General features: G+C 44.2%; 2 protein-coding genes and 1 long non-coding RNA gene across 4 annotated transcripts; all 3 read left to right on the top strand.

Annotated features, from left to right (window-relative positions):
• The first annotated feature begins 13,911 nt into the window (after positions 1–13,911).
• On the top strand, positions 13,912–44,064 carry CADM3 (cell adhesion molecule 3). Of its 2 annotated transcripts, XM_051858486.2 has the most exons (10): positions 14,087–14,371; positions 32,492–32,593; positions 34,909–35,049; positions 35,492–35,644; positions 36,286–36,423; positions 36,728–36,898; positions 38,752–38,842; positions 39,231–39,400; positions 41,893–42,018; positions 42,891–44,064. In XM_051858486.2, the coding sequence occupies exons 1-10, from the start codon at positions 14,290–14,292 to the stop codon at positions 43,007–43,009; spliced, it is 1,293 nt and encodes a 430-aa protein (XP_051714446.1). In that variant the 5' UTR covers positions 14,087–14,289; the 3' UTR covers positions 43,010–44,064. The 2 variants fall into 2 exon arrangements, with proteins under 2 accessions (XP_051714447.1, XP_051714446.1); XM_051858487.2 differs by lacking the exon at positions 32,492–32,593 and having other exon boundaries at positions 13,912–14,371.
• A 1,080-nt stretch (positions 44,065–45,144) lies between these two features.
• Positions 45,145–48,277, top strand: ACKR1 (atypical chemokine receptor 1 (Duffy blood group)). Its single transcript, XM_002715308.5, has 2 exons — positions 45,145–46,758; positions 47,237–48,277. The coding sequence occupies exons 1-2, from the start codon at positions 46,738–46,740 to the stop codon at positions 48,230–48,232; spliced, it is 1,017 nt and encodes a 338-aa protein (XP_002715354.2). The 5' UTR covers positions 45,145–46,737; the 3' UTR covers positions 48,233–48,277.
• Positions 48,278–50,447: 2,170 nt separating this feature from the next.
• Positions 50,448–71,032, top strand: LOC138850390 (uncharacterized). The gene is made up of 3 exons (XR_011390102.1): positions 50,448–58,111; positions 60,326–70,320; positions 70,600–71,032. It is a non-coding gene; the product is annotated as an uncharacterized lncRNA (long non-coding RNA).
• The last annotated feature ends 35,933 nt before the right edge of the window (positions 71,033–106,965 follow it).

Below are 106,965 nucleotides of genomic sequence, written 5' to 3'. Positions count from 1 at the left end.
GTTTTTAACAACTACAGAGCCTTCTTTGATGTAACTGCCACTACTGATGAACTGTGGTCTTTCTAAAGGATATGCATCGAATTACGCACACAGACAGAATGTATTTTCACTTCATCTTAGCTAATCAAATGTTGAATACATATAGATAAATACTCTAGCTTGTCCATGACATATGCATAATTTCAGTTAATGGTCAATTATGAAATATTTGTAACTTGAAATGCTGTCTATAATTTTCAAGATACTAAATAATGAAATAATAAATTAATATTTGTATGCTAAAAAAAGAAAGGCATAAAGTATCGTATAACTCAATGATTTTATAGTAACAGATGGACTACTAATTTAAAATGAGACACAACAATCAATTAACAGAGTTGGTGATTCCCAAATTCCATGGGTCTTTTACCCATGGATTTATGCTAACTACATTCTCACTTTCTTCAGGCTTAATAAGATTTCAATCTGAGTTGCAATGCTGTATTCATCATGACACAAACAGCAAGTTGAGCTTACTATCTGATAATAAACTATCTTCCTCTTCCAAAAAAAAATTGTCTCTGGTGTCTACAATGATATCAATTAAAAAATTCATGCAATAAATCTTGTCAGCCTTTTCCTCTTTGGATTCTGGGGTTTGTGTCTTTCTTGAAAAGGCCTTTTGCACTCCAAGATTAAATGTACATTTTTACTGCTAAAAATGTTTTTAGTGTTGTTTTTGTCTATGAAATTTAGCATGAGTCCACCTGAAATATATAATTACATATGTTATAACAAAGGGCTTGGGTTGTCCTACTCCATTCCAATGGACAAATGTGTAAACAACTTCTCTAATGTGACTACACAGTTCAATCCTTAGTTACTCATTGGAAGTGTAGTATATGATGAAGGTAGTAGTCTTCATCCACCAAATTCTTGGTGGTTTGTAACTATATTCTCTCTTCTATTCCAGGGATTTATTCATATATTCTTATGTAAACATTTCAGTGTTTTTAAAAATATGCTTAGTTTTTTTTTCATCTTTTTGAAAAGAGGAGCCATGGGGTTTGAAAGAGAAAAAAAAAAAAAAGAGGGAGAGAAATCTTCCACCCACTGGTTCATTTCCCAAATGCCTGCAACAGTGCAATATCCAAGGCTGGGCCAGGCCAAAGCCGGAAGCCCTGGAACTCCATCAGGATCTAACTGCTATAATTTTAAGTGGTTTAGGATTGCTGGAAAACTCTCCTCCCCCTAATCCTATATGTTTACAGTTTAAAATCATGATGAACTATATCATCTAAGGCAATGTTAGAATTCACTGGTCAAGTTCCATAAAAATATCTTATTTGGGATTTAGCACAGTATTGCACTGAATTTACAAATTAAGGGTTAGCATCTGTATCATACTGAATCTGGAGATTAATCTGAAAATGGCAATTTGATCATATAAAAGCCTACTACAATTTTTTTTCAACTGAAAAGATTAAAGATAAAGCTCTTCAATGCCTAGTTTTCAAATTCTACTCTTCAAAAGTTGTTTAAAAACGTCTCTCCAAATTTATTTCCCTTTAATTTCATCAACAAAGTTTGCAAAAAAAAAAAAACTAGTATACTTACTGTATCCTAAATAACCCTTCATTTTTTTTAAGATTTGTTTTATTCAGTTGAAAGGTAGAGTTACAAAGGGGGGGGGGGGGAGGCAATGACAGAGATCTTTCATCCACTGGTTTATTCCCCAAATGGCCGCAAGGGCCAAGGCTGGGCCAGGCCAAAGCTAGGAGTTGAGAGCTTCATCTGCATCTTCTAAGTGGGTGCAGGGGCCCAAGGATTTGGGCCATCTTCCACTGCTTTCCCAGGCACATCAGCAGGGAGCTGGATCAGAAGTGGGGCAGCCAAGGCTCCAACTGGCACCCATATGGGATGGGATATCAGAATTTCAGGCAGTGGCTTAACCCACTATGCTGCAATGACAGCCCCATAATCCTTTATTATTGTGATAGAAATGCCATGCAGTTAGGAGACAGAGAAAACAGACACCTCCTAGGTCTATATAAGTTCTCTCTGAAGCAGTAACCTAGGTCTATCCCATATCTCCTGTTGCTCTTTGATGAAGAATGAACAGGTGTGCTGTCCTTAGCAATATCCTGTTCTTTCAGCATTTACAGGGCAGAGAACTGGGTGTTGAACAAGGCAATAGGCAGACCTTACTGGGTCCACACTTCCAGCAGACAGGATGTGTTTTGTGCAGTAGCTCTGACAAGATGTATCCTCATAGAGTATCAGATACCAAGTAGCAGGGATGAGGCTGCATTACAGCAAAGCAACCACACCGAGGGAGCAGAGGATCAGGAATGACGCGGGGTCGGGGTGGCCACATGAGGGTAGCAGAGAGCAGGCTAAGAGACCTGGATACACGTGAATAACTTACTGGAAATGAAAAATCTAGATCCAAGCTGTATTCTATATTTAAATAATGAGCACAGGGCAAGATTCTAGAAACATCCAGAGAATAATGCCTCACATTTCTGCTCCAAGGTGAAGGGAACAGAAAAAGATAATGCATGAGGCATGGATCTGTGCATGGATCTCAAAATATTTTTGCCCCCAATAAACTTATCTTTTAATTATTGAAGTACCCTTGTAATGATGAGTTCTATACTAGAAGTGTTATATGGAATCTCCCATTTAATAATCTTCAAAACAAACCTACAAATATAGAAAATGATGATATCTAATCTGTAGCAAATGAAAAAAAAGACTGACCTCAAATAAAGTTAGTGACACAGTTGGCACTTAAGCCTATGTGAGGCCAGCCTCAAAATCCATATTTCCTCACTCTCTGTACTGTGTCTCCAATGAGTCAGTAATCTCTCATAGCTCCTTGTATTCAACAAGAACTTGGTTAACTTCTTAGAGCAAGATAGTTATTCTTGGGCCTCATAAACTACACAAGAACTACCCATGGTTTCAATGCAAGAATGCACTCTGCAACAATCATCAGCCTAATAGGTAAAGGCATATGGGGGGGGGGGGTCAGTGCTGTGGCGTAGAGGGTAAAACCTTTGCCTACAGTACTAGCATCCCATATGGGCACTGGTTCAAGTCCCAGTGGCCAATCCATCTCTCTGCTATGACCAGGGAAAGCAGGAGGTTGGCCCAAGTGCTTGGGTCCCTGCACCTGTGTTGTAGACCTGGAAGAAGCTCCTGGCTCCTGGCTTTGGATCGGACAAGCTCCGGCTGTTGGGGCCATTTGGGGAGTGAACCAGCAGATAGAAGACCTCTCTCTTTGCCTCTCTGTAATTCTGCCTTTCAAATAAATAAGTCCCTATTTAAAAAAAAAAAAAAGGCACATGGGCACACCAGTTCACAAGCAAGTCCCAGGACTAGAGCTCTGATGGCAAACTTGAACAAGTGTCACCTGGTGAGGGAACGCTACTAGGATGGTGGCAAGCTCTGGAATTTTAAGGTTTAAAATTATGTGAGGGTTGGAATAGACCACAGCTAATCATGAGTTGGCCTAAGAAGACTGCTTAAAAATAAACAATAGCAAGAAACATACAAAAGGATCTAGAACAGCATCTCATGTTCAACACATAGCCATCAGCCATGGCACTACTCACCTTCCGGGACCAGTTCTGAACTTAACTATCTACGAGAACAGGAGCAGATAAAAGATACTGAAATGATAAAAGAACTGGCAGAAGGTTTAGAATTAGGACATTTCATGTAATGTGCAGAGGTTGTGGAGCAATATAGTAACAGTCTTAAGGCCTCCAGAGGGACATGTGTAGAGGCTAGTGGAAAGAAGAAAGATGTCTTCTTTCACGAACCAGAGAGAAAAGCCTGAAATGGCTAAGACAAAAGTTCTTGATTGGGGCTGGTGCTGTGGAACAGTAGGTTAAAACCCTGGCCTGCAGCTCTGGCATCCCATATGGTGGCTGGTTCAAGTCTTGACTGCTCCACGGCTGATTCAGCTCCCTGCTAATGTGCCTGGGAAAGCAGAGGAAGATGGCCCAAATGCTTGGGTCCCTGTACCCATGTAGGAGACCCAGAAGAAGCTACTGGCTCCTGGCTTCGACCTGGCCCAGCCCCTGGTCGTTGTGGCCATTTGGGGAGTGAACCAGCAGATGGAAGACCTCTACCTCTCTGTCTCTACCTCTCTCTGTAACTCTATCTTTCAAATGAACAAAATAAATATTTTGTAAAAAAGTTCTTGATCATAAAGTCAAAATGTGAAGTTAAATAATGTGATGAGCAAGAGTGTGCTCTTTCATGGATCCATTCCACTGACTTTTTTTTTTTAATTTTTTGACAGAGGCAGAGTTAGACAGTGAGAGAGACAGAGAGAGAATTATAGACAGAGAGGCAGAGAGAAAGGTCTTCCTTCTGTTGGTTCACTCCCCTATTGGCCACTACGGCTGGCGCTGCACCAATCCGAAGCCAGGAGCCGGGTGCATCCTTCCGGTCTACCATGCGAGTGCAGGGACCCGAGCACTTGGGCCATCCTCCGCTGCCCTCCTGGGCCACAGCAGAGAGCTGAACTGGAAGAGGAGCAACCGGGACTACTACCCAGAGCTCCAACCGGGACTAGAACCTTGGGTGCTGGCGCCACAGGTGGAGGATTAGCCAAGTGAGCCATGGCGCCTGCCTCCACTGACATTTAATAAGCACTCATTGTGTGCCAGGCACTGTTATGTGCAATATCCTTTAAGTTTCTGGCCACACAACTTTGATCAAAATTGACAGGGTCTCTTTTCTCATTGAGTTTACAGTTACATGGAGAAGGAATACAGACAATAAGTAAAAGAAAGACAAATTCTAAGAAAGTAGAAGAAATGATAAGTGATTGTAGATGAATGGGAAATCCTCTGCAAGGAGATGGCATCTGAACAAAAAGAAGAATGGCTCATCACCCTGCAGAGGAGGGCTGTTCCAATCCATAAGGATCAGTCAGTGCGAAGGTTTGGGGTAACCATGAGCTCCTGTATTGGACATACACAAGAAAGGAAAGTGTGGTCCTGAGGTTACAAAAAATCAGAGAAAGGCAAGGACCAGATTTTGTAGGATTTTTCCATGTTAGCATTTGTTGGAAAGGAACAGGTAAGAAAATTATTTATAAAATAACGCAGTGGTATATTTTGGTTTTAAATCTTAACACAACTGTGTTCCCAGGAGACATCTACACATTGGGTCTCCTCAGGAGACAATACGCTCTTTGTCAGGAGTTGCAAGTTGTGAAGCGTTGTTTCTCAGGATTGACAGGGCCTGGGAACTACCTGGAAGCACTTGTTGGCACTACGGTCAGGAAGCTTCACCAATAACATGTGGAAGCAGATTGTGCTGGGTACCTGTATTATCCTTAACAAATACCTCCAGGTGACTCTTTTGCCCAGCACAGATAATATGTTGGTTTCCTGGAATGACCAGATACTTTAGAGATGCACCTAAATTAGGACCTCAGCTCTAGTTATGATGTGGTGCAAAAGAAGTCATCAAATTCCCTCAGTCTCATTTTCTTCATCTAATATTACCTATAAGTAATAGCTTTGTATAAAGACTAAGTGATGTAGCACATGGAAGTGACAGGCACAGAGTAGCGGTTCGATGAAAGTTGAGTGAATTAATATATGCCTGGATATATGAAACCTCTGCATGAATAAAAAGCTAAGTATGTGCACCTACTCTTTATTATGCTTTTCACCATGAAAAAACCCAAGATCTCAGACAGTGGAGTGGGATCCTAGACCAGAAACCAACTTCCACCTTCTGTCTCTTATTCAGCCTTTCTTCTCCTCTCTCCTCCCACTCAACTGGCCTTGCTATCTGACTAACCACTACCTAAACCTAAAACTGAAAACAACTCACTTGCCTTTTCCTCTCACTCCAGTCTGCCCTAGCGATGACTGACCCCAGCTGGTTATCTAGGTAACAGGTGCCACTGAGGGGAGACGGTTGTTGCCAGGAATCACCTAAGGTCATCAACCATCCCAAGTGTCCAGGACTTTACCAGCTGCTAGTCCTGGAAAGTGCCTCAATCCCTGGCAAACTGGGATACTTAGTTGATCATCACACCTAACCCCTTTAGAGAACTTATGTTGCTAGCTGCACTCTGTCTTCCTACGTGCCGACAGCACTGTCTATACTACATCTTGGTGTCTGGGGCCTGTAACAATGTCCTGGGTGTTATCTCTCCCTTACTCATAGGATGTAAAACAAGACCACACTCAATGGGTCCTTTTCAAAGTCATGGCACCGGATCTGTGGTCTCCAGGAGGGTCAGTGTTCTACATCAATGATGTATATCCTCCAATCCATCCATCTGCCACTGTCAGAGTTATCGCTCTAAAATGCAAATTTGGCACTGATATTTCTCTGCTTAAATCCTTCAATGGCTCCTTGTTTACAGAATAAAAAGCAATCTCTAGCATAAGTTACCTTCACAATCTAGCCTAGACTGTCTATGCTGTTTTGCTGCTTTACTACTTTTGCATTTACTGTTCCCTCTTTTGTAATGTCTTTCATCCTTCACACCTGGCCAACTCCTAGTCTTAATGTATTCTATAAACTTAATTTATGTCCCCAATGTGCTGCATGTATAATTCTACTGTACCATTTATCACATTGCATAGTGAATATGTATTTGCAAGCCTGTTCTCCATACAGGACGATGAGCTCCTTGAAGTTAGGTTTCATGACTCATTCATCTTTGTATTCTCAAATGACTGGCACCAAATATTGATGTATTGTAGCAGTCTTTTTACCATACACCTCTATTTTACATTTCTAAAAAGTAAACTATGATCATTTTCAGAATGGTCTCAATTATCAATCATTTTACATCTCTGAATATTATCTTATCCCTGAACTTTGCATTATTCCTCACAGAGAAAAGGATTCAAAATTAGCATGGAATTAAGGGTGGGATAAGAGCATTCACTGAGCATCTTAGTTTTTGATTAAAAAACAAAATCTTAGAGTTTATAGATTTTTTAATAGGCTGTAACAGAACAACCAGGTTAAAATGACTGATTTCAACCAGCATTATGTGTGGTATATACAATCACAAGAAACTCTAGATTAATGATTGAATGAATGGCTAGGGAGCTCTGCTTTGGACATAACCTTGTGTGTGTGTATGTTTTTAATTTTAAAAAATTTTCATTTTATTTGAAAGGCAGAGAGACAGAGATCTTCCATCTGCTGGTTCACACCCCAAATGACTGTGACAGCCAGGACTAGGCCAGGCTGAAGCCAGGAGCCAGGAACTCCATATGGGTCTCCCATATGGGTGGCAGGGACCCAAGTTCTTGAGCCATTGTCTGCTTCTTCCCAGGTACACTATGGGAGGCTGTATCAGAAACAAAATAGCCAGAATTGAACCAGGCACTCCTGTATGAGATATGGGATGCAGGCATCCCAAGTGGAGACTTAACTGCCGAGTCAAATGACCACCTCACTTTTTGTGTTCTTGTACACAAGCATGTTTGTTCACCAGACATGACTACAAAATGACAAAATGCTTACTTGATTTTATTCATGCTAATACTAGGCCAGAATGCTCCTGCTTAAAAATTTCCTAGAATCCCTCTTTAGAAACTGCCTTAAAAACAAAATCATAGCCATTTACTATTACTTTACAGCCAAATGTAATGTTTTTTATTACCCAGCATGAATCACCAACTTATCTATAAGCTTAGATCCCAAAGACATTGACCGTTTTTGAAATTAAAAGCCTTCCTCAAAGGATGAACTTCTTCTGCAACTGAAGTCATGCAAAATGATGTAGCAGGCTTTAAGTTCAATTCCAAGGCTTACAAAATGTATACTGAGTGCATGGATGGAAATACTCGTATATGTATAGCCGAACCATTCACTTTGTTTTGGCCATATTGTGTCAGTGTGTCACATGTACACATATCAGCAAGGAGGATGCCAATGAAGTGTAGTTACATACATGTATGCATTTCTAGAAAAAGATGGTTTATAAAGCCTTTGTGCTTATAAACATAGCAATTCAGTTTAATGCAGAATTAACTTTTTGGGTTCTATACTATGCACTGACAATAATGAGATTCATGAAAGATCATTCCTGCCTTCAGAGAGTGTACAGTTAAGAGAAAAGTATTGACAACTTATCACAGCACAGTGAAAGCAGCATGAAAGTGGAGGTATATATTCAGTAGAGCGGATGCACCTAGCAAGACGAGATTACCTCTGGGTAGAAGGCTTCCCAGAGGCAGTGACACCTAATCAAAATTTGGATGGATAAACACAAGCACAAGTTTCATCAGGCTTAATGAGATGGGCGATCCAGGTATAGGAAACAGCATGTGCAAAGACACTGAGGCATGAAGCAAACATAGTGTGTTTGGGAAATTACAAGCCATTTGATATTGCTGGAACACAGACTGCAAGGGGAGGATGTGGAGATATTTCACTGAAGAGGTTACAGATACCCATGTAACTGAAAATGTGCATTTTTGTTTGCAGATGATTATGTGTGTCTACTGTCTTTCCACAATACATCAATCAGCCTGTAGCTGGAGCAGGAGTGACACACATATTTATTACATGACTTTGTTTTCGCCTGAATTTATAACAGAAAATTTCCTGGTTCTCCGCTCATAGTTGCTCTATTCCCCTATTACTCTCTCACCTTTTACTCACTTCCCTCTAGTAATCTAGTTTTCTAGCTCCTTCCTCTTTGTGCTGTCTTCTCCCATATTGATCTAAGCCCATTTATGGTCTCCTAGCTACTCGTCTACTATCAGGCAACTCCCATTCTCTCCATCAGAATCAAGCTAAAATGACCTCTTCTCTGAGAAGCAGTCTCAGCTAAGCATAATTGTTTTAAAAATTAGGCTTTGGAGTAAGGCAAACCTGCATTTGACAGACGTCTGGTCCAGCAGTTACACGGGCTGGGATGCCCACATCTCATATTGGAGTGCCCAGAGGGCCTGGGTTTGAGTGCTAGTTCTGCTCCGAACTCCTATGGATGTACACCCTGGGAGGCAGCAGGGGTGGTGGTTTAAGTAGTTGGGTCCCCACTCCTCACATGGAGATGCAGTTTGAGTTCCCAGCTCCCAGCCTCTTCAGTCTGGCCCAACCCTGGCTGGCTTTTGGGGAGTAAACTAGTAGATTGGGATCTCTCTCTGTCTCCCCCACGGAACCAAACCCCCTGCCCTAGCCTCTCTCCTCACTTCTCAAATAATATTTTTTTAATTTAAAAATACAAAGAAATCTGAGTCTATCAGTCATCTTTGTCCTCTTGTGTCTGTCATTTTACTTCTTCAAACCTTGTTGTCCTCATCTGTGAAATGGGATAATGAACTCTGCACAGAGGGCCCATGAACATTAAATCATATAGTAAATGTAAAGAAGTTAATCTAGTTTTGACACTAACAAATCTGGCCATTCACGGTCATTGCTAATCATACATCCAAGCTGTCTGGTGATTCTCATACCTAAGTCATACACAAGCATAGGGTGATTGGATTTGGTAGCTATTTTCCTTGACTTTATCTGCTTTTCTGAAAAGTCGTGGGAGGCAGTGCTGCTATGTTACACAACTCCAATTAGAAGGGTGCCCCCTGGGGTTGTGCAATATGGCAACTCTGGGAAGAAGGAGGAGGCTTTTCAGATTGTTTCTTTCTATAGTTTAACTCGTTCATCCTCAAAAATAAATAACTTTAATGGTCTAAAGTGTCAGTGGAGACTGAGAGGGAGATTTGGGACTTTTTTGTTTAGTTGATTTCCATTCTGTATCATTATTTATTAAAAAAAAACTTAAAAAACTAAACCAATAATGATATGCTTTCAAGAAATTCAGTATTTTGGAGATCATTCCAGTCAGTATTGTTCAACATTTTAGGAGACAATCAATCAAAAATCACTTGTTGGGACTGGAGCTGTGGTGTAGCAGTTAAAGCTGCAGCCTGCAGTACCGGCATCCCATATGGGCACTGGTTCGAGTTCTGGCTGCTCTACTCCCCATCCAGCTCTCTGCCTGGGAAAGCAGTGGAAGATGGCCCAAGTCCTGGGGTCCCTGCACCCACGTGGGATACCAGGAAGAAGCTGCTGGATCCTGGCTTCAGATCAGCACAGCTCCAACCCTTGCAACCATCTGGGGAGTGAACCAGCGATGGAAGACCTTTCTCTCTCTCTGGTTCTACTTCTCTCTGTAACTATGTCTTTCAGATAAATAAATAAATCTAAAAAAATCATTTGTTGGCAAATAAAGGAATGAGCACAGGCTTTAAGCCAAGCAGATCTGGATACGGCTCCACTATTTGAAAATCATATAATGTTGTTAAATATTATTTCTTCATATTGGTGAGGAAGCTAATAATCCTAGCTACATAAAGAAATTTTCTAGTACTTAAATGAGATACTATGCATGTAAAATGCCCAGCAAATGTCGGGCATTTGATGGATTCTCAATAAATAGTACATGTGATAATTTTTACCATGTGAAACTTCCTATTCTAGTTGCAGGCTTAAAACTAGTTAGAATTGAGATGTGGTTGAAACTGGCAATTAAACTGGGGTTGGTATTAGGATTAGTAGTTAGACTCTATAATAGATTAGGGTTAGGATTGAAATTAGAATTCAATTAAGGTTAGAATTAAAATGCATACAGAGGTTATTTTTAAGGATGAGGTTAATTAAAACTGGATAATAGAAGTAAGAAGCAGTATGAGGAGTACCGGTTGAGTTGGGTGGAAAATTGAAGAGGAAAGCAATATTAGAAACAAGCTGATGTAGAATATACTAATAGAGAAAATTCATATAGAGGAGAAGGGTTAGAGTGCTAAGCAGAATCTGAATGGATATTGAGCCAAATCTTCTAAGTTTTCTCCCTACAGATACTGTCAGACCCTTCCAGACAAATATGCAAAATTCATGTCCCTAAGTCTGAGTTCCTTGCCTCTCCCCTCAGGGCAGGAGCTTGGAGAAAGGAATGCCCACGGCCCACACAGCTGTGGCTGGCCCAGCACCAATGCCAGCACCACATTCCACACCCCCAGCTACCCAGGCTGTTGCTGAGTGGACAGGGGCACCCAGGAGGCAAAATCTGCCTTCTCTCCACTCCCTCAGCTTTCACTGCTGCTGCCAGTTCTGTAATCCCACAGACAGCCTACTCTAGACTTTCTACAAATCTCTGGGAAACTCATACTGTTTGTTAGTGCATCTTAGAGGAGAGAGCAACCCTGGACAGCACAGTACAGCAAGGGTGCTTTCATTTTGACTATTTTTATGCTGGAGATAATCCTTATAGGTCTGTATTTCCTTGTAAAACTCTCTTTCCCAGTGAATAAGATGCCTGTAGGATATTGGCTGCACATGACTGATTATAAGCAAGGAGTTATTCCAGATGGGGATGTCCACATCAGCGTCAAAGAACCTACTCTTTCTCTCTGAGACAGACAGGAGTGAGGAATTCCTCACATTGTACACTGCTGTAAAATATTGGGAATGATTCTCCTTATCTCTCCGGTCCCCAGGAGTACTCTCTGTCCATCTATCTACTACCAGTAACTCCTTTACTAACAAGCTGTATGAACACAGAAAGTCACTTAGCTTCTCAGAGTCATTTTCCTCATCTATTCAACAAAGGGTGTTCATTAGGTAATCTTTACCACTCTTATACTCTTTGATTCTGTAATTCTAAAAGCCGATGACGGCTTCCTATTCTCAGGACCTAAACTGCTGCCAAACTGATGCTGATGATGCAGAAAAGAGAAGATGAGCCAGTAGGAAATGAGCATTCCAGAGTCTTGTTTCTCTCTGTACAACAACAGCTATCCTCCTTTCTTCCCACCCTTGGTTCTCATCCCATGCAGCTTCAGTAGAGGGTGGGGCCACACCAGCCGTCATTTGAGAATTAAGCAGGGACAGGCAGAAGGGGATCACTGCAGAACAGCAGATGGAAAAGATGATTAATTAGAGGACTTTGGGACCTAATCTCACACCCAGGCCTCCCTGCATCATCCATCCCCACTCTCACTCCCTGCCCCTCCCCATCATCAACCTGTCTTCTGCTAAGCCTACTTAGATGATCTGTAAGATTTCTTCTAGCTCCAAAGATAATACTCTCTATCCGTCAAGACTCTTTAGCTAGGATAGCCTAATCTTTCTCCCTTTGAAGCTGATTGCTTTTGAAAACACCCCCATGACTTCTGTCTGCATAACTAACCTCATGCCAACCTAGTCCCACTTCTTTCAGAAAATACAATCTTCCCCTTATCTCTCTCCCTTCCTACTCCCTAGCCCAGCACTCTCTCTCTCTTTCTCTCTGTCTCTCTCTCTGTCTCTCTCTCTCTCTCAGGTCTCCACATCCCTCAACCACACTGTCCCCTCTATGTTCATCTCTTAGCAATTCCAAGACTTCAGAGGACCTCAGGCAGGCAGGGAGTGGGATTGGAGAAACTGGGATATGTAATGGCAGACAAATCATACAGCCAAAGATGACTAAAAGTGCTCTGAAAGAAATTCTTAAAGACTACCCAGCCACTAAAGAAATGTTCAAGAGGCAATCAGAAACCATAAACTCTACAAACAGTGAGAGAAAAAACCATGGGGCAGCACCCTTGCCATCCTGAAGGACCCCCACTGAGAAAATTATCTCCTGCCCTCCCCATTATTGTCATTTGCCCAGAGCTTCATTGGTTGCAAGGCTTGTTCTTGTCTTCCTATGTAACAGAGACATAGAGCAACAACATAGAGGACTAACAAACCTGAAGAGAGAAAGATCAAAGGTCACCCAAACTTTAAAAATTAGCACAACAAGGTAGAGTCATCAGTTTAAGGGGTTGGAAGACAGACTCTTAGATCCCTCTAGGAACAAAGGACCAGCCTCAAGGTATTGAAAGACACTATAAAATCGTATTGTTCCATAACCTGGCTAACACTCTTTAACTGCCAGTCTAACCTTAAATAGCTCAGTTAATTTCTTGTGGGTCTCCGTTGTACCTAAAAGATAGGAGGTTGAATCAAATGTTATCTAAGAAGTCTTACAGATCTAGAATTCTTTGATTCTAAGATTCTAAAATTCATACATTTATTCCCAAAAGCTAAGTTCCAACAAAACTGACTCACATCCCTTTCTGAGATGCACTAAGACACTGCCAGAGACACTCAATCACAAAGAACAGCAAACACCAGGGACCTGGGACTCTGGGGCCAAGAGCAAGTGCAAACACCCTGTCTCTCTCATCCATCTTATATCAGACAAGAGCTGCATTAGTCACAGACACATCAGTTTTAGGAGGGTCTGCGACCCGGCCAATCACCCAGGAATATTACTAAGGAAAACTTGAGAAGGAAGGAAAAGATCCTCTGAATGATAAAGATCAAAGGAAAAATATTATAAGGGGCTGGGGTGGGAGAAGGAGGAAGAGCTTGGGTGAAGGAGAGGGGAGGGCGGGATGTGCGTTAAGGAAGAAAACTATGAAGTGGATGGAAAGCCTACGTGGTTGGCAAGAGTTTGAGGTGAAATCATGTTTTCAGGAGGTGAGTAATTTCTCTGACAAGGGATTGCGGAGTTGCTGGTTCCCATGGCCTAGGGGGGCTACTGGAAGATGCCTCTGGAGGAAGGCACCCTGGGGCCACAAATTGTTGCTGGACAGCCAAATCAAGGGCTCTCGGGTAAGCGGAGCTAGGTTTGTTCGCATTCAGGAAAACAGTGAGGGTAACCAGTGACCCACTGGGGAGGTGTCTCTGGGCACACGACTCACCGGGGGACCCCAGGGCTTATGGGCATCCCCAGTCGCCAAAGGATGGAAGGCGGGGCTGGAGGCGCTCAGGCTAGTGGGCACGCCCTTACCCAGGCCTGCAGTGGCCGCTCTCGCCAGCTGGCCCACGGCCCTGCCCGACTCCCCTCCTTCCACCCCAAGCCTAAGTGGCGTGCGCGCGGGGTCCCACTGCTGAGCCAGCGCCCGCCCTCTGCTCCACACCCGAACCCGGCTGGCGGAGCTCCCGGGGGAGAAGGTGGAAGGCACCACGAAGGCGAGGAGGGGGTGTGGGAAGCGGGGGGAGTGGGGAATGCGGCAGCCTGGCCCCCCCGCGACCAGCCCAGCCCCCCGTCACCCCCCCTCCACCTCGAACCGAATGGTTTGCTCCGAGCGCCCTATTTAATCCCCGCGACTGCAGCAGCGCCGGCTCCCTCCCGGTCCCCGCCTCGGCCCCGGGCTCCGAAGCGGCTCGGGGGCGCCCGTTTGGTCAGCGTCGTCGTCTGCCCCCTCCCCAGCCCCAGCCCCTGGGGACCCAGGCTCTCCAGCGCCCAGCCAGGGGAGCCGGCCGGGAAGCGCGATGGGGGCCCCTTCCGCCCTGCCCCTGCTCCTGCTTTTCGCCTGCTGCTGGGCGCCCGGCGGGGCCAACCTCTCCCAGGACGGTGAGTGTGGGAGGGGGCGGCGCCAGGGGAGGGGGGAGTGACCCGAGGCGGGGGTTCGGGTCGGGAGCCGGGCGGAGGGAGCCTGTTGGCTTTGTTTGGCACCAGGGTGTTGGAGTCGCCAGCCGCGGCGAGTACCCTTGCGTGTGCCTGCGAGCCGCCTCGCGTCGCCGGACCGCGGGCTGTGCCGGCTTGGGCACCCCTTGTGGGTCTGCGTGTGCACTGGGTTGGGCCGTCGGGGGTCGAGGCCGCCGAGGAGCAGCCCGGGGTCTGGCGGTGTGGACGTCCGTGTGTGCGTCTGGGTGTGCGCGTCTGTGTTGGTGTCTGGCTCTGCGTCTCTGTGTCAGTCTCTGTGTGTATGTCTGTGTCGGTGTGTGTTGGGGGCGGAGTGAGATGTGTCGCTGTTTCAGGCAGGGCGTGTGTCCGGGTGTTTGTGTCTGTGTGTCTGTAGGGGCTGGGGAGCCAGTGCGATCTCCCCAAACAGCTGTGTGCAAACATTTCTGCTCCCCGCCCGTCCCCCACCCGCGGCGGAGCTCCGAGTGGGCAGGGAAGGGGGCCTGGGTGAGGCTTTGGAGGGGGGCGTGGGCAGCGAAGGGGGGAGCTTCTCCTTGGAGCAAAACAACAACACCGGGCGGAGGGCCCCCAGGATGCCAGTATCCCTAGCGGAGGCAGGGGCTGGGAAAAGAAACCCAGACAGGAGCGGAGGAGGTGCTGTGTGGGAGGGGGGAGGAGGCTGGGCAAAAGGAAGGCTCAAGACGTTGGGGCAGACGGATGCATGGAAAATCCAAAGCCTTCCTGAACCCGGGTTTTCCGCGACTTGGGGGTCCAGTGGCATCCCTAGCCCCTTTGCCCCAGTCTGGCACTCAAACCCTCTTTGGGCTGTGATGGTAGAGAGATGAAGGGAGGGAGTGGGGGAGAAAGGAGGCGGGGCCGGGGTGAGGGGACTTGGGGGAGAGCCCCTCCCGCCCTGGGCCGGGCTATGTAGGTCAGCGCGGTGGGGGCCCCTCAGCCTTCTTCAAGGCTGCTGGCGGTTAATGGGGTGGCGTGGGGGGCAGTCTGCTGGGAGACCAGGAAGGGAGCATAGCTCGGGGCCTCGGGTCGCCAGAGGAGGCGGGCAGGCTGCGAAGACACTGAAGGAATGCATCCTCCCATTCTCCCTCCGCCAGTCCAGCCAGAGGGGGGCTGCGGTGGGGGAAGGGAGAGGGGCTCGGACTCTGCGGAGCAAAGGGAAGTGGGGAGAGTGAGAGAGAGAGAGAGAGGGTGGTGGCTGTGCCCGGCCAGATGCCAACGAAAAACAGAAAGAACCGCAGGGGAGGAGAAAAGGGGGAGGCGGCTCCTGGGCGATGGACCCAGTGGCCAGCAGGGATGGGCACAGGGCGGGGCGGGGTGGAGAGGGGAGGGGTTGAAGCTGGGGTGGATGATGTAGAGGATTTCATCCGAGGAAAACAGGCGAAAAGCCAGGGTGCTGGAGGAAGAAGCGCTCCACCTCCCCTGACCTCCCCTAGCCCTGTCTCCATCATGAGAAGGAGCTTTCCCACGTTATGGGGGCCCTGGGGATCCCCTTCCTACAGCTGGGTAGTTCACTCTTCCCACCCTCTACCCATCAGACTCCCCCAGAAGGAGTTTTTGCCAGAATCACTACAGATAGCAGCCCGGCTTTTCCCAACATGGAATCTCATTTCTCCAGAGGTCTGCACTGATGACCCTATTCCCTGAGGCCAGGAGAGTCCTGGGGGAGAGCAGGCTACCTGCAAAGGAAAGAGAAGCTGCTGGATGTTTGTGCCTCAGTAATAACCCTCTCACTAAGCCTTGACTTTCAACTTTAGCCCCTGGCTTACCCATTCTTCAGGCTGAGTTAAAGAGATGCAAATGTGACCCAGACAGCAACTGGTCAGCAACAAGAACTGATGGTGCCAGGCTGAGAGCTGAAGAGAGAAAGGTGTCACCCCAGAAAGCTGTGGGTGAGCTCTTCCTCTGTAGGATGTAAACACTGGAGACTAGTGTAGATCTGTACACTAGCCAAGTCTTCCCCTCCACACTATGCTCTCTTGGCCCTCAACAAAGGGGCAAGCCTCTCTTCAGGCTTCCAATGGAGAGGAAGTGAAAGAGATTTTGAAATACATCTCAAAGCAGTGGCTTGAGTGGAAAGAGCAGAAATAGTAACTCAGGTGTGGGGAATTTCTAGAGAAGAAGTCAGGAAGTGGAAGAAGACTCTTCAAAGAAGAGTCTAATCAAGCATCATTTTCCTTGTAGAAAATCATCTCCACAGATAGTGGCCATCTGTATAGTGTGCAGGATCTCAGGATGCACTGATATATGAGACATACCCACAGATCTCTTTTATATTAATTCTGTTTCTTAGTTTCTGGAACTAAGAAGACCAGTTCTGATGCTGGAAAGTAGGTGTATAGATTTAATGATCAGGAACTCAGGATCCTCAAAATCATGCAGGTGTGTCCCTTGGTTGGCCTGGGGCCCCTAGGCAGGGAGTTAGATAATACATATTAACAGGTACTGTTTGACCAAAAGTAGGAGTGATGTGGTAGAAAGGTTTAAGGACAAAGTACCCTAATACACTCATGCTTGAATGGTCAAGGTTGTTGTGGCAAAGCAGCTATCTCCATTTAGAACAAGGAAAACAAACTTCACCTACTGATGAGTTATATAGCTCCCTAAAGTACAGCATAAAACTTTTAAGCCTCATAAGGCTGAACAGGGATTGGGCAGTTACAGAAGGACAACCCACTAATATCTGAACTGGGCCATTAGCACTGTGGCTAGCATGTCAGGAAGGGTTATGACATTCAGAATTTGCCACCTGCCCTTCCTTCTCACATTTCTCCATTAGCATTCGCAGAAGTTGACAGTTCTAGGTTTTGAGGATACAAGGCCTGTGGTCATCTCTCTGGGGAGAAGCTTGACATTCAGCATTGTGCCTAGCCTTCCTTAGATTCTTCCTTTCCAACTATTTCCAGCACTCTGTGAGTTGACTCAGTGTAGAGACATATGGATGGACAGCCTTGCTTTCCTTTGGACCATGCATTAGCAATGTAGCTTTGTACTGCATTGTCCCACACATGAGTATCTTTTCCTTTCCAATGACCTTCTGTCCACTGTCATCCATTCTGCAGCCCCTTGGCCTTGTGCCCAGTATGAAGATCATGCCCAATGTGCTGGAGAAGTCCAGCAGGCATTCACTCCAGTGCTGCCTGCAGATTCGCATGGCAGATCTACTCTATCCAGCTTCTGCTCCTATTTGCAGCTATTTGTTCTTTTCTGCTCCTGTTCTCTTCCTAGTTGCAGCTGTAACTCTTGGTAAGAATGCACTGCCCTTTTTAGAAATGTGGATTTTTTGGCACAGAAAAGCAGAGACCATAAGAGAGACCTAGGATAGTAAAATTAATTCCATGAACAACCAGTCAGCTTGATGTGAAGTCCAATCTATGGGATGTCAACTGCCTACCCAGCAGTTATGCCAAATATTGTATCCTGTGCTCTTCCAAGATCTGAAAGTTGCTCTAAGGAAGTGGTTTTCTCGTCCTTTTTTTTTTTAAGGCATGGAACTTCTTTATAACAGACCAAAGAAGAACTGAGAAGTTCTTACAGGAAAGTAAGACCTGTAAGCTGTTTCCCCCTTCTAACTGGCTTCCTTAACTCCTAGAATCCTTACTGTACAACCTGAGGTTCTGGTATACAATTTGAAACCCTCTGCCTTTGACTGGCAGAATGAGCCAGTTCACTCCCCTTAGGCTTTCTCTCTATCTTCCAACTGAGGAATAAAAGAAGTCCAAGTCTGATGTCAAGAGTGCCTTACTGGAGATATTCACTATTCACTTGGAGAGAGTGACTCATAGTTCTGCAGCCACAAAATTCTACAGATGGCATCTCTATGGTGTTCTGGTCACTTTAGACAGCAGACTGGGTAGTTGTGCCATTGCTCCTTAAATCTTGGGATTTGATTTCTGTACTTCTTGCTGTTACTGCTATCTTGCAGCCCATGTAATACATAGAATAGGATCAAAAACTGTTTTTACTCAAGCCACATGCTAGGAAAAAAAATCTTCACAGTTATCACCAGAGAAATAAATCCCCTGGGGCTATAACTAGTAACATTCTTTGTTGTTCCTACTTCAGTGGAACTGTGTACTGATTCCACAATCCCATTTTTGTCACCTAATTCTTAATCTGTAAGGATGGTTATTTAGCTTCTAAATTCTCCTTGAAAGCAACCTGTGGACTGGACCAGCTCCTTACTGATTACTGATTGAAAAATACAGGTTGTTAGAAAGTTTGAATAACTGTTTCTCCTTTTATTTTAATGATAGAATTTATTATTTCCTCTTTAACCCTTGGCTATAGGCTCATATTCCAGAACACTTTGTTTCCTGTATAGGGTCATGACCTAGACATCCACACATAAACTGAAAATAGTAATACCCATGGGAATGTTTATGAGAGAGAGAGAGAGAGAAGAAGAAGAAGGGGAGGAGGAGGAGGAGGAGAGAGAGGCAATTATAAACAGCCTAGAGAGGCAAACCATTAGAAAAAGATTCAAGTCTCTAAGAATCCAATGAAATTAAGGGTAAACATTCGATGTCAATGTAAAATAGAGAACAATTCTCCAGGGCCAAAGACCTGTCTCTATTTCCAGGATCAGCAGTAGTGATGATTCTTTACAAGGTCAAACAAGTTGATGTTCAGGGCTCTTACAACTACCCAAGTGAAAACTCAATCAAATTTTGCTATATACAATAAGGAGATCCATGCCTTCTAGCGCAGAGCTGCCACGATCTCAAGAGTCTTAACACATGAAGCATTGAAGTTTTTGCACAATAGAGGCTCAGTAAAGCTACGTGTTCTTCACTGAAGTAGCAAGTGCTGAAGTGAGAATCATGCATTCCTTACAAAAATTTCCCTAAGCCTAAAGAGAGTGACCAAATTTCCCAGCTAACACAAAGCTTTCTAGGTCCTGCGGAAGGTGTTTTGCTAAGAGACATGGTCCCATTCCTCTTTTCTATGTGTTATCAAATCTGTACTATTTACAGAAATTCTGAGTACATCAGGACTCTGATACATCTCATGCCCTACCTAATTATAATACACATTTTGGCTTCTTCATGCCCTACTGTCTCTGAAAGAACACAGGCTCTGTGGACTGTTTCTGTAAGTAAGAAGATAAGCCTAATTTTATTCCTATAAATTTTTGCAAGTTAACCGTCCTCCATACCCCAACCCTATCACCATAATACCTAAGTATGTGACATAATTACAGAGGCTTATGTTGACAAACTCATTCTGGGTGTGGTCCTCGTTTTTTAATACACTCTCTTAGATGCATATCTAATAGGTTCAAAGTACTTAAAAGTATCTTTTAGAGCAAATGATGAGTATACATGATTCTAACAGATGCTCTGATGTCCATAGGCTTGAGAGCAGGCTGCCTTACCCCATGTTTCCAGTTTTCTTTGTTGAATAAACTACCTGTGCTTTGAGCTCTCCGTGGTGCTAGCTCCTGACAGTGACGCTCCAGGCTCTTCTTGTTGCTCTCCATGGTCCTGCTCTGCCTTCAAGCTTCAGTATCTCTTTACTCTCCACAGTGCAGCCCTCAGAACAGGGCTGGAATTTTTCTCTCCCAACCAGTAACCCATGATCTTGATTATGGCCTCCAATCTGCTACACTAGGAAGTGGGAACAAAATCCAGATCTTTGGAGTCCTTGTAGCCATCTAATTAACTGTAGGTAAGGGACAAATAGGCTAGTAATTTCTCAGGTTAAAATACAAGTACTTTTTGAAATGCTCAGGTAATCAATACCTACAGTGACCTCGAATGGCCTCAAATGAGATATTTTGTCATATCTGGACTCATAGATTACAAACAAAATAATAAACAGTCATTTTTTTAGATGGAGACACCACTACTGTTCATATATGAAAAACATATATAAACCACCAATGTGGAATGCAAAGTAAGTTCTATTGAGTTCATAAGCATGTACCTCTTAATAGCACTCTGAGCCTGACACTAGCTCTAACCATTTGGTCATGGTGCTCACTTTCCCTTTTCCCTCAACCTTAACAAATGGGAAGACAATACTGAAAACGGGTCATCTGAATATATAATGGAGGAATTTAGTATATCAAAAATAGGCATCAAAAACAAGTACTAAAACCCTGACATATGCCCCCCCACACTTTTATAACCCTCCTGTATAGATGGCCTTAAATATAACCATTGCATCACAGTGTCTATATACTTGGTCATATCTCAGTAGATGCATCTTTAAACTGGACTCTGCTGCTCTTTGGGAATGTCTGCCAATAAGCTGATGATGTCAGTTGTGGCAAGGAGCCGAGAATGCTCAGCCTCTGTCAGTCTTAGAAGAGCCAACCTATTCCTCACATCACATTAGAATTATGCAAGATTCTGATTTCTCCATGCCAATGTACACATGATAGTTCATAAAATAGTTAATCCTTATGAATGACTTACAGCAGCATCTACTTGGGCAGACAGGCTTCCAGACTGAATTTCCAGGACCCTCTTTCATCTCCTTATTTGCAACAAGGAGAAACTGCATTCCTCAAGGACAGGTAATGGGAGTGATTTATCTCTATGAGCAAACCTTCAGAAAGACAGAATTAGGGTTACAGTAACAGCTGGAGTATCTGTGATCTACTCATCTCCCTGGGCCTTCTAGTCACATGAAGAGCAGACACATTTGCAAGTATTCAAAGGCAAGGATTTTAACATATTTTTTGATGTGTGTATCATCCCTTTATGGGAACTCTTACCTCTAGGCTTCTTTAACCCTCTCATCTCTCCATTTTTCTACCTGGAGGTCTCCATGAGAGTGATAAGGAAGCTAAATAATATAAAGAACAAACTCAAATGTTTTCTTCCTCCAGGTTTTATTTTCCCTTCCCCCCAGCTAGATGAACACTAATTGTGTATTGATTGGTAATTATAAGCACCTTTAGCTCATTTACTTCCAATTCAGGGCCAGGAAGGTCAGGTGCATCACCTTGCCCAAGGGAAAAGAAAAAAGAAAAAGAAATGAAGGTTGATGCCTCAACCATTCATCTCTAAGCTAGCCATTGCATGTCTCCCTTTTCTTCATTTAGTCTCAGATATTGGAATGATAGAGTGGATAACTGGTACTTCCAACATTAAATTTCACTGGAAACATGCAGATACTTGTTTCACATATTTTTCTTCTTGTATGTCCTGGTTCTTTACTTGCAATTCTAATTCTAGAATTCCAGCCAAATCCTCAAACAGGGTAAAAGGCACCCAAAGGTGAACTAGTGTATTGAGTCTCTTACTTAAACACTTGATACTTCTTGGAAACCCAGCAATACTCCAATAAGTACATCAATAACAGGTAACTTGGGACTTAGCACAATGGTCAGATGTTGAAAAGACTAGAGCCAAGTTCTGGTATTATAAAGTAAGAATTTGACCACTTGGTCCTAATCATTTGTCACTTGACAAATGCAAAAATTTTAGTGAGACAGTTGCACTAACTAATTCTGAGTAGTTCTTACTCTATTTCTTAAGGATGAAATCTTTCCGAACACATATTATGTGTTTTCTATTCCAATCTGTATCCTGTAATCTCACACAAATATAAAAACCACCATCACTAAGCCCCTGGGTCTTCCATATTTTCATTTATCCTCAACTGCTATTTAATGCCAACTCTTTTTCTGGTTTCCAAGCCCTGGAGTCCAATGTCAGTGACAGATGGACTGTGCCTCAGCCCTGGGGAGGAGAGGATTCTGGCCCTCTCCTTGGGAGTTAGAGCAAAATAGAGAGCCTGAATTCTGCTTGGGGAGAATCTCTTGAGTTTAAGCCATATGGTTTTCTGGATGTCAAGGGTTCTGATTAATATGGACATGTGAAAAAGGCTGTGTATCTGGGTCATAAGAAAAGCTGTGCATTTATGTCAGAAAAAAAAAACTAGGGAAATGAATAGTGAAAAATTGAAATGTGTTGTGTATATGTTCAAGGACACATGCTAAAGGAAATAAAGAGGATAACTAGGTCAGAAAATGCATGCATCTTTGGGAAGACTGAGTGTAGACTCACACTGAAGAAGAGAAACTCTGTGAAGGTTTAAGAATAGAGGAAAAGATATTTATGTCAAAACAGTATGATTTGCCATTTGGGTGGACAGTGAGCTCAGCAGACGTGAAGACAATGTGTCTGTTTCACAGAAGAGTTAAATTCACAAGAAGAAACAAAGTAAGGCTAATGTGAACAATGTGCCACTCTTAAAAATACAGGGATTTTGTAAATTAAGAAGAATGGAAGGAAGAGCCTAAGTATCAGTTAGGATTGGGAGAATCAGAGAAAGTAGAATAGTGTGGGTGTGTAGAGTGAAACACATTTTTCTTCATGGAATGCGCCTCATCATTGCCTTGAACCTGTCATCCACACCCTGACTCTGATCATCCAGTGAAGGGAAGCAGTAAAAACAAGTCAGAAAAATCAGAACCAGGAGAGATAAATGCTTTCTTGCCTGACTTCTAACAAATTAAACTTTTTCACAGCATTGTTATCCCACCACACTGAGCCATCACCCTGAAATATCTGAAGTGCATCCTAAAAAGGAAAGGCGAACAAAGTGGAGCTCATTGAGAAAGGGAACTCATCCATGCACTCACATAGGTATTGAGACTATGGGACAGGGACTGGAGAGCACGAGTAAGGTGTCCTTACCCAGAGGGGATTTATTGTTCACTTCTCCCTGATTTTCTGGGCTTTCTTGCCCATTCTCCGTCCTGATTTTCCCATACCCCTTCCAATGAGCTAAAGCAATTTCTGATTTTGATTCTACGATGTTTCCTTTCCTAAATACTTTCCTAAAACTGGCATTTTCCTCAGTTCTATTACACCTGGGGAAGCAGCAAGATGGGACAGGGCATGGAATCCCTGTTTGGATGAAGTCTGGCTTCCTGACTCTCTACTTCATCAAACTGCAGTTCCCAAGTCACACCTGTCCTGATTGCTGAAGTATGTGATTGTGGTGGGAAAGGAATAAGGAAATGGGATAAACAGACCCTCCTAAAACGGTTCATGGCTGTTCTCATCCCAGGCATTAGGAGCCTCCCCTGTCAGTACCTGCACAGAACCTATTCCCTAGAAGTTCTTATGAGCCACCCCTGTGCTCAGCCTCCTCCCTCCCAGCCTTTTAGTGCACTAGAGATTTGCATAGGAACACAAGCCAGTCTTGGAAGGTAGGAGCTAAGGTCAGGAAGTGGCTCTTAGGAGATCAGATCCCTTTCCTTGTTGTCCCTTCACGGCAACTACCATTGCTAACACTCAGTATTGGCTACACAAGGGCTTGTTTTGGTTGGGGGCCAGCCCAGGGCTCCCTCACAGTGCTAATGCACTGAGAACACTGACTCAATAGCAAATCAAAGCAACAGCTGTCCCCACCTCCTTCTCTGCCACCCACTTCCCAGTCTCTGCTCCTCAGAATCTTAACTAAGTCTCTGAGCCCCCACCCCCACCCCAGCCTACCACAAGCCCACTTCTGCCTCCAGATATTTTCTCTCTACCTCAAGAATAGGACGTGCTTATTTTTTATTCTCTCTCTCTTCCAGCCTCTGTTCTTCTATTTCACAATCAGGTTAATGTTCCCCTGGCTCTCCACTGTGCAGGTATGAGCACACACATACAGAATCACGGGTTATGCACATGCACAGAGACAGCATGCCCTCGCAGTCACCTTCTGTGGTTCTTAAGAGTTTGTCAGTGGCCGGCGCCGCAGCTCACTAAGCTAATCCTCCCCCTGCGGCGCCGGCACCCTGGGTTCTAGTCCCGTGGGGCACCGGATTCTGTCCCGGTTGCTCCTCTTTCAGTCCAGCTCTCTGCTGTGGCCCGGGAGTGCAGTGGAGGATGGTCCAGGTCCTTGGGCCCTGCACCCGCATGGGAGACCAGGAAGAAGCACCTGGCTCCTGGCTTCAGATCAGCGCAGCACACTGGCCGTAGTGGCCATTTGAGGGGTGAACCAATGGAAAAAGGAAGACCTTTCTCTGTCTCTCTCTCACTGTCTAACTCTGCCTGTCAAAAAAAAAAAAAAAAAAAAGAGTTTGTCAGTGGCTTCTGCCCATTGGCCTCCTCTTATGAGAACTGGAGTCTGCCAGGAAGGCCTGAAGTCTGTGAAGAGGCCACCTGTCAAATCTTCAGGAACTCACTCCTCATTTCAACCCCAACCCTCCAACCTGCTTGGCATCAAGGAGACTTCCTTCCCTTAAGGCCTGCGGTCTTGTAGCTCCTTGCTACCATATACCAGGAGATGAGGAGTAGGTAGAGAGATGTTACTAGAAGTGAATCACACTCGACTGGCGCCGTGGCTCACTAGGCTAATCCTCCGCCTTACGGCGCCGGCACACCGGGTTCTAGTCCCGTTCGGGGCACCGGATTCTGTCCCGGTTGCCCCTCTTCCAGGCCAGCTCTCTGCTGTGGCCAGGGAGTGCAGTGGAGGATGGCCCAAGTGCTTGGGCCCTGCACCCCATGGGAGACCAGGCTAAGTACCTGGCTCCTGCCATCGGATCAGCGTGGTGCACTGGCCGCAGTGCACCAGCCGCAGTGGCCATTGGAGGGTGAACCAACGGAAAAGGAAGACCTTTCTCTCTGTCTCTCTCTCTCACTGTCCATTCTGCCTGTCAAAAAAAATTAAAAAAAAAAAAAGAAGTGAATCACACTCAATGGCAACTTAACCTCTGAATTAGCTAGTGCACAAAGACTGCTATGAAATGATAATGAGTGCAGAAAACAACCCTCACAAACTGACTGTGTAGCCACTCTCAAGTCCCTAAACCTCTCTGAAGCCTTTATTTCTTCATCTTTAAATTGAGAGGGTTGAATTGGACGCTACTAAGGTTATGTCCACTCTAAACGTCTGTGGCCCTAGGAATCATAGAATATTCAGGGTAGAATGAAGTGTAACAGACAGAGGACAGGAAAGGTTTATCTTTGGCTATAGAAAAATGACATCCCTCATTCTATCCTCTGTCTGATGGAATCAAAAAGATCTTAGAAATAGCCACCTCTGGCCATTAGGGGTCAGTAGAAAATGCCCAGATGCATAAGTTGACTGTAGGATTCCGGGACATATATAAAATATATTTATTTACAACATCTTAATGTTCCATGCTTTTTTTCTTAACACTTGTATATAGACAGATGTTTGGAATGATAGTTTTTGTTTCTTTTAGTAATAACAGAATGCTAACACCAAGATAAGCTTTGTGTTTTATCCCTGCCCTCAGAGCCACCACAGGCAAGCTTAGCTCTCCAAAGATTCCCTCCTCATGCAGAGTGGAAAGCATCACCACACACCATCCCATGCCCAGGAGACAAAGGTCTTTCCTTTCCAATGTGCTTGGGATGAAACTAAAACATGTCTGCAAAGACGTAGTGATAACCTCTGTGAGCTCAGATCGGGAACCAGTCCCTTCCACTATGAGTGGTTCTATACCCTGGTTCTATAAATCCTGGAACTCTGGACAAGACCTTACCAAGCTAATGAGCTAGTCAGCGTGTTAGGGTCTTCTTCTAGTGAAGCTTCTGTTTCCCACCCTTATTTACCATCTGTACTTTTCACTTGTAGCCCGCACGCCTCCTAGGAGAGTAAAGCAAAGCCAGCAGAGAGTAGTGAACTGGGGCCCAAGAGGCTGCTTGGTAAACAAGTCTCCAGGAGGAAAAATGTGACAGCAACAGAAGTAATGGAGGGAGCAACAAGGAGGAGCAAGTGCTCAGCAGCTTAGCCAGAAAGAAGGCAGAAGGGCACAGGGTGGAAAGAAGGCTGAGATGGGGGTAGCAGGCAACGAAGCGTGACTGAGCTCCCCAGTCCTGAAGTCAGTGTGAGCTGGAGCGCATCTGAGCTAAGGAAAGGAGATCCTTTAGGACATCCTGCTGCCTGTGAGAGGACAGGGACCTATCCCCAAGGAACAGCACAAAAAGAAGGAAATGCACCTGAAAAGACAGACAGTCCCAGGTGACAGAATAACTCCCACCTCTTATGGCTCAGCTTCTGTCTCACTGCACTGTAATATCACAACTATTAGGGAATTGGGACCTTAGGGGAGGACAAAGTTAGAAAGGAAAGAAATAGAGGGCAGGAACTAAGAGAACATTTTGACACTCAGGCCATCAAAGTCTTAGACTAAGAAACAAAATCATGACTTCGGTAAGTGTGGCACAATTCCAGCTGCCCAAGAGCAACTGTGGAAAGTTAAATGTAAGCAGAATCTTTCTGAACAAGGTTCTGTGCTCTAAGCTCAAAGCAACTCCCCCAAATCTTGGAGGTACTAGCTAAGTTAGGGTTCAGATAGAACCGGTTCACTTTCCTCCAAATGTACAATGAGCCATTCACCGTCAAAGACGTGCGTGGCCCTGAGCATAAACCAAAGCTCCAGGGCCGAGATCTAATTCTGATTTTGCTGTATATGATCCAAATGTATCTAAGAATTGACTAAGAAGCTGGGGTTGGGAGAAATTAGCATGATATCCTCTAGTCAGGGAGCCTAGCAGTGGATGTAGATGCAGCATTCTGAAAGTGGGTCCCTTCAGTATTCTGGACCACAGCCCCCAGGATGTTTTTCCCTTGGAGATAACACTCCTCCACCCACCTGTCATGGCAGTCGTGAGGAATAACAAGTAGGCTGGGATGAACAGTATTTTTAACTCTGGAGTTAGAGAAATGCTGAGTCATCATCATCATCATCACCATCACCATCATCATCAACTCCTACTCAGGGAGCTGGCTTTCTCTACAATCAGGGGAGTGGGGCTTTGGACGTGAGCCCTGTGCAGCAGCGATTATGTGGGAGAGCCCTATTCCCTTGTCCCAATAGCCCAAATTTGCACCTGTGACTCTGTTTATGGCCCTAAAGCCACTATATTGTAGGTCCCCCAAAACATGCAAAGCAGAGCAGATACAGAAACCAAGCAATCAGGGACTGTGCTGGCAGTCTCTCATAGACTGCCCTAGCAGAACCACAAAAATCAGAGACATAATTCATGTGTCACTCACACATTTATTCAATAAATATTTATTGAGCACTTACTATGTGTGAGGTCCTGTGCTAGGACTGAAAAACTGAATCATAGATGCCAAAGCATCCTTTAAAGAGGCACATTAATAAGCCTCAATTCCCACCCCTCTACTCCTAATATGAACAATCAATCATAAGGAAATCAGTGGGTGAAAGGGCTTCTCTGTCCTTTCAAGTGCTGGGAATCCTGGAAGTACTAGAACCCATGGGTAAATACAACAAGAATTAAGAAAGCCTGCAAGCAGTTGGGGTGAACAAGCAGATAATCTTTTAGGCCTAGGTCCTAGAGCACTATGAAAATGTGTATGCTTGTGGGGAGGGTTGTTAGTTTTAACTAGATCTGTCTGTTGCTTAGTTAGTTGGAGAGTACTGTATTCTAAAGCACTTAGGAGTGAACAAAACAGCCCTGGAGGCATACAGAAGACACATTCAGAAATGTAATAAAAATATAAATCAGTAGGTACAAATAAGAGCACTACCATTGCCACAAGCACCCATCTCCAACTTGTTACACTGTTATTTTTGTCCCACTACACATCAGTGTTATGTGTATTGTTAAGGTGAGCTACCGCTGGCCAGCAATGCAAGAGAACTCTTTCCCCCCTACCCTCTGCCAGTCACTGTACACACAAATGCATGCTCCTGTAGTGTAGGGTAGACATGGAGAAAGGCTGGGCTTTGTAGCCAGAAGGACCTAAGCTTAAAGTCTGTCCTATACCAACTCAGATACATCATATGGACAAGTTGTTTAATTCAGCTTTAACATGTGCAAAATAATTCCCATGAAAAGGTTATTTGGAATAATGAATATAAAGCATGTCATCTGGATCCTGACACACAAAGCATTGATGACTATCTATTCCCTCTGTCTTGTAGATTTCTAGAGCTTCAGTCTCTAGGTGGTCTACTACTTACTGTAGTCTGTTTCTCCCTATCATGTATGATTTGCTATTTCCTCTGTACTGGCAGATTTTGAATCTAGTTCTCACAATAGAAGATGCTCAGCATCTGATTCATTTAATAAATAAATATTTATTAATCACCTTCTATGTGCAATATGCTGTATTAGAGCCAGCACTGGATATAAAGATGAATCAGATATCAACACTACGTGTAGTTTCTTTATACTTTAGGAGGGAAGCCAAATTTGCAGTGCAAAGTAGAAAGTGATACATAATTTAAGAAATGTAGACAAAGTGTTGTAGGTCAGAGAAATGGGACCTTATTTCCATCTGGGAAAATCAGGGAAGATTTCTTGAAGAAGGTGCCACAAAAAATAGGCTTCAAGGGTGGATACAATTTAGACATGTGAGGATGGGTAAAGGGCACCATCAGTACAGTTGTCACACTCATAGAAAAGGGAAGAGACATGGGAAAGCAAAGGGTTTATGGAGAGAATTCTGTATGCCCTCCTGTGTCTGGAATATGGGATGAGAAAAGTGGAGAAGAGACAAAGATGAAGGGTGGATTGGCCTGTACATCTGGTCATAAAGAATTGTCAGGCCAACAACCTGGAAGCTATCTGCATGCAATGGAGAGTCTGATGACTTCTCAGGGGGCACAAAATGACAAATATGATCGACGCTCTCAACTGTTGTTCTACCAGAACACCCAAGTCCTTCCCTCACTAGTGGATATGTGGCCTCCATATCTAGCCCACATAACAGCAGCTCCTTGGGGGCCAGCATCATGGCTCACTTGGTTAATCCTCCACCTGGGGCACCGGCATCCCATATGGACACCGGGTTCTAGTCCCGGCTGCTCCTCTTCCAGTCCAGCTCTCTGCTGTGGCCCAGGAGGACAGTGGAGGATGGCCCAAATGCTTGGGCCCTGCACCCACATGGGAGACCAGGAAGAAGCACCTGGCTCCTGGCTTCGATCGTAGTGGCCATTTGGGGAGTGAATCAACGAAAGGAAGGCCTTTTTCTCTGTATCTCTCTCTCACTGTCTATAACTCTACCTGTTAAAAAAAAAAAAAAAAAAAAAAAAAAACCTGCAGCTCCTTGCCATGTTCCTGAGCAGAATTTTTACTAATTATACTTCAAAGTCCACACTGCCTTTGCAGAGTAATTGTAAGTTTCCCTTTCCAGTCTAAATTTTTTGAAGGAATTCATGCTGGTATCATAAATGATGGGCACACTCTGAATCCAAAGAAGGTATAAACCTTTCCCAATTCAGGTTATGGTTTCTGCTACTTATCTGTGTTTCTGTTGATAGCATTACAATCACTCATCTGCTTCCAGGGGGAGTGGCCATTCAAAATTTATCACGACAGGTTTACAATTTTACAAAAATAGCCAGGACACTTTCAGACATATTATCAGATAGTTCCTGAGAGGAGACATAATATCATAGGTGTGTTTAAGAGAACCATCACCCCTCCAAGTGGCAAAAGTATCAAGCCACCTCTTAAACAATTTCTTAAATCAAGACAAGCCACAGTGACTTCTCTGCAAACCTATAGAAACAATACACCGTGCATATCCAAAATATACCATTTATTGGAGACTATCTGCTTAGTTGTCAGTCCCCTCCTTCATCTGAATGATTTGAATGATCTACATTGTCATTTCACTTATTTTCCTATGCAGAAAAAATTATACCAGCAAAACACAGCAGGAAGGGGGTAATGAAAGGAGCACTGGCAAGGAGAAAAGCAACAGAGGAGGATGCAGAACAAAGCACAGAGGAGAGAGAGAGCAAGCAAGTGGAGGAAAACCGGGCTGTTGGATAGGGTGACTCCTCTGCCTGATTAACACTCTGCATAGCACAGTGCCAAGTGTGGCTGAATGACCAGAGCCAATTAAATGTACTGAGAGCCCACAGTGGGCTAAGTGCTAAAGACACAAAGATAACTAAGGTAAGGCCCTGCACTTGCCATCTCAAAATTTAGATGAGAAGACTGATAACAAGTAGTCACAATACAGTGTGTTGAAATGCCATAGGAAACAGGCACTATGGAAAAGGCTTTGAGAGCACCACCTGAGGAGGTGGGGTTCCTGAGAGGTGTGTTATTTGCATGTCTTTAGGTGAGTCACTAAACCTCTCTGAACTTCTCTTAAAAAGTGATTCTGTCTGCAGCCTGTCTCTCAAGGTGATTTTGAAAATGCATTCTGCAAACTGAACTCCTATACCACAGTATGTCCTGACAGTTTTCCTCTTCCTTTGCTTGTTTGAGCAAAGGCCTGTGTCGTGCTTACTTTGTGTACCGGATACTAATGCTGTAGGGTTGACCATTGACCCTTCAGGCTCCTCCTGGTCCCTCCACCATCCCTCACTGCAGCACAACCACTGACGCAGTGCACCCACACACCCACAAACACACAAGCTTGAAAATAACAAGGACCACTCACCAGCGTCATCCTTGGTGTGTGCAGTCGGCCATGGGCACCCAGGAGGAGCGTCTCTGCTGGACTGGACAGCTCTGGTCCCCTCCTGTGCCTCTTTCCTTCGTCCAGTCTCGAATCTTCTGCTTATCTTCACTAACACACTTGCCTTCTGCCCCATTCCTGCTAGCTTCTCTTTGCCTGTTATACTTTTTTTTTTCTCTTTCCTCTACTTGACTCCCTTGTCTCATTTGGGCATCAGCGTTTCTCCTGATTGAGAACAAAGTAACTCTCAAAATCGCTGGCAGAGGTCAACAATGAGGAGAGGAGGCGCGGGCTTGGAGGCCTGTGAACTCTGAGGCCAGCCTTCTCTCAGGGCTCCATTCCCGCCTGCCCGCCTCCTCCCTATGCCTTCTCCCTCCCTCCTCTTTCCCTGTCTCTCTCTCCCTCCCCCTGCCTTTCTCCTCCACCCCCACCCTCTCCCCCTCTTCGCTTTCTCCCTTCCATCTGGTTTTGCAATTCGCTCCCTGGTCCTGGTCCCCTTTCTTTCCTAGGGACTCTGAGCTTCTGTCCCACTTCTCTTGGTAGTTTCGACTTCCCCATCCCCAGCTTCTTTCGTTCCCAGCGCCGGCTTCTCATCTCTTCCGCGCCGGCGCCCAGCGCGCACCCACCCCAGGCGAAGTTCTCCCGAGACCCCCTGGGCCGGCACCAGCCGCGACTCTCGGCTCTGCACAGCAGCCAATGACCTCACTGAATTTTACGCACTTGATTGGCTACTGCAGGGCGCTCCGGCGGGAGATCCTGAAAAGATTCGTGTGGCCGGGTTCTTTGTCCCTCTGCCTCTCCTGGTTGGGTAGGGGGAAACTGGTGCGTGACGCTACCGGCACTTCACAAAAGGGATTAGGGGCACCTACTAGGAAGAGAGGCGTTCATTCAAGCTCGCTGGGTGAAGAGGAAAGGGATTTGCTTTGCCAGGGGAAGGAGCAGAGTGGTGAAGGAAGGGGACTGAGGATAAAGTAGGAAAACTGCGCAGAGTGTGAGTACCGCCTAGGAGGTCGAATTGGAAAGGCTCCGTGCAACTGTCAACCCCACCGTGATCTCTTTCTTAAAAGGTGAGGTTCCACCTTGAAACAAAGTGAGCTTTCCATTTGATAGCAGACATTTAATTTCTGGTCTTTGTTCTTCGGTTGAGTATGACCTTGGGAAAGTAATTTCATTCTGCTTCCACTCTCCAAAAGAGGACTAGATAATGCCAGCGTACATATTTGACAGCTCTACACAAATGATTAAGTGTGAAAATCTTTTCTAATCATTAAATTATTTGAGTGGATCATGTGGTACAGCAGAAGAAATCCTAGCTAAGAAATGAAAGCTCATTGGATGTCTGTCACTAAGTCACTTTTAAATGAATGGGTTCCGTTGTCATCCTTGAAAGGGGAGAACCGGACTGAAGGACTTCTAAGATCTCACTGGCTCTAACATTATATGATGGACTGATAAAACTCAGCACCCTCCTTTAACTCACTCCTTCAGAGGAGACCTGGCTTCTGTTTTCAGGACTCTAGCTCATTTCCCTCCTTTGGGATAAACCCACCTTCTCTTAGGTATCCTGATAAGCCTGAGTTCTATAGAGGCCTAGCCTCTCCCTCAGGCCCAGTAAGGAGAGCATAGCCCCAGGCGAAGCAGGATATATGCAGGGCTTATCCTTGATGGAGATTCTCTCCCCAGGCTACTGGCAGGAGCAGGATTTGGAGCTGGGAACTCTGGCTCCACTGGACGAGGCCATCAGCTCCACAGTCTGGAGCAGCCCTGACATGCTGGCCAGTCAAGGTGAGAATCCAGGCCCCTCATTTCCATGTCCCTCAACTCACTCATCCTCCCATTGTCTCCCACTCATGTTGCCTTCACCCCATATTCTCACTCCCCTCATAACCACACAACTCTTTCTCCGTCCCATTTGGCATCTGACTTCTTAGTTCTGCACCACCAGCTTCTCTTGCACCTACCCCTTCCTCCCTTTCTCCAGTACAGAGAATTCTATTCACCCTACACAGCATCCAAAAAATAAAGAAATAAATAAAGTCATTCTAAGGTAATACATTGCTCAGAATAAAAAATTAGTGGGCAGACACAATCACGGTAATATTCTTCCAAAAGAAGCAGGGACAGAGGGATTCCTAGCCAAAAATTGGCATGTATGTGTGTGTGTGTGTGTATATATATATATATATATATACACATACATACATACAGAGAGAGATGTAGATATAGATATATAAATTAAAGATTTCTCAAACCTTTTATTGAGCTATATTAGGAATATATCACTTCCAAATTTGCTCAGCCAGCTCAGCCACTGGTTCTCAAATTCATAGCTGTCATTCTCAAGTCAGATGACTACTTGAGAAACATTCTAATGAAAAAAACACTGCTTTGAGAGACGGAAGAACCAAGTTCTAATTCCAAGTTGAACATACAGAATGATCTTAGGCAGTCACTTCACCCGCATTGCCTCATTGTCTACATCTGTGACAAGAGGGAATTGGATCCCATGATCCCGCAGATCTCCCTCAGTTCTGGTTTTTACAGTTCTACACGAACACTAACCACCAGGCTTTGCACTTCAGTTTGGAAGCAACCACTCTCACCAGTTGGTGCTTGCTATCAACTCTTGTACATGCAGCTTCACTCCTCAGAGCCTCTTCTCTGCTGGGGGTGATCAATATTTGCTTTCCAAACATGGAGTGTCCTTGGCCAAAAACAAATGAGTAAGTGGATAGGCAAGGATAAGATCAGCACCGAAGAAGCATAGATTGTTTTTAAAGTAGGGAAATACAAACATATTTCAGAAAGTTTGTAGAAAATAGAATTAAAAGGTAAGTTTATGTTGGTGCAAAAATTTTGTAAAATTCACGCATATGAGAGATCTTAATGAAGTTAATGGAAAATGCATGTTGTGGAAAAACTATCTATGAGTGCTTTTAATGTTTTGTACCAAAATAAACTTCTTTTTGAATTCTATTTCCATGAACTTTTTGAGAAAGTAATTTTTTGGGGGGGTTTTCTATTCAGGGATGAGCAATGCTAGTTACATAATTCAGTGCCATAGGACAGATTTTGTGGATGTTTCAAAGTCAGAGCTGGAAGGTGTTTATTTTAGATGAGTTCTCTGGAGGTCAGTGCTATTGGTTCCAGAAAGTCGGTTTTGAAGATGAAGGAATCAATATTGGAAACCAGAGCTCTTGCTGTGGGGAACATGGCACAATATTGGGTGGAAGAAGCAAGCGTCACAGTCTGAGGGGCTCACAGGTGGGCATGACCAAAAGGCACACTGGAGATACAAATGGCTCATCTATGGGGTATCTGACTAGCCCTTCTCTGTTTTTTTTTTTTTTAACTTGACTAATGAGAAAGGGGTTAGAAAACATACTCTCATCACATGAAAGGGGAAACTTCAATCCTTCATTCTTTACAGGGACATCAGGATGGTGATTTGTGCTTGTGGGTTGGGAGGCGGGTAGTGTCAACACTAAAGAGAATTTGTTAAGGGACAGCATGATTGAGGGGAAGTTATTGTTAGAAGAATGGGAAAGCGTGTCAAAGTGTTTCAGTTTTTAGTCTTTATATTTTGTTTGTTTCAGTTTTATCAGCTGCCTCTCGTGTAAATGAATGTACAACCCAAGGGCTGGTTTGGCCTTTTCCCCATCGTAGTCTTGAGATTATTAGTCACAACTGCTTCTCTTGCTCTTGCTCTACTAGGTAGGAGGTGGCAAGAAGGCAAAACACAGAATGACAGATATGTATGTGTGTTCTCCAAGGTGAATGGTAGAACTGTATCAGAAAAAAATCTATGCGGAGTGGTATGTGCAAATTTGGGGTGCCCTTATTCTTTAAATGTTTGTGGTCCTGTCAGTTCATTCTGCAAACATTCAACAAGTGATTATCTGTTTCTTGTGTATTCGAAGCAAGAGAAAATAAGGTCTGTCTCTCCCACCACCACCACCACCCCTCCTGTTCCTTCCCCCATGAAGCCTTAAGAGAACAGAGACCTTGTAAAGACCAGGCCCTTGGATGGTCTGAATTAGATTATGTGGACTTTGGGCCAAGGAGGTCCTCAAGAGATTAACTCTGCTCTACTCCTGCAGACAGCCAGCCCTGGACTTCTGATGAAACAGTGGTGGCTGGCGGCACCGTGGTGCTCAAGTGCCAAGTGAAGGACCATGAGGACTCATCCCTGCAGTGGTCCAACCCTGCCCAGCAGACTCTCTACTTTGGGGAGAAAAGAGGTAGTGTCCCATGAATTCTCGCTCTCCCTGGGCTGGGGAAGTGAACTGTCCCTGCAGCTCAGGGACTAGAAACGTGGAGGTATGCTATTTGAGGAAGCAACAAGCATGGCTCCTCAGCTGATTTCAGAGAAACTTCAGTTTTTCAGCTCTGACTTTGGCCATGCACAGTCATTTAGGATCCTGAGTGACTGTACCCCAAAGAAGCCCTAACAGGCAGCTGTCAGTGTTGCCCCAGGGATGTCACAAGGAAGCGCACAAGAACCAACCTACACTTTTAGTATCTTTTGGGTGACTATGCTCAATGGCCCCAAAAAGTGAGTGAGTGCCCTAAAGAACAGCTTTTCCCCCACCCCACTATAATAGACCCCTGACCCCAAATTGCTGCCCTGGAATTGAAAGAGGGCAGTAAAAACCTGGCTTCCAATTGTCCCGATCTCCCTAGCCCTTCGAGATAATCGGATTCAGCTGGTGAGCTCCACGCCCCATGAGCTCAGCATCAGCATCAGCAACGTGGCCCTGGCCGACGAGGGCGAGTACACCTGCTCCATCTTCACCATGCCTGTGCGAACTGCCAAGTCCCTCGTCACTGTGCTCGGTGAGGCTTGCAAACCCCTGGGTCCCCACAGCATGCTTCCTTCCAGCTAACCTCCCTTGGTGGGCACCCGAAAGCAGCCTGGAGACAGGCAAGTCTCCAAGCGTTTCAGACAAAAGTTCAGCCTGTGTTTCCCTTGCAATGGGATACAATGCCAAGAGAACTGAGTTCTAATCCCTTCTGTTCTAGCTACTGTTTGAGCTGGACAAGCGTCTGCCTTTCTTTGAGCCTGAATCTCCCAACTTATCACATTGAGTGATCATGTCCATTTCGCCAATGTCCTGAGATTGGCGAGGGGGATATGAGCTTCTATAAGCTGTCATCTTCATCCTGTATTTCCTTTTTTTTTTTTTTTTTTTGCCTCCCTGAGCCTCATACTCTTTCTGTGGCCACCAGTTGTGCTAGGGGTTATCAGGTCAGATAATGTGTCTCAGGTATGGCATGTCTCCCCACTGCCATACCTCCTCTCCCTGATCTTGCCTTCTGGTCCTCTAAAAAGATGGTTACCCTGGTTCTCTACCAATACAAACCAAAGAAAAACTCGGATATCCTTGACCTCAGAGAGGACGTCTCCATAGGGAGAGATGACGTATGACTTCAGGGAGCCTCTCCTTCCTATCCTGGCCATTCCCTATCCCTGGCAGGCATCCCACAGAAGCCCATAATCACTGGTTACAAGTCATCATTACGGGAAAAGGAGACAGCCACCCTGCACTGTCAGTCTTCTGGAAGCAAACCTGCGGCCCAGCTCACCTGGAGGAAGGGTGATCAAGAGCTTCGTGGTGAGTATCTGTTTCCTAAGGGTTACTACAGGAGGAGGTGGTGCTGGCAGTGGGGGCGTTTGTCTATGTGTGCATAAGACAGGATGTAGGAGGAGAAAACGGGAATGCCTGATATTTTGTGCATACTTATGTGTGTGTCACAGCCCACATTCTCTCATGTACACATATCTATTTCATAGCTTCCTGAGTTTTTCTAGGTTTATACTCACTAGCTGTATGTCTACGATGGGGACCACACAACGTATGTGTGGTGGGGCTCACTCTGTATTCGCGCGCCCGTGTGTGTGTGTGTGTGTGTTTCTAGGAGAACCAACTCGAATACAGGAAGATCCCAATGGGAAAACCTTCACTGTGAGCAGCTCAGTGACGTTCCAGGTTACCCGGGAGGATGACGGAGCAAACATCGTGTGCTCTGTGAACCATGAATCTCTGAAGGGAGCTGACAGATCCACCTCTCAACGCATTGAAGTCTTATGTATGTCATGGGCTTGGCGGGTGAGAAGGGCCAGGTATGAGAATGGATTGGGTAAAGGAACGTGCAGGTGACTATACATGAAACTATGTGCACACATACACAGATACGTAAAAAATGAGATGAGAGGTGGCAGGACTAGACCAAGGGCAGGCAGTCTTTCTGTGCAGGCCCCATAGCAAGCATCGTCAGCTTTGAGAGCTTTGAGGTCTCTGCTTACTGCTGCTGCAGAAAAGCAGTCACAGACAAAATGTAAACAAGCGAGTTGGGCTGTGTTCCAATAAAACTTTATTTCCAAAAGCATGCACCTGGAAGGATTTGACCCAAGGGATAAGGGTGAGGCCAGTGTAATATGATCAAACTGCAAGTTACGGTGGTAACTGTGGCATTCAGAAACCCCTAGGACTTAGTTTCTAGTCTGCACTCTGCCAGTTATTGGCTGTGTGATGTTAAGAAAATGACTGTACCCCACCAAGTTGAGTCTTTATTTGCTAAAAGACAGAGATGACCATGGGAGTCACTAAGGTATCTTCTCTGTCTAACATTCTCTGATTTCAGGAAAGTGTAGGTTGTGGGAAGGCACAGCCTGCCTGGGAAAAGAATCCCACATCCTTTTCTTACTGAAGACTCCTTTGCTTGCCCAGATCCATGATTTTCCTTGGATTCTGACCGGACCTGACTTGACCAGACTCACTGTCCCTGCTCCTAAGACACTGGAATATGTCTTTCGTATGAACAGGAAATTTCTGAGGAAGTGTGGAAACTTGGGAATGTCTCATCTGAGGAAATTTGAAAGTTTTCCAAAATAACATTTCTGATTTGAAGGACTAAGGGGGGAGGGGGGACTAAAATACAAAGGCATAAGATAAACAGTCACGAAATGATGCATTTCTTGTCCTAATTTATTAATTAAGAAAGTGTGGGGGCAGCAGCTATGAGGTGTTTCTGTAATCAGTAGTTCTGAGTATAAAGCCGCTGCCTTGGATTCTTCTCCCCTGAGCTCTGGTCCCTGGCCAGGCATAAAGTAGGCCCTTCCTTGTCTGAGTCCCAAAGACTCGGCTGCCAGATACCAGACCATCTGGCAGTTACTCTCCAGGGACCATTCTGGCCCAGCGGTAATCAGCACTCAGTGCTGTGGGGCCCCAGCACCCCCATTCTCTCACCTGGCCAGCTTCTCTTTGTCCTGCTGGATATGACGGAGATACATTCACTAACTGGTTGTTAAGGTTGGCTCTGTCCTGAGGGGGAAGCTCAGCCTCTTTCACTCTTGTTCTAACCCAGCATCTGGTTGCATTGTTCTAAGCCACCATCTGGACCTAGCCTCCCAAGCAGCCCCTTGGCGTCAATGGCAGATGCCAATATTCCTTTGCAGAGCCCGTCTATATTGTGTCAGTACCTTTTTGCAGCCAAACTATGACCCCCTTCCCTATCTCTTGCTGTTCCAAAGCTCTCACTTCATGTTTGAATTGACCACTGAAAATGAGGCTTCATGTTCAAACACTGCTTCCAGTGCAAAGTTCCCTCTCAGAGCAGAAAGAACTGAAATGTTGTGAGCTCAGTAAGTAGCAACTTCTGGCTTACTTGTGTCAAAAATATGTACTAGGTTCCTTCTATGTACTAGACAGACCTTCTAGTGCCCTAGTACCACGAGGTTGTAAACAGAGCAAGTGGGTCACACACTCAATAGCCCTTGCAGCCTTTGCTCCCAACATGGAGGGAGAAGAAGTTCTGTATTCATAGCCTCTTGGTCTCCCCAGACATTTAGGGGTAGAAGCTGTAGTTTGCTGAGTGATTTTGAGATTTTGGAAATCTAAGCACTTTAGAAAGTTTTGCATCTACCCCATTTTCTCTTCCAGACACACCAACTGTGATGATTAGACCAGACCCTCCACATCCCCGCGAAGGCCAGAAACTGTTGCTACACTGTGAGGGACGTGGCAATCCAGTGTAAGAAGCCCCCTTTTCCTGCCTCTACGACACCTCCATACTCTCAGATTGCTGTCTTCACTTGACATCCTCCTGTCTCTCTGGACTGTCTGAGCTGAGCCTCCCATTTCTTGGACTCAATCCGACGAAGTTTGTCCTTTGATGGTTTCTCCTGCACAGGCCACCCCCTAGCTCAGCCCCTGAGGTTCCAGTAAGAAGCCAAGCTACAGTAAGATTCAAGTTAGGGAACCTCCACCCTCACCTTTGTGGAACTCAGCATCTTAGTCCCCTGTGATTTCTGGAACCTCATCAAACAATCCTTGACTCCCCTCCTCCCTGTTATTTATTTTCTTCCTTTAGCCTGCCAGTCGCCACTCTCCTGAGCACTTCTGATTTGTCTCCTCAACAGCCCCCAGCAGTACCTATGGGAGAAGGAGGGCAGTGTGCCACCCCTGAAGATGACCCAGGAGAGCGCACTCATCTTCCCCTTCCTCAATAAAAGCGACAGTGGCACCTACGGCTGCACAGCCACCAGCAATATGGGCAGCTACAAGGCCTACTTCACTCTCAATGTTAATGGTAAGCCCTCCTCTGTTCTCCTCCAGTGTTTCCCCTCTCTGTCTGTCTTGTACTCTCTTCTTTTCGCCTCCTGATAACACCCACATATTATGATTGAGAGCAGGGCAAAGGGAAAACATCCCCCCATTACGGGACCTGAGGGCAAAGGCTCTATAGGTCTACTCTGGAGCATGAGTTCATGAAAAATTAATAGAAGGGTGGGTTCTCAACCACCTTTGCTAAACAGTGGTGGCCTGGGTGACACCACCCTCTATCTCTTGCACTCTTCTGACAACTAAGAATGATGCATCTGTGGTTAGAGGCCCCAGAGCTACGCTACCTGTGTGCAGGCATGCACATGTTCCCCTGCCCAATGGGCTGTTCTTGCACTTGCTCCTCCCAGGACTATCTATGGGATGCATGTTGCCTCTGTCCTTCCCTTCCCTGAAGACCTGGGACACCCTATGCAGACCCCAGGCAGCAAAGAGAGATAAGCTTGTATTCTGCAGAGCAGCCATCAGAATTTTTTCTTGAATGATGCATCTTCCAGAGGGACCAGGGACCTTCTTGGAAGAAGCTGTGACCACAAAACCTGGCTTTAGGAGCAGTGACAGCCTAGCACAGAGGCCCCTTTATAGGGAGTTGGCAGTGGAGTTTTTTTAAGATCCCAGAGGCAGCAGGGTGCTGCCAGAAAGTCTTCCAAACCTTTCCGTAGGATGTGGGAAATGCATTGTTGGGGGGACTTCAGCAACTCCCTTACTTGAAATGATCATTAAAGCAGTATTGTGCGGGTGGGCTGAGGATGGCAGGATAACAGCCATGCCTCCCAGGGATAAAAGCCCTGAGTTCTTGGGACCAGAATGTCTGGATGGGTGATTCCAACTCTAAGGCTTGACCTCAGCAAGTGGGAGCTGCCTCAGCACAATAAACAAGGCTATTGTAAGATGCCAGGACCAAGGACAATGCACTGAGGCCCGGTCTCTGCCCCCAGAGCTCTCCAGCCTGACTCTGACGATGTGCAGCAGTGAGAGAAAGTTTTTGTGCCCTTGTGATTGGTATCTGCTGATCTCTCCCCTCTGCCCTGCGCTGAAACCAGAGCAGAGGAAGGCCTGTCTGATCCACTATGCTCCCAGTGCTGACGCCTGGTGGTGGAAATTGTTGCTGCAGCTTCTTCCAGGATTCTCCTAAGTGGGTGTGCCTGGGGTGAAATTAAATGTGGTTCTACCCAGAGGAAGGAGCTTTTAATTGATGGCCCCAGTGACCAGTGACCAGTGACAGTGAGAGTCTGTGTTTTTCCTAAGGAATTCCCATTTCCATGGCCTCTGTAACAGCGATCCAGGATTGATTTTCAATGTGGGCCATGCCACACGTACTCCTTGGGAAAAAAGTGTGGCTAAAACACCTTCCAAGTTGTACTATCACATTCAACCCATCATATTATGGAGTATTTGCCTCCCAAGCAAAGCATAAAAAACAGAGCACAAATGTTTTCTTTTCAAATAAGGCATAGACAGGCAAGGTACTAAAAGCTGGTCCAGCCAGCCAAGCCTGAGGAGACATAAGGTAGGAAAGAAAAAAAACAGACCAGGAGTCAATGAGGCATCAAGACTCAAGCTGAGTCTTTGGAAAAACAGTAGATCTCCCAAGGGTGGGGAAGCTGTATCTGTAGCTGATGTGGTTTTGGAAGTATCAGAACCGTGTCCTGGGCCTGCAGATGTCTCCTCAGATCCTAGGGCCCTGACCATGGCTAGTGCTGTCCTTGTCACACCTGGCCCAGTCTATGCAGAATGAGTCTCACCTCTGCTTCTCTGGAGGACAAAGTCCGTATTTCCAGTGACAGAGACATCAGTCATCACGGGAAAAGCAAGTCAATCCTTGTCTACACACCTTTGGATGGCGGCAAAGTGAAGATGGAGTCCCAGCGACAGGTGGAGGGATGGGGTTTTACTGGCAGGAAGATATACTGCTACCAGGGGTCATAGTCCATCATCTTTTGTAAGGTGCTGTCAGTGAGCTTAATTCTTAGCCCCGTCAGCTTCTTACAGCTCCTTCCCCCATCTGATCTCAGCACAGTGAGGTCTTCAGCTGAGAAGCCCCCTAGAAGGGTCAGCTCGGAATATGAAGAAGACAGGCAGGTAAGAAAGTGTGGAGGCTAGGAAAGGAACATGATGAGAGAGAGGTGGAAGAGAGAGAGGAGAGAGAAGTTAAAGCAATCATCTTTGACCAAGGTCAAACTGCTGTGCCAAGAACTCAACTTAGATGGTTAGTTGTGAGTAGATTTATTTATTTAATCATGAATACACCAACTTGTTTTGATCGCCACTATGTTCCAGGTATAGTGCAAGAAATTAAAAGCCAAGATCAGGCATGTCCCCTTTGCTGGGTGATGCTGCTCTGTTCTGGCAACCTTAGTGCCTGTTCTGTGCTGTGCAAGGCACCCGAGGCCACGTCAGAACACCACAGTAAGGGAGGGGTCCTCCCCACATCTGACTGTGCATTCCCTTTCCCTCCAGACCCCAGCCCAGTGCCCTCATCCTCCAGCACCTACCATGCCATCATCGGCGGGATTGTGGCATTCATCGTCTTCCTGCTGCTCATCCTGCTCATTTTCCTGGGCCACTACTTGATCCGGCATAAAGGTCAGAGGTGTGAGGGTTGCAACCAGAGGACTTGGGAGGAGGTGGGGAGGTCAGCCAAGGACAGGCAGGAAGAAGCAGGCTGCAGGAAGGCCCTTCAGAGACTCCCTCAGCTCCTTGAAGTGTCTGAGAAAGAAAAAATGCCACCAGCCCCATCGGTGCCAACCCTGTGATAACAGCACCACCAACCCTGCAGTAAAGCCAATCACTTGGTGATGATCCAAGTGAAATCAAACCTGCCCACTCAGGCAGCTGCTGCTCCCATGCTGCCCTGCCTCTAGGGTCTCTGCTGTAAGACACAAGTCTCCCACACGGTGCCAAAGCCCTTCTTCCTGCACTGTCCTTCTGTCTGTCTGTCTGTCTGTCTGTGAGCCTCATTTCCCTGCTCCTTTGGTCTCCTCCAGTGGTCCCCGTATCATCTCTTGTCTTTCCTCTCCTCTCTTCTTTTTTTTTTAAACTTTCCCTCCTACATCTTTATTATCTCCCTCATTCCTCCCTCTCAGACTCCTGCTCTGTCTCATCTTCCAGCCAGCAGCCAGAGGCCCTGAGCTGGTCAACGGGAGGCGGATCTCAATGGCATTGCTCCTGAGGCTGACACAGCAGTTTCGCGACCACCCACATGCACATCTTTTTTTATTTATTTATTTTTGCTCATTTTATGGATGAGATTCCAATTAAGGGCTGGATTCATTATTCATAGAGGGGTATGGTCAAGGGAGGGATGTTGACAGCCACATGCAAATTAGGTAAAGTGGGAAAGCTCCAGACGAAAGAAAGATTGCCTGAGCAACAGTGGGTGGGCGGGAGGGTGGGCAAGGTGCGCTTCAGCCGTCTGCTAGCTGCTCCTGAAAGGAGGAGCCTCTCTCTCCACACAGGAACCTACCTGACGCATGAGGCCAAGGGCTCCGATGACGCCCCAGACGCAGACACGGCCATCATCAACGCAGAAGGCGGGCAGTCAGGAGGGGATGACAAGAAGGAGTATTTCATCTAGGGGCACCTGCCCACCTCCTGCGCCCCCAGGGGCCCCATGGGGACTGCTGGGCCGTCACCAACCTGGACTTGTACAGAGCGACCCCAGGGCCGCCCCTCCCGCTTGCTCCCCAGCCCACCCACCCCCCTGTACAGAATGTCTGCTTTGGGTGCGGTTTTGTACTCGGTTTGGAATGGGGAGGGAGGAGGGCGGGGGGGAGGGGAGGGTTGCCCTCAGCCCTTTCCGTGGCTTCTCTGCGTTTGGGTTATTATTATTTTTGTAACAATCCCAAATCAAATCCCAAATCTGTCTCCAGGCTGGAGAAGTGGGGGCCCTGGGACGAGGAAAGCAAAAAAAAAAAAAAAAAAGAAAAAAAAAGAAAAAAAAATCTCAAGTGTGCGGAGGAGGAGGAGGAAGGTAGAGGGGTAAGGAAAGGGTGAATAGCAGGGCTGGTTTGGAAGGGCGGGGTATCCCCAGCCCTCTCTCCATCCTTTACAACAGAGCAGCTGCCACAACTTCTCCAGGAACCCAGGAGGCAGAGAGTAGTGAACAAAGGCTGGAGGTGGCTTTACCTCTGCCAGCCACACACTGGAAGGGGGGTGCTGCTCTGACCCCACTCCCAAGTCCAGAGGCCATGTGAATGCAGGTGGCATGCAGCTTCCACGTGGGGAGGGCACAGATACCTGTGAGCAAAGGTAGAAGAGGAAGAATGACGGAGAGGGCCCTGTGCACCTGTTGCCTCCCCTACACCATCAATGAATGAAGCCAGGCTCTTTCCGCAGGAACTGCCCTGGGGGATGGCAGGATGTGGAGGCCCCTCCTTGCTCCAGCAGCTATAGGAGAGGCACTGCACTGGGGCCTGAACTGCATCTGCTTCTCCCTGAGGGGCCCCACACTCTTACCCGGACCCCTGGACCGTTGCACGGCAACCACTCTTCACAGCATTGCTAAGCAACTGCTCCTCCCCATCCTGTGCCGCCCTGTGTCCTGTCCATCCAGACCCCAGCACATAGTCTGCCCTCCCTCAGCAGCCAGGCAGACATAACAACAAAAATACTAAAAGGAGCTTCGCTGCACTGAGCTGTTTCCTGCCCAAACTAAGGGAATAATGTGAACTGTGTGTGTGCGTGTGCGTGGGTATACATGTGCACGTGTGTCTGTGTGAGTGAGAGGCAGAGAGAGGAACCGAGGAGGATGCTAAGAGCCGGGGCCCTGGGCAGGTGGACGGAGTGTGGAAAGTGACACGAAAGGGCTTTGGGAGTGGAGGACGTTAGTCGGGGTTTGTACCATCCTGGTGTTTCCCAGGCCACCCCCAGCACTCATCTGTCCTAGACAAAGGAGTCTTAGGATGTGCTTTTGCCCCACTGTCTATTCCATCTCCCTGAAACTCAGAGCGTCCAGTCTCTCCCCTGACGTACCCTCTCCAAGCTGTGGCATCAGTGCCACAGCCTTTGCTATGCACCCTCAGGCTCTTCCTGGCGCTGACCCTGGATTTCCCACCATCTGAACCCAGCATTTAGAGGGGCTGGGGTCCCTGCCCCTGTCTTCCCCTCTGTCCCGGGGCGGGTCGGGGCGGGGGCCCCTTCAGCTGGTTGCCCTGGAGATGAGGCTGTGCACTCTCCCTGTCCTGGACGGTCTGCCCGCCCCCCTCCTGATGTTCTGATGCTTGTGGCATCGCTGCCTCTCCCTCCCTCAGCACGTCCTCCCCACTCTGACATGGATGTGCAAAACGCAAAACAGGGCAGCTGCAATCCAGCAGGTCTGCCCACCCCCTTCAGTTCAGGTAATAACGTCGTGAATCTTCCAGCCACTGGTTAGGGCCCTGGGCACCGCAGGCAGCCCCTCACTTAAGCCAGGGCCCACTCCTCTTACAGCAGCAAGGGAGCCTTGGGTCCCAGGCCTGTCAGGCTCCTAGTCTCCCAGCACCCGCTTTTGGGAAAATGACTTTTCCTCTTCAAGCTGAACCACTCTGTCCATACTACACAGAAGCCATATTTGTACGGGGGGCGGGGGGAGAGGGGCTGTTGTGCTGTGTGCGTCTGTCCGTGGTGGGAGGGTGGGGGAAGGGAGCAGGGAGGGGATCGTGTATCTTTATAATCTTTCTAACTCTCCTGTGCTAATCTCAGAGGGGCCACCCTCAATATATCTGGATTATCCGTGTTACTCAGCTGCCTCCTTTCTGCTGCTCTCGCTGCCGGCTGGGATGCTTGTGTGGAAGGGCCATTCTCCTGGGATTCCTTGTGCCTGGCGCCTGTACCCCATGGGCACCTAAGGATGGAAACAATGCTATTCTCCAAGGACAGAAGGAGGCCCCTCCCCATTTTGCTGGGTCCTTGCTATCCAGTGTGTGGGGTGGGGCACCAAACTACTCCTGCCCCTCCAGGAGGACGTTTACGTGGACACTGGCCTCACCCCCCGGGAGAGCTTCACCGACCCCCACAAGCTCACGGCTAGCCCCCGTTTTGTTGGACCTGAAACGTGGGACCCCTCTTTTTGCACCTGGTTCTGTGGTGCTTTGCTCCTAGGCATCCTTGTGTGAACGAGGCAGAAGATCCTTAGCGAAAGTGGGGCTAAAACATCCCACCTTTTCTTGAACAAATGCAACCATGTCCCTGAACCACTCCTCTAGATCTCACCATTCTGACCTGGACACCCCCCTGGCCCACCCCTCCAGGCCATGCTGTGTCTCCTCTGAGGAAACGGAACTCAGAAAGGGGTGCAGAGACAGCAGGGACCTGAGAAAGCAGCAGGGAGAAGGGGCTTCTGGGAATCTACCGGCAAGGTGGATACCCTTTCTGTCAGCCGGAGAGGAGCAACAGCATCACCTCCCTTAAGAACCTTTACATGTTGCCAGACGCCAGGCCAAAGAAGCTGTTCTAGCTCCTGTCAGAGGCAGGACAGGGATTACCCTGTGGGCCACAGTCTCCTTTTAAAATATGTTATCCCATTGTCCCCAGAGCCTAAACATGCCAGGATGTGTGTTCCACATGGTATGAAAGATTCATGCCCAGTTTTTCCCTAAAGTAGCCGCATTATGTAGCCTTGACAGCTCTCCCTCTGCTCACAAAGAAACACCCAGATCTGGAGACAGCAGTGCTGATACCCAGACACCCCTACACATAACACACATGTGTGCACACTGCTATACACTCAGAAACAGGAGTGTATCACACCCAGGCTGATACACACAGAGTCCACACCACAGGCATCCCCCTCAGACAGGACAGACCCACCCAGAAGCCTGCTAACTACCCCATCCTCCAAACAGGGCTGTGGAATGGCCTTGGCTTTCCCCAGGCGGGTGGGAGAGCAGTGAGAGCTGTCAGCCACCCTTTCCCTCCAGCCTCCCCGTGCCATTCTTATCTCTGCCTCACAAGTCACCCCTGGCCCCTCTTCCTTCCTTGTGCTCCAAGAACCCCTACTTGCTGGAAAGTCCCCTGGCTTCTCAGCGTCCCTGCCCACCTTCGGGAAAACGTTCACCTTCTGGTCCCCACCTTTTTCCTTTCCAGAGAGAGGTCTGACCCCGCAGGTCCAACCGCAAAACAGGAAGCCCCCGGGGCCACTGCCCCCGTGAGCCTGAGGCTTAGGCAGGCAGTGGGCGTGGGATAAAGGCTTCCTGAATGCCTCCCGCCACAGTGGCCCTCCCAGACCTGAGGGCCCTCATTAGTCCTTGGCACTTATCTTGGAACCACAGCCCCTGACAGAGCCGTGCCAGCCCTTCTCTCTGCCTGCCCTGAGCCCACGGTGCCATGGGGAACTGTCTGCACCCGGTGAGTGTGGGCCTGTGCCCCACAACCCCTTACCTCATCACCCCCACTCCCCTTTCTGCTTGCCCCCGGATCTATACCCCTCCATGCTGCTCCTAGAATGTCTCTCCTTTCTCTCTCACACTAGAAATTGTTTTCCCTTTGCTCTTCCTCACTCGAGTCTCCTGTCCCCACCGCTGGACTCATGTACCTTTCTGTCCAGATCTCTTGTGACTTCCAGGTCCCACCGAGGCCCCGTGTGTCCTCCCCCTGGCCCCTGGCCCTCCAGTCCTTCCTCCAGCCTCCTCTGCTTTCCCAGGACCCTGGTCTCCCTGCTTTGTCTGTCCCCCCCCCCCCCACTGCACCCACTCCTGCCAGTTCCTTTGTCCTTCTAATCCAGGCGCTCCTGTGCTTCTCCCCTGCCCTCTTCCCTTCGTCCCCAGGAGACTCTTCCATGGGCAGAACCAGATGGTCTGACTGCCCCTCTGGGTTTTTCCCCCAGGTGGAGCCCTCTCTCTCAGTTGACCCAAATTCGAACCAGTGGGACCTTGGAAACTTCCAATGGAATTATTCCTACGATGAGAATGAGTCCTACAAATCCTTTGACTACAACTCGGACCTGGAGGCAGCTGCCCCCTGCCACTCCTGTAACCTGCTCGACGACTCCTCCCTGCCCTTCTTCATCCTCGCCAGCGTCCTGGGCATCCTGGCGAGTGGAGCTGTCCTCTTCGCGCTTCTCCGACCTCTCTTCCACTGGCAGCTCTGCCCTGGCAGGCCTATCCTGGCACAGCTGGCTGTGGGCAGTGCCCTCTTCAGCATCGTGGTGCCCATCCTGGCACCAGGGCTAAGCAGTGCCCACAGCATCATCCTGTGTGGCTTGGGCTACTGGGTCTGGTATGGCTCAGCCTTTGCCCAGGCTCTGCTGATTGGGTGCCGTGCCTGTCTGGGCCCCAAACTTGGAGCAGGCCAGTCTCCTGGCCTCACCCTGGGACTCGCTGTGGGCATCTGGGTGGCGGCCTCCCTGTTGGGGTTGCCAATCACCCTGGCCAGTGATACTTCCCGTGGCATCTGCACCCTGGCATCCAGCAGGGGCTTGGGAGCCTTGCAGTCCACACATGCTGTGGCCTGCTTTGTTGTCTTTATCTTGTGGCCATTGGGCTTGATGGGAGCCAAGGGCCTGAGGAAAGCCCTGGGTTGGGGGCCAGGCCCCTGGGTTGACATTCTGTGGGTCTGGTTCATTTTCTGGTGGCCTCATGGGATATTCCTAGGATTGGACACCCTAGTGAGGTTCAGGATCATCTTGTTGCCCACATGCATGGTCCAGAAGGTTTTGGACCTGCTGCTGCACCTTGCAGAAGCCCTGGCAATACTGCACTGTGTGGCTACTCCCCTGCTCTTGGCCTGGTTCTGCCACCAGGCCACCCGCTCTTCCCTGCCCTCCCTGCCCCTTGCGGAGAGACAGTCTTCTCATCTGGACACCTTCGGGAGCAAATCTTAGCCTGCTGTCATCCGTCAACCTGAATTAAAGGCTACATTGCTTTTATAGATGGTTTCTTATTTTGTCTGGGAATGCAGGGGAGAGGGGAGGGAGGAGGATGCAGGGAGAGACATTTCATGCCAGACTTTCCTGCCAGTGTCTCACAGGCCTGAGGAGAAAGTGAATGACATGCGAACGTCCTCAGGGCACGCAGCTGTTCTCTTGGGGGTGGGGCTGCTGCCACCTCAAGGGGGAAGAGAAAGGGAACCAGAACAGAGAAGGCAGCTAAACTCAAAACACTCAGAAGAGATGGCTTAGAGGGTAACGAAAGAGGAGAAGCTTGCTGCAGAAAGCAAATGCAGTAGGAATAGAAGGAGAGTGACAGCACAGCCCAAAGCAATAGCTCCTTGCCCCTGTCTGACCGGTGCAGCCCCTCTCTGTCTTCAGTCTCCTCTCTGGCTTTGTTTAGAGATCAGCGCAATGGTAGGCAGGGTGGGAGAAGCAATCTGGGGAGTGCTACTTGGCCTGGTGAACAGACTAAGATAGTTTTAAAGCCACTTCTCAGGAGTCCTCTCTCCAAAGTTTATTCCTCAGTATGAACCCTAATTCCTGAGTGCAGCGTGGGTGCATCTGTCTCTCCACCTTTTAGACTCTCTAGCCCTGTTAGAGGCATGCATGTAAGAACACAGATCCACACGTGTGCCTGCATTTCTGCCAGAGTGCAAACCTCACACACCTGTGTATGCACTGACCTTTCTGAGGGCCCCTCCCCCCACTCTTTTCTTTGCCCATCTCTGTTCTCAGGATATGAAAGCAGAATTTATGACTCATTCCTTAAGCAAATGAGTTTTCCTTACCCTGATTTTTTATGCCTAGTGTTTTCTGTGTAGGATGTGTAGAGGGAAGAAAAGATCAAGAAGTTGGGAAGGGTGCAAAATTTAAAGGGAGAGGCCCTGGTCTGATTCATCATCTTGGAACCCCCAAACTCCCTTTGGAACCCTAGCCTTTGAATAACCTCTCCTTTCCTTTTTCATCAGAGAGTGAACTGGAAGCAACAAACACAGCCTCTAACTGAGAGACCACAAACAAGAGTTCTCCCCTCCAACTCAAGAAAGGCAGGGGAAATGTGAGCAGGTGTTCTACATGGGTCTTTCCATCTTTCAAAGATGTGCTATTCCTGGCTTCTTCCCTAAGTGGTTTCTGCTTGAGTCTCTGGGCTGGGGGCGGGGAGGGGGAGCCGGTAAATGGGAGAGTGAAGGAGAGGAGTGGAGATGAGGTAGAGAATCTCAGGTAGGAGGGTGCAAAAAGCTCAGGGAATTTTCCTGGGTAGGTGCCATGACAAAGCCTCTAAATCTCCCACCTCTTGTCTCTTAGCAACTACCAGGTTAGCTCCTGATTGGTGCATCCTAAATTGAAAGGCGGGATTTAGGGACCAACTGAGACGCGCGGGAGACATCCTGAAACAGAAAGGAATGGAGAGAAAATGTAGAAAATGGAAATAATTTACAAACATAAATGATGCACAGGTCTTCAATCGCGGTGCCTGAATGTGCCCCAGTGCCTTGCTTTTCTCTTGCTCCCTTTCCAGTCTCTCTGCAAATCCCCCTGCAGCCCCGACCTCTCTCTCTCAATCCTGCCAGATGTTGCCTGCCTCCGTTCTGAGGGGCTGGGTTTGGAAGCTGACCTAGTTGAGAGGGAGGGGAGGGTGTTTCTGAGGCTCTGAATCTCCCAGTGTCAAGTCGCTGCAAGGGAAGCTTAATTGAAGACCACTAGGGCTGCCTTATCTGCCCCCCACCCATGCCTCCAGATGGAAATCCTTCCTCACTTGTCCAGTCACAGGGAGCCCCAGTTCAGCAGCTATCACATCCCTCACAATGGAAAGGCAGAGGCAGAAGCCACAGGCTGATAAGAGGTCAGAGTGGACTGGAGAGAGCTCTGCAGGCTTATCTCCCCTCACTCCCACCCCCTCCAGCTTTGCCCCTTGCAGGCTGGGACTGCCTGCTCCCCGCCCTTATCTACGCTGCAGTTGGATAGTTCTTCCTCAAGTCTAACCTCTACCTCCATCATTTCTTTAGTGCTTTCCTCAGGGACCTGCTACCCCTGTCCCTTTAACCCCCTGCCTGCCATCAGCCGCTCTGAAATTGGTCTGGATCTGGGGTTGCGTTTGCAATCCTTCAGGAATACAAATTCTGTTTCCTTAGAACCCTTAAGAATTTTTTTTTTTTTTTTTTTTTGACAGGCAGAGTGGACAGTGAGAGAGAGACAGAGAGAGAAAGGTCTTCCTTTGCCGTTGGTTCACCCTCCAATGGCCGCCGCTGCAGCCGGCGCACCGCGCTGATCCTGGCAGGAGCCAGGAGCCAGGTGCTTTTTCCTGGTCTCCCATGGGGTGCAGGGCCCAAGCACCTGGGCCATCCTCCACTGCACTCCCTGGCCATAGCAGAGAGCTGGCCTGGAAGAGGGGCAACCGGGACAGAATCCGGCGCCCCAACCGGGACTAGAACCCGGTGTGCCGGCGCCGCAAGGTGGAGGATTAGCCTATTGAGCCACGGCGCCGGCTAGAACCCTTAAGAATTTAATCTGAGGCTTGGCAGGGACTTTAGCTGTGTATGAGTTATTGGCCCTTCTGGCTAAAGAAAAAAAAATCCTCTCTGAAAGATGAGAGCCAGGGAGGCAAGCTCTTGGGAGCACGTAAACCTGAAGGGAGAGGAAGCTTGAGGAAGGGGCTCGATTTGCATGGTATGGCTTCTTTAAGGAGAGACCTATTTCTTAGAGAACTTTTGAACATCACAATGATGCCCACAGTTCAGTTTTTTCAGCCTGGAGCCCCTTGCAGAGGACTTTGGGAAGGAACAGCTGCTCCTCATACCCCTTAACCCAGCCCTATGTCCTTAATCCCCAAGTCCTATTGCCACCTTTCTCCTGGAGACACCCTCAGAGGATTTCTGATGGAGAACTTCACTGGGATTCCAAACCCAATTCACCGCCAACTCTAATTGCCAGGGATTTGCATAAAAACCATCGTATGCTATCTAATTATTCTGACAACAGCAACCCGCCGTCTGGGCACACGGAGAATCGCAGTTTTAATTAACAATAATGCACCTTGCAGACGAATGTGACTGTTTAGGTTAATTAACAAGCCAGGGTCCTTCCAAATCCTCTCCAGACATCTACCAGGTGATTTGGGCAGGAGGAGTGTGGGGCACACAGCTACGGGTAGGGTAGCCGTGGTGGTGGCTGAGAAATCAGTTCAGCAAAAATGCCTGTTAGCATTCAGCCTTCCTGTAATGATCTGAAGTGAGAATTTCCAGGAGACAGTCTCTGGGAAACTGGCTCAGGGCGATGGGGAAACATCAGCATCGACTCAGTGGGATACACCAGGGAAGGGTCTCAGAGTTAGGGGATCTTTCAGACACATTTTTATAAATGAGAAGACTGGGTCCTTATCGTTCTCCAGTGTCTCCCATTCATGGTGCAGCTGCTGCAAACTCTATCTGTGAGAGCCCTGGCTCCCCATCACTACCCCCCCCAGCTCTTGGCGTGCTCCTGCCACATTTGGGGACACTTGAAGCTGCTTGCTCACCAAGCTTTCTCAGATACCATCTCGAGTTCCACCCTCTCCTCATCAAGGATCATTGTATGTAGTTTTTCCCTGTGTAGTTCTGTGTCTTGGAGGATTAGACAGTCACATGTGTCGCTCCTCACTCTCCTGGCCTTTCTAAGAACATGGGCCACTCTCTCTTTAAGTCAGGTGCTGCTCATGTGTGGGAGGAGGGCAGGAGAGGAGGGTTGCGTGCCTCTTAGAAGATCTGATGAAAGTCACGCAGTCTCCCTTTAGGAAAATTTCACATTGCGCCCCAAGTGTTGCTTCGCTCAGGGTTGTGCCCTAGTGCTTCCGTCTGTCCAAAGCTGTGTCTCTCTCTTGTTCACTCAATTTTGTGCTCAGTGGCAGCTCTCCTATACTCTGAGTGGAAAAACATCCTTTTCTTTTCTTTTTTCACATTCACAAAACTTTTTCAATTTTATTTTTTAAGTTTTTATTTAATGAATGCATTTTTTTTATAGATACAACTTTAGGAATATAGTGGGTTTTTACCCCCATACCCACCCTCCCTCCCCAACTCCCATCCCACCTCCCTCTCCCTCTCCCTCTCCCATCTCCTTCTTCATTATGGTTCATTTTTAGTTTGATTTTATATACAGAAGACCAACTCCATGTTAAGCATAGATTTCAACAGTTTGCACACACAACATATAGAGTACAGTTTGAGAACAAAATTTGCATTCGGTTCTCTTAGTACAACTCATTAGGGATGGAGGTCCTACATGGGGAGTAAGTGCACAGTGACTTCTGAAGTTCCTTTAACAATTAACACTCTTATTTATGACGTCAGTGATCAACTGAGGCTGTTGCCATGGGCCACCAAGGCTATGGAAGCCTTTTGTGACCGTAGACTCCATCGGTGTTTGGACACAGTCATAAGCAAAGTGGATGTTCTCTCTTCAGAGAAGAGTATATCCTTTGAAAATATCCTTTTCATGCTGAGAGTCTTTGCATTGACTTCTCATCTGCCTAGAACACTCTTCTGCTCCTGATGTGACTGGCAGTTTCTCATCTTTGGGATCTCTAAGACTGACCTCCCTGGCATCCAATGGCACGTAACCCTGGCCACCCCACACTCCCAGTTATTCTCTAACCGATTCATCTGGGCTGCTCTGTTGTAGCCTTTGCTGCGCACTAAGATTGCCGTGTCCATTCATTTATTATCTTCTTCTTAGTGGCGGTCCACTCTTTTCTTCCATCCCTGGTGAATATGCTCCAAGGGGACCAGAGGCTGCCACACAGAGCTCAGCAAGTATTGATTGAATACATAAACAAATTGATCCATTTTATGTAAGAAATCTGCCCATATTGGATATTTCAGTCCAGTAGGAAGAAGAACAAGACAGCAAGCAGTTGATTCCAAAAAAAGAAAGAAAGAAAGGGGAAAGAAAAAAACTGACCTCTCCCTCTGTCCCCATCTCTCACACCTCATTTGTCTTTTGGTGGCTGAAGATAGGATAGCATTTCTGACCTGTGGACCTGTTTTCTGAGTCAGTTTACTGCCAGTTGGAGAGAGGAGGACCAGTGGGACTTCACCACAGTCCTGAGCCACACGCTGGAGGGACAGTGGCATCTTCCTTCTTGGGTCACTGCTGGGATTTAGACAGCAGGGGGAAGCTGGGAGGGGTTTTCACTTATCATCCGTATTCCAGGAAAAGTGAGTCACAGGACACTGCTCCAGAGTTCTCAGAGACAAAATCTTCTATTAGGTCAGATCAAACTCCAGTCCAGCCACTCCTCACACTCAGGGTGAGGGCTCACACTCCATTGGACCTAAAGATCAATTTGGTCTCCACGATTTCCTTCGTTTCAGTTTCCCTTTTCAGTTTCAGCTCAGCGCCCCTGCCCACCTTACCCCTTGCCCACTCCTGAGCTCCGTCCATTTCTCACCTTCTGGCCTCTGTCGCCCCCCTGTGGGGATATTTCTGACTGCAGTACTGGGTACTTGTCAAGTTAACCCTTAAAGGCACTTTGAGGTCTATAACTCATTGCACTGAAAGAATTTACTGAATACCTACTAAGTTCAAGATAGTGAATAACAAAGTGATGAATAAGGTACACTTCGAACATTTCCTTGGACCCCTTTTGGCCCCTTGCAAATCCTTCCTTCCTTCCCTGGCTCTCAGGACTTCCTGGCCCTCTGGACGTAATTTGGATTTCAGGACACATGGAAATCCACAAAGCCCTCAGATACCTACACTGCAGGGGCCATGCTTCTCCCTCACAGCTGGAGAGCAGTAGGAAATTACGTCAGCAGGTGGTCCTGTCTCACTGCCAAGTTCAGGAACGTTCTCCACTTGCAGGAGCAGAGAAGACGGTGCCTAAAGGCCTGTGCCCCACATGCTCTTCCAAGGCAGTCATGGTAGACTCCAAAGGCAATCCCCAAGGGAGACAGAATGGGTGTGGAGGACTGGAGAGGAACGCTGTGTATTAATTTGTTGGCCTGTGTCTGTCTGTGACCTCAGGAAGAGGTGAAGAAGAAGCATATTGTCTCTGATAACAGCCTGCAAGCTTCCAAAACCACAACCAGGCTTCTCCCAACCATGGTCTCTTTCAGGCCTCGGAACAGGGCTGCTCACTTTACATGCACACTTGATTGACAGGGGGAGATCCCTGGAAACCTTTAGGGAGTATGAAAGAAGCAAGAGGAGGAGGATCATTGGGCTAACAAAAATTCCAGAAATTGAATAAAATTTAATAGAGATTAAGGCAGAATCTTCATCTTAAAAAATCAGCTGCACAAAAACAGGATAAAAGGGACATGGCTCAACAGAAGTTTTTGTTACCAAAAAAAAAAAAAAAAGATTTAGAGGTTTCACTTGGCCACAGGCTAAAGATGATTCAATAGCATGTGTGGCAGCCAAAGAGCTAATGCAGACTCAAGCTGCATTAAGACGCAGTGTACGGGACAAGAGAGGGCATCGTGCCACTCCCGCCCTGAGCAGGCTGCATTTAGAAGAGAGAGCCCAGTTCCAGGTGCCACGTATTGAAAGGGCCACTACCAAGTCAGAACTTTTAAAAGGGGGGGTGACCAAGATGATGACAATCTAGAAAACATGTTACTCCTACGAGGAGGGCTGAAGGAGCAAGGGATACTTAGATAGCAAAGTGTGAAAACTATACAGCTGCTTCTAAATGACTAAAGAGTTGGGCTGTGAAAGAAACATTAGATGTGTGTAGTTTCAGACTGAGGAACACTGGGTGAGAAAAACTGGGCTGAATGTTAGGAAAGGCTTTCAACAGTAGACTCTGGGGCTGGTGTCATGGCACAGTGGGTTAAGCTGTGACATGGCATCCCATATTGGAGCTCCAGTTGGAATCCCAGCCACTCTGTTCCTGATCCAGCTCCCTGCTGAAGTGTCTGGGAAGATAGCAGAAGGTGACCTAAGTACTTGGCCCCTTGACACCCTTGTGGGTGACCTGGATAGAGTTCCTGGCTCTTGGCTTCAGCCTGGCCCAGCTCTGATCATCACAACCATTTGAGGAATGAACCAGCAGATAGAAGATACCTCTTTCTCTGTCTCTCCTTTCTCTGCAACTACTCTGTCTTTCAAATAAATAAATCCTTTTCGAAAAAACAATGTACTCTATCACAGGGATAGGCTATCACTTTTTTTAAAAAAAGAGATTTATTTATTTATTTGAAAGTCAGAGTTATACACAGCGAGAAGGAGAGGCAGAGAGAAAGAGAGAGAGAAAGAGAGAGAGAGAGAGGTATTCTATCCTCTGGTTCACTCCCCAACTGGCCGCAATGGCAGGAGCTGCACTGGTTCGAAGCCAGGAGCCAGGAGCTTCTTCCAGGTCTTCCACATGAGTGCAGGGGCCCAAGGACTTGGTCCATCTTCTACTGCTTTCCCAGACCACAGAAGAGAGCTGGTTTGGAAGTGGGGCAGCCGGGACTCAAACCAGTGCCCCTATGGGATGCCAGCACTGCAGGCAGTGGCTTTACCAGCCAAGCCACAGTGCCGGCCCCATCACCTTCTTTTTAATGGAAGGAGAGAAGGAAGGAAAGGAGGGAGGGAGGGAAGGGGAGGGGAGGAGATTATATATATTTTTGTGAGCACAATATGTTTCCTTGTTTTGCAGTGGTGAACATACTGTATATGGGCCTTGCCTTTGTGGAATGTGAGACTAATATGAAAAGCAGAGGGTGGACACACAAACACACATAATACAAATACTGTTATGAAAGCAGAGAGCTGTTATAAGAGGAAGAGAATAAGAGGGTAGAAACAATTTAAGTTGCAAGTTTGTAGTTACAGAGAGGATTCAAGTAGAGGCTGGGCAGGACAAATGATCAGAATGTGGCAGATGTATCCTGTGTTTTTGGGACAGAGCCAGGACCAGTCCAATGGCTTCCTTTGGAATTGGCAGTGCCTCAGAATCACCTGCAGAGAGATTTGCAATAGTCCTTGACCCAATCTAGTATATTCTTAATCAGAATATTTAGTACTGGAGGATGCTGCAACCCTGTGCTAATGTGTTAAATCACAGAGCTGGACTAATACACATATTCTTTGATTCTGGTGTCTGGGTCTCCCTTTTGATTATCTTTATCTCTTTGCTTGGATTCTGGAACTGAATTCTTCTGGTTCAGAGCTTGGATACATTGGTCTCTTCAGGATCTGGTTTGTCGAACAATAAGGGATTCCAAGCCAGATTTGTACCTGACCTGAATTTTTCCAAGAGGTGGATGCAGTTCCTGGCACCAAATGCTACAAAAAAATTGCAGCTGATGCCTGGGTTCCCTCTAGTGGTTAGATACTGTCACTTCATTTCCCACTTGTGCTGAAACTGGCTATACAGCAAACCTAAGAAAAGAAAGCAGAGAAGCCTAAATACGTGTTTTAGAAAGTTCTCTAGATTCAATGGTGTAAAAAAGAGAGGGAAGATTCATGGATTTCTTTCCAAATTTCCCGTCTTTTTTTTCCTTGTCTTGAATTATCTAAATTTAGAGAAAGAAAGGGATTGAAGGCTTTTACAAAACCAGTGTTAATATCTATCTCCCCAGGCATCAGGCTATCACTTAGAGATCCTAGGGGTCATTTTGATTCCCTGGGAAAATACAAAGTGTATCAGAGCAGGGGTGTTCAGACAGAGCACTGGGCTGAGTTGGAGACATGATACTTGCCTGCTGGGCTGCTGATGAAGCAGCAGCTTCCTAAGCTTGTTTTTTTTTTTTTTTTTTTTTTTTTTTGACAGGCAGAGTGGACAGTGAGAGAGAGAGAGAGAGAGAGAAAGGTCTTCCTTTGCCGTTGGTTCACCCTCCAATGGCCGCCGCGGCCGGCGCGCTGCGGCCGGCGCACCGCGCTGATCCGATGGCAGGAGCCAGGAGCCAGGTGCTTTTCCTGGTCTCCCATGGGGTGCAGGGCCCAAGCACCTGGGCCATCCTCCACTGCACTCCCTGGCCACAGCAGAGGGCTGGCCTGGAAGAGGGGCAACTGGGACAGAATCCGGCGCCCCGACCGGGACTAGAACCCGGTGTGCCGGCGCCGCAAGGCGGAGGATTAGCCTAGTGAGCCGCGGCGCCGGCCACCTAAGCTTGTTTTCTCATTTGAGAATGGCACCTCTCCTTCTTAGTGCAAAGGTCTGGTGTAAAGATTAAAGGAACCTACGGATGTATAAGATGTAAAATGAGTTATACACGAGAGAAAATGTACACTGCAATTCACGTTAAAGAGTTAGACCATCAGCAAATTGGGTAAGTGCCATCACTTTTTGGGACCATTTCATCGAAACCCAAGTCATCACAAAAGCCCATGCGAACCAGACTACACGGAGCCACCATTCCACCTCTGACCTTGGGTCCCCACTTGCCTTGTGACCAGAGGGCTAACAGGACCTGCCTGGGATGGTGGTTAACAGGAAGCTCCAAGGAAACAATCCTTTAAAAGAGAAGCCAACATGAGGTGTGGGACAGTGCAATGTTGATAGAAGTGGTGGTAATGGGGGCAGTTGGTGGAAATTTGGTTGGCGTTTGGGTGGGCTTTTATTGAGTTATAATATGTTTTTTTTTTTGGCAGGCAGAGTTATACATTGAGAGAGAGAGAAAGGTCTTCCTTACATTGGTTCACCCCCAAAATGGCTGCGATGGCTGGCACGCTGCGCTGATCCGAAGCAAGGAGCCAGGTGCTTTTTCCTGGTCTCCCATGCAGGTGCAGGGTCCAAGCACTTGGGCCATCTTCCACTGCCTTCCCGGGCCACAGCAGAGAGCTAGCTGGACTGGAAGAGGAGCAACTGGGACTAGAACCCAGTGTCCATATGAGATGCCGGTGCCAAGGCAGAGGATTAACCAAGTGAGCCACAGTGCTGGCCCCAGGCAGTGCAATGTTGATAGAAGTGGTGGTAATGGGGGCAGTTGGTGGAAATTCTGTTGGCATTCGGGTGGGCTTTTATTGAATTACAGTATTATTTCAAGCACACCATAAAATGCTCTTGGACTGCCCGAAGGCAGTGCTTCCTCTGCAATGCCCTCTGCCTACCCTTATTCCCAGGGTCCTTAAATGACCACGCACCAAGTCCTTTCCTTAGTTTCCACTCCTTGGAATGTGGTGTTCTTTGGAAGCTCCTGATTATTGTGAGAGAGTGGAGGCGTTGTAAGAACTCATCTGCTCAGCAGCCACTGAGCTTCCCCAACTCATTGAAAATACATGGATGCCACCTGTTCTGATGCCGCTCAGAGCACGGCTGTGTGTCACAAAATCAGCATGGCTGGGGGGATGGCAGGCAATGCAGTCTTCAGGCCCCACCCCAGACCTGCAGCTGAATCACGGTCTGCACTTTCCTAGACCCTAGGTGAGGGCGTGCACACTAAAGTTTAAGAAGCACCCCATGTTTTGTTGGCTGTTGGACCTGGACCTGTGTTCATCCAAGGTCCCCCACCCCGCCACCCTCTCATGTCCATAGACGGAAAGCCCTGTACCCCGAACTTTCCTTCCCTGCCTTCCAGACTCCACCTCAGAATTCAGGAATTACCGTGCATTGAGGGCTGGTCCTGTGCAAACCCTTAGTCTTTGTGTTTTAGAAAAAAAGTAGCAAAAAGCTCAGGGCCCATTCTTTCCTAGGCTCCCTCTGTCCTGAAAATATAGACGTTCCTCAAATCTTGCCCCCAAAGTCACACATCTGAGAGCTTCCTTATTTTCTCCTTCTGTGGGTGGGAGAGACCTATAGGACAAGTGGTTGTGTAAACTGTCAGTAGTTGAGGGCCTTGTCTGGCAGTCCTTGCTACATACATGTACACACACACACACACACACACTGTAGATGTCTGCAATGACTGCTATTGAAGATATTTCTCCCTCATTGGTAAACACTGCCCTCTCCTTGTGTTCCTCTTTTAGAATAGAAAATACACTTAAAAGGGGCAATGAATAAGGGACACTACATGCAAGTTAATATATCAGAGATGTTGCTACAAGGAGGGTCTAGAGCAACAGGAGAAAACCATGCAGCTGGGGATGGACTAGGAGCCTAAGGGAAGAAGGGGCAGAGACAGAGAAAGCCCAAAAATAATTGTGCTGTGAAGTAGCTCTGTGCAGTGCTGTGGGATGCTGCCTTGTATTACACAAGATCCAGCAGATGGGGGAACTAGCACTTCCAGCCTTCTGATGGGTCTCCAAGGTTCTAGCCTGACTCACCCCAAAACAATTCCACTGGCAGCCAAAGTCTTAAAACATGCCAGTTGATCTGCGTCACTCCTCTGAGTCACAGGCTACCCATTATCCTAGAGTAAAGTGAAGCCTTAGTATGGCACCCAAAGTCTCTCTACCCTTCCCCCAACCTGACTCCAGCCTTGGTAATAGTGCTGCATTATGATCATAAAGAATGACAAGTAACTGCCTTGAAGAAAACCATCTTATTTTCTGGGCTTCTGTGCCTTTGCACGCGGCCTCTCTGTGGTACTGGAAGGCTTTGTATGGCCAATGGCTACTTGTTCTTCAAGACTTAGCTCAGATGCTCCTTGGTCTGCAACTATCCACTGTGTTTCTTCCAGGGTGGATTTCTGAGTTAGATGTACCTGCTGTATTCTTCCAAAGCCTTTTGGGCATAACAATATTACCTTGTGTTGTTGAACCTTTGCCCTTGTGTCTTGCCCCACAAGACTAGCTTTCTTTTCTTTCAGTTTCTAGAATGTAGCCCAGTGCTTGACACACTATTCACTTAAAGTGTCTGCTATGTATATTCATGAATGTATGGAGGATAGTGGTTAAATGCAAAGATCCCTACAGGCTAATGTACTCTTTGTACAAAAGAGAAAAATGGGACAGTACAATAAGAAGTTAATAAGCTTGTCCTGAGCATAAACTGTTGGAGGCTAGAGAAATTTAAGATGTGGACCCAAATCTGTATTCCAGAATGACCCAAAGCCCACGCTCCCCTCCTCTCTCTTATGTCCAGAAGGAGGTGAGTGGCAACAGTGCTAGAGTTGATATCACTAATTTAAGACATTCAGATATGACCTCCTGGGAGGGATCTGAAAGCTAATCGGGTTCTGCCTTCTTATTTTACAGATGGCTGAGGTTCAAGGACAGGAAGATTCTCACTTTATTGCGATACTCAATGCAATGCTATAATGTTGCCAGGTTATTGCATCATGGGCTGGGAGTGGGGATGAGGCAGGGGACAGGGATCAGACAGCAGTCTGCCTTCTCCATATCAGATCATACTGAACCTAAGCAAGATATATTTACTGTTCATGAACCTAGCAAGGTGCCCTAACCCCATACCCAAGCAATGGGAAAAAGATGGCCAGGAGAACAAAGGGTATGTGTAACCAGCTACCCTTCTTTGCCCAAAGGGAGAACTGGATAGGAACTATCTCTCTCTCTCTCTTTTAAAGATTTACTTCTTTATTTGAAAGGCAGAGTTACAGAGAGGCAGAGGCAGAGAGAGAGAGAGAGAGATCTTCCATCTGCTGGTTCACTCTCTTGATGTCCGCAACGACCAGAGCTGTGCCAATCTGAAGCTAGGAGCCAGGAGCTTCTTCCAGTTCTCCCAGGCCAGTGCAGGGGCCCAAGGACTTGGGCCATCTTGTACTGCTTTCCCAGACCATAGCAGAGAGCTGGATTGGAAGTGGAGCAGCCAGGACTCCAACTGGTGTCCATATGGGATGCTGGTACTGCAGGCAGAGACTTTACCCACTGCACCACAGCGCCGGCCACAGGATCCATCTCTTAAAGCCACTTGCTTCTGGCCTCACCACAAGGGTCCAGGGCCAGATGGAGAAAACAGTTAAGAGGGTCGCATATTTGCATACATTTGCATATGTTTGCATATCCACACAAGAACATGTAGTTCATTCTCAGGCAATTTTCCAGAAAATGTGATTATTGCCACCTTCAGGTTGTCATGGATAGATTTTACTCTTCTCACTTTCCTTCGCACCCGCCCACAGTCCCTGAGCCCTGATGCTGGAGGAGTGAGCGTGAGTGTGCAAGTTGTGGGAAGGGCAGGGTGGCAGGGACGGGGAAGGCTAGGGGGCCGGTGAGGGCATGGGTAGTTCCACAGCCTCACCGGGGCCCCAGTCCTCGCCAACGCCCCTGCAGCTGCTCAGTCACATCTGCTGTGTTCACGCTAAGATGACAACGGCGCTGAGTGGTGGTTCCTGGCGAGTTACATGGATTTGCACTGGGAAGGCGGCAGTGCAACACAAAAAGCCCTTTTGGCATGTGGAATGGTGCACAGATGATGAGCATTGTATGAATTTCAGCTGCGAAGTCAAACGGCAGGCTCCCAGTCATTTTAGGATCTCTCCCTCGTGCCTGTATTACCCCGGTTCTCTCATTTTTCCTCATAGAACAGGCTTTCCCTGCTCTTTGGCTGGTGGTGGGTTCTTCCCAACAGTCTTTTAGTGGTTCAGGGACTCAGAAACACCCAGAAGGGAGTATGTCTAATCTTTCCAGCCTATCCATCCCTGGACACGGCTAGGTATTTGGAGAACACAGGAAACAGGACAAGAGCAGTCCTCTCTGGTCTTCACACTGACAGGAGAGGCTGAGACACAAGAGGACCTTGGGGCTTTTCTTCTCTGGGTGCTAAGTCAGGGAAAGGACTCTCGTTGCTGAGGATTCCCATGAGTTTGAATTCCCTGTAACATGGGAGTTGAAGGTGAGTTCAAATTTACCACCTTCACTGAGTCAGAGTCCTCCTATATGAATTTGCTAATCAAGTAATCAACAAATAGCAGGTGTGTGCCTCAGTAAACCCGGCACTTGTGATCTGAAACCTAGCAGGTATTTGGTAAATATTTGTTCATTTTGTTCAGTGCAGTAGAGACACTATGCTATGACTGCGATTCAGAATTAAAAGTGTATAGACCCTGCCATCCAGGAACTCAGATCTGTGAAGATACTTGAAATGTTTACAGAAATGATAACAGAAGTCAGATAGCACTACTGCGGTTTTAGGCTGTCCAGACTGCTATCACAAAATACCATAGACTGCTAAGGGACTAACGTTTATTTCTCACAGTTCCAGAGGCCAAGACCAAGAACCACGTGCAGGCAGAGTCAATGTCTGGCAAGACCGATTTCGTGTTTCCCAGACTGCCATCTTCCCACGCAGTCCTCACATGGTGAATGATGTCTCTGGTTTCTCTTGGCACTGATCCTAAGCCCTCATGAGCTAGTCACCTTCTTCTTCTTCTTCTTTTTTTTAAACAAACATGCGTGCTATGAGGTTTATTTATTTATTTTTATTTGACAGATAGAGTTAGACAGTGAGGGAGAAAGGGAAAGGTCTTCATTCCGTTGGTTCACCCCCCAAAATGGTCACCACGGCCGGAACTATGCTAATCCGAAGCCAGGAGCCACGCGGGTGCAGGGCCCAAGCACTTGGGCCATCCTCCACTGCCTTCCTGGGCCACAGCAGAGAGCTGGACTGGAAGAGGAGCAACCGGGACTAGAACCCGGCACCCATATGGGATGCCGGCGCCGCAGGCGGAGGATTAGCCAAGTGAGCCACAGCGCCGACCCCGCTAGTCACCTTCTGAAAGTCCCACTTCCCAGCCATCACACTGTGGGTAGACATTTTCACATTTTAGGTGGCATAAACATTCTTTCTATAGCTGTTAACAGAAGTAAAGGCATTGAAGTCAGAGGTCAATGTTCGATTTCAAGCTGTGAGACTCAGGACAAGTCACTACGCTTCTCTGAGCCTCAGTTTCCCCTGAAAGTGAACTAACAAGCAGTGTTACATGGGGTTATCTGGACAATTCAGTCAAAGAAATGAAAGAATGAACATATTGCTCGGCCCTGAGTACATATTCAAGATGTTAGCTAAAAAATAAGCAGGCATAATTAAGTACCAAAATATATGATTTAAAAGTTGTACGATTTTTAAAATTAAAAAACAAAATCTTGAAGACTCTCCAATCCAATGTTTCCCAAATAATGGTCTGTGGATTGCTGCCAGTTTGTGACAACTTTTTTTTTTTTTTTTTTAACATTCTGAAGCAAAATGTAGAAACAGAAAGCCGACGTAGTGGTAGACTATTCTTTCTTTGATGTTCACTTTTCTTTTTATAAATGAGCTGATAAAAGGCAGGTGGTAAGATCCTACATAAGTCCTCCATTTGTTATTGTTTTGTTCATGAAATCTGAAAGTCTGAGAACCACTGCTGTAAGAGACTAAGCCTCCAATTAGCAGGGAAACTTTACATGTTGTCCTCTCGGCTCCATTTGAACCATGTCAGGGAGCGGGGAAATTCTGTTTAGTTCAGGGCTTATATAGCGCTAAGAGAACAAAGCTAAGCACTCATATACATGATTATCAGACAGATCTTTGAGGACAGCAACCATGAAAGCTCAGTATAGTGGCCAGAGCCTTTAGTTTAAACTTAGGTCCAGTTCTGCTAGCACGTCAGTTTCCTCCTGTAAACTTCTCTTAGGGTAGAAGCATCTACGGCTGAAGAACACCTGGGGATCAAGGAAGAGAGGGCGCGAGAAGCACATTGTACGTGGTGAGGTGCTGCACTGGCAAGAGACCTCTTCACACAGCTCAGTGTGTGCATCTGCTCCACGTGTGTCATGATTGGTCGGTTTTCCCCTACAAAATATTAACCTAAATCTGAGTATATTTTTAGTTCTGGTTGAATATATGGAGTAAAATCGGGCAAAAGTCCTGACAGGCTGGTGTTCAGGGTCTTGGGGACTCTGTTGTCCATTTTCACTTTCTGGTTTGGGCCCTCTGCTTTATGACGCAACAGCAGCAAACACAGTTGTTCTTTCCTTTCTGACCCATACCACCCAAACCGCAGGACAGCTAATATGCTGGAGCAATTAGACCTTGTGTCCGCTTTATTTTATTTCAAGACTACAATAATGTTTAATCACACTTTTGCAAACTTAAAAATCTTCTCTTGGAAAAATGGCAACAAAAACAATTAATTAAATAAGGCTGCCTCTTTTTGACATCTGTTCCCCCTTTACAACCTGTATTGCCCCTATTATTAATTCCTTTTCTCTTTACAGGGAATGTTCCCTTTAAATCTATCTGAACCTGTGTTTTCTCTAACTTGCCACACAGTGTTCTGAGAAGCATTGTACAGTAGATGAAAGTGGAAAATAGGAGTGAAGAGGTTCAACTCTGGGGCCAGCCTCTTTGATTTCAAATCCCAACTCTGGGTCTGGTGTTTTGGCCTCAGACCAGAAACTTAACCATTGTCTCTTAAATCCTTCACCAGTAAAAAGAAGCTAAATATTATACCTACTTCATCATTTTCTTCTGAAGAATCACTGAGTTAATGTATGTAAAAGACATAAGAACAGCACCCAGCACACAGTAAAGCCTCCATAAATACTGAGCATTAGCATTCCTGTTGTCCTTACAGGACCATGTGAATTTTCGGATTTATTCTGGGTTACGCTTTCCTACTTATATCTTTTGTGCAGGTCTTTATTCAATCTGAGCTCATCAAAGAGCTCTTTATGGAGACCCATGGGTTTTGTTAACTGCCTTCTCCTTTTCTTCTCAGAATGAGTCATGATTATTGTATTTGAGTTTCATTTCTTAGAAGTGCCCATCCTGTTGGAGAGTGGAGCTCCATTATGATTTTGCACCAGGGGTCACAAGATCATAATCCTTCTCTCTGAAGTTTTAGAAGTTTGCAGCCCTGGTATCTAGGAAATAGGAATCTGAATATTTTAATGAATTTATGTAGGCATTGTCAGTTTCCAAAAAGGAATTGAGATGGATGTCACAGTTTCTTATAATGAGGGACCACCTTATCATTTATTAGTTTTGGAGAGTGCCATAGTCATTTTTCTCCCAGTTTTTTATAGCATATACAGCATTATCCATGTATTCCTTACTGGTCATAATTAAGTCTTGAGTAGCAGTTTCTCCTCATTGCTTTTTCTGCCTACTGAGAGATGAAGTTGTCAGCGGGGCCAAGCAAGAATTCATCAGATGTTCTGCATGAGACTTCCAGCAGATGTCCTGCTTCTTGAAGTCCCTCATCGCCACTAGGTCTTGCTTCTCTGCCAATTCTTGCAATTTGAAGAAAAAGAGATTAGAGAGATATCTATGTGTCAGTTACACATGTGCCTGCCTCATGCACCCTGGAAAACAAAAGCTCCTGGAGGACTCCCTATTGTAAACAGCCTTCATACATGCCCAAGACTGTGCTAGATTATTTAAAATAAAGTTACTTAGACTGTGAAATTATTATTCAATAAGAAGCAACTTTGAAAGAAATATCTACTGAGAATCCTTTTGGTCTCTGACTCCATGGGCTGTGGATCAGACACCTGTCATCACTCCACACTCTATGTCCCTCATCTGGAACCCTGAGGGGAGAATGCAAATAACTCCTCCCTGGGCTCTTGGTGGACTTCTTTTCCTGGGCTGGATTGGCCATATTTCAGTCTACTGTTATTGATTTGCCGGTTATAGTCTTCTATGTGTCTTCCACCTGCATGGTAATTCTTGGTGGTCATCCACCCCTCATGTTAGGAAAGGATGGCTATTATCAAGGTCAAATTGGATGTCACTTTCCGGAGGGCAGGTGTCAGCTCTCTGATTTACTCTAGGCATCATTTACTGAGCAGTTACTATGTGTCTGACATGTCTCAGAGAAATGGTGGAAATAAGCATATAAAGAGGTCTTGCAACACAGTGTGGTGAGTGTAGTGATACAGATATTGTCCTGCCTACCACAGGATATAGAGGACTAGCACCGAGTCCAGCAGCAGGGGAGTGAGAGAAGTACTGCTGGTCAGGATGGCTTCCCGGCAGTGGTGATGCTAAGTCCTACAGCCTAGCAAGAATGCCCTGCTGTGAATAAATGTCATGTAAGTTTGTTCTTATTAGAAAGTTGTCATTGTGGTGCAACATAAAGCCTTCGTTGCCCACACTGGGAAAATGACCAGCTTTGGGTTTAAAGGATTGGTAGAGGAAATTGCCTTGTAGCTGTGGATGGTCCAGACAACAAATTGCAAATAGGTTTTTTTGAGAAACTACCTGGGCCCCCATAGGTCAACACTCCTATTATGTACGAAAAGACAATCAGTCCTTACTGGGAACGATCTGAGAGAATGGGTGAGAGAATCTGAGACACAGAGCAAAAAGAATGAGGGGCCTGAGACCCTGCGGGAGCCATTCATGAGCCAGGCCAAAGAATGAATCAGAGAAGGCCAAGGTTGGTGGACCAGAGAGCAGGCTGCCTAGAAGTGGTATCTACACTGGAGGGTCCTTCCAGCAGTGCCTTCCAGGAACAACCCTCTCAGGAGGGCAGCTGGCCAGTCCACATCTGGACCCCTTGTTCTCTAGGAACAGAGAGTCATGTGTGCAATCTGGACTCTGCTTCAAATGATGTCATCAGTCAATCTTCAGTTATCTCATGGATTCTCTGATTTGACGCACTCACTCATTAATACTGCTAGACAAGCCAAGACTTCAGAAAACCCCTGGTCCCCTAAAAAATATTGGTTCAAATTTTTTTCTATTATCCTCCAGAAGGCAAATCACTCAAGAAGTCATTCTCAGGGTATTTATTTGAAAGGCAAAGTTACATAGAGAGGGAGATAAAGAGAGAGAGAGAGAGAAAGAGGGAGAGAGAGAGAGATCTTCCATCAGCTGGTTCACTCCCCACATGGCTGCAACAGTTGGGGCTGAGACAGGCCAAAGGCAGGAGCCAGGAGTTTCATCTAGATCTTCCACGTGGGTAGCAGGGGTCCAAGCACTTGGGCTATCTTCTGCTGGTTTTCCAAGGCCATTAGCAGGGAGCTGGATCAGAAGTGGAGCTCTTATGGGATACTGGCATTGCAGACAGCAACTTTACATGCTACACCTCAGTGTTGGCACCAGTCCAAAAATTTTTAAGAGACTATGGCATATGTCTAGAATCCTCTTTAATATCTGGTATAGTTCCAGGTGCATTTGTGCTACTCTAAACTTACTTGAGCTGAATTAAATTATATTTCTCTGCAGGGGCTTGCTTGTGATCCATAATACTTCAAGTACACATTCGTTAATTCATTCACTCATTCTTCAATTCAACAGATAAGAGTACTTAATCAGGTGCAAAATGAATAAGATACTAACAGTTTATTCAATAAGTGAACAGCATAGTAGAGCAGATAAGATATGTATGCAGGATGTCATAATGTGTGCTGGGAAGTGAATGATACTGTGGAAAAGATTTAGATCAAGGCATGTGGCTGTCAAAAAAAGAGAGAGATTACTTCCAGTGGAAAGGCAGTTGTAAAGACAGATGTCTTTGGGAGATATTATACTGGCTTGTGCCCACACAGAAAGGTAGCTAATTGCCCTGTTTGCAGGTCTTCAAGCTGAAGACTTGGAGATGACTGTCTAGAAATTGTGGTGTGCTCTAACTTGAGAGGCACAGTTCTGTTGCAGTGAAGTTCATCAGACTAGTCAGTGGCCAAATTCCAGCCTTTGCTTCCCAGGGAAAGCACTGTGTGTGAAGAGATTACTAGACTTGCAGTAAGGATGCCTGGGGTCTGCTCTCAGCATGGGATTCTTCTTAATTGGTTGACCTCTGACAGCACAACTCATCTTATCCTCCAGTTGCTTCATCTGAAGGGTCACTGGAAATGCCTGTTTAGCCTTGTGAAGATCAATGGATATGATGATAGTAATTAATGTTATAGCTAAATGATCACTGAGTGTTTGCTATCGACTATACAACTGTCAGAAGCATTTTAATGTATTAATTCATTTAATCCTCTCAAGAATCCTCCAAAGTAGATACTATAGTATCCTTTCTTAATACAGACAGTGCTGGAGAGCCAGTAAGCATCCAAAAGCCACACAGTGCTGACCATTGTGCCCAGCTTCCTCTTCTAGCATGACAGCACTTGGTAGACTGCAATATAATATTTCCTGTGAGCGATAATATTGCTCTTATGAAGTGCACCAATTGATCCAGGCTGTAGGTAAATAGAGGCAGAAACATAATTAAATAGGAACATTTGCACATTATATAAACCTTACAAATGAGAACCAGTCCTCTTATAATAGCTTCTTGGCAGGTTGCTCTACTCAATAGATAACACAAATGATATGACTTACATCAACTTTTATCCCTTGAAATAAAACTAGTGATTGCCTATCCCAGCTGCTTCATAGCACACGTAATGATATTCCCCATATGTTTAAGTGACTTGACTAAGGTCACACAGTTGGCAAAGTGGAGAACCAAAATCTATTCAGTGATTGTAGAACTTAGAATTAGAGTGGGATTTTCTTAAAAGTTAATGCTATAGTTTCTGTTGATTGGCTCTCTCCTGTCAAGGTACATTTTTCAATAACTGAATGGCTCCTCTAAGTCAATACGAGATGTTTGCAACATATACTCTTGATTTGTAATGCTTGCTATGAAATATAACATAAAGTAGAGCTTATTTCTCTATCTCTGTTATGTCACTTGCCTTATGATATGGAAAGTCTAAGAATGTAGTTGCTTCTATATTCACAATGTTGAAAGATGTCTGCCCCTCGAATGTATAAGAAGAAACTTCATCTACCATCTACTGTGATTGGATTGTTATTTTACAATTATTCCACAGATTTGTCTATTTTAGACTAGAAAATTTCAGCTTCTTAACCAACACACCTTTGAATGCTCTTCCTTTTGGAGGCCAGGAAAATTCTATTTATTTACTGAGTTTCTAGGTTCTGTTATCTTGGTCTTTGTTAAGTGACTAAAGCCAATCTGATAAAATCATTTCAGCTGACAATGGCTTTCTGTGTGATTCAGATAACATGTGGGCTCTGACAGGAACTCTCATAATTTAAGGTTCTGGGACAGAGCCCCTGCAGAGGTGTGAACTTTAGGAGTGGGTTGTAAAACTAAGAAATAATAAGTGGACAATAATAAACATAATTGAAGAGTTGTTTGATGTGTGTCTGAAATGTTGTGGCTTCTGAAAAGGAATTTCCTAAATGCTCTTTGAGAAAATCAAATAAAGATCAGACATAAGTTAATTACTTTCTGTTTTGAGAGTATCTTTACATGCAACCTGGCCATATAAGGCTTTAGGATTTACACATATTATATGATATTGTCTCAAGGTGTTATGAATTTAGGAGAAAGATTTTTTTCCTTGAGTGGAACAGAGTAAGTATGGGCCCAGATATTTTCACAGAATCCAAAAATTTAGTTTACAAGCAGTTTTTGAATTAATTAATCAGTGAGTTAACTCTTCAAAGAAATCTCCCTTTTGACTTTTGAAGATATCAGTCACCAAGAAGAATTTACTAACAAGCAGACCAAGTCCCTTTTTTTTCTGAAATAGACTGTCCTGGCTCAGTCCTGGACATGCCTCCTCATGGCGTGAGGTATTGGTTTTTGCCATTAAGTGCCTGGTCTGTGGTCATGTTGCCACATAAGACAGGCCAGCATCAAGGGCCTGAATAAATACTTTCAATTCAGCGAAAGGGCTCAGGCCCACAACTATGATTTAGTCAGGATACACCCCTTATGATATCATCCACGAATTTAGGATATTTTCACTGAAACATGCAGTATTCACCTGGGCTAATCAAAGCACACACTCTTCCATTAACATGAGATGAAGTAGGTGCCCAATCAGCCCCCAAACAGTAGGCTCAGTGGCCTCTTTTGCTTCTGAGCACAATCTCATCACCACCACATAAGGTGAGCTGGAGTCACTCCCCCAAGGTTCACACCCTAGGACTCCTCTCATTTCTCCAGCTCTGTCCTTCCCTATAGCTGTTTCAGAGGACAAATACATTTTGCTGCCTTGTGTGAAGCTCTCAGGATGCAAATTTTATCTGGGTGGACAACTATAAGTACAGTGATATTACTTCAGGTTGGCATTTGTTGACACATAGAACAAGTCTTTATTGCCTTCTCTATCCTACATCACACTTTTGTTTTCCTCTGATCCAACTGCAATGCCAGGGCTATTTTCTTTGCTGCCTAGGTCACCGAGGAGACAGTGTCCTTTCTGCTTGCTTTCAGGGTCCCTATGTCCTTTTGAAGCCAAAGCTTTTGCCCAGGCTGCTGGATTCCAATCTGGTGAGTTCATGACTTCTTCCCCAAAATTTCTCTGCACAAGTTAACAAAGACAACAGGCTTCAGAAAGCCTGAGGGCTCATGCAAACCTAATATCAGTCAACTCCTGATTAGTTGATAAAGTTAATCATGAAAAGGGAAGGAGTCAGTTTTTATGACATTTCATTGGCCATATCCCATCTGAAAGGTTGATTGAATGTGGGGAACATTATCAAACTGGAGAAGTTAGAGATAGTCCTAATCCTGGAACCTATAACTAATTCATTTTCAATATTTATTTAGAACTTTATGATAATAGCAACAAAAGCAACAGACATTTCTGAATGCTTAATGTGTCTCAGTCATCATGCTAAACACCTTATGTGGACAATGTAATTTAATCTTCACAACGTCTCAGATAGGAATGACTGTTATATTATTATGTGGCTTGCCAAGACTACAGAGCCTATATTTGGTTGATTAACGATTTCAACCCAAGGAGTCTGACTTTAAAGTCTATGTGCTCCACGCCTGGTTCAAGGTTAGAGGGTTATATTGAGAACTCACAAAAATTAATGAACAAGATACATAAGTATCTCTATTATCATGGAGTTTATAGTCTATTGACAGAGATAAATGATTGATTGGCATGTGTTATGATAAAGCCATCATAAGTTTCCAGCTTGTTACTGTGGTAGTCTTTTTTACTGTGATTGGTCTTTTTGCTTTCTGCCTCTTTCTCCTTTTAGCCATCCTGTAAATGAATAACAAATTCATCTTGCTAAGGAACTGGATTTCACACTCATAAAATTATAATAGCCCAAGCCTCCCTCAGCTGGGACATGTTTATCAAGAAGATCTGCAAGGACTAAAGACATTTACTCTAAAAAAGAGATGACTGAGGAGAACACAGTATAGTATGGGTGCTTTTACCAAGTGAAGGAGCAAGCAATCATTGGCTCAAAGAACCCCCGATGCATGTCTGCAGGGTCTGTGCTTGGTGCTGGGACACTAAGAAGAGTTCTATAGCTACTAGGAAGCAGTAGGAAAGGCCAACCAGAGAGCCACTTATTAAACAACTAATCTGCTTTCAAGCACAGAGGAAGATCAATCTCTTTGAGGCAAGTAAACGGGGAGATATGGTGGGCAAAGGGAATTGTGGAACTATGAAGAGAAAGGCTACTGAGAGATAATATGATCTAGGGCATCCAAAACAAATGAAGAACAAAACAGTAGTACTTTTGTTATGATGATTCAATATATGGGAATCAGGAGGTGGAGAGAAAGTTCAGGTTTGTAAGTCAGTCTTCTCAGGCTCCAAATCTTGCTTCAGTTGCCTTTTAACAATTGATCTTGGCAAGAAATTCAAACTTCATTAGCATATATTTCCTCAGGGTGTGATGTTCCTATAGGTGAGAAAAAAATAGTAAGTCGTTGTTAGCTTCATTCATTCTTTTATTCAATGTCATAGAGATTTGAACAGGGAGGTTATGTCAAAAATGCTAAAGTGAGGTACATAAAAGAACAAGACCAGGAGCAGGTGGGAGGAAGGATGTGTTATTTGGAACATTTTTGCTATAAATGACAAGAATTTAACCTGAACTAGGTAAGGAAAAAAAGGACAAGGATAAAAAATGTAATTGTTTCTATAATTGTTAAATCTACAGTAGAGAAAGTTGGATCTGGAAGATGAAATGGCAGCATTAGCTGTCGTTTTCTTAATTTCTTGATTCTCATCATTCTTCTAGGTGTGTGTGTCTGTGTGTTTCTTTGGTAGGAGTTCTCTAGTTTATGGCAAAAAATACTCCGTGGCAACTCTAAGCTTGCATGGTCCTTAGTATTTATGACTTTTTAGATGAGAAATGACAAGGAACTCAACACTCTGAAAAAGTCTGTCCTTGCTTGGGCCATGTGCCCATCTCTGAACTAATGATCATTTCTAGGTTGGGGAAGCCAATTCTGGTGGACCATTGGGTACCACACACCCAGCATAGCGGTGAGACCCCATCACTCCAGAGGCTGCTACAAGCAGGTGACCCAGGTGGCAAATCAGGAAATGCCATCCCCCTGAACACAGCACAGAGTTGGCAAGGTGCAGCTACTAGAAAGGTTAATTTTTTCTAACCAAAGAAAACAGAATGCAGAAAACAATAGTCACCAACGTCTACACATGGAGAGGAAATCTAATTCAAGATATTTAATAAGGATGTTGATAAATGTCACAGGTACACAGTTGACTTCAAACCAAAAAAGGGAGTGTGGCTTTTCATTACCCATATACAGGCTAATAAGCTAAACTTAGGACATTTCATGGCTTTGAAAACACTTAAAATAATGGCTAGTGTCAGAAACACTTTTATTTGGACAAAAGTATCTTGCTTTAAGCTCCACATTTTACAGGGACTCATATATCATAAATACAGCCAAAAATAAATGTATAAGAACACAAAGGTGCTTCTGCCCTTGGGATCCAGTGCCCAGTGCTAGCCTAAGGACAAATACCCTATCATCTAGCTTAATAACTAATACTTTTCATCTCCCAGAGGAATGCTTCTCCACATCTGTTGTCCTTTATCCTCAAAATCAGCAGCAGTTGTGTCCAAATACATTAAGTTGGTGGGTCATGGCACTGGGAGAGATTTACCCCCAACACAAGGAGAGGTTTGAACAGCAGAAGCTCTCAAGGCAGAAAAAAAAAAAAAAAAAAAAAAAAACAAACTAATTAACTTGTCAAATTTGCCTTCCCAGATAACATGAACACAGCAAGTTCTTGTATAAAAGATTATCATTTCCCAGAAGTGCCAATTGTCCATTTTCCTCCTTCTCTTTGCATTCCAATTGGTGATTCCATAGAGACTCAACGACCAGAACAGGTTGCACATGGCAGAAGAGAAATGGTTTGCAATGTTAAACAGTTCACTTCACTCTTATAGTAGTAGCCACCATAATATGTAAAATGCTGAAAAAGCATGGCACTGATCCTTTCCACTGGCAAATACATAGAATTGAATTCTAGGTCCTTGAATAATATAATTCAGTAAAGATATTTAAGATGATTTAAGTGCCAAATTATTAAGAAAAACGTGAACTTAAAATAACTGTCAATTAAGGTTTTTTTTTTTTTTGATAGACAGAGTTAGTGAGAGAGAGAGAGAGAGAGAGAGAGAGAGAAAGGTCTTCCTTTTTCTGTTGGTTCACCCCCCAAATGGCCGCTACTGCTGGCTTGTTGCGGCCGGCGCGCTGCGCCAATCTGAAGCCAGGAGCCTGGTGCTTCTCCTGGTCTCCCATGTGGGTGCAGGGCCCAAGCATTTGGGCCATCCTCCACTGCACTCCCAGGCCACAGCAGAGAGCTGGACTGGAAGAGGAGCAACTGCAACCGGGACAGAATCCAGCACCCCAACCGGAACTAGAATCCAGGGTGCTGGGGCCGCAGGCAGAGGATTAGCCAAGTGAGCTGCAGCGCCGGCCAAAATAACCGTCAGTTAAGTTTTGATATTTTTTAAGTATAATTCATGGGTAACCTTTAACATGAACAAACTTTTGTATCTTAGAAGAAAAAATGACTTTCTTGAAAACTGAAAAGTTGTTTTATTCATAAATTTTTACATTTCTTTTAATTTGCAACTTAAATGCAAACATATTCAAATTTTATACACTTTGAGGGAAGATTTTTTCAAAAGATTTATTTATTAATTTAAAAGACAGAGTTACACACACACACACACACACACACAGAGGTCTTCCATCTGTTGGTTCACTCTCCAAAACAACTGAAATGTCCTGAGCTGAGCTGATCCAAAGCCAGAAGCCAGAAGTTTCTTCCGTGTCTCCGACATGGGTGCAGGGGCCCAAGAAGTTGTGCCATCTTCCACTGTTTTCCTAGGTGCATTAGCGGGAAGCTGTATTGGACTCGAACCTGTGCCCATTTGACATGCCAGCTATGCCACAGCGCTAGCCCCAGAAGATATTTTTAAAATCCTTCAGGTCAAAGAAAATGAGTACAAGTCAGAAATGTGAACAAATTTAAAAACTTGATCTCATTTTAAAGGCTAAAGGGAAAAAAAAAGAGAGTTAACTACTTAGAACCATAAACTCTGACATTTGATGCAGATCTCTCCAGTGGCATCTTAACCACAGTGCCAAATGCCTACCTCAGCAGGGAGAAATTTTAATGTTCTCACCAGAAAGAAATGAAAATATATGTTTGAGGTGATGGATATGCTAATTACTCTAATTTCATCTTTATACAATGTGTGTGTGTGTGTGAGTGGGTGGGTGGTGGTAGGTGTATATATAGAAACATCACATTGCACCCTATAAAAATGTATAATTATATGTCAACCAAAGCTAAAATACATAAATAAGTCTTTACAAAATAACTTTGGAGAGACTACCCTACATAATACCTAAGTTCTTGTCTAATGCTTAGATCCTGTAACTTCATGAAACAAATAGGATTTACTTACTTAAAAAATTTAGGGCTCGGGGCCTACACTGTGGCATCGTGGGTAAAGCTGCCATCTGCAATACTTGCATCCTGTATGTCAGCCAGTTCAAATCCCAGCTGCTCCATTTCCCATTTGGATCCTTGCTAATGACCTGTGAAAGCAGTGGAAAATGGCCTGGGTACTTGGGTCCTGCAGCCACGTGGGAGACCAGGAAGAAGCTCCTGACTCCTGGCTTTGGATTGGCTCAGCTCTGGCTGGTGCAGTCATTTAGGGAGTGAACCAGCAGATGTAAGACCCCTCTCTCTCTGTTTCTCACTCTCTCACTGTTGCTGTAACTCTGCCTTTCATAAATAAATACATCTTCTTTTAAAGATTTCATTTATTTATTTGAGAGGGAAGTAGAGTTACAGAGAAGGGGAGTCAAAGAGAAAGGTCCTCCCAGATGGCCACAGTGGCCAGAGCTGGGCTGATCTGAAGCCAGGAGCTTCCTCCAAGTCTCCCATGGGGGTGCAGGGGCCCAAGCATTTGGACCGTCCTCCACTGCTTTCCCAGGCCATAGTAGAGAGCTGGATGGGAAGTGGACCAACTAGGACCAAACCGGTGCCCATATGGGATCCTGGTGTTGCAGGCAGAGGCTTAGCCTACTACCCCATGGCACAGGCCCCAAAAAATATCATTAAAAAATTAGGGGCCAGCATTGTGGGCAGTGGGGTATGCCATGCCTTGCAGTTCTGGCGTCCCATATGAACACCAGTTTGAGTCCCTGCTACTCAACTTTCCATTCAGCTCCCTGCTAATGCACCTGGGAAAGCAGAAGATGGCTCAAGTGCTTGGGCCCTTGCAGCCACATGAGAGACCCAAATGGAGTTCCGGACCTCTGGGTTTGGCCTGGCCCAGAGTTTGCCACTGAAGTCATTTAGGGAGTGAGCCAGTAGATGGAAGATATTTCTCTCTCTCTCTCTCTCTCTCTCTCTCTCTCACCTGCCCTTCCTCTCTGCAACTCTGCCTTTTAAATAAATGAATAAATCTTTTTAAAAACATTATTAAATCATGGTCACTAATTAAAACTAAGCTTAATTTGTGTTATCCACACTTTTGAAGAAATGTTGCCCACTGTTAATAACGTTAGACAAAACTTATACAAAACACCAATATCAAATAAATTTTACATTTTATTGGATTGTATTTATTTTATTTTATTTTGACAGGCAGAGTTAGACAGTGAGAGAGACAGAGAGAAAGGTCTTCCTTCCGTTAGTTCACCCCCCAAGATGGCTGCTACGGCCGGTGCGCTGTGCCGATCCAAAGCCAGGAGCCAGGTGCTTCCTCCTGATGGGTGCAGGGCCCAAGCACTTGGGCCATCCTCCACTGCCTTCCCAAGCCATAGCAGAGAGCTGGACTGGAAGAGGAGCAACCAGGACTAGCAGCTGGCACCCATATGAGATGCTGGCGCCACAGGTGGAGGATTAACCAAGTGAGCCACGGCGATGGCCCTCAAATAAATATTTTAAAAACAAAGAAATATTGCTCATTATGCAGGTGAAACTGCTTTTTTCTAAATTACATGAAACTTTATGTGAAATATGCAACAAAAATGATATTCAAGTAACAAACTATATTAAAGAAAAGAATTAAATGAGCATTTCCATAACTGTAACAGAAAGCTTTTTTTTTTTTTTTTTTTTTTGACAGGTAGAGTGGACAGTGAGAGAGAGAGAGAGACAGAGAGAAAGGTCTTCCTTCTGTTGGGACACCCCCCCAAATGGCCGCCACGGCCGGCACTCTGCACCGATCCAAAGCCAGGAGCCAGGTGCTTCCTGCTGGTCTCCCATGTGGGTGCAGGGCCCAAGCACTTGGGCCATCCTCCACTGCCTTTCCAGGACACAGCAGAGAGCTGGACTAGAAGAGGAGCAACCAGGACAGAACCAGCACCCAACTGGGACTAGAACCTGCAGTACCGGAACCGCAGGTGGAGGATTAGCCTAGTGAGCCACGGTGCCAGCCGAAAGTTTTCTTATATAAAAAAATTCTGGTATTATTTTCTAGAAGACTCTTCTTAAGTTCATTAGAGACAAAAATATAGCATCAAAGAAAGATAACTAAATATTGCCATTTTCAATCTTATTCATATTTCAGCATTGAAATTTTGAAAACAGACCTTCATAATACTGTGTAGATCTAGATTTGGTTTCTGGAAATAGTAAAGTCTTGTGATGTGTGATTATAATTTACATGATAAAATTTAAATACTTTGTCATATACTCTGTGGTAAAGGTAGTTTATTTTATTGGCCCAATTATAATGTTTAAACATAATATGTAAAATTTATGGTTCATTGCCAACTTCAAATATTTCCTTGTCATCACCAATTGCTACTGCTTCAGAAAACCAAATTCTCTACAAATTAAAATTAACAAAACCATCCAGAGATCACAATAACTCAAAGAAAATGATCTAACATGGCATTGTTGTCAATAAGACAAATATGTGAAAATATTGATTAAAAGAACACAATTGGTGTCTTTCCTGAAGTGAAGGTAAGTAAAATAAATTTCTCAGACATATTTTAAGAATTATGTGTCTATTTTATTTCTTATCCAGACATAGCCAGCTCATAAACATGACACCCAGGCATATGCAACAATAGATAACTTTAGACATCTTTGATGTTTTGCCAACTTTTAATCATATCAAACCATAACTCTATACATAGCTTTGTTATTATGAAAGACAAGGACACTTCAAAAAGTTCACGGCAAATGGAATTAAAAGATAAACTTATTTTGCAGCAAAAGTTGAAATTTACGGATAACTTTTCATAATATATGTTTTCATGAACTTTTTCAAGACCCTTCATATGCATGGATCTCATAAGTTTTCTTCTTTCAAAAAAATGTTCTCAACTCCCGTTTCACAGCTCCAGAGAATCTATTTCTCTTTGAATTCTTAGAGGCCCATGAGCTCATGCTCACCTGTGCTCTGGCTCCTGCTGCAATTAGTTCAGTTTCTATATTGCTCTGGGTCCACACACCCTCGCCCCCACTCATGAGTTCCCCTTGGTATGGAATCTGAATTTCTTCTGCTTAAAATTTTTCACATATGGTATATATGAGATATTTTTAAAAGTATGAAAAGATGATGGGGAAAAATGTGGGGTTCAGAAGTCCTTTCAGTAATTCTCACTTAGAATTAAATGTTGGGCCCCCTACCCCTGAGTTATTGAAACCACACTCCCATGAAAGGTGTTTGAAGTTTGTGACATCCTATTGGCTCCATTCCTCTTTCTTTTCATCTTTTGCTCTCTCCAATATCCACCCCGCAACATAAAGTCTGATTTTTTGGTCATGTTTTAACATAAAATAAAGCTGTTTCTAATCTTTATTTCAAAACTTATCAGGACCATGTAGGGTACACCAAAATCCATTAAGGTGCTTGGAGGGTGGAAGGGCAAGCAAGGTAGGAAGTATCATTCTCCTCTTAAAACTTTATGTATGGGGGCCGGCGCTGTGGCGTAGCAGCGTAAAGCTGCCACCTGCAGTGCAGCATCCCATATGGGTGCCAGTTTGAGTCCTAGCTGCTCCACTTTGAATCCAGCCCTCTGTTATGGCCTGGGAGAGCAGTGGAGGATGGCCCAAGTCCTTGGGCCCCTGCACCCACGTGGGAGACCTCGAAAAAGCTCCTGGTTCCTGGCTTCGGATGGGTGCAGCTCTGGCCACTGTAGCCATCTTAGAAGTGAACCAGCAGATGGAAGATTCTCTCTCTCTGCCCCCCCTCTCTGTAACTCTGCTTTTCAAATAAATAAATATTTAAAAAAGCCTGTATATATGAAAACATGAAATTTGTTCCTTTTATATAAATAAAAAAGAAAGAAAGGCTATTAAGCATAAGCCAAATGATTCCCTAATATTTTAATATCATCTAATTAAAATAATAGGATAATGAGGCTGTCAAACCATATGGGCACTAGTTTGAGTCCTGGCTGCCCCACTTCCCATCCAGCTCCCTGCTAATGTGCCTGGGAAAGCAGTAGAGGGTGGTCCAAGTGTTTGTGCCCTGTACCCACATGGGAGGTCTGGATGAAGCTCCAGGTTCCTGGTTTCAGTGTGGTTAGCCCTGGCTTTTAACAGTGATCTGAGGAGTAAACCAGCAGATGGAAGATATATCTGTATTTCTCCCTCTCTTTCTCAATAATTCTGCCTTTCCAATAAATAAGTATTTTAAAGAGAGAGAGGGAGGGAGGGAGAGAGGAAGAGAGAGAAATGGGGTGGGGGGACTAACACTTAAAAATAATAATAGGACAAGACTTTCTGGGAGGAAATGAGAAATTGTACAACTTTTAATATGTATTGATTTTTTTAAAGATTTATTTATTTATTTGAAAGGTAGAGTTACAGAGAGGCAGAGGCAGAGAAAGTGAGAGCTTCCATCCATTGGTTCACTCCCCAGATGGCTGCAATGGCTGGAGCTGTGCTGATCTGTAACCAGGAGTTAGGAGCTTCTTCTTCTGGGTCTCCCATGTGGATGAAGGGACCCAAGGACCTGGGCCATCTTCTACTGCTTTCCCAGGCCATAGCAGGAAGCTGGATCAGAAATGGAGCAGCCGGAACTATGGGATGCTGGCACTGTAGGCGGCAGCTATACCTGCTAAGACACAGCATTGGCCCCAATATGTATTGATTGTTAATCTGCACTGCTTACTTGAATAAGTGACATCCTATGTGAATAATAGTATACTCAAAAGACTTAAAGGACAAACAAAATGAGATCAATGTTTAAAAAATTATCTGAGGAAAATTTGCTACATTAGCAGCACAGAAGACCAGCAGAGTCCCTGAGATTGTTTTTATTTTCTTCTAAATATTTATTTTATTTATTTGAAAGATAGATAGATAGAGAGAGAGAAAGAGGTCTTCCACCCACTAGTTCACTCCCCAAATGGCCGAAACGGCCAGAGCTAAGCCAATCCGAAGCCAGGAGCCAGAATCTTCTTCCAGGTCTCCCACGCAGGTGCAGGGGCCCAAGAACTTGGACCATCCTCCATTGCTTTCCCAGGCGCATTAGCAGGGAGCTAGATCAGAAGTGGAGCAGTGAGGACGTGAATCGGCACCCATATGGGATGCTGGCACTGTAGGCCAGGGCTTTAACCCACTGCACCACAGAACCAGCCCCTCTGAGATTGTTTTTTTTTTTTTTTTTTTAACAAGATTCATTACCCATTTGTTGTTTTAAATAGCAATATTCTTTTTAATTTTTCCTTTAGTTTCACCAGAAATAGTTTAATAATAGCACTTGAATATAGGCCTATGACCCATCAGGACCTGAGCATTAACAGCATGGCTACTATTGGTAGGTGTTGTATTCATTCAGAACCACACAGTGAGTAGGTTGATAGCATAGCTTTATTTAGAGTGAGACTTGCTTGCACAGAAGAATGAACAAAGATAAGGTGGATCTATTGTGGACCTAAGACGCAGCTTTCATGGGCCAGTCTTTGGAGAAAAACCATGAGGAAGAGCAACACAAACTCTGGTGTTAGGATGCTATTATCTGGGAGAGCAGTGTGACACCCATGTCTTCTCACAGAGCTACTAGAGATTTGGGTGTGGGAAAAGCTAGTTGCCTGAATTTCCCTGAAGAACACTTGCCTACCGGCAGAAAAGATCATCGTGGGGAACACTGGTCTTTCCTACTCATCCATACCATCTGTTAAGAAGAATTAGCAGGGGACCACTAATATGTCCTGCTACCCTTCCATCCTCAACAAGAGTCCTAGTCCCCCCACACATTTTTTTAAGATTTATTTATTTATTTGAAAGTCAGAGTTACACACAGAGAGAAGGAGAGGCAGAGAGAGAGAGAGAGAGAGAGAGAGAGAGGTCTTCCATCCACTGGTTCACTCCCCAATTGGCCACAACTGTCAGAGCTGTGCCAAACTGAGGCCAGGAGCTTCTTCTGGGTCTCCAGCATGGGTGCAGGAGTTCAATCATTTTGGCCATCTTCTACTGCTTTCCCAGGCCACAACAGAGAGCTGGATCGGAGTGGAGCAGCCAGAACTTGAACTGCATGCTTTACTGCCTATGCCACAGAGCCAGCTCCCAGAGTATGTTATTTAATTTTCACTCTTTCTTGGCTAGCAAGATTTCTACCTAAATATTCACAGATAGTCATATTTATACTCTTTTTATGTAGAATATTTACTAATCTTTGGTGTTTTCAATTTTTTTAGTCCTTAATTTTTGATAGTTTATTGTGTACCTTGGTGAACTCTGCTTTAGGTTAAACTTGGTTGGAGATCTCTATGCTTCCTGTATCTGTTTCTTTGCTTCATGAAAGTCTGATGGAGCTTCAGTAACACCAAAATGAAAGGAAAAAAAGTAATCCTGGGACATCTCTATGCTTTAAATTTAATATGTTCCATGTATCTACTATGCACTTATGATAGCCCATCATGAGTGCTATCATAGGAATGTAATTGTTGTATAGAATATGGTACTTCCCATAAAAAAGCTTTTACTTAGAGAGGCAATTCCTACATTCCAAAATAATTGAATAGTATCTGATAAAGTAAAAACTGAGACAAAAAGACAAACCAAAAAGGGTTTAGATTCAGATGAATTTGAACTCATGTCAGTCCCCCCCATGGCATCCCTATCTCCTCTAGGAGTGGGGAGAACAGATCAGACAGAGTTGTGAAGGTCACTTCCCAGGAACACAAGTCCACTGAAACATTGGTATTTAATCATCAGATAAGAGAATACTCTCTACCATCACACATTGGTATGAGATCAACAGGGCTAGAGTGTAACTATGGGTAATGGTTAAAAGAGCTACAAGATTTAAACTATCTCTGAGAAAAATACTTATGACATTCCAAAGTTAATGGAGGAAACAAAAACAAACACACTCAAGGAATGTGAGGTCTCTGGTCCCCAGAGATAGTACACATCACATGCAGTCCAACTCTAATCTAGATAAAGCCTCACACAAAATGCCTATTTATCTCAATTTCTATTACTTAGCACATCATGTCAAGTTTTATCAAGAATTTACCAAGTATGCTGAAATAAGGAAAAAATGGAGTCTGAAGAAACAATCAGAAGGAGATTCTGATATGACTCATATTTGGAATCATCAGACAAGGAATTTAAGATAACTCTGATTTCAAATACACACTGATGAGAAAAGTAGACAACATGCAAGATAGATGAGTAAAGTAAGCAGGGATGGAAAAATCTAAGAAACAATGAACAGAAACCTTAGAAATCAAATACACTATAACAGCTATGAGAAATATTGCTGATGGCCACATCAGTATATGTGGCGAGAATAAAATCAGTGAGATTGAAGACAGATCAATAGTACCTTCCCATACTGAAGCCGAAAGAGGAAAACAAAGAGGGGAAAAAATAGGACAGAATATCAGAGAGCTATGAGACATATTTAAAAAGTATAACACAGGCCGGCGCCGCGGCTCACTAGGCTAATCCTCCGCCTAGCGGCGCCGGCACACCGGGTTCTAGTCCCGGTCGGGGCGCCGGATTCTGTCCCGGTTGCCCCTCTTCCAGGCCAGCCCTCTGCTGTGGCCAGGGAGTGCAGTGGAGGATGGCCCAGGTGCTTGGGCCCTGCACCCCATGGGAGACCAGGAAAAGCACCTGGCTCCTGGCTCCTGCCATCGGATCAGCGCGGTGCGCCGGCCGCAACGCGCCGCCCGCGGCGGCCATTGGAGGGTGAACCAACGGCAAAGGAAGACCTTTCTCTCTGTCTCTCTCTCTCACTGTCCACTCTGCCTGTCAAAAAAAAAAAAAAAAAAAAAAAGTATAACACAGCTGTAAGTGGAATATCAGAAGGAGACAAGAGAGACAGACCGGGCAACAATAGTTGAAATAATAATAGAATTTTCCAAAATTAATGACAATTTCCAATCTACAGTCCCAGTAAGTTCTGAGAACATCAAGCAGATAGGCATATCACCCAGGCTGCAGGAAACCAATAACAAATAAAAAATATTGGAATAAGCTAGGGGGAATAGTCTACTTATAAAGGAAAATAATAAGAAGTATGGCAGACTTCTTGTTAGAGATTACACAAGCAAGAAGAGAATGAAGTGAAATAAAAATTTGAAAAGAAAAAAGCCATCTATGTAGGTTTCTACACCCTGAGAAAAAACATATACTTCAAAGATGAAGGAGAAATAAAATATCTTTCAAACAAATTAAGATTGAGGAAATTCATTATCAAGAGACTGGCCTTGAAAGTAATTTCATAAGAAGTTCCTGAAGGATATAAACAATTACGAATCAGGGATTGGAATCTACATAAACATAAACATAAACATAGGGAAAGTATCAGAGAAAGAACAAGGTCAAAATAAAATTTTAAATTTTCCTTATTTTAACTTCTGTAAAATGTAACTTTGTTTAAAATAGTAATGGTTACACTCTATTGGGTGATTATGGCCTATTACTGAAATAAATGGCAGCAATGTCATAAGACAGGAGAAAGAAGAAAAAATATTAATTGTGAAGGAGTTATTTGCAGGTGAATTTATATTGATAAAAATATATATGGCAAACACTAAAAGATTTTTAAAATAAATATAATTAATATACTAAGACAGCGAATAAAATGGAATCAAATAGAATGCTCAATTAGCACCAAACAAGATAAAAATTAAAACTATTTTGTAGTGTGCTTAATGTAAGGATATTTCTAAGGCTGTTTCCAAGGTTCAGAGCCCAGCATTCTTTTGGGAATTAGCCACCAAGAGTCTAGACATCTCAAACTGGGGGTTAGATGAAGTTATTTGGGGAATGCACTGAGCTAGATCTGCTAGAAACATCTATCTTATTTAAAACCTCACAATTCTTAAAATGATGAATCTAATTTTCTCAAGATCTGTATGTGTCCCTTTAAGTTTGGCTAATATCTCTTAATATTACTGAGAAACATATGGCTAGAGTTATACAACAAGATAAGCTACCTCAATCAACCTTGTCCATTCCATCCTACACTAAGAAGAAATCCTCAGTTTTTCAAAATGGCAGAATAAGGAGGGAGCTTACTGCCCTATTCAAGAGAAAGATAGTTATAAAAAGTGGAGAGAGCTCAATCTTAAGAGTTAGGGAAAAAATGGCAGAGGAAACACCAGGCAAATTGGAGGGACACTGTGGACCTTTGTGGAAAGTGTGGATGCCAAGAGCCTCAGTACCAGCTCTGGAATGAGATGAGAACAGACTGCAGCTGCCCAAGACACTGGTAATAAAGCTGCAGGAAGAGCCTAGCGTGAGTCTGGCTTGGAGCCCTGTGGGGGACAGTGTACCTGCCAACCTAGAGAAAAAAAGAGGAGGCATAATTCCCTCTCCCTGACCACCCAGCACCAGAGTCTTACAACCAGCTGAGAGAGGGTGGGCGCCATTTTGAAAATATTTATCAGCTGCACCAGCTGGTGTCCACACACCCAGCAACCAGCCAAGAAGAGATGCCTGAGTCTGGCTGGGAGAACTGACAAGAGGCTGAGTGCTAGTGGCTGTAGTAGCCTTGTGTGCTGGGATTGCAAACACTCTGTGGCTGCATGGGAGGTGCAGGGAGTGGCTGGGACTTTGGGTAGTCACTGTGGTCAGCTCCACAGGCTCAGAGCTTCCTGAGTCTGGTAAGGATAAGTGCTGCAGGATCCATGTTCACATCAAGAACTGCACGGATCCTTTGTGTGGTTCTTGTAGCAGTGCAAATGAAAATTGTACCCAATGGTGCTAGCACCCAGACGTTAGTCTCATTTGAGGAGTGGTAACAAGCAAGAGAAAATGCCAACACAGACTAACAGACATCCCCTCTGATAAAAATAAATAAATAAAAAGAGGAGATTCACAATGCCAAACTTGGGTGTCACCTTGGACACTCCCCTCACCCTGGAGCACTGAACAGAGCTCCTTGACCATACCTAGCACATGCTTCTGGGTATCCACTGAAAGATTGGACATTCCACTAAGTCACAGAGTCATAGTTCAAAGATTAAAGCAGGAAAAAAACTCAACAAGTATCACCATAAATGCCTAATAATAAATGCAGCAATTCAAGAGACAACAATAAGGAAGAGAATATGATGACCTCAAAAGAATACAACACTTCAGTACTAGAATGTGAAAAGGAAGAGATTGACAAAATGCCAGAAACAAAATTCAAAAAATTGATTGTAAGATTACTTAGAAGTAACCAGAAACAAATTAATGAACTAAATATGTCTGTACATGACATGAATAAAAATTTTTCCCATGAAATTAAGATTTTAAGAGAAATAAAAACAAAATATTAGAAATGAATAATTCAGTAGAACAAATAAAAAATATAGTGGAAAGCCTCAAGAACAGAGCTAGTGAGGCAGAAGAAAGAATATCTGAGTTAGAAGACATCTCTGGAAATTTTACAGTCAGACCAAAAAAGAAGAAGAAGAAGAAGAAATTAGAAAACTAAAAAACAGTGTTGGAGATCTTTGGGATACCATCAAACAACCCAACATGTGGATCTTAGGAGTTCCTGAAGGCATGGAAAGAGAGGATGTATTAGAAGGAATTTTTAGTGAAATAATTACAGAAAACTTCCCTAATTTGGAGAAAGAAGGGGATGTCCAAGTACAGAAGCACATAGAACCCCTAATAGACATGACCAAAAAAGATCTTCACCATGACACATAGTATTCAAACTCTCCACAGTAAAATATAAAGAAAAGATTCTAAAATGAGCATGATAGAAACACTAGATTACATTTAGAGGATCTCCAATTAGACACACAGCTGACCTCTCATCAGAAACCCTACAGGCTAGGAGACAATGTCGAGATATTTTCCAAGTCTGAAGACAAAAAAATACTGTCAACCCAGAACACTGTTCCCTACAAAGCTCTCATTTATGAATGAAGGTGAAATAAAGACCTTCCATAACAAACAGAAATTGAGAGAATTTGTCACGACATGTTCAGCCATACAAAAGACACTTAAAGATGTGCTACACACAGGAACACAGAAACATGGTCATCACTATGAAAGAAGGTGAAGGCAGAAAATCTCCCAGTAAAAGTACAAAGAAATCCAGAGTAAACAATGGGAATATTTATGGCAAAATGGCAGGGCCAAGTTTTTACTTAATAATAATGTATTATTGTAATGTAAATGTAAATATTGGATGTAAATGGTGTCAGCTCTCCAGTTAGAAGAGAGCTGAATGAGAAAACAAAAACAAAAAACCCATCTATTCTCTGCCTACAAGAAATACATCTCACCAACAAAGATACATGCAGACTAAAAGGGAAGGGATAGAAAAAGATATTCCATGATAACACAAACCAAAAAAGAGCTGGTGTAGCCATCCTAATATCAGACAAAATAGACTTTTACACAAAAGTTGTTAAAAGAGAAAAAGAAGGACACTATGTAATGATAAAGGGATTAATTTAACAGGAAGATGTAACTATTATAAACACATAAACACCTAATTACTACAGGAAACCCAACTATTTAAAAGAAATGTTAATGGATCTAAAGGGAGACACAGACTCCAATACAATAGCAATGGGGGACTTCAGTACTTCACTTTTAGCAATGGACTGATCAACCAGACAGAAAATCAGCAAGGAAACAAGTTAATCAACACTATAGACCAAATGGACATGACAGATATCTACAAAACTTTTCATCCTACAGTTTCAGAATATACATTCTTCTTACCAGTGCATGGAACTTTCTCTAGGATAAACCACATGCTAGGCCAAAAAGCAAGTCTCAGCAAATTCAAAAAAATCAAAATCATACCATGCATTTTCTCTGACCATAATGGAATGAAGCCGGAAATCAACAACTCAAGAATCTCTAAACATATGTAAACACATAGAGATTGAAAAACATGTTCCTGGGCCATGGCTCACTTGGCTAATCCTTGGCCTGTGGCGCCGGCACACTGGGTTCTAGTCCCAGTTGGGGCTCGGGATTCTGTCTCTGTTGCTCCTCTTCCAGGCCAGCTCTCTGCCGTGGCCCGGGAGTGCAGTGGAGAATGGCCCAAGTGCTTGGGCCCTGCACCCACATGGGAGACCAGGAGGAAGCACCTGGCTCCTGGCTTTGGATCAGCACAGTGCACCGGCCGTAGTAGCCATTTGGGGGGTGAACCAACGGAAGGAAGACCTTTCTCTCTGTATCTTTCTCTCTCTCATGTCTAACTCTGCCTGTCCCCCCCCCCAAAAAAAAGAAAAACATGTTCCTGAATGAACAGTTGGTCATAGAAGAAATCAAAAGAAAAATAAAAAAATTTCTGGAAATGAATGAAGATGATAATACAGCATATTAAAACACGAGAAACAGCAAAAACAGTGTTAAGAGGAAAGTTTATAGCAATTTTTCCCTACATCAAGAAATTGGAAAGGCACCAAGTAAATGAGTTACTGATGTGTCCAAGGACCTAGAAAAAAATAGTAAATCAAACCTAAAAATAATTGGAGAAAAGAAGTAATTAAATTAGAGAAGAAATAAAGTTAAAACCAAAAAAAAAAAAAATACTAAAACAGCAAAATGAAGGACTGGTTTTTTGAAAAAAAAAAAAAAAATGCACAAGCTTGACACACCATTGGCCCAACTACCAAAAATAAAAAAGATAGAGAAGACACAAATCAATAAAACTAGAGATGAAAAATGAAATGTAACAACAGACACCACAGAAATAAAAGGAGTTATCAGAAACCACTACAAAGAGCTGTATGCCTAAAAGCTGGGAAACCTAGGAGAAATGGGTAGATTCCTGGACACATACAATCTACCTAAATTGAGCAATGAAGACATAGAAAGACTAAGTACCAAGATGGAAATTGAAAGTAGTAAAGACCCTCCTAGCAAAGAAAAGCCCAGGACCAGATGGCTTCACTGCTGAATTCTACCAGAAATTTAAAGAACTAACTCCAATTCTTCTCAAGCTATTCAAAACAATTGAAAGGGAGGGAATTATCCCAAATTCCTTCTGTGAATCCAGCATCACCTTAATTCCTAAATTCCAAAATGATACAACAAAGAAAGAGAATTACAGTGTAATTTCCCTGATGAATATAGTTGCAAAAATCTTGAACAAAGTACTGGCCAATGGAATACAGAAACATATCAGAAAGATTCACACAAAGTGGGATTTATTTAGGTATGCAGGGACAGTTCAACATTTGCAAATCAATTAATGTGATACATCACATTAACAAATTGAAGAACAAAAATCACAATTTTATCTCAGTAGATGCAGAGAAAGCATTTGACAAAATACAATACTTTTTTATGGTGAAAACTTGAAGCAAATTGGGTATAGAAGAAACATTCCTTAATGCAATCAAGGAAAGTTATGATAAACCCACAGCCAGTGTCCTATTGAATGGAGAAAAGTTGGAAGCATTCCCATTGAGGGGCAAGTGCCGTGGCTCACTTGGCTAATCCTCCACCTGCGGCGCCAGCATCCCATATGGGCACTGGGTTCTAGTCCTGGTTGCTCCTCTTAGAGTCCAGCTCTCTGCTGTGGCCCTGGAGGGAAGTGGAGGATGGCCCAGGTGCTTGGGCCCTGCACCCACATGGGAGACCAGGAAGAAGCACCTGGCTCCGAGCTTCAGATCAGTGCAGCGCCGTTCATAGTGGCCATTTGGGGGGTGAACCAATGGAAGGAAGGCCTTTCTCTCTGTCTCTCTCTCTCACTGTCTAACTCTATCTGTCAAATAAATAAAAAAAAATTAAAAAGAAAAGTTGGAAGCATTCCCATTGAGATACAGAACCAGGCAAGGATGCCCATTCTCACCATCGCTATTCAATATTTTCCTGAAAGTTTTAGCCAGTGCCATTTCGGAAAGAGGAAGTTAATCTATCCCTTTTTGCAGATGACACGATTCTATATTTAGGGACTATATTTAAGACTCCAGTAAGAGACTTTGGAACTCATAGAAGAGTTTGATAAAGTGGAAGGATATAAAATCAACACACAAAAGTCAATAGCCTTTGTATACACAGACAATGCCATGCTGAGAAAGAACTTCTAAGATCAATCCCATTCACAATAGCTACAAAACAATCAAATACCTTGGAATAAATTTAACCAAAGATGTCAAATATCTCTATAATGAGAATTACAAAACGCCAAAGAATGAAATATAAGAAGACGCAAAAAGATGAAAAAATCTCCAATGTTCATGGATTGGAGGAATAAGTATCATCAAAATGTCCATACTACTGAAAGCGACTTCCAGATTCAATGTGATACCAAGCAAAATACCAGGGACATTCTTCTCAGATATAGAAAAATGATGCTGAAATTCATATGAAAACACAGGAGACCCTGAATAGCTAAAGCAATCTTATACAACAAAAACAAAGCTGGAAGCTTAATGGTACCAGATTTCAGAGATATGTATACCATGAAATATTATAGTGTAAAAAAATGAAATCCTGTTATTTGCCACAAAATGTTTGAAACTGAACAATATCATACTTAGTGAAATAATCCAGTCTCCAAAGGACAAATACCATATGCTATCCTTGATCTGTGATAACTAATAGATCACCTAAAAGGTAGTTATCACAGATAACTATAGAAGTGAAATGGACATTTTGAAATGCAATGACTTTGAACAACCCTTGTCCCAACTGTTGAGGAACAGTTTATTTTTTTTCATACAATTTGTTGAACTCTTTATTTAGTATAGAGGTAATTGTATGTGTATAAAGTTAATTGAAAATAGATTTTAATAAAAAATAAGAATGGGAATAGGAGAGGGAGGAGGTAGAGGGGTTGGAGTGTGGGTGAGAGGGTGGCTATGGTGGGAAGAATCAGTATATTCCTAAAGTTGTATTTTCTTAAATAAAACCTTTCTGGGAAAAAATTTAAAAAAAGAAGAAGAAATCCTCACCTGAGGTTTTTTGTCTGGGATCATTTCAACCAACCTCAACTCAACGAAGACTTTCTGGATCCTGTAGTCTCATTGTTTCCACTCCTTACCTCTTAAGATTTTGCAAAATTATTCGATCAAAGCTGTTAATTTTCTAGAATTCTTGTAACAAATTATCACAATCTGGGGCCTGCGCTGTGGTTCACTTGGCTAATCCTCCACCTGCGGCACTGGCATCCCATATGGGCACTGGGTTCTAGTCCTGGTTGCTCCTCTTCCAGTCCAGCTCTCTGCTGTGGCCCTGGAGGGCAGTGGAGGATGGCCCAAGTGCTTGGGCGCCTGCACCCGCGTTGGAGACCAGGAGGAAGCACCTGGCTACTGGCTTTGGATCGGCATAGCTCTGGCTGTAGCGGCCATTTGGGGAGTGAACCAACGGAAGGAAGACATTTCTCTCTGTCTCTCTCTCTCTTACTAGCTCTATCTGTCAAAACAAACAAACAAACAAACAAAAACAAATTATCACAATCTGATGGGTTAAAAGAACAGAAGTGCATTCTCTGACAGTGGTGAAAGTTAAAGTCTGAAATTAGGATGCAGGATGCTCTGGGGAGATTCTTGATACATGTCTGCCTATGGTAGCCCCTGACTTGCTCCAGCAACCTTTGCCTTTGTCTTCACACAGCATTCTTGTATTGTCTATGCCTTCCTTTCTTTCTGCCTTTTTAAAAAAGGTTTATTATTTAAAAGGCAAAGTTATATATAGAGAGAAGGATATATATGTGTGTGTGTGTGTGTGTGTGTGTGTGTGTACAGAGGTTTGTCCCAGTAAAAATTGCAAAATATTCCCTCTGTGTTGAATGAGGTAGCAAGGGAGAACCAGATGTCAACTTTCATTGCTTTTGCTAAGAATCACTTCAATTAATTTGTAACATTTTTTCTGAATTTTTCTGAAGCTATTTAAGCAACAGTGCATTTGGACAAAAATCAAAATCTCTCTCTCTCTCTCTATATATATATATAGTCTCTCTCTCTATATATATATATAGAGAGAGAGAGGGAGAAAGCAAGAGAGAGGGGGAGAGAGAGAGAGAGAGAGAGAGAGAGGTGAGAGAGAGAGAGAGAGAATATTCCATCCGCTGGTTCACTCCTCAAATAGCAACAAGAGCCAAGACCGGGTCAGGCCAAAATCAGGAGCCAAGAACTTCTTCCAGTTCTTCAACGTGGGTGCAGGGACCCAAGCACGGGCCATACTCTGCTGCTTTCCTAGGTGTATTAATCAAGGAGCTGAATTGGAAATGGAGCAACCAGGACTTGTTGCCCATATAGGATGCTGGCACTGCAGGCAATGGTTTAACCCTTTGAGCAACAGTGCCAGCCTCTTTCTGCCTTTAAAAGGACATTTGTTAACAGATTTGGAGTTGGCTCTAATGCAGAATAAGTTGCATTTTGAGATTCCTGCCTTAATTATATTTAAAAGACCCTTATTCCAAACAAGGCACTTTCTAAGGTTCTTGGTGGGCCTCTACTTTTGGTGAGCACTATTCAAACCATGGTAGTAAATCATTGTAAGATCTGGCTGACCTTGTGTACAGAGGTTTGTCCCAGTAAAAATTGCAAATATTCCCTCTGTGTTGAATGAGGTAGCAAGGGAGAACCAGATGTCAACTTTCATTGCTTTTGCTAAGAATCACTTCAATTAATTTGTAACATTTTTTCTGAAGCTTTTGATTTCTATTTTATAAATGAAAACTGAACCTATTTAAGCAACAGTGCATTTGGACAAAAATCAAAACCTTTAAAATATACAATTCTGGGAGGAAATAAAACGGACACTTTTCTAAAGGTAATAAACTTAAGATCCCCATGTGATACACATGTTAACTCTATTTTACCGCTAGCACTTAACACCTAACACTTCTTATTGATATAAACAAACAGAAGGGAACTATCACCAAAATAAAACTAGCCACTTCACACAATGGGAAGTGCTTTCTCTCAACTGAAAACATGAATGGGAACATGTTTGTTTACTCAGCACTTCCTAAGAATTTTGTTCTTAAAGATGGTAAGCCATAAGCAGTGTGCTTACTAGCCTACACCAAATGCATTCTGTACGGTTTCTCATCCTTGACCACTCCCTACCCCCCAAAAATCAATGAATCCCCTTAAAACATAAAAAAAAATTGTGTGGCAGTTACTTGATATTGGCAAGAAATTATTATCTCTAATGTTTGGTGTGCCTCTGCCAATGGAAGTTGGTAGAAACAGGCAACACTACTAGGACTTAATTAGAATCCAGAGGTCCCTGAAGAATGACTATTCTTTCTAGATAAAAGACAAAATCATATTTAGAGCAATTGAGGAAAATTTGGGTGGAAGAGCAAGATAAAAATAATCCTTTGTGAGTAATAGTGAAAACAGGGTATTATATGAATCAAGTAAGCCATAGTTGTGACCAAGAGCACCTGTTGATACTGAGAAATAATAGACCCTAACGTAAGCAAAATAAAACAAAACAAATCTGAGTGTCATATAATAAAGAGAAATGGAAGGCCTCAGTCCAAAGAGGCTGGCCAGCATTTGAGAGATAATGGTTTGAATGGATTGTGAGCAGAGACTTTAAAAATTGGGCTGCTTGCCCAGAGCCACTTAGAATTGCTGAAGAGCTGGTATCCAAACAGAGGTCCCTCAGCTCTTCGCATGGTGCTCCTTCCACTGCTCCTGTTGCTGCGTGCTGCAGGCTGCTTTCTGTCTTTCCTGAGAAGAAAACCAGCGAACCCATGAACTGAAGATTACAAGCTTCTCCTCCCCTTCATGGTCAATGATTTTCCCTCTAATATCCCAAGGAAAGTAGTCTCAGCATTTATAGAACATATTCTGACTGTCCAATGTCTGCTGATTCTTTGATATACATGGTCATTCGAGATGCAATGAGGTCAGTCTGTCCTTTGACATATAAAATGAATTCAAATCTACTAATCTTTATCTCATGGAAGTCCAAAATCTGCTGGTGATTTTTGAAAATTCACTGGAATTTCTATTTGTATGCTTGCTTCTAATTCTGATGTCTTAATTCCAGTTCATCTCCTTTGCTCTTCCTGTAGCTATTGTCATTTCTTGGTCCAAAATCAACAGAGAAGAGGAACCCAAGCCATTTTTCCTGTTTGATACAAAGCAGCAATTAACCTGATATCATATATTATAGCAGCACTCTGAAAACTATTTCAATGATAATATCTGGTAATTCCTTTAAAAATTTTTTAAATTCTCTCCACTAATTTCTCCTAGTATCATATTTCTCCACAGGTCATTTTCTATATCATATTGACCCATTTCTCTGCACCTTTTCCATGGCCTTGTCTACTTCCAGGGACTCATCAAAATGCAAGACTTTTTTTTTTTATTAAGAGCAGTTTAAACTCATTTTGCTTTTTATTCCCCAACAATGATCTGGGAGTGAAAAGATAGGGCAGGAGTGGGAGCTCAACATTGTGACATGAGTGGCCTAAAGAGGGAGTGGGCATTTGACCTAGTAGTTAAGGTGCCAGTTAGGATATCCATATCAGGGTGCCTGGGATGGATTCCCAACTCTAATCCTGGCAATAAACATCCTAGGAGTAAGCAGGTGATGGATCAAACAGTTGAGTCCCTGCCACCCAGGTAAGAAAACTGGACTGAGTTCTTATCTCCTGGATTCAGCTTGGTGCATCCCTGGCCATTGAGGAGATTTGGGGAATGAGTCAGTGGGTGAGAGCTCTCTCTTGTTTTCACTTTGTCCTCTGCCTCTATCTCCCTTATCTGTCTCTCTCGCTCTGTTTCTCTGCCTTTCAAATAAAAAAAGTGGTTTAAAAGGCATTTCATTATAGAAGTCTATTTGCTCCACAAGGAAGGAACAAGTAGTTGAAAAAAGGTGTTGCTTTAAATGGCATTGTTTTTGCGCTGTTATGTTTTATTTGCTGTGTGTCACACATAAAATTCTGAGGCAAAAGCCTAAGATTCTGAAACTAGAATTTTTCATCAAGTAAAAAGGCATACCAGAATTTGACTTCAGTCCTTTGTAACTAAAATGAAAATGGACTCAAGTTTTGAATACATGAAAATGAAATTCAGATAGAATGCAAAAAGAAAAAACAAACATGGTTTCTTATAAAAAGATTTGTGCAAATGAGAGAGAAGCTTACATTTCTTTAACTTTCCAGTATATTTATGTCTAAGCTAGCCAATAGTTTAATGCTACAAGGTTGTGGCAGTTCATCCAAGGTGGGTACATAACTATAATTATATGAAATAAACTATCTTCTAAACTGGCCTAATTCAGCACAACCGGAAACTCTCTTATACTAATAGAAACTATTATTATATGAAAGTTCATGCTCATAAATTTAATAATAAATTGAAAACTGGCATAGTTGGAATAAAATTCACTGTTAGTACAAAATTCCTCCTCATGATGGCTTTGCTTTTTGAAGAGCTTGTTTTGGGTCTGGCACTGTGACACAGTGTGTTAAGCCACCACTTAGAGTGCTGGCATCTCATATTATGTTGCCAATTTGAGATCCAGCTTCTCTGCTCCCAATCCAGTTTCCTACTAATACACCTGAAATGCAAAGCAAAATAGTGCAAGTACTTTGACATTGATGTGAGAGACAAGGATGAACTATTGACTTCAATTTCACTCACTCAGACCTGGCTGTTGCAGCCATTTGTGGCATGAACCAGAGGATGAAGCGCACTCTCTCTCTCTCGCTCTCTCTCTCTCTGTATTGCTGTGCTTTTCAAATAAATAAATCTTAAATGGCACATACTCACTCAGACTTACCCCTTATGGTAGAGCTAGAAATGTGCCAGGGGATTCCAGTTCAGTCCCATCAAGGTGGCATGTACCAATGCCATCTCACTAGTCAAAGTGATCAGTTTCAGTTCACAACTGATCATAATGATAGGATTAAGTGTCAAAGGGATCACATAAACAAGACTAGTGTCTGCTAATACTAACTGATAGAATTAAAAAGGAGAGAACAATCCAACATGGGAAGCAGGATACACAGCAGACTCATGGAATGGCAGATGTCCTAAACAGCACTCTGGCCTCAGAATCAGCCCTTAAGGTATTCAGATCCAGCTAAAAAGCCCATGAGAGTTTCTCAGGCATGGAAAGCCAAGACACTCTGGCAAAAAAAAAAAAAAAAAAAAAAAAAAAAAAAAAAAAATCTAAATGAAAGATCTCTGTGAGTGAGATCCCAACGGAAAGAATGGGCCATCAAAGAAGGAGGTACCTTTCTCTAAAGGGAGGAGAGAACTTCCACTTTGACTATGGCCTTATCTAAATAAGATCAGAGTTTGTGAACTCAAGAGACTTCCATAGCCCTGGCAGCTCATGAGATGAGCCTCGGGTGATTACTAAAATCATAAATAAGTGTCAATTGTTAAATCAACAATGGGAGTCCCTGTACACTTGCTCCCCACGTAGGATCTCTGTCCTCAATGTATTGTACTATGCAAATTAAAGGTAAAACTACTACTCAAACAGTACTTTATACTTTGTGTTTCTGTGTGGGTGCAAACTGTTGAAATCTTTACATAGTATATACTAATATACTTTACATAGTATATACTAATCTTCTGTATATAAAGATAATTGAAAATGAATCTTGATGAAGAATGGGATGGGAGAGGAAGTGGGAGATGGGATGGTTGTGGGTGGGAGGAAGGTTACGGGGGGAAAAGCCTCTATAACCCAAAAGTTTTATTTGGAAAATTATATTTATTAAATAAAAGTTAAAAAAAAGAAAAAAACACAATCCTAGATAAAGTATTATATTTAAAGTTAAAAAAAGACTAAATGCTAAGGATAAAAAAAGCAAAATAAAATCATTGTTTAGTAAACAATTATCCTGAAAAACAGCAGATTAAGTACTCTATTTCTTAAAAACTATGATGATTATCAACACGTAATAAACTCTCAGTAATTGCTAGGCACTGATATAAGAATTTTTCATTTATTATTTCATTTATTCTTTGAAATAACTCTTTGACATGTATACTATTTCTATTTTACATTTTACAGATAAGAATATTGAATATAAGGGTTTCTGTTTAAAAAAGATTTTATTTATTTCTTTGAGAGGTAGAGTTACAGACAAAGAAAGGGGGAGAGAGAGAGAGAGAGAGAGAGGAAGAGAGAATCTTCCATTTGCTGAAGCCAGGAACCAGGAGCTTCTTCAAGGTTTCCCACACAGGTGCAGGGGCTTCCCAGGCTATAAGCAGAGAGCTGGATGGGAAAAGAAGCAACTGCCTCTATGGGATGCCCACATCACAGGCTACTATTCCACAGAGCTGGCCCCAGAGTCAGGATTTATATTTTCCCAAGAACATAAGGACTTGGTCAGTTCCCAATCAAAATGAGCAGGGAGAAGTCAAATGCTGACCATTCTACAATACTGTCCTCTGACTAATAGGAAACAGCATCTCCTTGAGAAGCATAGTTTATCTCCAGTACTGTACTAGAAAGAGATCACAAAGGTGGGCACTTCAGGAGTGATTAGGTCATGGGGGCTCTTCCTTCATCTTTGGACTAATTGGTTATGACCCTGCCAGAAGGTTCTCAGTCTATGTGAGAAGATGCCAATGCCTCCAAAGGACTGGCTCTACCACATTTGCCCCCATAGTTTCCCTACTTCTTCCCTACACTTCTGTTCATCTAAGTATCCTTCTGTTCATCTAAGTATACCTTTCTCATCTGAGGCTTCTTTCCACCTAGCAGTTCTACGTGCCAGAGATTGACTTCAGCTGACACACATGGACTAAGGCAGGAAGTTGTAAGAGTGGCTTAAGTAATTGGGTACCTGCCACCCACATCGGAGACATGGATTGTATTCCCTGTTCTCAGCTTTGTTTGTGGCCCAGCTCTAGCTACTGTGGGTATTTAGGGAGTGAACCAGTGAATGGGAGCTCTCTCTCTCTGCTGATCAGTCTCTATCTCTGCATCTCTGTCTCTCGAATAAGTAAATGAAATAAAAAGAGAAAGAAAAGAAAAGGCACAAATTCTCATTGGTTCAATGTCTCTATAGCTGTCATCTGAGAGATGACAGCTGAGCTTCAACTTCTTAAGCCAGAGGTGGGGGCTAATCACTATGAATTTATGTACCTACTTTTATTTAGGAGAAATAGAAAAACCAAAACCCTATGGACAAATATGACTGACAGTACACATTTGTGTTTAATTTACTAAATCAACATGTTACTCTCCAAATGAAGCATGCCCCACTGAGATTTTTTGTTTCTCCTTTCCCTGAGATGAGCATAGTAAGAATTTTTTTAGGGACAAATAGATAGGAGTGGTATTTATCATTCTGCTTTGCAAAGGGAATAATTGACACATAGATGAAATGATTCAATCAAATTCACATAGTAAGCCAATACAAGATTGGGAAGAAAATGTAAGTAATAGCAAGGGGAGTGATATTCTACTCAGCTTGAAAAATTTCTCCTTTATCCCCACTATGTGTAAATTTAAAGTATACAAGATTATATTTTGATACATAGTGAAATAATTACTACAGGTAAATATTTAACATACATATCACCTTCCATGGTTTCCTCTTTGTGTGTGTATATGTGTAGTAAGGGCACCTAAATCTAATCTTAGCAAATTTTAATATAGAATATAATATCATTAATTATCATCCTCCTGTGCATTAGATCTGTAGACTTACATATTCTGTGTAGCTGCAAGATTGTATTCTTTGATCTCAGTCTCTTTACTTCCTCCTCCATAGTGTCCCTCATAACCACTGCTCTACTTTCTGTTTCTATGTATCTGACTCATGTTTTTTGCTTCCACCTATAAGTGAGATCATGCAGTAGTTTTCTTTCTGTGTCTGGCTAATGTTTCTTAGCATAAAGTTCTTCACTTACTTGTGTTGCAAATAGTGCAATCTGCTTTGTGAAGGTTGAGTATTGTTCCATTATAAAAGGGGACTTTAAAAAGTGTATGGGAAATGGAATTAAAAGATAAGCCTATTTTAGTGCAAAAATTTTTTGAAATCCATGTAAAGTTTTTTTTTTATAATACATTTTCCATGATCTCTTTGAAGACCTCTTCTGTGTGTCTGTGTGTGTCCCACAATCTCTATTCAATTGTCAACAGATTCATAGACTGTTTTCATATTTTGGCTCTTTAAAAAATGCAATATCCATAGGATAGCAGATATCTCTTTGAGACATTGATTTTATTTCCCTTGGTATATACCCAGAAAAGGATTGTTAAATCATATGGTAATTGTATTTTTACTTTTTTGAAAAACTTCTGTATTGTATTCCATAATGGCTTTCTAATTGACATTCTCCATGGCATCCAAGTGTTCCGCTTTCTCCATATCCTCCCCAATACCTGTTTTCTCTACATTGTTGCTTTTTTTATTTTTAAAAAAGATTTATTTATTTTATTTGAAAGTCAGAGTTACACACACACAGAAAGAGAAGCAGGAAGAGAGAGGGCTTCTACCTACTGGTTCACTCCCCAACTGGCCAATGGTCAGAGCTGTGCCAATCCAAAGCCAGGAGCCAAGTGCCTCTTGGGCCTCCCACATGGGTGCAGGGGCCTATGGACTTGGGCCATCTTCTATTGCTTTCCCAGGCCACAGCAGAAAGCCGGATTGGAAGTGGAGCAGCTGGGACTCAAACCAGAGCCCATATGGGATGCCGGCACTACAGGTGGCAGCTTTACGCGCTGTGCCACAGTGCCATCACCCCCTTTGCCTGTTTTAAAAATTGAGTTACATTCTTTCTTAACACTGAGCTTCATGAATTCCTTATATTTTTGGATATAGCTCCTTATCAGATACAAGGTTGACTATTATTTTTTCCCAAACTTTTGGCTGCCTTTTCATTTTATTGATTCTCTGATGTGCAGAAGCTTTTCTGTTTGTTATAGCCCCTGTTTAGTTTTGTTATTGTTGCACATGTGCTTCTGGTGTGATACCTATAAAATCATTGCCAAAGCCAATAACACTGTGCTTTTCCCTATATTTTCCTTTAGGAGTTTTATGGTTTCAGGTCTTACGCTTAGGCAGTTAATCCATTTTGAGTTGATTTTGGGTATGGTGTGAAACACTTAAAGATGTCCAGTTTGTGCATGTGTAGGCCTGATTTTCCTGACATCATTCATAGTAAAGTTCACTTTGTAAGGATTTATTTATTTATTTGACAGAGTTACAAAGAGGGAGGGAAAGAAGAGAAAAAGAGAGAGAGTGATCTTCCACCCTCTGGCTCACTACCCAGATGCCTGCAATGGTCAGGACTGGGCCAGACCAAAGCGAGGAGACAGGAGCTTCTTCCGGGTCTCCCACATGAGTGGCAGGGGCCCAAGTACTTAGGCCATCTTCTGATGTTTGCCAGGCACATTATCAGGAAGCTTGATCAGAAGTGGAGCAGCCAGGATATGAACCAGTGCCCATATGGGATGTGGGCATCTTAGGCGGTGGCTTAATATTCTACACTAAAACCTGACCCCCAAAATAAAATTCTAAATTATATTACTTCTAGCTTATCCTAATTGCTTTTCTAAGTTACCAATTATTTCTCTGTAGAGTGTTTAACTCTAGTCATAACTCATATTTGAAGAAAAGCAGCAACATGGTTGTTTTGGACAACCTTCTATGAAGAAAGAGAGCAGCCCACTTCTGAGCAGATCATATGCAGACATTAAAACTTTTTCCTCCTAACTACTGATATTTTTATAACATTTTAAATAAATAATTTCATAATTAATCTCATTAAATATTTATAACAATTCCATGAGGGAGCTTTTTTTTTAAATTTCCATTTTACGGGTGAGGAAGGTAAGACTCACAGAGGTAGAATACTTTCTGAAGGTCACACAGTTAGGAAGGGGTTGGTCAAGGCTGCTACCCCTGCACTGTCATTTCTCCTCCTGGAAAACCAGCCTCAGATCATTCCCATTCCCACATGACAGTTAAGCCAGCTCTCCTTTCTCTGGCCTAGGGAGCCCTAGTGCTCAAATACAATCATTGCGACCATTTTCCCGTCACCCCTCCCTGTCCCACCCTAACTATCCACCTCCCCGCCATAAACATCTGTCTAGTCTACATCAACCCCTGTTTTTCTATGTTGTAAGCTTCTACTTACAGAACTCAGTACCCTCTTGACTGCCATTCCTCTAAAATAAATACATGCATACTTGAAATATTTCATGGAGACATAAAATTAAAAGTATGAGTTTATTTTGGTGCAAAAACAATTTTGAAATCCATGCATAATTCTTTTTCATGATATACATTTTTCATATGTTATGGGAAATTTTTTTGCACCAACATAGTGGGTTTTTGCATAAAAATAGGGGGTACTTCAAAAAATTTTTGGAAAATGTAGTCAAAAAATATTACAGAGAAGACTTTTGGCATGGTGGTTAGGGTGCTAGTTGGGCTGCCTGCCTCCCATTACAGAGGGTCTGGATCTGATACCTGTTTCTGGTTCTTATTTCTAACTTTATGCTAATATGGATCTTGGAAAGATAGTAACAGCGCTAGTATTTTGGTCCTTGCCATCTTGTCAGAGACCTGGATCAAGTTTCTGGCTTCAACCTGTCGCTCCCCCTCTTCGTGGAGGAACGACACAGGACCCTGCCTAGGCTTCATATCCGAGTCACGGCACCATTATGTCGCTCCCCCTCTTCGTGGAGGAACGACACAGGACCCTGCGCTGTTCTTTCGTCTGCTCGGCCCTCCCCGGGTTTGCTGCTGGTTCTTCCCGGGTTGGCTACTATCCCTTCCACCTCCGTGGAAGGGCAGTTCCCCCTGGCCACATTCCCCACTTCCGCAGGGGAGCGGCACACCGCCGGCCGGCTCTCTCGGGGGCTGCACAGGCGTTCCTTCAGATGTTCCCCTTAGATGTTCCTCATGCATGCCGTCTCTCTCCTCCTTTATAGTCCTCCTCCGCCAATCCCAACTCGGCTGCCCACACGCCGAGTACGCTGCTCTCCAATCAGGAGCAAGTCCTACAGTTTATTGGTTGAACTGGAGGCAGCTGTGTAGAAGCTGTTTTCTCTCCCAGCGCCATATTGTGGGAGAGCAGATGCACAAAATAAGTCCTAATTCCAGTAACTTAGTCTAGTCTGAATTGCTCCCCACAGAACCTTTGGCTTAGCCATGGCCATTATGGGCACTTGGGAAGTGAAGCAGCAAATGTAAGCACTCTTTGTCTCTGCCTATTAAATTAAAATTAAAAAAAATTTCTTGAAATTTTTTTCCAATTTCCCATAAACTTTTTGGAGTGCACTTGCATTGAGAACTTAGAAATTCTCAGGCAGTGTAGCAGACATAGTCAGGGGCACAATCACCACCCAGGATCTTTAAGGACGAGGCCCAGTTTAGAAGATAAACATGTATAGAAATGAATATGAATGCCTTTTCCTCCTTGAGCCCTTTTTTTAGGATGTTGTGACTGTCCTGTCTTCCATGGATTCCTATTCTCCTGAGAGAGCACAATCTGTCAGACAAGGAAATGGGTTCCATGTGTTTAAGAGGGCATGGCATCTCTGATGCTGATTATCTGTTTCCAAGTATTAGGACAAAGTGAAAATATGAAAGACTGATATCTCATCAATAAACTGACATCGTTCACAAGCTTGCCATGGGCTTTGAAATGAAAGTGAGTGAGAACCCTTTCTGATGATCTCCAAGTAGATATCAGTTGAGCAGCTCTATTTCTTAGTGGAGACCAGAAGCACATTGTCATGACTCAGCCCCTTGCAGTTTTTCATTGCAAGATGAGGTGGTGGTCTTACACTATTTCACACTATCTTCATTATTAGTAGTGTTCTTCATATTTATCCACACAAGTCATTGGTTAAAGTTATGGATCATAGGAATAATAATGCTTCTTTTCTTTTTTTTTTTTAAAGATTTATTTGTTTATTTGAAAGTCAGAGTTACACAGAGAGAGAAGGAGAGGCAGAGACAAAGAGGTTTTCCATCTGCTGGTTCACTCCCCAATTGACTACAATAGCTGGAGTTACGCCTATCTGAAGCCAGGAACCAGACGCTTCTTTCAGGTCTCCCAAGTGGGTGCAGGGGTCCAAGAACTTGGGTCATCTTCCACTGCTTTACCAGGCCATAGCAGCGAGCTGGATCAGAAGTGGATCAGCTGGGACTCAAACTGGCACCCATATGGGATGCCAGCACTGCAGGTGGTGGCTTTACCTGATACGCCACAGTGCCGACCCCTTGAACATTCATCTTTCAATACAATGTTGATTATTGAAAATCACTAAGGGCATGCTTATTTTTAAAAAAATAATTTAATTATTTGAGAGGCAAAGTTACAGAGAGAGAGAGAGAGAGAGAGAATCTTCCATCTGCTGGCTCACTCCCCAAATGGCCACAATGGGCCAGAGCTGAGCCGATCCAAAGCCAGGAGCCAGGAGAGTCTTCTAGGTCTCCCACATTTGTGCAGGGCCCCAAGCACTTGGGCCATCTTCTGCTAATTTCCCAGGCCATTAGCAGGGAGCTCGATCAGAAGTGGAACAGCCAAGACTCAAACCAGGGAGGGGCAGGCATTTCACATAGCAGTTAAGACTCTGCTTGGGATGCCTGCATCCCAAATCAGTGTGCCTGGGTTTGAGTCCTGGGTCTGCTCCCAGTTCCAGCTTGCTCCTAATGCACAACCTAGGGGCAGTAGATGATGGCTCAAACAGTTGGGTCCCCATGTCAGAGACCTGCATTGAGTGAACCAGAAGCTGTGAGCTGTCACTATCTCTGTCTCTGTCAAAGAAATAAATACACTTTAAAAATAATTTTATAAAGACTGCTCAGAAAATTCCTGTTATTATCTTTGAAAAATGTATTAAAAAGTAAAATTTCTTCTTACTATTTATTGAACCCTTTATTTAGTGTAGGGTTAATTGTATGAGTACAAAGTAAACTGAAAGTAGATCATTGTAAAAATTAAGAGGGAATAAGAGAGGAAGAGGAGGAAAGGTGAGAGCATGGGCAGGAGGGAGGGGAGGGTAGAAAATATCACTATATTCCTAAATCTTTATATATGAATTATATGAAATTTATTTACTTTAATTGAAAATTCAATAAAAAATAAAGTTATAAAATTGTATATTAGATACTATGTATTCACCATGACATGTTTGTTGTAATTGTTTCCTATCTCTCTGTTGTAACATTTGTAGATATACTCAGAAACTCACTCCCAGCTTTTCTCCTCGCTTACTTCTTCCCTCAGATGTAATCAGCATGTTCAGTATATTATTCCTTTGTATGCTGAAACCCAAGTAAATATTTTTCTATCTATAAATAGATGGTATTATGTCAAATTGATACATATAATTTTTGAAAATTATTCACACTGATTGTCAAAGGTATTTTAATAAATATTTTGTAGCGCATCAAGATGTATTTAGCACTTTATTCAACTCTTGGAAAAAAAATACTTGGAAACCAAGCATGAATATTATATATTTAATTTTTTTTTAAAGACTCAATGTCATAAACAAAACCAAAATCATCAAAGAAATTTTTGGACATTTGTGATGTGTCAAAATAGTTTAAACCTTCATTTTGGTGCATATACTTTTTGTCTCTAAATAAATCTGTGCATTAATTATGCTCTTTCTTTCATAATTAATTTAAAGCTAATTCAATAATGTGGAGAGCTTACTTAATGTGGGTAAGTCAAGTCTGTCTTCTTATGCTTGTATTTTAGATGTTGTTAAAAACTAACAAAATTAGGATCAGCATTGTGGTGCAGTGGATTAAGTGGCCACCTGCAACGCCAGCATCCCGAGTCCCGGCTGCTCCACTTCTGATCCAGCTCCCTGCTAAGGTGACTGAGAAGGAAGCAGAAAACTGCCCACGTTCTTGGAACCCTGGCATCCACTCCAGATGCAGATGCTAGCTCCTGGCTTTGGTGGCCCAGGCCTGGCCAGTGCAGCCTTTTGGGGAGTGAACTACAGATGGATGATCTTTGTCTCTGTCTATCTCTCTGTAACTGTGCTTTTCAAACAAACAAATCAATCTTTTTTTTTTTTCTTTTTTTCTTTGTTTTGACAGGCAGAGTGGACAGTGAGAGAGAGAGAGACAGAGAGAAAGGTCTTCTTTTTCCGTTGGTTCACCCTCCAATGGCCGCTGCGGCCGGGCTGCTGCGGTCGGCCCGCTGCAGTTGGCTCACCACGCTGATCCGAAGCCAGGAGCCAGGTGCTTTTCCTGGTCTCCCATGGGGTGCAGGGCCCAAGCACTTGGGCCATCCTCCACTGCACTCCCTGGCCACAGCAGAGAGCTGGCCTGGAAGAGGGGCAACTGGGACAGAATCTGTTGCCCAGACTGGGACTAGAACCTGGTGTGCCGGTGCCGCAAGCAGAGTATTAGCCTATTGAGCCACAGTGCTGGCCCACAAATCAATCTTTTTAAAAGATTAAAGAGTAACAAAAGTAACCTGCAATGTAAACTTTTGCTGTAATATGATTTAAAGCAAATTTTATGGAAAATAATATTTATTTTAGATTACACTAAAAAGTACTGTGAAAAGATATTTTCAAAGTTCCTGAGGGAATTCTTGGTGTTATACAGTACTATAAATGTAACTTTAGAATGAAAAGAAAGACAAGATTCATTTAGGTCAATTTAAAATTATTACAAGAAAAAGACCTCAACATGCTTTAATCCAATCCCCTCCTTTCTGACTTATGTGCTATTATTGTACAGTAGCCATCTCCCTTGCTGCTAATCACCCAGTTAAAACCAAGAGAATCATTAAGCACAGATCACCAACCCACAGACTCATGTACTAAATAAATGTTTATTGTTCTTAAAAACTGCATTTTGATGTGGTTTGTTACACAGCATAATTAAGCAAAAATGGACTGCTACAACTAGCTACAGTGTTGTGGTTGTTTGCAACTGAGAATCTTAACTCATACAAATTCCCTTAGTTTTGTCATCAGCCTGAAAGCACTAGAGTAGTTAATTTCATAAGTAGTTTTAGGGCTTACTATTAGTTTAATCACAGTGGTGGAAGGAGGAGATTGTGCTATGGGAAAAAATATATGAGAGTATTTCAAAAAGTTCATGTAAAATTCATATAATGAAAAAGCTATGCATGTATTGTAAAATGTTTTGCACTAAAATAACTATCTGTCAATTCCATTTTTGCACAAACATTTTGAAATATCCTCATTCATAAACCATATGTTCTTAGATTTAAAGTCTTATAATGTATGATGAATAAAAATGAATAAAAAAGAGGAAACCAACAAAACTTAAAAAAAGTTTTATTACAGGCAATGAAACAAATACTAGGATAAAAATGTTTGTGAATAGTTCTATTTATGTATCATAGATTTAGGACATAACACAGCCGGATTACTCCCAGTATCTAAGCACTGTCCCTTCTCTGTGTAGGTAGGCCCCATCTATCTAACCTCACGGACCCCTTATTTGCCCCTGGTTTTCCTATGATGGCCTGATTCCAAGTGAAGGATGCCATCTTAACAGCCAATACCCAAGAGTTTTTAAATTCAGAACTAGGCAACTTTGCCACCAAGCCCACCCTAGATGTCAACTCCATCAAAGCCAAAGGCTTTCCATCTCCCAGCTATGTTGAACCCTTCAGCCACTAGATGACTGAGTGTCCATATTCTACTGGTGATGCCCTGTTCCCCAGACAAAGGGTAGGGAGTGATTCTCCAGCAGATTCCAGAGTCCTGACAATAGACTGACATGATTTTCTTATACATATATGGTAAAAATCTCCCTTCAGTAGGACATAGAGATGCTTTTAATAAAGGGAGAGGGCATGAGCATAGTAAGGCAAATGGAAATAAAATAACTGAAAGAGAAATGAAAGACTCAATAATGAAAATAATACATAAAAAGTAAACAAATAAATTTTTAAATAGCATCCTGGTTTGGTTAATATTTACCATCTATAACCTTTGCTTCTATAGCTGGAACAGAGGCCTTGACTCTCACAGTACAATATGAGAAGTCAAACAGTGAGCCTCTCTCCATCGAGGACCCAAAGAGAGCACGACGGAGAAGCTCCTCTGGGTGTGCTTCCCCTCACTGCTCTCTTGGGAGGTGCAGTGCAGTCAGTAGCTACTGGAGCACAGCACCTTTGTTTATTGTTGCTGTTTTCAGGAAGATGTGGGAAAGGATGGTGTATAAGTTATCTGTTGCTGCATAATAATTTTTGGATACATTTAGCAGCTTGAAACAGCAAACATTGATTTTCTTATACTTTCTGAGAGACAGGATATAGGGTGTGACTGAGCTGGGCATTCTGAGTGAAGGTCCCTTATGAAGCTGCCATCAGTCGGCCAGGGCTGTTGTTTTATCTGAAAGCTGCTCTAGTGGAGGACCCACTTTCAAGTGCCTACATGGTTACTGTCAGGATCCAGCTCTCCACAAGATGTCCTTGAGGGCCCAGATTCCCCACTGGCTGTTGGTCACAGGCCTCATTTAGTTCTTTGTCATATGGGTCTTTTTTATAGAGCAGCCCGGAGCCTGGAGGCCGGTTTCTGTAGTAGTGGGTGATCCAACATCAGGATAGAAAATATCTAGTGCAAGAACCACAGCCTTCTCATAATTTCATCTTAGAAATAAATTTGCTTAGAAGTAAACTAGCCTATACTCAGGAAGAGAGCTATTTGGGGACATAAAAAGACTCTTGAAGAAGTTTACAAAAATAGAATTAAAAGATACTTTTACTTTGGTACCAAAAATATTTTGAAATATGTCCATATGAAGAGTCTTTGGAAAGTCTGTTTAAAATGTATATTATGAATTAACTTTGTGAATTTCAAAAATTTTGCGCCAAAATAATCTTTTTTTTTTTTTTTTTTGACAGGCAGAGTGGACAGTGAGAGAGAGAGACAGAGAGAAAGGTCTTCCTTTGCCGTTGGTTCACCCTTCAATGGCCGCCGCGGCCGGCGCGCTGCGGCCGGCGCACCACGCTGATCCGATGGCAGGAGCCAGGAGCCAGGTGCTTTTCCTGGTCTCCCATGGGGTGCAGGGCCCAAGCACCTGGGGCATCCTCCACTGCACTCCCTGGCCACAGCAGAGAGCTGGCCTGGAAGAGAGGCAACCGGGACAGAATCCGGCGCCCCGACCGGGACTAGAACCCGGTGTGCCGGCGCCGCTAGGCGGAGGATTAGCCTAGTGAGCCGCGGCACCGGCCCCAAAATAATCTTTTAATTTCATTTCTCCATGAATATTTTGAAGTTCCTCCTATTTCTGAAACCACCACAGCTGCTGATGGATAAGGATATGCCTGACACCAGGAAGTCCCAGGGCTAGAGGGGGGAGA

This window comes from Oryctolagus cuniculus, chromosome 7 (assembly GCF_964237555.1).
Source record: "Oryctolagus cuniculus chromosome 7, mOryCun1.1, whole genome shotgun sequence".
Classification (NCBI taxonomy): Eukaryota; Metazoa; Chordata; class Mammalia; order Lagomorpha; family Leporidae; genus Oryctolagus; species Oryctolagus cuniculus.
The sequence above is the reverse complement of the archived record's forward strand: the minus strand, read 5'-3'. Positions and strand labels throughout refer to the sequence as shown.

What these genes read in the sequence shown, in the direction of transcription:
- ACKR1 (XM_002715308.5), top strand. Translation starts at nt 46,738, where the DNA reads ATGGGGAACTGTCTGCACCCG. An exon ending in TGGGGAACTGTCTGCACCCG is followed by an intron (nt 46,759 to 47,236) that starts GTGAGTGTGGGC and finishes TTTTTCCCCCAG; the next exon opens with GTGGAGCCCTCTCTCTCAGT.
- CADM3 (XM_051858486.2), top strand. Translation starts at nt 14,290, where the DNA reads ATGGGGGCCCCTTCCGCCCTGCCCCTGCTCCTGCTTTTCGCCTGCTGC. An exon ending in TCAACGCATTGAAGTCTTAT is followed by an intron (nt 36,899 to 38,751) that starts GTATGTCATGGG and finishes TTTCTCTTCCAG; the next exon opens with ACACACCAACTGTGATGATT. An exon ending in CTTCACTCTCAATGTTAATG is followed by an intron (nt 39,401 to 41,892) that starts GTAAGCCCTCCT and finishes CTTTCCCTCCAG; the next exon opens with ACCCCAGCCCAGTGCCCTCA.